Genomic DNA, 134,305 nt, shown 5'->3' on the forward strand with positions numbered 1-134,305 from the left:
CCAGCTGAGGAGGGACAACGGGGAAGGGGCTGAGTGGGAAGGGAAATGATGGGGTAAATGAGTCAAGGCCACTGGCAGAACTCAAGAGCTGGGCCCATGCTAATGAAATCATTTGCTATTGTTAGCCTGCATCATAAAGTGCTTGGCTTCCAGCCCACAGCAAAGCTTTTTGTATCAGATGCCTTCAACTAGGACAGGATGATTGTCAGTTTGGGCAGAAGTGTTTTAGATCTCTTTCTCCCCCCCCCATTGGAAAATGCTTGTGTGTGTGTGTGTGATCTCCTCTGAGAATGTCTTAAGATGATTAATAACCAAACCCTTGGATAGAAGAACCCCCTCTTCCCTTGCCTCCAACTAACACTTTCTAAAAGGGGACAGCCTGCATGAATCTGTCAGTTTTGGTTTCTCTCGGTTTTTCATTTTTTAAAGAAGTTCAGTTCCCTACATTTCTGCATCAGATGGTGAGTTATTTATTGTTCTAAACAGGAAAATTTGTCAGCATTTTAGTGCACATTTTAACATATTAGTTTGCATTTTTGCCTCATATACATGTATTCTGCAGGTAAGTTTCCCTAATATAATGCATTTTATTTTATTCTCCCCACCAACTTACACATTTTGCTTGCATTGGTTGGAGAACTATCACAAATTTCAGCAAAGTGTGACTTTTGAATGGTAGCTGTGTTTCATAGAATCATAGAATTGTAGAGTTGGAAGGGACCACAAGGGTCATCTAGTTCAACCCCTTCAATGAAAGAACCCCACACACGGTTACTGATTTCGTCACCCTCCCCCCCCCCCAAGTTGGAAGGTGCATTTGTGAAGCAGGGAGCTTCCTGTACTTGTGCAGCCTCCCCACATCTTTTAAGGCCTCAGTTTTCAACAAGTACAATACACCCTTCCAAGTTTGTGGGCAAATAGTATTGTGTGTGTGTGTGTAGATAGCATGCTCACCTCCAGTGTTCTCCATTTTGTTTTTAAGCCACATTAAGAATGTCTGAAGGGGGATTTAATGTGTGTGTGTTTCATTCTGGTCCACAATTTGGTTCATTCATTTTGCTTTATAACTTTTCCTTGGCTGCAGCATCTGTTCTTTGTTTGCAATACTATCTGCCCTAATAATGCAAAGGGCAGCATTATTATTTCTTTATAGTAATAGTCAGAAGCCAGAGGGTAGTGGTCAGGTTTAAAGCGTGACAATGTGTATCAAAAGCCAGGCATTAATTTGCCTTTGCAGCAGTGTCCTTACATCAGTAAGACTATATTAAACTTTGTCAAACATCATTACAAAAAAGCTGTGAAGGGAGGAACTCTTTGACTATTGTGCAGAGACCTTCCATGCTCCCTAGTAAGTTAAGGATCTTCAATATATATATTATGATGCCATAAATAGTGTCAGTTATATGCCTGATGTCTTGCTAAGTATTACATCAGTCATGCTGTGCAGCTGGGACTCAACCAACTTTGTGTGAAAAGCCCTTTATCTCCTTTGGAACAGGAGGGCTTCTTTTTTTAGACTCTGATTTCCCCTCCCTTATTTATACTTAAGACTTGACTTTGTCAGTGGAATAAAGAGCCATGGGGGCAAGATATTTATATGAATTACCTATCTTAACTGAAAAGCAAATCTCAGCCCCAGATACAGCATATGTGTTTCAATGGAAAGACTCTAGATGGATAAGCTATCACCTCCCTGGTGAAGTGCAACTCATTGGACACAATGTATTGCCTTTTCTCTGAAGCAAATCTCACTTATAGATTCTATGTTCAAGACCTGTTTTCGCCTGTAGCTGCGAGTATGGTTGTTAACTGTGTACCATGGGCCTTCAAAAGTACAGTATGCTTACTCCTCTTTGTGAATTGATGCCAAAGATGAAAGTGAAGCCCATTAGAATGCAAATAAATGAGAGATTCTGTGATGCTGTTTTGTTTTGGTGTGTTGTTTAAGGCAGAAGATACATTTTTGCTTTTAAAAATTCTATGATGTTATGTGATGCCCTGAAGTCGGAACATTGTAGAAAATGTTGCATTGCTAGATTTATTCAATTGCTCAACTGGTGAGGACAGAGATACCATGTAATAGGCTCCTCATGATGTGAATCAACTTCATGCTTGAGCTTCATGCTATAACAGGCTGAAAATTCAGTGCAAACTCATCAGGATAATTATTTCTTTTCTTCTTTGTGTGAGAGGAGTGTCCTGCAGGGTGGCCATCTCTGGTGTGATCACTGATTACATTTGTAGTCATCCATGCCTGTGAAACGAGTGTGGCCAATCTATTGCTGTGCTGCATCACGCAGAGGCCCGGTTCCTGTCCTCAAATTTGTAGCTGGCGCGGTATATAAAAAGGAGAGAAACCCTCATTTCCCCCTCCTCACTCCAACTATTTGAATTGCTCCAGTTTGTCCTGGTAATGGGCGCCAGATGTCAAAGCATAAAAGGAAGCTGGACCCGGCAAAAAGATTGCCATTTTGACCTTCTATTGAATTCCAGAACTCTTGCCCTTTTTATTTTTTGGGTTTTTTCTCCCCTGTTTCTTCCAACCAAATCAAGCATGCACAAACATGCTGAATGGAGTGGAAAAAACAGCTTGACTTTGGTGAAAGAAGTCACAAAGATATGGCCGTTTGCCACTTTTCCTGTCAGGGTGACATCTGCCACTGTTTGCTGAGATGTCTTTTGTGGGCGGGTGGGGGGTGGGCAGATAAATAAAAAGATTAACCTCAGCAGGCCTGTTTTTCCCCTTTGCCTTTAGAGCTGTTTTATCCCTCTCGGGAATGGTTTTTATTTTGGCTTCAGTCTATCCTTTAGGAAAGATGAAGGCTGTGTCTTAGGAACCTGGTTCCCCCGCCTCTAACCTCCTTTCTGCTATGGCTAGAGCCTTGACACAATTCCTCTTCTTATACAATGAGCATTTAGTTTATTTACCACTCCATTTGTCTTGGCAAAGCAGGTTTACATCTGTAAAAACGCTCAGCAGAGTAAATCAAAGTGAATACAGCCAGATGCCTGCTAGCATTGATAACAACCCTGCCTCATGATAAAGTCAATCAGCTCCCACACAATTTATGTCTTTTAGCCTTTATACCACATTTTTGGGATAATGGATCTCTGATGTGTGCAAGGAAATCTAGGCAGGACTATATATTTCTGTTTGTGGATAGAGATAAGGTTTAGAATAGAAGGATTTTATTATTATGATTATTTCTCAGTTGCTTTTCACATTGTTTCCATTACAACACCTCGCTGTAGAGTTTAAATAGGAGAATAATGATAGAAAATAGTAGAAATAGTAGAATAGTAGAAAAAGTTTGAAAACAAAAAGTGTTGTGACCCTTTGGATAGAACCTGGTTAATTGAGCCCATGCTAGGCAGTTGTCGTCTTCAGCAGCTGCATGAAATAAAAGTAGACTGACAATGAGTTTTCATGTTATTAGGTTGTATTTTGCAATGTATCGGGATCATCTGACCAAAGAATGTGGCAATGGGCAGCAGTTCAACCTAAATAGCAATGATAGATAGTGGCTTAACCAAAAAGAATATAGTAGAAGGCTCTATTTGTCTGAGATGTGTATCAACAATATTATCAGGAATTTTATAGTGACTGTAGGAATAAAGTACCTAGATAACATAGATATTGTCTTGCTAGATCAGACCAATGGTCCAGCATGATTATTTTTTTCTATTAATCACTCTCCTGTTACTTGTGCAAAAATCCAGCAATCATTATGCAGAAGTTTTGTTTTTGATGTGATAGTTAATAGCCATTTGTAGACCGGTTCTCTAGAAATAAGGTTTGTTTCATTTTTAAAAGCAATCCAGAGTGCAATCCATACCCAGCCCCTGGGTATGGACCAGGGTTAGGATGGCACATAGGTTTATGTTAGTCAGTCTCCATTGACAGAGAGGTGCACCACTGGGTTTCAGCTTCACCCTAGCAACTGGAATGCAGCCATGGCTGCTTCTCTCACTGACAACTGCCTGTGGTAGACATGGCAAGAGGGCACTTTGGGTGGGAGTGAGACACCAAAGGCTTTGGAATTGATGGATCTAAAGTCCCATGGTTCCCATCAACTACGGTTGTCTAGAGCTGTTCTCATGGAAATGACAGAAACAAGTAATCCCACCTTCCACCCTGGCCAGCACAAGCTGGCAAATCTTTGGACATGGCAGAGAATCTACTGTTTTAAACTTCCCCAAGCCCTCCTTAGGATGGCCTAGAGGTCACCACGCGTTGCAGTAATAGATTTCATGTTAATTATGAAGCATGTCAAAAAGTATTTGCTGCATAACCTCCTACCAGTTGTTTGCACTCAAGTCTCATTGGCTGGTCATCATTGGTTTGAATAGGCAGTCAGGGATTCAAAAGCAGGATCACTGATAGGTCAAAAAGAAGACTTTCGGGGCAGGGAGGGGAGTGGGTAACTGATGCTCTTTCATGCACAGAACTCAAAGTGAAAAGAAGTCTTTTGTTCCTGCTGTATAAATAAAATATTGGTTTTTCTGCCTCCTGTTAAGGAGGATGAAAAACAACACAGGAAGCAAAGGTTTAAGTTAAAGACAATTGTGCCATGTTCCTTTTTAGCAATTTAAGAAGAATAGCTTACTGTATGGACATTTCACACAGGAATTGTGACTGCACTTGCACATCCAGTGATAAAATTGGAAGGCTTGTGCTTCTGTTACAATTTGCTTATCTGTATCAATATACAGTATATTGAAATGATTTTTCTGTTTTCTTTTGTGTTGTCAAAGAGGCAAGAGTGGCTTCATATGTAACCATCATAGGTATGGTTGACACTTCTTCTATGTGCAGCACAAGGGGGTCATCAGATAGCTGTCTGGCAAACTCCACTGTCTGTGCAGATCAAAGGCCATTGTGTGGTAACAGTATTTATCCCACTTTGTTGTGCAGCCTCCTATAGGAAACTTTTTGCAAACTAAGGGCAGTATTCCTGAAATATACGATACTCAGAGTCACATAGTGATTTCATGCTCTTTATTGCAGCTTGTAAAACAGTGAATGAATCCCCCCCCCCGCCCAACCCTCTGGCTTTATATACATTATTTACACAATGGGTCCCGTCTGATTGGCTGATTCTGCTTCCCTCCTGGAGCCTGACTGGGCTGCTCCTGCAGGCCAATCAGTTGTTGCATTCTAGGATCCTACCTGCCTATTGTTCTAGGATCCAAGCTTAGTACATAACAATTCCCTTGTGGGGCAACCTTCTTAGGATCACATACCAGTGTAGCCAGAGGCAAAAGTAGACATGGGAAGAGATGTGATATTTATTCATTTATTTGTATAAAAATATTTCAGTGCCACCATATCATAAAATATCAGGGCAGTGTACAACCTTAAAGCATAAAACACCACTAAAACCAACACAGATATCACTGGGCAACAGTTTTTTACTTTTTGAATGTTGTCTAGATTTCTACAACTGATTTAGGGTATTTTTGCACTGCTGAATCAGGAAATGGCATCCGTTTCTCTCCATCAGGTCAGGTTTACTGTAAACTGAATGGTGGGCATTGATAAAGGTAAAGGTAAAGGTACCCCTGCCCGTACGGGCCAGTCTTGCCAGACTCTAGGGTTGTGCGCCCATCTCACTCAAGAGGCCGTGGGCCAGCGCTGTCCGAAGACACTTCCGGGTCACGTGGCCAGCGTGACATCGCTGCTCTGGCGAGCCAGAGCCGCACACGGAAACGCCGTTTACCTTCCCGCTGGTAAGCGGTCCCTATTTATCTACTTGCACCCGGAGGTGCTTTCGAACTGCTAGGTTGGCAGGCGCTGAGACCGAACGACGGGAGCGCACCCCGCCGCAGGGATTCGAACCGCCGACCTTTCGATCGGCAAGCCCTAGGCGCTGAGGCTTTTACCCACAGCGCCACCTGCGTCCCTTTGATAAAGGTAAGTACACGTAAATTGCATGTTGCTTCACCATTTTTCAAACTTCAGGGCTTGAACTTCCGTTTCTTGGAACTCCTGGAATGCTCAGCGGTAGGGAGGTCTCTCTTCAGAGTCCAACAGTAGTCAGCCATCATGACTGTGTCCCAGCGACCCTGATACCTGGTCTCCATCTCTTTCATGTCCTGATGGAATCTCTCCCCCTGCTCGTCACTCATTGAACCCAGGTTCTCAGGAAACCAGTCCATATGTGAAAATAGGTATTGCATCTTGACGCTCATGTTGCAGCCCAGGTTTCTGAAAGGAGTCAGCATGTTGTTGACAAGTTCTGCGTAGTTTCTGGCCTTATTGTTGCCAAGAAAGTTATTCACTACCAGAACAAATGCCTTCCACACTACCAGTTCCACTTCGTTCATTGCGTTTCCGAACTCTGGATCTCTGATGAGCTGATGGATCTGAGGACCGTCAAAGATGCCAGCTTTCAACTTCTCCATGGTCAATCCTGGAAAAGCCTGGCACAAGTAAGTGAAGCAGTCACCATCCTTGTCCAGAGCCTTGGTGAACTGCTTGATTAAGCCAAGCTTGATGTGCAGCAGTGGAAAGAGTATTCTGTCTCTGTCCACCAGAGGGTCGTTGATGACGTTCCTTTTTTTGCAAGGTACCAATTCCTCCCGCACAGGCCAGTCCTTCTTCGTGTAATGCTGAGCACGGTCCCTACTATCCCACATGCACAGAAAACATGGGTACTTGGTGAAGCCAGACTGTTGCCCCAACAAAAAGTTCACCATCTTCAGGTCAACACAAATAAACCACTTATGCTGATCATAACCAATTTTCTCGAGCACATACTTCACAGCTTCATAGTTCTCCTTCAGTGTAGTCGAGTGAGCCAGGGGTATAGAGGCAAACCGGTTGCCGTTGTGTAGCAGAACACATTTCAGTGATCGCTTGCTGCTGTCAATGAACAGTCTTCAATCTTTGGGTTCATACTTTGGCACTCCAAGCTTGAGCAGAAGCTGTGCAATGTCTGCACAGTACACCAAGTCCTTCTCTTCCGAGAAAAAAACGGAAGTACTCTTGATGCCTGTTGTGGAAGAAGCTGATGCAAGCACTGTCAGAGAGGAGGTTTTTTTCCTTCAATCTGGATGCCAACAACTCGGCAGAGTCCTTTGACAAGCTGAGGTCGCGAACTAGATCATTCAACTCCTTTTGGGAAAATGGATGTGGAGCATCATCTTCAAGAACCACTTCTTCTTCTTCATGTCCTTCAACACTGGAGGCATCTTCGTCACTAATGTCAGGAAGCTCTCCGAAGATAGGCACTGGAATTTCATCACAATGAGCTATAGGATGACGTGCTGATTGAAGATCAGGATTAACTTAGTTTTGATCCCCAACTTTATGCTTTGCCGCACCAATTTATGGAAGATTTCGAGGTTTTATGACTTCAAACTGATCCCTTTTCGACATAATCACCCAGAACTATCGGACCTGAATACTTCTTGTCATTAAAATAATCACTTCTAATCAAAACAATTATTTGACATGGCATTTTATCCCCACCAACTTCTTCTAAAATGCTGCACAAAAGCGTACATGTGAACAAAAACGTAAAAAACGACATGTGGCCATAGCTCAAAAACTTGACCCGATTAAGCAAAACCAATGTGATTTTTGGATTCAGCGCATCAGATTTGTCCTAAATCAACTGAAAAAATGCAGACAACAAATTTGTTGTTGACCAGTGTAATCATTAAAGTGACTGGGTAATAAATTTAAACTGCTGATAAAGCCTGTTGGCAAGATGCTATTCTCCAGCCACACAAAAGCCAGAGGTTCTTATGACCTCCCTCCAGACAAGCAACAGACAGTATCACAGTTCCAGGTCACATTCCAGCCAGGCAAAAACACTCAAGGATGGTGTGAAACAGGGCTAGTGTGGGTTGTGGCCTGGGAAGAGTCCCAAGGACTGAACCGAAAGGCCTGGAGGACTTCATTTGGCTCCTGGGTTTGAGATGCACAACCCCTGATATAAACACCATAGAATATTCCAAAAGTAAGAGAAGGGATATGAATTTCCTGGTTAGCTTTTTTGGTCAATAGGATGCTGCTGCATATTTTAGATGAGGTTTTGATACTGCAAACATCTCCAGATTTGGGGGATCTGTGACACAGAGTGGGGAAGAGACAAAAGCAGAGCCAGGAAGAATGGTAGCACAGATGGAGAGAGATATCATCCCAATTCCCCACTCTCTTAAAATTGCAAGTAGGGATGGGGGCAGAAATTCATTTGTTTTCACCTGAAGGTGAATCTATCACAACTTTCCAAAACAGTACCTGAACCAAAACACAGCTGTCTTTCAAAATTCACAATTGCACAAATATTGTGATGCAGTTCTCCAACCAACTGATGTTTACATGAAGGGGAAAGTGTCATTTAAGCGAATGTATTAGTGAAAATACCACAGAAAATATGTTCATGTTCATTTCTTCAAGACTCTATATCTAGCCCTACCAGCAAACAAAAGAGAACGCCCAACTTCAAAAGATACTTCCGAAGAACTGTAGTTTCCCAAAGAATCAAAGAAATTATTGCAACTTTTAACCAAACACTGGGGAGGGAGGGAAAGAGCTTTATCAGCTTTATCTTGTAACAATTAACATGACAGAGAAATACCAGAAGGAGGAGAAAAGCTTACTCATTAAAAATAACCCATTAAATCTTCATGAAGATATGTTGTGGAGGAGTCATACATCTTTAGGGATGACATAAAAAATAATCTAATGTGATGCGCAAATTTGCTCTGATATCTCTGATAGTAATTTTTCTTGATGCATAGCACTTTAGGATATTCAATAAGTGGCACTAGGCTATTTATCTTCAAGCCAAAATATGTAAAAGGTGGGGGATGTAGGCAACATTTCTCATTTAAATCCAATGAACCTGTACTTTAGATTACATCGAGCTCCTGAGCATTCAATTTGTTTTTACCCAGAAGTATTTCATGCAAATGTATCCGTGTTTACACATTTGCACATTTAAGGGAATGCTTAAGAGCAAATAAATCTTTCTATTTCCAACTTGATATACGGTGGAATCTGTACATAAATAATGGCAGTTCATCGCTGTCTGACACATCACGTAAGCAGTCGACACATTTGGATACCATTTTCATTCTGGCAGTTGAAAAATGAGGTCCAATGAAGTCGTTGTCAGTTATTGTTTTTATGTAGAGCATCATCAGAATATAATAATACAACGGGTGAGATCAAAGAACAGTCAAGTACTCTTGTTCTCAGACAATGGTCAGCCAGATGTCCGAAATATGATTGCAAGGCAGGGCAAAAATGAGCAGACCAGCCTGTGATCGTCTGGCCTCGGTATCTGACAATGAGAAATGTTCTGGCTTTGATCATGGGCATTTTAATTCTAGGTACCATGGCTAGCAGCTATCAACAGAGCCAGCCTTCATTAATAGACACACACAATGCATAGAGAGAGAGCTTTTGAAATCCTTAACTGGGTTTATTTTGCAAGAATATTGACTACCTCTCTGGGTATGTTTGAACCTGTGGAAGTTGGACGTATACAAACCATGTGTATTCCGGGGTCATAGTAATCCACGGGCGGCTGGGGGCAGTTGACACCCCCAAACCATAATTTCAAGATCTCCTTCCCTCCCTATCTGGTATTCTTCTTCTTTTTATGCTGTAAATGATCCTGTGATCCTTGGATGAAAGGTGAAATATACATTTATATTCTCCTTATATTGTTTTAGGAGCTAACAGGCTTGCCTTTCAGTTTTACATTGCCTCGTCCCTTGGGGAAAAAATCCTGTCAATCCACATGACAGGGATTCTGTTGATGTAATTATAAGCTTTTGGGGAAGTGAAGGGTAGCTAGCTTCATCTCAGTAAACTCTGGACCCTTATCTTCAGTAGGAAAGCCACCCCTTGGGAAGGAGGTACAACTACAAATGTCTATTGCCTAATGTACCATATTTTTTGCTCTATAAGATGCAGCAAACCACAAGACACACCTAGTTTTTGGAGGAGGAAAACAAGAAAAAAATATTCTGAATCTCAGAAGCCAGAACAGCAAGAGGGATTGCTGCACAGTGAAAACAGCAATCCCTCTTGCTGTTCTGGCTTCTGGGATAGCTGCGCAGCCAGCATTCGCTCCATAAGATGCACACACATTTCCCCTTACTTTTTAGGAGGGAAAAAGTGAGTCTTATAGAGCCAAAAATACGGTAATATATTTCCAGACTCTTCTTTGACTACTACTTTGTTCAGGAGCAAAATGTATGCTGGAATCACATCTGGAATACAAAGCATCTTACAGCCAGAGGTAAGATTAAGTTGCCCAGTGACATGTTGTGACAACATTAAGTTCAATGGTAAGATTACCTATTAAAACTTACTATGTTTCCCTTTTAATTCAGCTACAATTATCAGGGGACAAAATAGCTAGCTGAAGTGATAAGGTGGAGCAGAGACTTAAAGGTAAGGCTGGTGCTTATAATATTCTTTTAACATTTGTGCTTAAACAGATCATTAATTATGCAATTTTCTACCTTTGGATTAAAGCGGCACTAATTGTGGGAGAAGAAAAAGTGGCACTATGAAATTTGTCAAACTGTCATTGTTCATTTTTTGACAGAAACCGACCCTCTTTCCCTCTCCACTGTGGCCTTCACCACCCCACTGTTCAGCTGTCTGGTTTGACAATTGTTCAGCTGTCCACCAGCAGACGCCTCTTTCACTAGCTTTAAATTGAGAGGCAGTCAGCCTTTATAGCAGGAGGGGGCAATGCCAGCTCACTGTATAGGATTTATTCTGATGAATGGCTGCCAGCCATTTCAGTGGGAGAGAGGCACGGAGGCGTGCTTTTGCAGAACTGAAAGGAATCTCCATTTCTGCAGTATGGTACTGATATTCTCTTAATTTTCCCATTTTCAAAGAAAAAGGGGAAAGAAAACTCAGCCTTCTAATTGATATCACGAACACTGACTCACCACTCATTTTACGCCAACAACTTTAGCAACAATGCAAAAGGCTGGGGTGTGATTTGGTGTGTGTCCATGCAGTCATAGTTAAGAGGAACATGACACTGATTTACAAGAGCTGTTATCTACTAATTCGTCAGGCTATTTTATTGGGCCATTGACAGCGCTTTCAGAATGTCATCTGTATATTTCCTTCCCGTTAATAGAGTTCTCATTTCCACAGTTTCTTTTGAATTAAAAGATGAATTGTACTATTTAGAATGTTAATTTAGTCCATACATCAAAAATGCACTTGATTGAGGCAGTATAGTACTTCAGACTCCTCACCACAACCCACTCAAGCCGAAGTGCTGATACCAATGGCAATTGGTATCTCCTTTATTCAGCTGAGAAGACTGTGGCTTATATGCAAACTCTCTAAAATATCCAACATATGGATAAAAAGGAACAATGTATAAAATAAAAATAATAATCAAGGTATGAGTCCTTGCAATGCCACCAAGAGTGCAGTTTATGTATAGGAAAATGTCCTGATCCACAGACAGATTACTATGGCTAATGGGATATGCCACTCCTAAACGCAACTTGTTCTAAGGGCCTCTCCAGACAGGGGTTCGAGTGCAAAATGTTCTTAACACATTAATAGTGCACCAGTGGTGGATTTATTCTACTTTAGTTTCTGTGATGCTTCTTTAGTGCTACAAAATTATTGCTGTCTGGAGGGACTGCGGCACATCAAAAGCAGGACAAAAAATAAACTGAACAAATTGGGCTTCTTCCAAATGTTGCAGATGCAAGGCAGATCCTGTTGATTGCTACACACCCTTTAATCTATTTATTAGGAAGTTCTATAAGGAAAAGGAAAACTCTGATGCTAAACCTCCACTGTCTTATGACTATAATCTATAATCAAGTTACCAATCTCTGCAGCTCCAGCAGTTTGACTTCATCCTCTTGAGACAGATGGGTGGCAACAAAAGTTCTATATCAGAACTTATTTCTGGGTTATGATCGTTACCTTATTGAGATGTGAATGACTGTAACCCTTTGCAATTATTTAACCACTAGAAAGATAGATCAAATTGCTGTAATGGTCCATTTGACCTAGTAATGTGAGTTCCAATAGCATGAGTTGATTGACATTGGGTGATGAAAACCAAAAGCTTTGCAAAGCACCCATGGATGCCCCAGAGTCCATGCACCTGTAGCTTCTGCTGCAGTAGCTCCCGCCAACGATGAAGTGGATAGGAGCTCCAGAATCACCTTCCTCCTTGAAGGCAGGAGGCAAAGGGCAGCATTATAACTCAGCCAGCCTAGTGGTTTGAAATACGGCATTGCTTTGATTGATGGTTTGCTTTATTGAGTGCTATTAGAAACCACTTTGATCACCCAGTGGTGAAAAATGGCTTACAAATGGTGGAATAAATAATGGGTTGTATCTAGTGCTGCAGTTTAGCTGCACAGCAGACTTCCACTTGCATAATGGTACTTTCCCCTTGTTTCTCATGGAACCTCCCAGACAATCTCAAAATCTGTTCCAGAGGGTTGGGAGACTAGAGTAAATTTTGGGGTTCCATGAGGAGAGGAAAGGGAAGGGAAGTCTTGTAGCACCAGGGGAGCACTGCTCATGCCACATTAGATACAGTCCAATATAAATAAGATTAAATAAGTTAAAGTTTCAAATGAATAAACACAATTTATTTTTTATTTCTTTGAATTTATAACCTGCTTTTCACCACAAAGTCCCAGGAAAGGGCAAGTACTGTTCCACAATACAGTTTTAAAATAATAAAAATAACAATTAAGTTAAGATGGCAACCAGCACCACAACACTGCAGGAAGGGTGCTACACAATAGGGTCTATCGCCACATGACCTTCAGCTGCAGTCAAAAGTGGCCCAGCCCAGGCACAGAATTACTTCCTCAGTTAAAACCTGAGCTGTTTTCGATGAGTTTCTGGTTTTGAAATCACAAACTGCCTTTCCTCGTTTTGATTTCTGGGCTGGCTCTTCCAGGAAACATCACTATGAACAAAGATAATTAAAATGTAGAGACATGTTTTCTTCCATTCTTGCATTTTATTTATTGCACCACACTTCGGTGCAACTCTATCTAGTCTTAATTGTACAATCTACAATTTAATTAAACTGTAATACTTACATATAAGCTAAGGGAAATTTTTATCCTAAGCACATTTTGTGGAATTATGTCCAGCTGATTTCACTAGAAAGTTAAATGCTAAATGAATTTTAGGAATGTCGAGGAATTTAATGCCCCAGAATTGAGTCAGAAGGCTCCTTTTAGCTCAAGTAATGAGAAGATGTGATAGTGTATGAATGAAGGGGGGCAATAGTGACCTTCTTTCTATTCTTTACTGTGTGAACTGAATTTAGCCAGTCAAAGCCATACATTGTATATGACGTTTTTACAGCCATTCTAGAAATAGTCTTCTGGGGCTGAGCTACTTTTCACATCCTCTTATTTTAAACAAACTAAGCTATTTCAGCACTCATCAGACACTCTCCTTCAGAGGTTCCTATAAGATATTTCACAGCAAATGTATTATTGTCACTGAAGAGACTATTTTGACAGTGATGTCTGAACGTTTGTTTATTTCTTTGCTGGTTGGAAGCAATCCTTCCCCTTCCCTAAAAACAACAGAATTGAATTTCCTGAAAGATGGCATGGCTGAATAGCTGGAACCATGACCAGACACACTCCTTAGTGTGGCATTTGCAGGTGTTTACCTGAACACTCTTAAACTGTATTTGTGAAGGGGAGACAGGTGTGGGCATACAAGCCCTCTCTCAGAGTTCTCATGCACATTGACTTGCACTTTTGGTGATGAAACCTTCCTTGTGTTGAGAGTGGGTGTCAGTTGTGGGAAAAGGCAAAATCCAAGCTAAGGATCATGAGGATAGGAAAGAAAGAGGGGTTGGTTTGGTTAACCAATTTGCATGCCTCCCCTCTGAGTCACAATGCAGGATGCAGCCAGTGCCATCACTTATTAACACTAGTTGGGTAAGATATATAAGCTAGCAGGTACTATATTTGCAAATGACTGCTTCTGATCTAACAATCTGCTTGCACTGCTAATACCTTCCAAAATGTCTTAATTTGCTCATTAAATCATAATTATAACCTACTGTACCTTTAGGCACCATAGGAGTTTGAAATTCTACCATTTTGCTTGTTATTTTGCTCAGTGGTCAAGCTGTTCTAGCAATTGCCTGGCCCAGGCTGACACCCAAATGGTGTCTCCATCTGGCCAGTGGGTAGCTGGTTCCAGAAATGATTGACCTTGCTGCTGGGCTTGCCAACACTTGATCTAACTGGGACTTTGCTGCTTTGCCTCTAGGATAATTTCTTTTCCTCTTGTCTGCTGGCTAAGCTAGTTCTTCAGCTGGCGTCTCACCAAGCTCACCCAGTTGCAGCTTTTCCATCTGGTTTATTCTTGGAAACATCAACTGATGTTGCTTCTCAATTATAACTCTTTCATTCTCAGCCCTTTTTACATATATCCTCAGTCTACTGTGCACTGCCTTAATCCCTTCCTAAATGCAGAGCCTGAGTCTTGTGATATAACCTCCTGTGCTCCACACCTGTAGCTCTCAGTAATGTTCTGCTTTCTTTATCTTCATTGCCACACTTTCCTTGTGCTGTGCACATCATTTTTATTCCTTTGCATTCCATAACAGACCTACTTAGAGTACAGAGGCAGCTAGTTCTATACTGTAATGCACTAAGAGATGCTGTGGGATAGTGATAAAGTCTTTGGCAACAAACAACTGAATTGATGTGAGAGTTTGTAATGTTTGTGTACATTCTATATGCTGATAATTTTTAAACTGTATTTAATGTGATTTTCAATATGAATAAAAAAGATTTACATTAACAGAGCAAATGATGAAATACAAACTTTGTTTCTTTTTGTAAAAAGCAAACCCGAGCTTAAAGAATATATGGTCAAACCCACCATATAATTAAATACCATTTAATGCACATGTAAAACATGTGGGGTCCCATAAACTGTAATTTGTCCCTCACAGAGCTATAATTCCCAGCACCCTTAACAAATAACAGTTACCACAATTATTATTATTATTATTATTATTATTATTATTATTATTGAGCCATGTGCATAGAATGACTTTTAAATGTGTGGATATGGGCTATTCATTGCAGCTGTACACATTCAGAACTGGGGGAGTGGGAAGAGGGGGAGGGGCAAAGGGGAAAGTAAGAGGAACTATTAGAGCATAGAGTCCTATTGCAGATATTAATATTGTGCAACATGAAGCAACTGGATGCACAAAAGCTGACTCCTTTTGGAATAAAATGGTCCAGACCCATAAATATGATTCAGAACTTTACTAACCAGAACATCATCAAAACAGGTACAAAACAATCAGTGATACACCCAGAAAGTTGTATAAAGCATAAGCATAACCAGGCATAGGTTCTTCTTCTTAAATGTATAACATAATTATGATCCAGGCTAAAATCAAAGCTCTGTCTGTTCCACAGCTTACATTAGCAGCTCCTGGAGAGAATAATTTTCACATCCTTTTCTCAGTGTGACTGGGGAATCAAAAGACCAAAAGGGGCAATTCCCTTTCAAATGGAAAATTTGCAATTGAATACCTTAATCATGTGATCTAAGGTTAAACACCCATGTGAAGGCTAGCAGACAACATTAACAGTTAATTATCAACTTAGCTGGAAGCTCAGGGACCTCTTTCTAGCTTAGAATACTCTAATGAAATTTTCCAGTGTTGAACCCTTAGCAACATACACAAAGTCATTCTCCATTTCAATGTGCAATTAAACAATTATACTTAACAAGTTCTCCCGGAATTAGGCTTTGAGACCCAGGAGGATTTTTTGTTGTTTTTTTACCTTCAACAGAAGAGTTAATAAACAGAAAGGAAAACCATATGGCTTCAAATGAGTCTGGTTTAGGAAGCTCCTTAAAAAGCCAAACGTTCTGGGTTAAATTTTCAGAAAGTGCAATCTGTCAGATGTGATTATGATAGCTGCTGAAGGAAAATTTTATGGGGTGGGGGGAATAATAAAAAGTTTGCAATGGTCCATGTTTTGTGAGTTGAGATGAAAGATCAGTTACGCTGAAACACACATCCTTGAATAGGTGTGATTTTTCGTTATTATTATTATTATTATCATCATCATTAGTATACATCCCACTCTTACACTAAAAGTCCACAGAACCATGTGCAACATAATTACAAAATAAAAAATTCTAATGCAACAACCAATTTTGAAAAGCAATAACAAAGAACATAGCACAATCAACGCTTACAAATGAAACAAAGCAAAAGCTTAACAGCAGACAGGGTAAATGGTATTACACATTAAAATTGGGAGCAATAATATGAGGTGCTAACACATTAAAAGCCCATTGAAATTAAAGTGTTGCCTAGCAAAAGAAATAAAAAGAGGGACTCTGACAAATCTTGATTGGGGGAACATTTCATGAGGATCGGCACTACCATGTAAAAGCCCCTATTTCTCATGTCAGGTGCCAAGAGCAAGTGTTAACTTCTGAAGCCTAATTTGAAAAGTAGCTCTTATGATGATAACTTTAGTGAATGCTGACACACTATTTGGGCATACATTTCCATGTTGTGAAAAACTGCCTTAGCGTTTTTGTGCTTCTGTAATAAGACACAATGAGGTGACTTTCTTAGTGTGTAGAATGTCCTTCTTCTGCATTGCTCCTTTCTCCTGTCCCACAGCTAAAATCCAAATGGGACACCCTGCCCAGCTGTTTTTAGCCAAAAACAAACAAACCAACAAAGAAAAACACTGGGAGATATCACCACTGACTTCCCATGTAACAATCAATTTCACCCTGATACAGCACGGCATCTTTGCCACAAGTATCTGTGATTAAAGTCACAAACATAAATTTGGCCTTGTTTTATGAGGCAACTGGCAAAGGGCTTTCCTGGTGATTGCTTGAAGCAGTTTTGTGCTGATCCAAGCTCTTGAATGCATCTTGTACTGTAAAGTACAAGAGCTAAATTTCCTTGCACACTGCATTCTATACAGTTCTTACGTTACAAAATTTTGCTAAAAGCTATCAGGCTGCCCACCGGTGTCAATTGCCTTAGCTTTCTCCTTCCTCTTTTCTCATGGCCAGTATTGCACCATTGAGTGAACTTTGGTCACGATGATCTTTTCCAAGAAAACTAAATTGAAATAATAGATGAAGGAGTAAAGACCAAAAGTGTATCAGAAATAACTAATTTCTGCAGTCCACTGAAAGGTCAAGCAGTTCCTTGTCATGCTCCACATCTAGCAACAAGATTCCACTGTGATATTTTCCAAAGAGGTAGCCATGGTAGTCTGCTGAAGAAAAAACAGCAAAAAAATCTTGTACAATCTTAAAATAAGACATTTGTGCACCTGACATAGGCAATGCATCTGATGAAGCAGACTCGAGCTCACAAAGCTTATGCCATAGTAAATTTATTTCTCTTTAAGGTGCCACAAGGATCTTTGTTGTTTTTAAAATATTTGTGGTTGTCCATGTGTTTTGTGCTATTAGTAAAGCCTTGTATATGTACCACACTTGCATCTTCATTTTGTTTAGGAAACTACAATGAGCATGTCACTGAAATCCAATAAAATATAAAGGAAGAAAAATGTACTGCACAACTGATCGCCTATAGCAGGGGTCAGCAACCTAAGGCCCATGGGCCACTAGCAGCCCACAAGGCTTGTCTAACCGGCCCATGCGCATGGGCGCTCCTCCGACCCGGATATGCACCGGAAATAGCATGTGCACATGCATACGAGACAGAGAAGCACATGCACACACGCTATTTCTGGTGCACTTCCGGGTCGGAGGAGCGCCGGAAATAGTGTGTGCACATGTGCACAGGCACTCCTCCAACCTGGACAAATGCGCATGCCCACACGCTCTGGCCCATTCTCTGACAGATGGAGCGTTGACCGGCCCATCCTCCAATTAAGGTTGCCAACCTTTGGTCTATAGCTTTGGATATCCTCTTCTCAAACTGTTATGTGATCCATGATCCTAAATTCATTAAAAGTACACGGGATGGGTGGGACAAAATGAAACCCTCCCCAAAGAACTATAAGGGGAATAAATTTCTCCAATTTGGGGGGAAGCCGGTAGATGCTTACCATAAGTAACCTTAGGAGGCAGCCAATGACTTTCCATTTTTATTGCTTTAGTAACTTAAAACAAAAACAAAAAACAACAACAACCATGCCACTTACTGTGTTGCAAGACTCCCCCAACCCCAGCTTGCTATGAGCCACACTTCCTGGAATGCCTTGAAAGCAATGCCACATCATATTATCATAAAACTGTAGAGTTGGAAGTGACACGAAGGGTCAACTAATCTAACCATGTGCAAACCCTCCACCTCCCGCCCCTCGCAGCTTGCATTGCATCAATAGCCAGCTGATGTAGTTTGGGCTCTTTTCATAGCTTCCCATGGACCACACTTCTGGAAGGTAAGTGGCAATTGCCTTCCCAACATGTTGAAAGAATTTCTCTTTCCCCATGCCAGAAAGTAGCAGAAAATCTGTCTTTGTAGCCACAGTGGGAGAATAATTTCAGGAAATTGGAAATAGAGATAGTAATGATAGTAATAATACTACTAATGTTCCAGGGCAGGTTACAACAATTACAGGTAAAAAGGTTAAGGTAAAGGACCCCTGGACAGTTACGTCCAGTCAAAGGTGACTATGGGGTGCGGCGCTCATCTCGCTTTCAGGCCGAGGGAGCCGGCATTTGTACGCAGACAGCTTTCCGGGGCATGTGGTCAGCATGACTAAACTGCTTCTGGTGCAACAGAACACCGTGATGGAAGCCAGAGCGCATGGAAATGCCATTTACCTTCCCGCTGCAGTGGTACCTATTTATTTACTTGCACTGGTGTGCATTTGAACAATTATAACACAATATTGAAAACAGCTTATTACAACGCAGAACCATAAAAATAAGATGGGCCCTAAAAATATACATTACAAGTGTCAAAAGCTGGCTGAAATTAGGGTGCAGAGCTCTATGAAAAGAATAAGGTTGGCACGATCCACTCAGAGACTGGGAACAGGAAGGATTATTTAAGAATTTATAGGAAAATATATTTAAGGAAGCAAAAGGGGAGTGCTGCAGAACCAGTCCTTTACTTCATATTACTTTGTAGCTCCTGTAAAACGATCAATTGTTTTCTTAACATCTAAGTGCAGGGCATTTCTATTTCATTTGCAAAACACTCACACAGAAAATGACTCTTCTCTTTAACACATCTGGTACTTGCCAGTAAGTCCTTTTTCCAGACGAGAGAAAGAAAGAAAAAGAAAGAAAACCCGTTTTCATTTTGCTCACTACATCCGTCTTGCATCATTTCAATGCTGGGTTCAGCCTGAACTTCAGAGAAGCATTATGATGTTTTGCACAAAAGAGCCTATGTTTTACTAGGAACACCCAAAATAGCAAGCAGTAAGCAGCGACATACTGTGAGTTTTCAAATCCCAAAGCATAAGTGCCTTTTACTGGCAGGAAATTGTTTCTTCCCAAAGCTTTCAGAAGGCTCTGAAGTCAAAATAACTTCTCCTTTCTTTCATCAGATTTTTAAGCCAATTTTTTTTGTATTATTCATTCTTCAAAAGCTAGGAGGGCCTGGTGCCGCACAGGTAAGTTTTCAATACCTTTTTTTAAAAAAAGAAATATTTGTACTGGTTTTAATAAAAGAATAAAATCTAAAACGACTTCAAATGGGAGTTTTGGAAAGACCAATGCTCTAGCTCTGAATACGTTTACTTGGAATTGACATCTTTTGATTGAGGTGGACACTTTACACTTCAAGAAATGTGTTTTGGATCAGAGTGCAAATCTTCTTCTTGTTTACAACAATAGTAGCTTACAATCATACTGCTATTTATTTTCTCTCTAAGCAACCTGGTAAACTTGGATAGGCAGAGAAGTAGTGTTTTGTCTAAAGGTATGCATCAAGATGGAGCCAGGTATGATAAAGTTGTACATATATTTCTTTCGCCTCATTGTCATTTGAAATCTATGAAGTGTTTTTAGGTTTTGGAAGCAGCATAAAAAAATCTGCGAAACATCTTTGAAGCAAATACAGTAATGGGATAAAAAAATAACCACATTTAATGATCATATCATCATTGTCACAGCAATAAAACAAATGGTTTCTTTCCTGCTGAGGAGAGATAGAGAATGGGACTTTTCTGTAATTTCTCCAATATAAATATATTATTTTGTGCAAACTTGTTCAGATGTTATTTTAAAAGTTTAGTAAATGTTGAATATATCACCAACAATGCAATCCTAAGCATATTTAGTCCAAAGAAGTCCAATTGATTTCAGTGGGAATTAGTTTCTAGTCACTGAGTGTGTGTTTAGGATTAGTTTTCCTTAACTAAAGCTTCAGTCCTAAGCAAATCAACTCAGAAGTCCATTCAATTAAGCATTCATGAGGGAAAATTTCTACTTTTATGCCAAAGATTTGTTAAAGCAGTTATCTATCTCTGCTCATAGAAGGCACCAAAATTTGATCAAAAAATACATGGAAACAATAGATTTGCTTTCATTCAGAGTATCTTCATTTGATTTTGTGGTACTGCAGAGTGTACAGTTCCCTGATTCCTTCAGAAACAGTTTCATAAATAATTTGTTCCATAATTCAGCACCTTACTACAACAGCGGTCAACCTCAGCAATTCATATTTCTCTTTCATTTTGGTTTATAGTTTCAAACAATGTGCTCAGATAGCCAAGACCTCTGAGACAAATTGCTATGACTTTATTGAACTGCAGATTTGAAATTGTAGTATGCCATGAAAATATTACCACAAACACTTTCCTTTAGGAAAGAACTATTGAAAATGCTACTTAAATTAAAGCTACAGGGATAGTTCTGGATTTATTTATATGCAAAAGTTTGGAATTTTGCATGGGAGGAGGCAGAACTGTAACAGCAGAAAAAGTTCTATGTGTATACACAATGACTGGAAGTCTATAAATTAATGCAAATATGGCTTGCTCTAAAGAAATATATGCATCTTGGAATATTTTTTGATGAAAATCAATTTTTGATCATGCTGAATATACTGTTCAGTTTTTAAAAAATGTTTTTTTCATCTACAGCATTATAATTCACAGGTTCAAAATGTTTTGCTTATGAGCAAAGAACCTGTTTTAATAATTTAATTTTTAAAAATTGTGATGGGAAAACTGCAGCTATAGTTACTCAGAAGTTTGAAGTTCATTGTATATTTTAAATGGTTTAACAAGGAGCAGTTGTTGTTGTTTTCAAATGTGCCTTTTACTGTCTTTTCTTGAACTTGTAGATAAATTGAATAGACTGAGAAGTTCAAGTAAAGACTAACCTTATACTGAAGACAAGTGGAACATTAAAACCTTGAAGACAAAGACATAATTCAGCCAAAGTTCAATGTGTTCCATTTATTTCAATGAGGGAGAGAACTAAGCAAGTGGTCATTTTGATGGATTTTAGTTAACCCAAATAGCACAAATAACTGAAACTCTTCAAAATAAGAGGCAGGAAGACACTGTGAATGGAGTTATAGGCCAAAATTCAGCTTAACCCTGGCCATACAAACAGAATGTTTCACCCTAAAATACTAGCTCTTGACTCTACACCCACACACAAATAGTTTTCCTTTAAATTTTGAAAGATGAAGGGTTTTTATTTTATCTCTTTGACACTGTGAGATTATTTCAGCTACAGTATGTTTTTAGGTAGGTTGAAAATAGATTCCTGTTTCTCAAGGTGTCTAAAGCGGAAGAAATGGTCATAGCTCCATCAAACAAAATTACTTTTATGTTGAGAAAGATGAAAACACCAGCAGTTAAAAAAACCAGCAACTTTTCCTCTCTTGAAACTTCTTTTCTGTTTGAAAACTCTTCTACATTTTAAGGCATGGTGGATGCTGTGTTTTAAAAAGATACTGACAATTTCTGTATTTAAACACTTCAAGTAAAGCATACAATATCCGTACCTTTTGAGAGAACAGATTTGGAGCTGAATTGTGTCCTAATTTTATCAATGCTAATGAAAGAGAGAAAGAAAAGAATTGTAGCTCTTGTGTGTCTCTGAAGACTAGTTCACACATTCATGAACATAGCTTGTTTTTCTCATCACTTGAATGCTCAGTTATTGAAGCAGGTTCACATATGCATGTTTGCTTCTTAATTACTACAACATCACATATTGACATGCCCAAATACCTCTATTCTCAGTGCACATCGATCAAGGGAGGGAAAACTCTGTATTGCTTGCATATATTATTATATCTGTCCATAGCTTCCACATACGTAGCTGTATGAGTGGGAGACATTGATAAATGTTCAAATTATCATGCAAAACTGAGAGCAGACCCTAACATTATTTCAGTAATCTTGGATCCCTAGCTCCTGAACAGGAATTATGAATGGCGCACTGCAAATATAAAGCCAAAGACAGAATAATATTGCTTTACATAATGCTGAATGCAGTGTCTTACAATGGCGTCAGTTCTCACAATCAGCCACACACCATCAATCCGGTATATAGCAATGAAGTGTCAAGAAATTAAGCTGTTGTATACAGGGCTACCAAATCTTGCTTGCCATAAATAAATTTATGGACCTATATGAGTGAACTAGCTCAAAATGATCAGATATCAGTGTAAGAATATTCCATTGTACTTGTCTTGTATTTACCAGACAAATGAGGAAGGAGTGAAAATGCACATATTGGCCACACCTTAAGCACAAATAGGCCTTCCTGCTGCATCCATTGTTGCTGTTGTCATCCATCTGTCTCAGTGGACAATGGAAGAGTGTGCCTTTAGGGTAAAGTCAAACTGCTGGTGAGTTACAGCACTGTGGCTGTAGAGACCAATATGGGGGAGACATGTTTTATTGCAGGTGGGGCAGATGAAGGTTTCTGATTTTGCTGCTATAGGTGTGCCATGGTGTTTCTTCTCTCTGTGCTTCTCCCAGCAGTCATTCCCCCTCACTGCTGTTGATACATGGCCTGACTGTCTGTCTCCAGGCACTGCGATCATCCGCAAGGAATTCCCAAATGGCAACGATAATGTTGTCAGCATTCATTTCACATAGACAGCTTTGTAATGCAGAGAGCTGGTCTGTCAATGGGCCTGGTGCCTGAAGCCAGCTCCCCGGAGAGCACGTGCTGGGAATGTGCACTTGGGAGAGTACATCTCTGTTTGGAGACCCTGTCCTGCCATGTTTGACATGGCCATTCATTGACAGCCATCCCTTCAGCTGAAGTGTGAAGGGCTCCTATATATGTACTGTACAGATGCAGATGTGTAGGCCTTTACTAAACCAATGGTAGCTGTGTTAGAGGAGGCTTCTGAGTGTACATCTGTACTCTTCACTCTTCCACAGGGCATGTGGCCAGGATATGGCATTGGGGACAAACATGTGACCAGGCAGAGTATTGTGGGCAGGCATTCTGCATCAGCCACACATGTATGCAATGGCTTTTCAGGCATCAAGTGATCAATGTGTTTGTATGAATCAGTCCTCAGACAAGACATTTTTACATTCTTTCCGTTGGCTACAGGTAGTCATGTCTTAAATTAGGGCCAATCCACAAGGGCACAGAGTGTATGACTGGTTTATTTTGTGTCGCTGTCTTTCTAAATTCACTTTAGCTGCAGAATGGTGAGTGAGTTGCTATCTGGATTATGGTGCCTTTGCCATCAGTCAACCAGTTTTTTGAGAGTTCCCCTTGTCACACCTAATTAAAAGAAGTCCTTACATGACCTGTTAGCTGTCCTAACCCCTTTACTTAGTTCCATACATTGATATACTAAAGGCCAACATGGAGCTTTTGCTGGAAAGCAAGAGACAATTGAAGTGCAAGCAAACACATCTTTGATAGCTTACTCTGTGCTATAGATAAGGAATCTAGGTATGAATCTGAGTTGTGAGATTAACAGTGCAATCCAAATTTAAGATCTGCTTCAATGAGAAAGTTTTGGAATAGGCAGATCTTGGTCTGTCCTGGCTCAAGTCATCTTGGCTGAACTGAAGCTATGCTGGTGGAACTTAAGCCGAAAGAATTTATGCCATTGTAAATTCCCTAATGTTATGCATTAGCAAGGTTTTTGTGCCAAGTGCTCTTTAGCTGACACTATTGCTTCTGCCACTGAGTTAGAGAAAGCCATCTTGTAATTAAATCAGATAGATGATACTCCTCAAGCAGAGAATAGCTGATAAAATTATGCGGAAAACCCAACAAGACTTAGAATAACAGCATCAGAAAACAAACCAAAAATTGACCAATGCTGTTGTACAGGAAGCAAAAATCATACTCAAAGAACTGAACACAAAGTGTGTTTACCAGTGGTTCCTCGTCATCCCGGAAATAAGTGACAAGTGGGGTGCCACAGGATTCTGTCCTGGGCCCACTGTTGTTTAAGATATTTATAAGCAACTTGGATGAAGGAATTGAAGGGATGTTCATCAAATTTGCAGATGACACTAAACTGGTAGAGGGTAGCCAATGCCACAGAAAACAGAACCAGGATACAAGATGAATTTAGCAGATTAGAGAATTGCCCCTAAACTAACAAAATGAATTTCAATAGAAGCAAATGTAAGGTTTTGCACTTAGGCAGGAAGAACCAGCTGTATAAATATAAGATGGGGGCACCTGGATTGCCAATGGTACATATGAAAAGGATCTAGGGGTGTTAGCAGAGGACAAATTGCACATGTATCAGCAGTGTAATGCAGCAGCAAAAAAGCAAGTGCTGTTCTAGGCTGCACCAACAGAAGTATAGTGTCCTGATCAAGGGAAGTCATAGCCCAACTCTATTCTGCCTTGGTTGTTCCTGGAGTACTGGGGCCAGTTTTGAGTACCACAATTTAAGAATGATATTGATATTGACAACTTGCAACATGTGCAATTTCATTGTCCTGCATGGGACAATGGCAATAAAGACATATCGTATTGTAGGAGGGTGACCATGATGCTCCAGGGTCAGGAATGGTTATGAGGAATGGTTGACGGAGTTGGGTATAAAATAAAAAAATCCTTCCAGTAGCACCTTAAAGACCAACTAAGTTAGTTCTTGGTATGAGCTTTCGTGTGCATGCACACTTCTTCAGATACACTGAAACAGAAGTTGCCAGACCCTTCTATATAGTGGACCCTTCTATATATATCTGGAGTTGGGTATGTTTAGCTTGGAAAAGAGAAGGCTAAGAGGAGTTCTGATAGGCATCTTCCAATATCTAAGGAGCTGCCGCATGGAAAATGGTGGAAGCTTGTTTTCTGCTGCTATAGTTGTATGTCCAAAACCAATGGCTTCAAGTTATGGGAAAGGAGATTTCGACTCAACATCAGGAAGAACTTTGATTGTAAGACATATTTGACAGTGGAACAGACTCCTTTGTAAGGTGATGGACTCTCCTTCCTTAGGGGTTTTAAAGCAGAGGCTGAATGGTCTTCTGTCATGGATGCTTTAGTTGAGATTCCTGCAATGCAGGGGTTGGACTAGATGAGTCTCTGGGTCCCTTCCAACTCTACAGTTCTATGATTCTTTGACTGTTCCTGTTGCTAGTGGTGTGAGGGTGGAATAGAGAATACTGCTGTTAAATGTAAGTTCTAAATTTATTTAATGGTGGAAAACATATATCATAGTATTGCTTTATTATATAAATTTTAAAATAAGTTTAAAAATGAATTTTCACATGGTTAAAAGTACTTGTTTGAATTCCTTCCCTACCAGTGAAGATTCCTTTTAAAAAGCACTGAAAGTGGTGGCAAACAGGATCCTATACTTCTGTGGTGCCCTACACAATTTCCAGATTTCTGTGTCATACTAACTCCTCTGAGCCATAGTAACTCCTCTGTAAGAGTGTACCAGCACCATCTGGCATCTATCAGATGTTAGCTAGGGCAAAAAATGAGAGCATAGGACTCCTCTGGACCTATTTCCTAAGCATTCACCCTCATTTGTTTGCCCAAAGCTCACAGGAGGAGTTTGTTTATTTTGCAGGTAGATTATAGGGTAATGAGCATTCATCCAGATTTGATTGTGGGGTGTTGATGCCTCTTAGTATTGATGCTTTGTTGCCTCCACATTTTTCAATGCATTTGATGACCACTTTCCTAACCACAAAAAGTCTGGGGTTTTTTTCTTAATGGGTTTGTTGTGCCAGGGTGACAGAGCCCTTTTGTCCACTTTAATTAAATAAACCTAAATTTCCAGTATGCACTTGAATTGTTTCTGCAGAATACTGGCAATCTGAAGGCTACCATAGCAATTGTTTTTCTAGTGCCTTGCTCCTGAGATTTCCAGTTCCTTGTGGAGATGCTGTGCTGGATCAAATGTAGTTTTAAATGTACCTGATGTGCATATAGTCCCATAAAGTGAGTCCCAAATGTAGCCAATGAAGCTTAGCTCTCTCTTTGTTTTTATGACCACAGTCTTCTCCAGAAAAGCATTTAAGCTTTCTTAATTTCTCTGATCTTTAATGAGCATTATTTCACATATTTTTGACTGAGCTCATCTTCATCTTTCTAAGGACTGCAATATATACACGCATCATCAATTACCGGTAGATAGTTCAAAAGTATCTTATTTTCTGTCATTAACATATTTGTGTGTGTAGACACAGAAAGCTGAGCAATCAACACAGTTTACATCTGCATAGCATTTCCAAAAGCTCCTCATGGATTTCAGGAGTCACTTTTTTAAGGAAAATGAGCAGGTATTCCAGCTATCTAATGATGTAGCTTTTGAATCCAATTCAATTTATATGTTAAATGTGTTGTAATGAACAGTGAAGTGGTCTGTTAAGGATTCCCCTCTATTCAGAAGTGGAGCTAGCTGTGCACCCGGGGGCGGGACTAGCTGCCCGGGGGGTGGGGCTAGCCACCTACCTTGCCACCCACGGAGGCGGGGTGAGCATTCAAGGGGGCGCCACCCATGGTGAGCGTCCCCGGGGGGGGGAGGCGCGGCGATGTTACCTCCCTCTGGGATGACATCCAGGTCAGACTGCACCCACCACACACCCCTTCCTCCGCTAGTGCCGCTATTTATATTTGGTTACCATCTTTTCTTTTCTTTTTTCATTTTCCAAATGGCATCTTGCCATATCATATAGAAACCTATGTATCTGTATTATTTAAGAATTGGCCTGAGACCCTTAATGACTTCAATTATGACAGACTAAACTATTCTCATTTGCTTTCCAGTCAAATGACAGAAGATAATGCATGTAGAAAATGTGAGAACAACAGCTTCTTCCAGAGAAAAGTTTAGTTCCACCCCAACATAAAATTTCCAGTTTCAGATTGAGAGGAATGCCATTGTATTTTCTTTCTTGTAAAAATAAATTAATTAAAAGCTGAATGAAATAGAATGAATATTTCAATCAACCTTTTATCTCAATTTTTATACATCTATATCATCTATCTTTTATTTATTTATCTAATTAATGACTGCTTTTAATTTGTAATTTTAATTTTGAAGCTCATATGCATGCACTAATTTCCCCTTTTGTTCATGCAATAAAATGGTCACAACAGATTGCTCTTACCTAAACTATAAGTCTGTATAAAGCACTGCCTTCTTTCATAAACTCAGGGTTAAATCTACATTGTTCCAAACTACCTTGGCATTCAACTCAATTTAAGGCTATTCTGAATAATTGGTTTCCACTAATAATATTTTATTTTTGTTCTATCCTTCTTTGTTCTCTTCTGCATAAAATAGCATAAAACTATTACGAAGCTTTTTACGTGTGAGCCATACTTAAAACATAAAACAATATAACAAAACGCATAAAAAACAATGTCTCCTAAAATTCACCATGAACAAATAGCATTTAGAGTATGCACTGCAAAGTGCAGTGTTTTTATGTGTTACATAGCAATCATAAAGCTACTTGTCTTGGGTTAGTTCCATTTGACTTATGTGAAACAGTCCAGTACATACCTCACACCAGGAATAAAGAATTGGAAAATCAAGCATTTGGGTAACACATTGTCAGAAATTATTATTTGCTATATAAATGAATAAAACCAAACCAAACAAATATAGGCAGATACAATCTGTTCAGGCAGGCAAGAAATCTCTGTCTACCCCAGATGAATTCACACAGGTGTGCTCATAGGCAAACAGCATCTTCCATTAAAGATTTAGAATGACAATGTTCACAGGAGCACCTAGATTTAATCTGAAGCCTCAATCGCCATAACCTTTGACAGGAGATGTTTGTGGGCAGGTCTTACGGAATGGTCCAACAGAAACAGAAATAAGCTTCTCCAGGCCAATTCTGAATTAAGGACCAAGGATCAAGTCTAATTCAGTCTAAGTTGCATGTTTGGAGTTAGGCCCATTACAAACTGAATCCATGGGAGCTTGCCTGATCCTACCAGGGAGAATCAATGGGCTGATTGTGACCAAGCTTTGAGCTATTTTATTCTGCTTATTCTAGTGATTATGATTTATTATTACAAGCCAAATAGAGTCAGAGATCTAAATTTAAACAGATCCTCCAAGTGTCCCTATTTTCCAGGGACATCCCTGATTTATAGAAGCTGTCCCAGTTTCTGATTGATCCCAGAATGTCCCACTTTTCCATAGGACATCCCTATTTTCATTGGAGAAATGTTGGAGGGTATGGAGGTATCTGATCCCTGAGCTGTCTGAAAGCAGCCCTGTATAGGAAGATTTTTTAAATGTTTAATGTTTAATAATTTTTTTATATATGTTGGAAGCTGCCCAGAGTGGCTAGGACAACTCAGTAAGATGTGTGGGTATGAACAGTAAAATTATTGTTATGGAACGGGGTGTCCCTATGTTCATTGGAGAAATGTTGGAGAGCATGAAATAAATGAATGACATCCATGAGCAGGAATATGAGTTGGACTGCAGGGTTCTTCAGCAGTTGTCTCCAGATGTTGCGCATCATCCCTGACCAGTTTAGTCAATAGTGAGAGATTATAGGAGTTGTAGTCTAACAGCATTAGGAAACCAAGGCTGAAGAACACTATTGGAGATGCATCATACTTTTGTCATGGGGACACCACCACATCTACTGACTTTATTGATTATATTAGCCGTGAGCTGAAACTTGTTCTACATTTCTCAGAAGCTTTCTTTTGCTGCAAAAGAGGCTTCCATTTGTCTGCATTGCTTGCAGCACACTTGGGAGTTCCTTAATAATTTCCATGTGGGGTAGGGTGGGGATAAGCTTACTTTATCATAAGGTAGTGATGGGTGGTATGTGTAAAACAGGGATGTATAGAATGAGACACTTAATCTGATGGCCTAATCCCTGTAATATTATTGTTATGGATAGGGGAATGATCAGTCACTACAAAAGTGTGACTAACCATAAACACTTTATATTATAGAAAAGTAGTTCCATTTTATGGGCATTCCAGTTCTTTAAAGTTATTTGAGAATATTTCTATTTAGATTCAAATGATGAATTGTACTTTTTCTTTTTCCTAGTCCTTTTACATCGCTGCCTAGGGGAGCATTTCTTTCTTTCTTTCTTTCTTTCTTTCTTTCTTTCTTTCTTTCTTTCTGCAAGAGTATTGTTACTCTTCCCTTTCTAGTTTTATCATCATGTGTAAAGTGATATGTGCTCAACTAGAGCTCATTATACTGATTTTACAGTGGTGCCTTGCAAGACGAAATTAATCCGTTCCGCGAGTCTTTTCGTCTAGCGGTTTTTTCATCTTGCGAAGCAACCCTATTAGCGGATTAGCGGCTTAGCACTATTAGCGGTTTAGCGGCTATTAAAGGCTTAGCGGATTAGCGGCTAAAAGGCTATTAGCAGATTAGCGTCCTAGAAAAAAGGGGGGAAAGCGAAAAAATTGCAAGACTTTTTCGTTTTGCGAAGCAAGCCTGTAGGGAAATTCGTCTTGTGAAGCGCATCGAAAAACGGAAAACCTTTTCGTCTAGCGGGTTTTTCGTCTTGCGAGGCATTCATCTTGCGGGGCACTACTGTACTAACAAAATCAGCCTTACTTGCAAGAATTACCATACACTGCTTATCACAATCCCTCACCTAGGCGAGAACTTGGTCATCAGGCTCTATTTCCACTTTCCTTGTTTCCAGAAGCCAAGTCCAAGGTTAGCTGTTTGTCTGAGCCAAGAAAATACCATTATTTTCTGTTATTTAGTTCTGACACTTTCCTTCCAGATATCACATTGTATAATTCAGACTGTTTCACATCATGCACATTTCAACATAAGAGAATAAAATGCATCAAAATAAATGGGACATTTCATGACACACAAATGTGATGCATCAAATATTTTTCAAGCAAATTTTCCTCCCTGTCATACCACTTTTTCATTTATTTGGTCTCCAAAAATTGTATTTGTGAACTGAAGCAGAGAGAATCAGGTTACATAGCCTCATTAGCATTAAAAACTGGAAGCACCAGCATTAGCCTTGCTGTTATTGCCCTTTCCAACCTTTTTTTTCTGTGTGCAGAGTTTCAAAGTGAGCATGTCTACTGTGTGAAAGGGGTTTGTGGAAGGGGTTGGTTAATTATAAACATAAAGCTATAATGAATGAAAAATGCACTGCGTTCTCCAACTCTGCCAGATAGAAAAGAGAGAGTTCTGAATTGTTTTTTTCCGGTTCATCTATCATGACTTCTTGATTGCCTGTCAAACTCCAACCTCTATCCCAGCCAGCACAGAGCAATCAAAATGTTAACCCTTTTAAAGAACAGAAATCTATTTAGGATTTATTACTATTTTAATCCTGCAAATGCAGTGGCTCCATTAGCATCAAAATTGTTTTAAAATTGCTATAATCTCTGGAATCAAGAACACTGGATGGTAGTCAACCAAGTAATGGTGTGAGTGGAAGAACTTCCCCTTGTGCAATGGGACTTCTGCCTCTATCCCAGGCATAGGCAAACTTGGCCCTCCAGATGTTTTGGGACTACAACTCCCATCATCCCTGAACACTGGTCCTGTTGGCTAGGGATGATGGGAGTTGTAGTCCCAAAACATCTGGAGGGCCAAGTTTGCCTATGCCTGCTCTACTCCCTCCCATTCCTCCTAAATCTGTTCTTTGGGTTCCCACTGCCTTCCAAAGGAGATTTAAGGATGGTGCAGGGCATGTGCAGGGGGAGGATGGGAGAAGTCCTGTTGCACAAGGGGATGCTGTTCCACTTCTGCAGTTATTTTGTTTAATACCACCCAATATGGAAGCAACCCAGTGAAATAAATCATAATACTTACAATGGTAAACCTATGGCCTGCTAGGCTGTGATTTATGAGTCAAGGGATCTGGCTTCAGTGATCAAGTCACCTTCATTATGCATGTTTTCGAAAAGTGAGAGAGGGTGGGGGGGGGGAGAACAATCAGTAGTTTTGTTTTTGTCATGAAGATCTTGCGAACAAAGCACCTGATGAAATCTGTCTCCATGTACCGTATTGACCCGAATACAAGCCGCACCCACAAATAAGTTGCACCTTTAAAATTCAAGGGGGGGGGGAAGAAAAAAAAAGAAAATACCTGAATATAACGGCCTCGGTCCAGTATACCTGAAGGAGCGTCTCCACCCCCATCATTCTGCCCGGACGCTGAGGTCCAGCGCCGAGGGCCTTCTGGCGGTTCCCTCATTGCGAGAAGCAAAGCTACAGGGAACCAGGCAGAGGGCCTTCTCGGTAGTGGCGCCCGCCCTGTGGAACGCCCTTCCAGCAGATGTCAAGGCGATAAACAACTACCTGACATTCAGGAGACATCTTAAGGCAGCCCTGTTCAGGGAAGTTTTTAACGTGTGATATTTTATTGTATTTTTGGTTTTTATGGAAGCTGCCCAGAGTGGCTGGGGAGGCCCAGCCAGATGGGCGGGGTATAAATAAATTATTATTATTATTATTATTATTATTATTATTATTATTATTAGGCGCTCGCCGTGTGTGTCTGTATGAGGTGCTTTCCCATGCACGCTCTTCACACACCCTCCAGGCCGGTTCCTCCTAGCAAGTAGCACAGGCACACATTGTCCCACCGCTCTTGCTCCTGCCTTGGCTTCTTGTCTTCCATATCAGCTCAAGGTGTCCAGGCATCACTGGAGAGAAAGACTGAAGGATGGGGAAATGGAGGAGCCCACCGTTGACGGGAGAAGCGGGAGCGCTCCCCAAAGAGGAGAACAAACTTGGGCTGCTCGTAAGGGGAAGTTACTCTCTCCCCTCTCATACAACACCCACCTTGCCCCACTCACTTGTGGCCCCTCTTCTCAGCTTCTTCCCTGCCACCCTCTATCTCATGGGCTGCTGTGGTTTGTCCACAGCAATTTTTGTAAGGTCGCAAATTTAAGCCACACTTTTTAACTTTTTACTGTTTTAATTTGGGGGAAAAGTGTGGCTTATATTTGAGCCAATACGGTATTAATCAAGTTCATACAAGAGTTCATTCACTAATACTTTTTCACTCCGTGCATATTTCATTTTGTGTGTGTGTGTGTGTGTGTGTGTGTGTGTGTGTTTCTTTATGCATATCCTGATTTACTTCTAGTTTCATAACAACATAGTGTCTCTACATCTATTCATCCTTTTGATGGGTATATATTGTATATCCAGTGGCACAGGACAATCAATATATTCTTTACCACATACTAAGAATGCAGACTGCTCTACAGGGACTTTACCTCAACTGGATTTTATCACTGAGGGAAAGAAGGCAGAAACGCTTAGCACTGTTTCATAAAAATATGTTATATATGCATATACAGATTGAGAGAGTTATCAAGGGGGTGGGGAAGCAAATGCAGAGGCAGCATGAATTTTTAAAGCGATATTAGTATTGTGACCCCCATAGACTCTCTCTGTGTCTCTTGTGGAAGCTTTCAAGGACTCTCGTTGTTATTCCATTGCATATGGACTCTGGCCAGCTCAGCAGATTTGTAGAGAAGTAGAAACATCTCTCTTTCCTTTTCCTTCTGGGCTGCAGAAGGAAGAGGACCCCAGAGTGAAAGCCCCAGACACCTGCTGTTCCCAAGGGCCTGTACTGAGATATGTACCCTGAATAAGCATGGTAAGATGTGGTATCGGAAGCCAATGAACTAAGGGTGTGATGCAATGCCTAATATTTCCCCATCTCTCTGTCTCTTTGCCACTCATATATTTATACAGTGGTACCTCGGTTTACAAACTTAATCCATTCCGGAAGTCCGTTCTTAAACCGAAACCATTCTTAAACCAAGGTGTGCTTTCCCTAATGAGGCCTTCCACCGCCCGGTGCCCTTCCACCGTTTGGATTCCGTCCTTAGACTGAGGTAAAGTTCTCAAACTGGGACACTATTTCCGGTTTTGTGGAGTTTGTAAACCGAATCGTTCTTAAACCGGACTGTTCTTAAACCAAGGTACCACTGTATATAATAGTTCAAGAAAACATGTAAACATATCACGGTTACGACAGTTCATAAACATACAAGCACACTATCATATTGAAGTAGCCAAGGGGAGAAAAGCTCATTCTCATTCATGACTGTTGGAACATAAGGCAACCTCTCTGGCATGAAGTGTCTGGAGGGTGATGCTTTTACATTATGTAAACAGAGTTGATAAATGGAAACCAAATTTTGTCAAACTTCTCATGTTTTACCATTCCCTTTACTCTATGATGACAGCTTAAGTGTTCATAAAGTGTTATGTCCCACACTCAACACCACTGCTCGCTTTTAGAAGGCCCATTTTGGGTTTTCCAGCTTGAGGAACTTCTAGCAATACAATGTTTGAGAGGAATGGCATTTGTGATGCATTGAGGGGTTTGTTGAACTATCCACTGGAAAGAGTGCTAGCAGGGTGTCAGGGATAAGGGGCTAGGCTGATGTTTGAGGGAATTTAAGGTACCTGACCCAAAAACCATAACTACCCTTCTATTGCCATCTGATCCCTACCATTTTTTTAATTTTTAATTTTTGCCAATAAACTGTATTCATAGGAATAAATCCTTCCTAAACCCGATATAGAGTAGAATTGTATCCTGCCCACTCCACACCTCTTGCTGTAATTATGTGGACTATGGATTGATAATCACTGACACATAGACAATGCTAACTGATAGCAAATACAGCCAAATGGCTCTGGCACTTCTGAACAACCGTGGCTGAATATCTTTTCAAAGGGAAGAAGCAATTCAAAACAGCTAAGAAAATAATGCCCATGTAAATAAATCTGCATAAGGATGCAAACCATATTCAGCATCCTGATTAAATCATGAATAGTGATGAGGAAGTACCAAGGGACAGTGGAATCTTGGCATTCTTCCAGCAGTTAATAACCACATTGCCATTCAGAAGCAGTCAGAAATAGTATTGCTTTAGTCTCCGAGAGTCAAATGCCTTGACTTGGAACTAAGAAAATGATTAGTGATGTTGACAAAATTCATAATTGCCTGGTTTGCTGCACAAATTTGTCCAGCTCAAAGTGCTCAGCTGCATTAGGAATTGCAGGTTTCTATTCCCCCCCCGCCCCCGCCCCCGGATGTTGTTTCCTGACTTGGAATGTTAAATGAGGTTCTGCATGTGGGTGCTCAGCAGGGTTTGCCTATTAACAACTTACTCTTAGGATTTGCCTATCAGAAGGTCAGCGGTTCGAATCCCTGTGACGGGGTGAGCTCCCGTTGCTCGGTCCCTGCTCCTGCCAACCTAGCAGTTCGAAAGCATGTCAAAGTGCAAGTAGATAAATAGGTACCGCTCCAGCGGGAAGGTAAACGGCGTTTCCCTGCGCTGCTCTGGTTCGCCAGAAGTGGCTTAGTCATGCTGGCCACATGACCTGGAAGTTGTACGCCGGCTCCCTCGGCCAATAAAGTGAGATGAGCGCCGCAACCCCAGTCAGTCACGACTGGACCTAACGGTCAGGGGTCCCTTTACCTTGTTAATGGCTGTGAGTAACAACAACAACATTATTTATACCCCACCCATCTGGCTGGGTTTCCAAAATAACAAAATATTAAAAATACAGTAATCCATCAAACATTAAAAGCTTCCCTAAAGAGGGCTGCCTTCAGATGTCTTCTAAAAGTCTGGTAGTTGCTGTTATCTTTGACATCTGGTGGGAGGGTGTTCCACAGGGTGGGTGCCACCACCAAGAAGGCCCTCTGCCTGGCTCCCTGTAACATGGCTTCTCGCAGTGAGGGAACCACCAGAAGGCCCTCAGTGATGGACCTCAATGTCTGGGCTGAACGATGGGGGTGGAGACGCTCCTTCAGGTGTACTGGGCTGAGGCCATTTAGGGGTTTAAAGGTCAGCACCAACACTTTGAATGTTGTGACAAAAAGGAGTGTCATGATGAAGCCACCTGACTGCTAGGGCTGGGTTAAGCCATGTGGTTGCTGGAAGCAATGGACAAGATAGCCCCCTCTCCCCTAATTCTCATGCACAGAAGTTGACTGGACTAGCAACTAAATATTTTTCCAGCACTAGCAAAGAGAGTGTCCTCTGCTGCAGCTGAGGAAAGCCTGCTGATTGCAAAACAGGCCATGTAGCACACCCAACACTTCCTCTTGCACTCATGCAACAAATTCAGGATTTTTATTTTTTTTTTGCAGTTTGAAAAATGACAGGGAAATGTTTTGAAAAATGTGGGATGGACAAATGATTAGCTGGAAGTCAGGTCAAGACCTTGCAAGCAAATTAGGATGAATGATTATTGCCATATAACCACCCCATCAACAAATAAGTATGAATGCTCAGTAAAGACAGGACATAGTCTAAGCACTGCATCAGCTTTTTTGCAAGCAAATCAACATGAATGCTGTGTGAACAGGTCATTGGATGGAGTCCTTACTCTGTTACGCCTTGCATAAATATGGGTGTGACTCACATTCTAGTTACTTGGAACAACTAAGTCTGCCAGAGCTCTTTTCATATCATATTATTGAGACAAATATGCTTAGGAAGAGCAAATTCCCATGGTAGGAACACCTGACTCTCAACATTAACTCAATATCAAAAAATAGTCAGGACAACAGAAGCAAAGATTGGCATGCACTCCCATTTTATAAGTCCCAGCACAATGACTCTGTAGATATATTTGTTCAATTGAGTACAAGGACTGAGACACATAAATAAAACACATTTGCCACGGTTATTAAATACCTACAAAATGAATGCAATTTGGCATAATATCCAATTTTCAGATAAATATTCCACCCCTACACCCTTTCCCTGCTTAGCTTAGTGGTTGCATTCAGATGCAATTTGACTGGAAAAGAATTTTGCTGTGTTCAAGCATAATCTGCATGGAAGAGAAAGTGATAATTATTCATGAATCAAACAAGCACACTTCTAAATCAGAAGCATAATCAAATACATTAAGCTGCTTCTTTCCCCCCCAGATTTGAATGGCTGCTGACAAGAGCAGTGTAAACCAGGAGGGGTTTGGCCCTGAGCACTTTCCTAGGTATAAAGCTGCAGTTATAAGGTCTGTGCATAAGCTCCTTTGTGCAGCTTTTGTGAGGCACTGCATCAGTCACAGTGCTGACTTGGCAAGCAAATGTTGTAAGCATCCCATTTCTTCATGGTGTTTAAACATTAGGGATGGCATTCAACTCATAGCAGTTCTGTTGAAAATAATGATTATGACTAAGCTGAGTGCCAGTCCCCCAACAACAGCATTAGTACAGTGGTACCTCAGGTTATGGAACATGGGTGGAGCTGCGTGTTAAACCACAGAGCTTGGTCACAAAACCAGTAGTCTTAAAAGCTACTTTCTTCTGATGATATTAATGATTTGTGCAACCATCTTCTGTAATTTAATGAACAGCAGCAGCAGCAGCAACAACAACAACGCTTTTAGTCTGCCAAGTTGTGTTAAAGGCTTTCTCTGTTCACTGAGGCTCTAAAATGCTAGCAAATAGCAGCAGGGTTATGCACTTAATAGATGGTTATTTAGAAAATATAAATATAGTATGGTATCCTATATTGTGGTTGGTTCATGTTTCAGGACTGCTGGGGGGTGGATGGCTGTCAGTTACAGAGAGGTGGACCAGATTTATCTGCTCGGTGGAATAGATCCACCACGCAACTGAAATGCAAGCTAAAAGTACATTTATTTATTTATTTATTTATTTAATAAAAATACTTTATTGATTGATTGATGCTCAAGGTGACATACATGGGTCTCCTCTTTCCTAGTTTATCTTTTCAACAGCCCTGTGAGGTAGATTAGGCTAAGAGATGGTGACTGGTCCAGGATCATCCAGTGACACATGTGGCTCAATGGGGATTTGAACCCTGTTATCTCAGGTCCTACTCCAACACTCTTAACCACTATACCATATTGGCCCTCTCTATAAATTGTATTTTCAATAAAATTGAAACCATGTTTTGTGTCGGTATGAAATTGGCAATAAAACGGCTAGCACATTTTCAAAGCTAAGCAGGGTCTGGTATGGTTTCAAATTGGATGGGGGACCATGTGTTGAGATTTCCCGCATTGCAGGCAGTTGGACTAGATTACTATGGGGGTTCCTTCCAACTCTGTGATTCTATGATCCAGCCAAATGTCATTCATGCTGATTTTCCACTCAAAATGGGTGGGTGGGTGTTGGTGTACATGTGTGAGACTAAGAAATGTGACCATCAGATGCATATGCAGCAAGTGTTTGAGGAGGCTGAACCTGTAGGATTAGTTACTGGATATCCAGTACACATTGCTGTGGTGAGAGAACCTTGCATTTTATGGATTATCAGGCAGAAATTCTTAGTTTACTTAGACAGCAAGTATTTGGAAAAGCAGCACGTGTAGAATTTTTGCCTGAGTATTTTATATTCCCCATTTTTTCTCAAACTGTTTAGTGCCAGAGTGTCTTGTCAAACAAGTTAACTCATTCAAAGTAAGCTGTTTCCTATCCTTTATACCTCAAATGCAGCATGCTCCATGTACAAGCTTTCTTCTCATGATGTTTCAAATCAATGTGTTGAACCATTTTTAAGTATAAGCCCCATAGCCTAGGAAAAAGTACAAGTAATATCATGTAAAAGAAAACTATTTCTAGGGCTCATACTGATAGCTTTGCCCTAAATTTGCTTCCCTAACAAACAACAACAGCAGAGTGACTTACCAGCATGACATGAATAAAGAAACTCATTCAAAATGGCACTACTTTCTAATATACATTTATCCAGCTCACTGTGCAGAATATTCTTAATCTAAACTGAGAAGACAATGGTACATCAGTCTTTCCTTCACAGTGACTGCAAAAAACAAACAGTGTGTTTGAAAAGCAATCAGATGGATAATTAATCAGCACCACAAATTCAGTAATTGGTGTGTACTATCCTTGTGGAATTCACCATACAATTTTAGTAAGAATAATGTTATAGTCACTGCCTGGCATGCAGTTCCAGATTTCTTCATTGATCTGTAGCTTCTCCTAGGTATGTTGCAAAGAAAACCTGCTTAACAAATGCATTAATGACATGCTTTGATTTATGCTGGTGTCTCCCCTTGGGTATTATTGAGATAATGAATATGACATTTAAAGCATAAATATAAGCATCTTAAATCATCTGCAGGTGTTGCTAGATAATAGGTGAGTTCCCCCCCTGGAGTGTGAAAGCTTTTTTAAAAAATGAGACTTAATACTGTTCCATTAAGTTTTAAAAAATTGCTAGAAAATGTACGAAGTGTGATCCAAATGTCTGTGCTATTTTAGTTGATAAAAAGGTAAAGGGACCCCTGACCATTAGGTCCAGTCGTGGCCGACTCTGGGGTTGCAGCGCTCATCTCGCTTTATTGGCCGAGGGAGCCGGCGTACAGCTTCCAGGTCATGTGGCCAGCATGACTGTAATGGTTCTAGGGGTTGCTCATGTGTAAATCGGCGCCACACCTGGCTGGGTTGCCTGAGTGAACCCTTTCTGTCTGGACAGCCACTCAGTGCCCGTGGCTGTCTCAATCGCTGGCAGAATCCGTCAGTGGGCATTTCTTGAACTTCTTCCAGCAAAGAAGCTCTTTGACGCCTAGTCTCCGCCTATTTTCCCTGCGCGGAAGCCTTCTGCGCAGGGAGGGTGTGGGCATTGGAGGACCCGTGCTCTCCCCGCTGGTCCCCAGCGAGGAGTCTTGGAGCCACCTCGCCGATTTCCCCATCTGCCCCCCTTCTCCACTGGTGCTACGCTGATTTCCTTCCCCAGAAGATGTGCTGCTTCTCTCCCTCCCAGGACACTCTCTGGAATCCCTCTGGAGCCCTCCCTCTCCCTCTGGCTCCGATGGCAGTTCCCTGACAATGACTAAGCCGCTTCTGGTGAACCAGAGCAGCGCACGGAAACGCCGTTTACCTTCCCGCCGGAGCGGTACCTATTTATCTACTTGCACTTTGACGTGCTTTCAAACTGCTAGGTTGGCAGGAGCAGGGACCGAGCAACGGGAGCTCACCCCGTCGTGGGGATTCAAACTGCTGACCTTCTGATTGGCAAGTCCTAGGCTCTGTGGTTTAACCCACAGCGCCACCCGCATCCCTATTTTAGTTGATACTTTGGATTTATTGTTGATGGAGTGGTGTTTTGTGATGGGGGAGCTCTGTATTTATGGATGAGAAATCCTCCCCCTCCCCAGTTCATTGATGATGTTTTTCTCAAGTCTGAAGTTGGTCACCCCTACATAATTGCCCATGGCAAGACGTGTATGTAGAAACACAAAAAGCTGTCTTGTATTGAGTCAGACCATGCCACTCAGTACTGGCTACAATTTCAGGCAAGGAAATCCCTTATCCTACCTGGAGATTCTAGGAATTGAACCTAGGGACCCACTGGCGGAGGAAGAGGGGGGCGGGGGGAGCGCACCGCCCCCGGCAGCACGATCCTGGTGGGGTTCCATTGTGGAAGGAAGATCAACACCTTGGAAAGTGGTGTGGACTTTAGGACCACAGCTAATTATACTATCACTGACAGCAAAACATACAAGTTGCTTCAATGGTGTCCTGAAGCAACTGACCTTTATAGCATAGACTAGTTATCCATTGACTAAAGACCTCAAACCCTGAATGCTGTATCTGCCAGCCTTTTCTAGGCCCTGGGATTTCAAGCTCTGAGGATTTCAAAGGGTGCCTTTAGAAGGGCTCTGTCAGGTCTAGCCTAGGGAGGCCTGTATTCATGAAAGCTTGTAGCTCCTGGAACAAACACGCATGCAGCCCACAAACGCACTTTGTAAATGGGGAGCAGACAGGTTTGTCACATGTATACAAGACAGATCTTTCCTTCTAAGAACTGTAAAACTCTAAATGCCTGCCACTATTAGATTTAGCTGTTCCTTGTAATAAAATAAAAATGTGTGAATGGCTGGGTATTATGAAATATTTTATTTACCTCATGGAAGGTGGGAAGCCGTGCTCAGTCATTTGAAGCTTTGCCTCTGATACTCAGGTTTATTAACCTTGTCTATAAAGAAACCACTCAGAACAAATGCTGATTGTGTACATCTTCCAAAAATGCTTGGCTCACCAAGTGCATCGTTTGCATCATCAATTTATCATTCATGCATTTTAAACCAGGAACTTGCGGGTCACATTTTCCTTTTGTCAGACGAACTGATAGCATGAAAGGACATAAAAAGGTTAAAAAGAAAAACAGAGAGAGAAGTACTGTATCATTTGTTAGGGAGCTAGTCTCTTCCACATGCTAGTCTCTTCCTCTAAAATCACACGAGATGCTGTTATGTTTTCAGAAAAAGACTTGCTGAGATTCTATCATGTTCCTGAAACTCGGGATGCATATACACAAATATAAAACACATGACTTTCCCCAAAGAATGCCAGGAATTGTTATTTGTTAAGGATGCAATTGTAGCACTGTGAGAGGTAAGCTATAGTTCCCATGATTTTTTGAGGGAAGACATGTGAAAATGAAGTTCATCCTAATTCTATGATACTCTGTTTCTGAGGAGGCAAAAAGATCCTGGAAACCATGTGACACATAGGGCTGTGGGGAGGATCTCATTCTGGTTGCACTTTAATGAGAAACAGCTACTACCACCTTAGAGTGGAGGTGAATTTGCCACAACCCAACTCCCCTGGGAAGAAGACTCAGAAAGGTTTTGCCCTGGGAAAGAGCTGGGGAAGGGTCCAATAAATGCATGCATTGATGAAAAAACCAAAACAGAAATGCGCCTGGGTAAAAATATGTGTATTTGTCAAAACCAAATACAAAACTATTTATTAGGAGAAATTCACTAATGCTGTAGGTTGGTTTTTTTCTTTCTTTCCCCAAAACAGATCAAAATTTTTGATGGAAATGTGGAGAACTGAATTTAAGATCAGAAAAATGAGGACCTGAAATTGGAAGGTACATCCATCTTTACTCAAACATGTGGGTAATATTCTTCACATGTTTCTGATATAATCATGGTGCCAGGGACTACATGACTGCCTCCACTGACATCATTGTGCCCATCATAACCTCTGCCAATAGGGAGCCTGCTCTTTGCATGAAGTCTCCTTGCCCATTGTTGAACCCTAAAGGATCAAAGTTTTAAATCATGTAGTAGTTCTGCTGAATAAGTTATGGTGAATACAGTGACTGAGAAATCAGGAGCAGTGGGAGGCATGTGGATGTGGAGACAGGACTCCACACCTCCTGGCTTCATCTTTAGTCTTTTCCCATGTGCAACACATAAATGAGACTTCTGAAGTATTTCTTTTCAGAGCAGAGAATGTGCATTCCAACCACAATTTTTAGGATTCCTGTTTCTTGTTGCACTCATTAGAATCAGCAAGTCATTCATGTCCTAGGGACCTGCATCTCAAAATGAATTTCGGGTAGGTAGAATGTGACAATGGAGTCTACTTAAAGCATAATGGCTTGGTTGCACAATAGGCATTACCAAGCTTAATACGTAAGATTATTTTCCTTTATGTGGCAAATGTGTCTGTGTGGCGTTTACACATTTCCCAAACAAAGAAAGGCAGGGGGAGGTTGACTTTATGCGTTTTGTGTTTCTAATCAAAAACCTGCGGCTTTATTCTACTTCCTTTCTTTCAAGAGTAAAAAGTCTTTCTAATGGTGAAAATTGAGCCTTCAGTTTGACGGAGAATCAATATTTGTTTTGCTTTGTAAGAGTTACTTTTTGTCTTCCCACAGATGCATATTGATTGAAAAGGAAATTTCAGCATGCATTGTTACAAATGGCTCTCACTCGCACTGACCCTGGCTCAGCTTGGGCCCTGTTTTCCCTGTACGCACAAGTGTAACCCCGATGACTTGGAGCAAGCATTTGTGAGACGTCAGAGAGTGAAACATGGCGGGGTTCGGAACCTGCTGGTTGTGCAGGAAGAACTGATGTTAACACATCCTTTGAAATCGGGCCAGGTACAGTCACTCTTTCTGTGGGAGGTTTAACATCTCGTTGAGGTGTTGATTAGTACCTGCTTGCTTTTCTAAATCTTCCCTCAATCTGGCCTTGTGAAAGAACAGTCTCCTTGAAGCCTTTCTTCTGAGATGTGCAGCAATATACAGCAATACCCGAAGAATAAGCACCATCTTTGCCCTTCTTGCACTGTTTAATGATCTGCTCCATGTTTTCAAAGATGCTTTAGCATCAGAGAATCTGAAAGATCTCCTGTCCAGGTTTTACTTGGGACTGGAGGACTTGGTCAGAGAGCCATGTAAGATTCTGTGTTAGGACTGTCAGACAGGCAGGATCATCCACAGGTCAGAATGATGACTCAAGACTCAATGTGCAGTCAGCTTTTTCATTCAGAAAAGGAAAACACAGCAGAGTTCACTCAGGCTCAACTTCCCCAGTTGAAGACGTTGTTGTGGCTGGCATCTGTCCCCTCCTTCCCTCTTTAGCCCTTTGCCTCTGGACTCCTCCCAAGCAGACATAAACTATGGTGAGGAGGAGTGACCCCTCCTCTGGGCCTGTCTGGCCTGTTGCTCAGCAATGTGCAAGGCTCTTCATGATCTTGGTCTCAGTGGAGGAGGAGAGGCCACTGTAGAAGGACTTGCCTACTGATATGAAACTGAGGCAGCTTCTGGCTGCTCTCTTTCAGAGTCTGCACTCAAACTGACATACCTGGCATCCCACCTTGTCTGTGGACAGCTTCCTTCTTCTGACTCTCTATGTTCACTCAAGCCTCCTGCTTCCACCACCTCCCAGCTTTCTTCCTCAGTGTCCCACCACCACTGTCCTGGTCCAAGTCTTCTTCCTCTATGTCATCTCTAAGGGGTTCTTGGGTTGGCACCTCCCACCACTTTTCATCATCCAGCCTGTCCTTCAACCGCAAGTACTTGTTTGACACGAAAGTTGCTATCATAAACTTAAAACCGTATTTGGTTTAGGCCACTTCTCAGCATTTCCCTGGCTCCTTGAAGGAACTTACAAACTCAGAATCGAATTCCCTATGGGCTGAGGTAGCCAATCATAGTAGTTTAACTTGAGGATTGGTATGTACATATTTCTGGACTTTTATCTGGGTTACAGCACAGGGAAATGCACTGTGCAATTAAAAAATAGTATCATGCTGTATTGACAAAAGTGTTTTGAAATTCCCTTCCATCTTCCGAAAAGAAAGAAAGGACTCATTTATCAACATCTGGCAACTTGCTTAGGCTTTTTCTCCCCCCCTTTTTTTGGCATTGCATCAGAACAGACACACTGAGCAGCAATGCAGTTTACCAACACTATTTAGATTGATATTCTGTTACGTTAAGTGGCATTTGATTTACCCCTCATTAATTTTTAATGAAGCAGATTAATACTAAATCCTTTTTACCAGTAAGAAAGCACCAGGAACCGGCACAGTTCATTACGTTAACGTGACTTGGGCACAATAAGCAATTATTTTCCACCCTGTTTGAAAATGCATACGATGCCCAGTAATTTTCTTAATGATTCTTCCCCCTTCTTCTTTATTGCTGTTATTTAGTCACTTAAAGAAAAAACAACACCAAATCAAAACAAGAGAATAAAAAAACACACAATGCTAAAGCCATTTTTAATCTCCCATCTTGCATCCTTTTCCTGTAAGGCAACTTTTGAGCTGAATGAATGGCAAAAAAAAAGTTTAACCACTAATTAACTAGCACTAAAATTTAATTGGGCCCAAAGGGTGAAGTGCTCAAAATTCATTAATTACTTTTTACAGCCTTTCAAAGCAAAAACTCTGGAAGTATGATGTCTCATTTCAAAAGGATACAACAAGACAATCCCTTTATATTTTGTGAATCTGCAAATATGGGTCACTTTTTTTTAACAGAAAGGTCACAAAAATGTGATCAGCTTTCAGAAAGATTGCTTTTTAAAACAACAACAACACCAAAAGCAAATATGGGTTTAATTTGCAGACTGTAATGTGATGCAGAGGGCCTCTATTTGTTTATAGGAAGCATTTTCTGGGTACCTTTGCCCCTCCTTTTTGTCATCAATGCATTTAGAAACGGCTTCTGAAGTTTCTCCTTAAACATATAAGCCTAAAAAACATGGGATGCTTTATCCCATGTTGATGGCCTTTCAGCTGATTCCCTGGTGGCCCGCTGGAATGCGGAGTTAACCAGGGCTATCGACTGTCTGGCTCCGAAGCGCCCTCTCCGATTGCATGGAGCCCGGACAGCCCCGTGGTTTTCTTCGGAGCTGAGGGCGATGAAACAATCGCTGAGACGGCTAGAGCGTCGGTGGCAGAAAACTCACTCCGAATCTGACCGGACACAGGTTAGAGCTCAACGTCGAGCCTACCAAGTGGCGATAGCGACGGTGAAGAAGACTTTCTTCACCGCCTCTATTGCATCTGCAGAAAATAGTAGCAGGAGACTCTTTCAGGTGGTCCGCAATTTAACGGAACCACCTTTACCACCGGGGCCTTGTAAAGACCCCAAGATCTCCTGCAACGATTTTGCAAAGTTTTTTGCAGATAAAATCACTCATATTCGGAAGGAGCTAGACACCACCGTGGGAGCAGGGCCGGGGCGGGAGAGTGCTAGAGCCCTGTCTGGTCAAGTTGCATGGAATCAATTTCAATCCGTTACCCCCGAGGATGTGGACAGGCTGCTTGGACGCGTGAAACCAACCACCTGTCTCCTTGATCCTTGCCCATCCTGGCTAATAAAAGCAAGCCGGGAAGGGCTGGGCGATGGGCTCTGCGGGGTGGTGAATGCTTCCCTCTGTGAGGGAACATTCCCAGATCCGCTGAAAGAGGCGGTCATTAAACCGCTTCTTAAAAAACCATCTTTAGACCCGGCCAGTATGGCCAACTATCGCCCAGTCTCAAATCTTCCATTCTTGGGCAAGGTGATTGAGCGTGTGGTTGCTGAACAACTCCAGGCACGCCTGGAGGATGCGGACCATTTGGATCCCTTCCAATCAGGGTTCAGGCCTCATCATGGGACTGAAACTGCCTTGGTCGCACTGGTTGATGATCTCCGGCGAGCTAGGGACAAAGGTGAGAGTTGTTTCCTAGTTCTGCTGGATCTCTCAGCGGCCTTTGATACAATCGACCATAACATCCTTCTGGACCGTCTAGAGGGGTTGGGAGCTGGGGGCACTGTTATACAGTGGTTTCGCTCCTTCCTCCTGGGCCGTGTTCAGAAAGTGGTGGTGGGGGATGAGTGTTCAGACCCTTGGGCCCTCACTTGTGGGGTGCCTCAGGGTTCCGTCCTCTCCCCCATGCTTTTTAACATCTATATGAAGCCGCTGGGAGAGATCATCAGGGGGTTTGGACTGGGTGTCCATCAATATGCAGATGATACCCAGCTCTACCTTTCTTTCAAATCAGAACCAGTGAAGGCGGTGAAGGTCCTGTGTGAGTGCCTGGAGGCGGTTGGAGGATGGATGGCGGCTAATGGATTGAAGTTGAATCCTGACAAGACAGAAGTACTGTTTTTGGGGGACAGGAGGCGGGCTGGTGTGGAGGACTCCCTGGTCCTGAATAGGGTAACTGTGCCCCTGAAGGACCAGGTGCGTAGCCTGGGAGTCATTTTGGACTCACAGCTGTCCATGGAGGCGCAGGTCAATTCTGTATCCAGGGCAGCTGTCTACCAACTCCACCTGGTACGCAGGCTGAGACCCTACCTGCCCGCGGACTGTCTGGCCAGAGTGGTGCATGCTCTAGTTATCTCCCGCTTGGACTACTGCAATGCGCTCTACGTGGGGCTACCTTTGAAGGTGACTCGGAAACTACAGCTAATCCAGAATGCGGCAGCTAGACTGGTGACTGGGGGCGGCCGCCGAGACCACATAACACTGGTCTTGAAAGACCTACATTGGCTCCCAGTACGTTTCCGAGCACAATTCAAAGTGCTGGTGTTGACCTTTAAAGCCCTAAACGGCTTCGGCCCAGTATACCTGAAGGAGCGTCTCCACCCCCATCGTTCTGCCCGGACACTGAGGTCCAGCGCCGAGGGCCTTCTGGCGGTTCCCTCATTACGAGAAGCGAAGCTACAGGGAACCAGGCAGAGGGCCTTTTCGGTGGTGGCGCCCGCCCTGTGGAATGCCCTCCCATTGGATGTCAAGGTGATGGACAACTACCTGACATTCAGAAGACATCTTAAGGCGGCCCTATTCAGGGAAGCTTTTAATGTATGATATTTTAGTGTTTTTTGGTTTCTGTGGAAGCCGCCCAGAGTGGCTGGGGAAACCCAGCCAGATGGGCGGGGTACAAATAATAAATTATTATTATTATTATTATTATTATTATTATTATTATTATTATTATTAAGGCCTCATGTGCACTATGCATTTAAAGCAGTATTATAGCACTTTAAACAGAGATGGCTTCCTCCAAAGATTCATGGGAACTGTAGTTTGCTAACGGTGCTGAGAGTTGTTAGGAGACCACTTTTCCTTTTATAGTTCCTAGAATTCCCTGGGAAGACTGATTGATTATTAATCAAGATGGCTGGTGTTTCTCAGCTTTGGGAAATGGAGTTGAGTATATCAAGATGGTTTGATAAATATTTGAATTTTGATTAGCACCTCATATCATTTAAATTTGTCATATCTGATGAACTTGCCTTTTTTCACTGATGCCATACTAAGGAGAAGATTTCACCACGCTAATATAGATAATGATGGATACCAGATCCAAATACTTGTTATTTAGTCTTTGCAAGAATTATCAATCAATCAATCAATGAATCAATCAATCAATTATTCACACTCCAAACAAGCATTTCAAGATGATTTACAATAAAGACAACCAAAACAGCAAATATGTTTAAAACAAAACTAAAATCATACAAAATAGACATTCATGGCAAGGACCCATTTATTCAGCTGTTAAAGTCTGTCAGATCAAAAATGCCTTTAGTTGTTTCCAGAAAGTTGTTTCCAGATATTGGGCAGCTTTTATATCTCAACTGCTGAAACACGGGGCATTCGTGAAATTCCGCAACTGTTTGTTTCTATTACAAGGAGAAAATTCTGCTAATTACGAAAATAAATTGACTCCATTTGCTTTGCAATCAGAATGACATACTACAATCTCATTCAATTTGGTATAAATCAATACATTAAAGGGATTTCTGACCTTATTGGGGGGAAACCGACTTGACATTAAGTTTGATAAGGTTTGTTTGTTTGAATCCTATCTTGAAATCAGCTTGTTACTCATTATTCTCGCAGCTGAAATCTGATGTAGATAAACAAGACAATTCCCTGGCTGATAATGGACCACATTTCTTGGATGAACCCTATGAAGCCACTGTTCCCGAAATGTCTGTAAGAGGTACTGTGTGTTGTACTTTGACCTTGCATTTATTCTGTGTGTTTGTGTGTATGAAGTAGGCTGTTGCAGCTAGATTATTTCATTTTCCTAAAGAATCAAAATTTGAAAAGATTCAGGACTTTAAATATGTGCAAACCAATGGGGTTTCTCTAAACCAGCATTTCTAATCATCACATCCCTCTTTTTCATATAAACCTTGTTCCATGCCCAATAATCATGGGATGCCTTTGCCCGGTGATGCTGTGGCCCATAGATTGCAGCAAAATGCTGGGCAAAGTTACATAAAAATACCAAATGAGAACACAAAACATAAAATAAAAAAACACAAAAAACAAACCAATTACGCTCCTCCTACAAACATATTTAAAAGGCCACACAATATTTGATCAACCAAAGGCTAGGTTATAGAGAAACAATAGGTATGTAATGAAACTGCCAGAAGAGCATTCCACAAATGGGGAGCCACTGCAGAAAAGGCTCTTTGCCACATAAGCTTCCCACAACCAAATCAGAACAAATGCTCAAAAAGAGTGGACACTGTATAACCCTTGAGTAAGCAAATCAGTATGAATGCACAATAAACACATTGTCTGTACGAGTCTTTAATCTCTGATTTGGTTTTATTTTTCTGTTTTCTCCATCTGAACATCTCTTTTGGACTAGCTGGTTTCCTGAGATCTAAATAGTAGCTTGTCTAGATCACATCCTTCTTTTGGGGGGTTCTGCAAAAGGATAGGAGATATACCAATTTAAATCTGGTTTAACTGGTTAAATTAAGTTTTAACTTCTTTTTTAAACGCTTCCTTCCTAGCATTCAGTTGCTATCTCACATTCACACAGTCTCTTCAGGGCTCTTCAAATTATATAGTTTCTTCAGCAGAATATGTAGCTCTAAGTGAGATTTCAAGAATCAATATCTGTATTAACATGAATGCACATTAATTTATTATATAGTACACTTTCTTACTTCCCCACTATACTTTCTTACTTTCCCGCATTTACATTTTCTTCAGGTTTTAAATACAAATGTTATACAGTGCTGCCCCGCAAGATGAAAAACTCGCTAGACGAAAGGGTTTTGCGGTTTTTGAGCTGCTTCGCAAGACGAATTTCCCTATGGGCTTGCTTCGCAAGACGAAAACATCTTGCGTTTTTTGCAAGTTTGTTTCCTTTTTCTTAACACTGTTAATACAGTTGCGGCTTGACTTCGAGGAGCAACTCATAGAACGCGGTGTGGTAGCCTTTTTTGAAGTTTTTGGTGATTTTTGAAGCTTTTCCAAAACTTTTCCGACACCGTGCTTCGCTAGATGAAAAAACTCGCGGAACGAATTAATTTCGTCTTGCGAGGCACCACTGTACTAAATTAAAGTGTAACAGGAAATACAGTGGTACCTCGGTTTTTGAACATAATCCATTCCAGAAGACAGTTTGAGTTGTAAAAAATTCCATGGCACAACTGATTCATCTTTGTCAACTTTTGAAATTATTAGGTTGCCACATTTCTAGCATTTTCCTGAATGGTCTTATAAGTCTGCAAAAAGCTGAATATCCATCTGGTTATTGTAATGCAGATTTCAGAGTTGTTCTTCTTGTATTACCTCAGGATCATATAAACATATGTACATAGCAATCCAGTTTATGTGTCATATGTCTAGCCATATGAGCTATTCAGTGCCTCATGGGCCATTCAAAAAAAATCACATGATTGAAGCCACACAATAATAAGATTATAGTAGTGGGTGTTACCTAAGGATTATCTTTTTAGTAGTGACTTCCTTTTTACTTAAACCAAGTCACAGCCAAAATATACTAGGGATGGGGAAACTGCAGCCTTCCTGAAGTTATGGGACTCCAATTCCCATCAGCCCTAACTATCATGGCCATTGGTCAGTGATGATGAAAGTTGTAATCCAACAACCTCTGAAGGCCCACAGGGTAGACATAATTGACTTAAATGATGTGATCCCAAAGAAGCTTCCAAGCAGGTAAATTTAATACTCTGTGCTGCTTTCTTAAGTAATAGTATACAAATAAGTTTGCAGGTGAGATACAACACAAAAGCCATTAGTTTGGGACATTTCTTTTGATGCCATGAAAGCAGCCAGATTCCCTATCAACATATTTACAGATAATGTTACAGCTTTATATAGGCATCTAAAAGTCCTCAGGGTGCTGCTGACTAATTTATCAGAGAAACATGCCGTTGTAGTGGAATGTCTTGGGATAAGATGCGATAATGTGATTCTATGATAGAAAGTGGCTGGAGGTCTTGTGTGCCCCAAGAGAGGTCGATTTGTATTTGTATTTAGGAGTTAGGAAAGAAATGAGTTAGAAATAAACACTGCATTATAAAATGAGAAGCTCTGACGAATATTTCCTTCATGGGTATAATCTTATGAAAGGCCCGTGGGGATGGTGTCAGATGTAGATCTAGAATATAGCCAGCTCCCAACCAGAGACAAAATTGTCTTCTCTAGATGGATTGCACTATCTGTTATTCAGTGGAAAATGCTCATTACCAACCTCAAGGATATAAAAAGCTATCAGAATCCTGTTGTGTGTCTTGCTTGCATTGCTTGTTTTGAGTTTATTTCTTTTAAGCCGCACCACAGGCATTAAATTAAAGACTGATGCAGTGCTCCTGGTTTGGTGGGTTTTTGTGTGTGTGTTTTTAATATGGAGTCCTTTATTATCTCTTAAACCTGTAGCCAGTGGAAAATTAAGAGAGCATCTCGCATATGTACACATGTGTGCGAAAAACAAAGTGTAAAACAGGAATGGGGGAACTGTGGCTCTCAATATGTTGCTGGACTTCAGCTCCCTTCAACAACAGCCAGCATAGTCAAAGGCCAGGAATGATGGGAGTTGTAGCTGAGCCATATCTAGAGCGCCACAGGCCCCATACTCCTGTTTTAAAAGTATGGCCAATTAAAAACAACTGCACTGGTTGCCAGGTCATTTCTGGACTGAACTTAAGGTGCTCAAATTAGTGTTTAAAGCCCTAAATGACTCAGGCCCTGAATAGCTGAAGACCACGTCATTTCCTACAGACCCCTTGGTGTTCAGATCAGCATAGGCAGGCTTCCTCAAACTCGGCCTTCCCGATGTTTTGAGTCTATAATTCCCATCATCCCTGACCACTGGACTTGCTAGGTAGGAATTATGGGAGTTGTAGGCCAAAAATATCTGGAGGGCTGAGTTTGAGGAAGCCTAGCATAGGGAGTACTCATGGCTGTCTAACCACCATCAGAAGCTTGGGGGGGTAGCCTTTGGGAGGGCATTTCCTGTGGCAGCCCCTATAATGCGGAACTCCCTTCCCAAACAGGTGCATTTTCATTGCACAGCTTTTGGTGAACGTGTCTCTTTAGACTGGCTTTTGAGATGTATATTTTGAGAGGGTCTTAAAGCTGCTGAGCCCTGGCTGAGGCAAGGTTCAGCCAGGAAAGCCCAAGATCCATCAGATCCAAACTCTAATCCAAAAAGATCATGGGTCTGGATTACATTGTTACTTACGTTACTTAAATTCCACATAAATGCATAGGATTGTGCTGTCAGTTGAGTTTTATTTCCATTTTGTCTAAAGGCCATAGTAGAAATCTAAAAATGCAATACATAAAATTGTTAGTTTACACATTGTTACCATGGGCAAAATGTAATCCAAAAGTAGCTGTCCTTGCAGTGATATGGGAGGCATTCACAGTGAAATTCAGTAAAAAGGAGGACAAGATTTCGATTCTGCTAGGCTTCGCAATCTCATAAAAAATGAGGCAGGTAGCTTTTCAGGTGAATAATTCCAAAAGCTGGTTGTCTCTGTAAAGACATCCACTATACTTTGGTAAATAAAGGGTCACACACAAAAGAGGATTTCATCTACACTTTAAAGGAATATGGTGTTTCTTTATATATTGAATTAAGCCAGTGTGGTGTAGTGGTTAAGAGTAATCTGGGTAACCAGGTTCCCGTCTCCGCTCCTCCGCATGCAGCTGCTGGGTGACCTTGGGCCAGTCACACTTCTGTGAAGTCTCTCAGCCCCACTCACCTCACAGAGTGTTTGTTGTGGGGGAGGAAGGGAAAGGAGAATGTTAGCCGCTTTGAGACTCCTGAAGGGGAGTGAAAGGCGGGATATCAAATCCAAACTCTTCTTCTTCTTCTTCTAAGCATGCAAACTAACCCTAACCCTTACTTTCCCTAACAGGATCTTGAAAAGAAAGTATCTTCATGTTGCCTATATGTCTATATACATGTAGAAACATTAACAAACATTGAATAACTTTTTACATGGCTATCTATAGTAAATGCTCCCATAAGAACTGTGCCTTTCACTAAACACTTCCACAGGTACTTCGGTGATTCAGGTTACAGCTACAGCTCCAACAGGCGCCCGCCTGCTTTACAGTATCCCTTCTGAACAACCCTATTTTTCTGTGGAGCCAACAACAGGTATTGCTGGTTATGGTTATAAGACGCTTGAGTATCAGTAATGCAAAAAATGGGTGTGAAAAACCTGTATAACCAATAATCTCCCTTTGATGTTATATCTGTATTATAATTAAATTAAATTAAAAGAACTAGGTTGCACATAATGGAGCTGCAGGAAGATGCTGCCTTTTCCCTATGGTGGCCCCCTCTCCCATGCTCCATTGATGAAGATGAAGGTGGGATGAAGGATGACTCTTCTTCTTCTTCTTCTTCTTCTTCTTCTTCTTCTTCTTCTTCTTCTTCTTCTTCCTCCTCCTCCTCCTCTTCCCCTTCCTCTTCCTCTTCCTCTTCCTCTTCTTCCCTCTTCCTCTTCGTACTGGTTCCTCCATTCTGGGACTTTGTGTGTTTGTTTACAGGGCCCATAGGAGCAGCCCACCCAGTGATCCCAGCTGTAACAAGTAAAGTTGTGGTCATTTTCAACCCACATCAGCTTCCATATATGGATTGCTCTTCAAAATGTACCCAGCTGTGTGTGGTGCACAGCTTCTAAATCAACAGATACTGACCCAGATTGCTTTGACTGCACTTCTCACCAGTTGGAGGTAGAGAGTGACTGTCTTTCCCAAACAGGCAACTGGGCTCTTAGAACAGGGAAGGGGAACTTGTGGTCTTCCAGTTGTTATTGGATTCCAGGTCCCATCAACACAAGTCTATGTGTTCCGGGATGATGGGAGTTGTAGTTCAATAATCTTGGGGTGGGTGTGTGTCACAAGTTCCTTAGCCCTACCTTACAGGTCACAGTATTAATTCAGCAGTACCTTCAGATTTCAAAAAAGCTGGGGCCATCAGAATACTGTCCTGTAGGCTTCCTTTTCTTTTTGTCCATACGAAGGCAGAGCCAGAGGCTATCCAATCATGGAAACCCTCTGTGCATGCAAAGTGTCCTTTCTAGACTGGGACAATGGTATGATAAAATACTCTCATGTCTTGGTGTGAGAAAAATAGTTTGAACTTTAAGACTCCAGTGCTGGACATGCTTGCCAGGCTGCAGGTCTCATTGACATCTAACTGAGCTGTAAATATTGTATATTTTGCAGGGGTAGTAAGAACGGCTTACCCAATGGACAGAGAAACACAGGATCAGTGCTTTGTTGTCATTCAAGCCAGAGTTGGTGAAGCTGGTGTTCCTACAGCTACCACAACTGTAACTATCAACCTCTCTGATGTTAATGACAATCCTCCTCGATTTCAGCAGAGTGAGTAAAATGTCATAGAATCATAGAATCATAGAATCATAGAGTTGGAAGAGACCACAAGGGCCATCGAGTCCAACCCCCTGCCAAGCAGGAAACACCATCAGAGCACTCCTGACATATGGTTGTCAAGCCTCTGCTTAAAGACCTCCAAATGTCTCTTGGTTCATTTTTTTTTTTAATGTTGGGAGCAAATTCAGACCAACTAATTCTGATAAATAAAACATATGTTATATGTGAAATACTTTTGTACAAAACTTAAAAATTAACGCTTTTATATTGCATATGTTCCTTGATTAAATGTCATTGTCTCTTTATAACCCATTCAAAGAAACATTGCATTGATAGTATAATTAATGCCAAAGGAAGGTAAACCCAGTGTGTCCATAAGCCATTTCGTTGGAACGTTTATAATTTAGATAAAGGAACTTTGAGAAATGTACTTCTGTGAATTCTTAATTGAGGCATCTAGAACTCTACTGCTGCTACAAATTCAGTCTTTTTACACCGGTTTAAATTTGTACTGTCAATTTTGTCTTGGTAACATAGACGTAGTCCCTATGTTTAAATAGCTATAAAAAATAAAAGCATTGAGCAACCTGTAAAGAAAACACAGTCAGAAAACTGCAACTGTTTCTTCTTTAGTTGCATGTCCATTACCAATGCAAGCAGCTTCTTCATTTGAACAAACAGTTCTCCCAATAGTCACCCTGTGAAAATGTTTAGTGTGTACATGGAGAATCCTGAAAAATTATTTTTCTTCACTGTTGCTTTAGTGCCATGTACCTCTTCACTATGTCTTCCCCTTCCCTGTATGATCCTAACAAACCAGGGATTGCCTAATACATTTGATTATGTAAAAATACCACAGAGCCGCTTAGATTTTACTGCATCACAAAGGCAATTCAGAATAAGGTCCAGGAGCATCGCTTTTATTTTGAATGGGTGTTAGAGAGAGAACCATGCTACAAATATTTTTTTCCCATATTGGTATTTCCCATTGCTGAAAGAGGGAGCATCTCTTTTTGGAGGAGGTAAAACTCACACAAAACATGTTCCCTGCCATTTTGTCTCAGCCTTATCACTTTCTATACAGATATTTAAAATAGAAAGAAACTCTTCCTTTGAACACCTAATACAATTTCCACCTCTCTTGGGGATAGCTGCCTATATTTTTGTAACTACTGTTGATATACTGACAAGGATAAAATGAGGTTTTGCTAAGGACAAAAATCCTCTGAGGACCAACTAATTAAGTGATAAATATAAACTGAGTAACTTGGGACCAACACATCTCAGTGCAATCTAGCAGGCAAGGCAAAGTACACCTTGGATTTTTAATAACAGAAAATCTGTAATTTATGGAAGTGGTTTTCACTACTTGGATTCTCTAAAAGCTTATCAGGTGTTTCTCAGTTAAAAAAAGCAGTCATGGCAAATGTGTTTCCCTAAAAGACAGACAGCCTGCAGTTTTCTCTCTTCTCCTACAATGCTGCAAACACTTTTCTCACGTGCCAGGTGGTGCTGGGTATAATTTTGGGTGCACTTTCAATTCAAGTAGAGCAATGGTGAGGTCCAGCAGTCCTGATCAGTACAGTGAATTGTGTGCACATGTAATGACATTTCCTTCAAACCTTCTCCACAGGTTCCTCAAAAGACAAAGTGATCTGGAATGAGCCTCAGAAGGTGGAATGTTTGAAACCCCCATTGCTTTAGGGGAAAACTTTAATTTTAGTGGGTACTAGGTTGCTACTGTGCAATGAAAGCACGAGGAAAAATATTCTAGACATGAACATCATAAAGTGACCTAATGACCTCTCCCAGTGTTTTCCTGTAGAGTTTACACTGAACACATCATTAGAGGATGTAGAATGCATTGTTTTCAATACAAAACAACCCACAACTGCTTAGGGACAGTTTCTGGATGCTTAGCTAATGAAATATATTGAGGTATTGTTTTGAAAAGCATCATACATATTCCCAGTCTCCCTTAAAAATGAAGTCAGTCTTGGATGTTTCAGTCACAATTAGTTGTATTTTTCATCTCCCCTCTTTGAAATTGGTGGTTGGACAATTGATATCTCATTGTTCAATTGAGTTTTTGTATTGCACACAAGCAAGCAAGTGAACTTATAAACAACTGGAATGTTGAATTGGCTCATGAATGTTGAAACTCATGAATGGATGATCCAAGTCAAGGCTGCCAAGCTTAACAAAAGAAAATGAGCTTATGACATAAGCTCCCCCACCCCCAAGCCATACATCTTGTGTAACTGGGCAATTTTCAGAATAAAAAGTGGTGTACATTTAGTTGTTATGTCAGTGATCAAGATTGTGTTGGCAACTTTCTCTGATATTTGGTTGTTTCTTTAAGAGCGTTATGAAATGTATGCATCTGAGGCAGCACCTGTGGGCAGCATCCTAGGCAAAATCAAGGCAGATGACAGTGACCTGGGAGAGAATGCTGCCATGGACTATGTAATAGAAGGAGACACTCCTCACATTGTTCGCATCGTTACTAACAATGAGACTCAAGAAGGAACTGTCATATTAAACAAGGTGAGACGTCAGCCATTACTTGACAAAGAAATATCACAGAAATCATTGAAACAGACAAGATTAAGTACGTTTGCTTGTTATAGCCTTGTGTTGTTGGTCATGATAAAATATCAATGCAATACAAAGGGCTGTTTTGAAGAAGAAAATCTTCTCTCAGACGTATGCCAAACTCCAGCACGATCCAGGATAGATTGACTGTATGCAGAAAAGTATGGCCCTAGATCCACACAAATTCATGAGACCAAACATGGGACAATGGCATTTTAATTAATACAACACCTTGCAGGAATGACAAACCAAATTAACCACATTAAGAAACTGTGGTCAGCTGAGAATTTTGTCTATGGTAGGGAAGCATCCCTCTAGACCCCTGGGCACGTGATACAGCTGCAGGTTGTGGTTCCCCAGCAAAGGATGAGGAGGAAACAATGCCTTTTTTGCTGGGTGAGCCTTGAGTATGAGCTCCCCATGTGTACCCAGGCCCTGTTGCCCAGTGTCCAACCACAATATGTATGCCAGGTATACAGGGCACCTCCCCAAAGCCACCACACCTAAAACAATGGTGGATCCCTAAAGTGGGCCCTTAACCTGGTAATGCCTCGATATGCCTAAGGTTTTCCCCCTCAGCTTCCTCACATGCCCAGGCTCAATGCTCCATGAGCAGCTAATCTATGCTACTCCCCAGAATGCCAGCCAAATTGTCCCCAGTGTGGAGTAGGCAAACAAGGAGGTACCTTAATGGGCAATGAAGGACCCCCCATAAAAAAAATCCTGCTCAGCTTCTTCTAAAAAGCACCTAGCCAAAGCCCACGCTGCATATAGGGAGGGAGCATACAGCAAAATGCCAAGAGGAAGAGCTCAGGGGAGGAGCAGACTCCTAAAGCCAGGCTCCAGCCCAATGATTGATCATCAAAAGCACCAGGAAACTAAAGGAGTAAACTTAATAGTAAAAGCAGAGAAGCAAGGCAAAGATGAACCATTAATATGTTTATTGTCTTTAATTCTACACTTATTATTGGTTTCCTAATGCTGAATGGAAAATATTCTACTCCCCCCTTCCTTTTCTTACATACAGATATTGGATTATGAGAATCAAAGCATATATAATATGAAAGTGAAAGGTTTCAACAGGCACATAGATGAGCGCTTCCTGAAAGATGGGCCATTTGAAGACACAACTTCTCTTAGGATCAGAGTGAAGGATGTTGATGAGCCTCCCATTTTCACGTTAGATGAATTTGTGATGGAGATTGATGAAGGGGATCTGAACGATTCATTTGTAGGAGTTGTGAGTTCCAGAGATCCAGACAGTGTCAACAGTTCAATCAGGTGCAGCTTCCAGAGATCCTTCTACAGCTGAGATTGTCATAGATTCTTGAATAACACTGAAGACAACAGCTCAAATCTAGGCCTGTATGTTCCGTCTGAGAGGTGTATGGCACTTCCCCATTAATTCAGTTGAGGCTCTCCTGTTTGTGTTTAAAATGGTACATCTATGGAGCTTTGTTTCCCTTAAATACAATGGCAAAGCCTTGCAAAAGGGGGGGCCTCTGTGTGCATATCCAGACTCTGCACATTCAGTGTTTAGTTGCACATTTGCTGTTTGGAAAGAACTGCTGATTTATAAATATAACTGCTTTTATAGTTTGTGAAGTAAAGTGAATCCTAGGAAAGAAAATGGGGTTATTAAACAATGCAAACATTTTGAAACAGAGTTACTTCTCATGTTTTCTTGGCTGCCACAAATCTGATAAGAATTACTTATTTGGACAGGTATTCTGGAATGTATGATTTCTTTCAATAGCAGCTGCTTTTAATGGGTTATCTAATCAGGAGTGGCACATCCCATTTTGCCATCCAATTTAGGTAAATTGGGAAGTGCTGCCCTGCCCATCCCACTGGCAGAGAAGCACCAGCACCAGCAGCACATTTTGAAAAGATCTCGCCCAAATATCATGAGATCTCATGCACTCTGCAAAATCTCATTGGAGGGGTCCCTGTCATGGGACCTGTCAGTATTTCCAATAGTATCTGCAAAAGATCTCAGTAAATATTTCCTCAAAAATCCACAGCATATGAAATTGTTTGCCGTTCCTGCTCAGTTCCTGTTTGCACTGGCCCAGCCTCTGTGCCAATGAACATGTCATCTGAACAGAGAAGTCCCAATAATTTATCTCAGTGACTGATATGAATTGTGGTGGCTGGTGTAGGTGCCTTTTCTTCATTGCTGAGGAGCATGCCCACACCATTTTATGGTCTTGTTCCATTTTTTCTGTTGTTTTAGTTGTGGCAACCATTATGCCATGTCCCCATGGCAGCCATTTTGTGTTACGCTTTGCCCTCTCTGCAAACAACAGCATTTTCTCAAAATGACCCCATGTTTGGTGATGCCTGCTTTAAAGTAAGCCATTTTTTTAAAAAAATGATCTTTGAGTGCCCCCTTTCCAAGGGTACAGAATAAGTATATATTAAAAAAATATAAAAATTCCATCTATAAAATATCCATTTTTTTGCTTTTTAGGAGGGGGTGCTGGAAGACTGTAGGGAAGCTAAGAAGGAGGTCTTTTAAGTAGGAAAACCTTATTCTGCCTTACAAAACAGTTTGTGAAAAGCAAGCCCAAAGGTCTTTCCCCCCCACTTCCTGGCAACACCATTTTCTGACCTTTTCTTTTTATTTTATGGAAGTGGGATACATACTATCAAAGGGGCTCTTTTCAGCTCTTCCTCCTTTGCTCTGCTTCTTTGACACTGCATCAAGCCAACCATGATGAAATAAATGTACGGTTATATCCCAACTAAGTTGCCAGTGTTACTCATTTCACAAGTGGCACTTCGCTGTTTCTTTTGAATTGAGTCACTCACCTGCTGTGAGTCTGCCTGCGCAATGAGAATGAATAATGCATTTTAGATTTGGTTCACATTAATATAGGTCTGAGGCATATTTAGTTTCATAGAAAGAAGTGCTTTGATCTTGGTAGCAGTGAATTTTAAATGTTTATCAGTGTACATTTTTCATGATTTCTGAGCAGCTGGAGAACACATCCATATTCATATCTACACCACTCTCCTTTCTTCACTGACAATAGCTTATATAGCCTTGTTTCAGAAGTACCATTTTTGTTCAGTTCTTAAGAAAGTCTCCATCTCTCCCTTCCCTACTTTGATGTGCAGGTATTCTATTGTCCACAGCAAGCATTTAAAGGGATTTTTCAGCATCAATGCACACAATGGAACAATCAGTATAACCAAACCTCTGGACCGAGAGATAGCGGCTTGGCACAACATAACCGTCTCAGCCACAGAATCAAGTGAGTAAGACTTTAAGGAACCCTATGCTTGAGCGATGGCATGAATTCCTTGCAATTATCTTCAGTACATCTCTTCTTTCTGAACTGAGAAAATAAGCTACTTTTTCATTATTTTACCGTTGCTAGCTAACATTGCCATATGTAGCATTGCTAAAATGATGAGTTGGAAGCCAAATAATGTTTGATCTCCCAAGTCTGGGATTCTCATAAAATATTATACCATTTTTTTAAAAAAGAAAATATTGGAAAATAAAACAGTTTTAAGTTACACCGAAGCATATAAAACTGCTCTCCTGGTACAAGATCTTATGTTAAATTAGACCCCAGTTAATTTCACAGCAGATTTTTTGACTGGTATGAAATTAGCCAGGGTTTAATTTAACACCAGTCAGAAACCTGTGTCTCAAATTAATTGTGAAAGCAGGGCTTTAATCAGCTAGACTTCCATACAGTTGCAATTAAATCAGGAAAGCATACCTTATATAGATATCACCTGTCAGTTTTGTCTCAAAATCAAATGCAAATTGCCTCGTTTGTGCTCTCACTTACAGGTCACCTTGCCTTAGGGAGGTAATTCCAAAAAAATCAAAAATGTAAATCTGGAACAGTGTGCCAGAAACTTAGTGCCTAGCAATAAAAAGAGTAAATGAAAACCACAAGGGAACAATTTCAGATAACTTGAGATTGTCTTGTCAAAAAGATGAGCTGTGGGCTTTTCATTATAAAGGATAATGCACACACAAATTAAATTATACCAAAATAAAAATTACTTACAGCATGGAAAAACTGTACAGATTTTTTAAATAGAATCCTAATAGATTTTAAACTGAGTTCAGTTTAACTCAAAATAATATAGCTCATTTTTTCCCTTCCATCTTGAAACATTCCAACATATCACGTAAAATTTTGAATCCATTTTCACTTTTGTTCTGTTTCCTTTAAAACAACAACACAGAATGACAATAAAGAGATCTTCTTTGTGCAATATCCCAAATAGTATTCAGTAGTCTGTTATGTGTCTCTACATATCTCTCATCTTTTTTCTGAAATCACAAATTCTCACAAAATTCCAATTTTAGAAAATCTCAGATTGCTGTGTGCAATGATTTATAGGCACTGAAAATCAGATTGGATTTAGGGAGCAATCCTGTGCACAAGAAAAGTGAGCCAGCGTAAATTAAGCTGGCATAAATTTACACCAGATCCAGACCCCATTCAGTAGTGGGGCTGCTGCTGCTGCTCTGCCTAAGCCTAGCATAGGTGAGAGACTTCCAGATAGCATTCTGTGCTGGGTTGCTCGGTCTTGTGACTGAGCTGAATGGACTTAGGTTGCAGCCTAAATCCTCCCATTCTGGTCCCACCCCACCATGCCCCCTGGAACATCCCTTTTGGGTGACTTACTGAGTCCTGAATAGAGTGAGCAAGTTATAGTGGTATATCTTTGGCTAAACCAGGGTTGGGGACTTAACTGTAGCTGAACCACTGCATGCTAAACTGCTCATCCCAGAGGATCTTGCTACAGGATTGTCCCATTAGTTACAGACATCTTTAATAAGTACAGTTTCCTGATACCTGTGGCAGAATTAGGATATTAGGAAAGTTGATTGTGCAGCATACATACGATTTTCATCCCTTGCTGACCAGGAAAAGCCTGGTTTACTGGGAAAAGCCTGGTTGTCTGAAACTATCTAGCGATAAAGTATCCAGAAAGAAGTTCTATACCTGTATGCTAGCTTTTGTTTTGTTGTTCAGCTGGGAAGTGATAGTTGCCATATTAATTTGGTCAATATAAAAAAAATGCATTACATAACATAGAAAATCTAGTTTGACATCTTTGTTCTCCAGAGGTTTTTCAAAAAATATTGAATTAATTTCTTTAATCCTACCCTCATTTCTTAAAAGCAAGTCACGTTAGTTGTTATCAAACAGTGGCACAGCTAATTGGGGAGGAGAAGAAAATTCCTCTTTGGAACAGCAGGTGTTATGATAAAAGAGCCTAAAACATTTTGTTCAAAACAACAAAACAGAACTAATTGGCATTATTTGTTTGTCAAAAAATGTCACAAAGGCCTTTATTCAAAATATGGGTTGTATTTTTGCTTTTAATTTTATTCATTATAAATTTTATTCATTTATTCATTATAGCAGATTTCCATTGGCATGGCTGACCTTGTCAATATGTCCAAGTTTTACAACCAGTTTCCGCAATCCCTTTCCTCTTTTCAACATAAGGGAAAATTAACCTTTTCTGCTTTTTCTAAGCAATCATATGTTGACTTGTGGAACAATATCCAAAGACTAAGAAAATCCCATTAATAAATAAAACTGTTGAAGATAGCCAATGGAGAGAATTTTAAATTTCATTTACTTGTAAAAGTAAAGACAAAAAATGGCTTTATCAAGTACTTCTTGAAAATTAAGCTTATTTAAGTGTGGGACTGCCAATACTCTGTCATACCTGTCTTAAGCAAAAGATTCATTTGTTCAAAAGCATTTAAAATTCTGTGTAAAAGAATTGCTAGAAAGAAGAAAAGTAAGAAAGTAAATTCCTTCCTTCAGTGGTTCTGGTTTTCAGTTATTTTCTTTCACATTTGTCCATATCTCAGTTATTGCTTACTCAGTTCACTTACCTACAACATTTGTCTTAAGTCACATCAGGGAATATTTGTTTGGGGTGTTTATTCTTTTGTGGCTCTTTCAAATAGGCAATTTGCCACTTGCGCTGATCAAAGGAGGGACTTGCCTAAAAGAACTCATCACGTGCTCTAGAATGTTGTACTGTATGTGACTCAGTCAAGGTAGTCATGGAATGCTAAGCGGTTACCCCTATTGAAGCCACTGTATCAGCACAGTGGATAATGCTATGCAAAATAACTATTATTTTTATTATTATTTCATTGTGACATATAATAAATATGTAACAGTCACACTATTTGTTACTGAAATCAAAGGCACAGTATGTCTCACAGGAGAGGTGTTCTCTTTTTTACAATAGTCACGTCTTCTAGAGTTGAACAAAGCATTTTAATGACAAAATTATATATCATACTACAGCGTCTCACAATAGACTATGAGCTGCTAGTTTTGCCTTTTATTTATACTTACTTTTGTTTCCTTTGCTTCAGTGAACCCAAAACAAATATCGAAAGTGAATATTTATATACATGTTCGTGATGTTAACGAACATGCGCCAGAATTTTCGGATTACTATGAGACATATGTGTGTGAGAATGCAGGTTCTGGACAGGTAAGATGAAAAAGTCTTGTTGATCTCTTTTCCTCCCTGCTGAGATCTGCCAGCGCTCATCCTTTCTTGGCTGCCTGAAATCGTGTAAGATTTTCTTCTTTGGACAGGTACTGTGGGATGAATGATTTCTTTCAGTGGCAGCTGATTTTAGTGGTTCATATCATTGGAGTACTTCTCCTTTCCAGTCCACCACAGGAGGTAAATGGAGAGTGAAGCCTTGCTTTGACCTCAGTCTTGTTGCATCTCCTCATCTGCATTGCTTTTTGTTTCACTTTTGTTATCACTGTGGGTGTTTGTTGACTGCTTCTTTGGATGGCCATGAGGAAAAAAATTAGTCATATGATCCTGGGTTTTTCATCAGTGCTTGGCATCCCTTTAGATGGGTCATTGCTCTGGGCAGGTGTTTCATTGTCCACTGTTGAAACTGGAACTTATATTTTGGGGCAGGTATGCAAATTTTGAAGAAGAAATGGAACTGGTAAAACTGTGAAATGAGACAAAAACAGAAACAACTGACTCTGTAATTGATCTGCATTGTCTTCTTGCCTTCTACCTGCTTCTTTCCCTGTCCTCTCAGTGCCAGGTTTCCATAATGCTTGTTTGTGTTGTTAATAAGAGCTGTAGTCGTTTTCTTTCTGTGTGTCTGTCTGCCTCCCTCCTCTCGTATTCTCTCCTGCAAGCACAATATTACTGTGCAGGTTCAAAGTTGTGGTTGACATTCATCAGCTGTGAAACTGAAATATAATGTCATAGCTCATTTTAATCAGATACAGATGATGAGAATAGTTCACGTCCACCATCACCGGCTACCATTCCAATTACTGTCACTGAATCCAAGAGTACCCTAGACTACTCACCAGATATCTAGAGGAGGTTGAATCTAATCACTAACATGAATCCTATCTTCTGTATATCTCCTGCTTATGATTCACTCAAACTTAGGACTAGCTACGCAGGATGTTAAAGGGGTGGCTTGAAGGAATGTCAGGTTTTTTTTTAATTGGAATTGGAATCAGGATTGAGACCACAGTACATAGAAAGGGGAGGTTTAACCCTTCTATTTTGACCGGAATCCTGGGGGGAAAGTCCCTTATTCAGTGGTTTAAACTTTTAAGATGAGCCAGTCACTTTTATGATCATTCTATACCAGTTATTTACCTCCTTTTGTTAATCCTGGTGCATGTCACCTTGGGATTTTTTTTAATGAAACGTGGTATATAAATATTTAGATTTAAACATATAATGTCCTGTGAACTAATCCTGTACTCCAGCTTCTATTGGCTCACCAACTGTATCCAGACTACATCTGGGTCAGACTTTTTAAAGAAAGAAGAGCAGTATATTAAAGACATACCACTTAGCAGCCTCATGTTTATCTTGTCTGCAAAGAGGGACATGATAAGATCTCTCAAATGCCTGTTAGCTTCCACAGAAACATCACCAGCATCGCATAATAACCCATGGTATTGAAAGCTGATGTACAATGAGCAGGGAATGTGTATTGATCACTCTATAAGGGCGCAAACCTCATACGAGTGCCATCGTGATGAAAACAAGAATTGTGGGGGCCCTAGAAACCAATAACAATGCTATTCAGGTGAATCATAAATGCCAAGGTCACCACACAATACATCAACATTGCCAGACACGCAGCAGGTGGGCCAGAAAACTGCAGGTTTTAGACTGTCTAGCGTTCTCCCTTTTAAAAGGGTAGCACGTATATTTTCAGTCACTGTGCCAGCTTCTTTCAAGCAAATCCTCTCCTAGTGTCTAAATAATGTGAAATTGGGCCTTATGAACAGCCAGGAGCAGGTCCCATTTCATGTATGCTCTTCCTGACCAATTTCTGAAGAGGAGAAATAATGTGAACTGGGCCTTCATAGGTTGTGTGCTCAAATGGAGGGTTTGTTTCACACTAAAGACTAATTCCTTAGTAAAGGGGATAGACTCACGCCCAGTGGCAACTGATGTGCACTAGACCTGTTGGGACTTCTAAGAGGTCATGTGGTGTGGCATAGCCAGGTCCTCAGCTTCCTCCCTTGCAAATATATTCCAGACACTTAAGCATTGCTGTTTATAAATAGGCAGCACCTAACCAAACAGAAAAATGTCATATATATTTTTCAGAATTGTTCTATGCTGGGAAAGAAAGTTGTGCAACCTCCACCTGTTCTGGTTCTTCTTCTTTCCTTCTTCTTTGCAGAGAAACCGTAGAGACTTAAAACATTGTCGTTTCATCAATACTTAGCACCTAAATGAGCAGTTGTATAGGGAAATTTGCTGGGACAAGCAGGGTTAAGATTGAGTGGATGTCTGCTTGAGTCGGGAGGTTCTGGAAATTTAGTTTGGTCAGACTAAGCCCTGGTTGCCCTACCTAATGAAACAGCATCTACTGATATTTCTCCAACAATATCTCAACACTGATACTGACCAAATATATGAACCAGGGCTAACATTTCATAAAGCCCTCTACAGTGGTGCCTCGCAAGACGAAAAGAATCCGTTCTGAGAGTCTCTTCGTCTAGCGGTTTTTTTGTCTTGCGAAGCAAGCCCATTGACGGATTAGCGGATTAGCACTATTAGCACTATTAGCACTATTAGTGGCTTTTAGCGGCTTTTAGCGGCTTATCGGCTTAGCGGATAAGCGGATAAGCAGCTTAGCGGCTTAGAAAAAGGGGGGGGGAACCCGCAGGAACTCGCAAGACATTTTCGTCTTGCGAAGCAAGCCCATAGGAGATTCGTTTTGCGAAGCACCTCCAAAACGGAAAACTCTTTCGTCTAGCGAGTTTTCCATCTTGCGAGGCATTCGTCTTGTGGGGCACCACTGTACATAGTTGTGCTTCGAGCCCCAAAACCCACCCTGAATGGAAATAAAGACACAGTGGAGACAGAATTTTGTTTAAATGTTAATGGGCAAATTTTGGCCACAACTTTATTAAAATACACAAGTGTGACTGGTATTGTCTTAGGCATTGGTATCAAACTATATCTGGCTCCTGCCCCACCCTGCAGGAAGTCTGGAAGGGTAAACAACTAGCGGGAGGATCTCCGTCAGTGTATATTGACTGGTGCTCACCCCTAGGTGGCAGCGTGAAGCAAAAGGAGGTCCCTACATTGTGCTGCCAAATAGATACCCCCAACCTTGCCACGTTGCTGATTGGCTAAAGGCCATTGGCATAACTGTGGCACCACTGGCTTGGAGTGGGGCAAGCCCCGCCCACAAGCCGGTAAGGGAAGTTTCAGGGCTGAGCACAACATGGACCCTCTGTTAGGAGGATCCAACTTACCTTAAAAGTAAAAAGAGATTCTATGCTAATGTGGCTTACATCTGTTCAATTCAATGCAGGAGAGTCCATTTGTAAGATTCCCAATAAAAATCACTTCCATAGAAATTTTGTTTAGTTTTTATCAAGATTCTGGGGGGAAAGCTGCATTTAGTAAAGTGATTGCATCCTCTTTTTGCCTTTATTGTGACTTTTGGGTGCTCTTGAACTTTTTGATTTACCCTCTGGAAATGGGTCTCTCTCTATATGTAAGTCCTTGGGACTATCATATGAAAATATAACTTGGTAATAAAAACTAAATGTAAAAGGAGATTGATTTTTCCATAACTCTATCCATCATGCTTACCAGACACTTTAAATAGATTTCCATTATACTTTTCATGTCAGTGCTCCACACCTTCCACAAACCCAGGCATCGGCTACACAATAGCTGACTTTTTCTTACACAAACCAAGTCCAGTGCACTCCTAGCGTTGGATTCATTGGTCTGTAAAACACTTCAAAACAGGATGTGCATGAAAGGAACTCAATAAAATGAAAGTCTAATCCTTTGATAGCCATCAGATGTAACAGAATAATACCAGTAAATTGTGTGTTACATTTACATGAATTTACACTGCCTCTCTTCAGCTCTCAGAGCAAACTATAAAAGCTGGGCAATATGATCAGATTAAAACCTGACAAAACAAAGATCTTTTTTAATTAGCTCCGCACTGTACTTTAACTGATTTATTATTCCCTGTCATTTCTATAGTTCTTAAAGTGCAAAGTAATTATGCCATTCACCTACACAACACACACATGTAAGACTCCCATTTTATAAATTATGCTGGTTGCTAAGATTCTCATTTGATAGATGCAGGGTTTAGGCTGACAGAATGTCTTTCCCAAGTCCTCGTGCAGCAGAACTTTGAATTTACATCCAAACAACCTGTAGAGTATTTATCGCTTATAAACTGCTCCTAAGGTTCAAACTACAGGCAGCAGTCACAAACTTGGATCTGCCTTAAGTGGCGGAGTGTGTGATTTAAAGTACCAAGCAGAGAAATGGGTGAGACAGGGTGAAGGAAAATGCACACAAAACACACCATTTTGCTATGTACTTTCCTTTCCCAGGTTACTTTTTTCCTAGTAAAATGTCTCATATCTGACCAGAGCTAGGGTAAAAATGACTTTGGGGTGGACTAAATGATCACTTGCCCTTTCCTTTACGACGATCAAGGTAGATTTGAGTCTGCTGTTACATGTCTTTGGCTCTCTAGTCCATTCTGGGATAAGACTTGCTGCAGTAAAGCATAAACGTTCAGGACAGAGCAGTTGTCAGTTTGCAAATAAATCCTATTGCTTTTAGTTGTGCTTACTTCCAAACAAGGGTGCCAGAATGGTGGCAATATATCCAGCAATATAAAAGGGGACCAAATTTATCTTAGATGCTACAGCAGAATTAATCTGACTCAGTCAGAATTACCACAACCTGGTTCTGACCTAAAGAAGATTGAAACGTTCTGCTTCAAATGTATTTGTAGACAAGTAAGTAAGCAAGCTGAGCAACATTTGTTATTGTGTATTATATGGCTGAGCCAGAAGGGAGTCTCTCTCTCTCTCTCTCTCTCTCTCTCTCTCTCTCTCTCTCTCTCTCACACACACACACACACACACAACTTTGCTAGAATTGGAAGAAGTAATACACTTTCATCATTTGTTCAGGATAAATAAATAAAAGTTTCATTTTTGATCCCTGATAGTTTGTGATCCCTGATTGTTTAGGATTGTGCAAATGATTTGTACAGTGAGCATTGCTTAAATGACCTTCATTTGCCCTTAGGGATGTCAGACAATAACCCCAAAAGTTTGGCTGCCTAGTATTTTGGCATTCAGAACATGATCCCAGATGGCTTGGATTACTTGCACTGGAATGAAATAGTAAAAAAAAAAAAAAAGATATGGGCAGCAAATAAGCTGCAAAGTGGAATGCTGAGGTGAATGTTTTGATTAGCCAATAAAAAAGGAACACAGATTATGTGAGGCATTGGTCCTCAAACCATGGCTTTCAAGCTGAAAAAGAAACATGAGGGACACCTGGAAATTTCAGTTGGTTTAGAGTGCAAAAGAAGAACATTTTTAGGAGCATCTACTTTGCATTGCTTGTGCCATCTTGATCCTATTGCGTTGTTGTTGCTTCTGCTGCTGCTACCAGTCACATTTTATAACTGTTTGATTTCAGGGCCAATTTAAGCATTATGTTATTGCTCTTTAAAACCCCCAATGGTTTGTAAGCAGTTTGTGTGCCCAGGCTGAGACCCCCTGACCCCATGCGACACCCGGGTGGAATAATGACTCGTGACAACGTGTTACAGGATTAAAATTGGCCACAGCTTTATAAAACTTTCAGATGTAGGAAGACCTTGGCTTTGGCACTGGGTGTTTATCCCTCCCAGTCCCCGTCCGGGGATCTGGGGCACATCAGGGTTAACCAATCTGTCTGGGGATTGGGCTGGCTTTGGAAGACATATGTTTAAGCAGAGAGCCCACCCCCCATTTCACCGCAACACAGGGGAGTGCACTGACAACCTTTCAGTGTATGGCCAGTGATTCCCCTCAACACAACCCCTTTAATGGGGAACCCTGGGCTTGCCGCTGTGGGGGGGGGGAGGGTGTCACCGCTTCACACACACACACCATTTAGGGAAGATAGATTAAAGGATTCCGGCCAAGGCCTAAAACTGCCAAAGTTGTGACATTTTGCTATGGGGAAGGTGAAACCTGCCAATGCAGGGGAAATTCCTTCCCGGTCCTTTAACAGCAACCATCGTAAGACTGCAGCAGTGCTCACATACCTGTAAAGAAGAAGCCAACCTGCAATAAAAGGCCTAAATGAAGGGAGGATAGGGTGGGTGAAGCTCTGGAGCCGACTGAGAGCTCCCAGGTAGGCTCCACCCTCTTTTATGCTTAAAGAGCAGATCCTACCCTTATTTGGTCCGCTCCCCTGGCTCTACCTCCCAGTCATGATTGGTTATTTGAACTGGGGTTTGCCAGGAACCTCAAGGTCCGTGACTTGGGGAGGTGGTCCAGGAGTGCTGTGCCAGAAGTCACATAGGATCGGGGGTACTGGGCGCGGGCACACAAAAGGCGCCCTCCGTTTGATGTGGAGAGCGGTCATTATTGGAAGAACTGCTTACATCCATATGTACCTGACCGAACTTGTTTATCACCATATGTTGCAAGTTTACTAGTGAAAATGATTCAGTTCCTAAGTAACATGGATCAAGCCTTCTTCATGGTGCCCCTGTTTTGCCAGAGTACCCTCCACTCTCTCCATTGGCTTTTACAGTTTTCGCAAAGACTTTTTTAAAAATTCAGTTTGCATTGGGATGATTTTGTAGTTGTTGCATCTAATAATGGTTTATCTGCTGCTGTATTTTACTCATTGTTAATGCTATTTCAGATATTGAACTTTTATGTACAGTATTGTATTTTTTAAAAACCCAGCTTGAAGACAGTATGCAGTGTTCACACACCCTTGGAGAGCATGAAATCCATGAAAATGGTTTTTTTATTTTTATTTTATAAAAGCATTTATATATTACCCTCTCAAAAATATCAGGGTGGTGCATATTAGTACACAAACCTTAAAAAAAACCCTTTAGAAGTAGTACAGAAGAATCATTAAAATGAGTGGCTACTCAATAATTCTTTTAAAAACCAACAAAAGAAAATAATAACAATAATAGTAGTGTATCCCTGCTGTCTTGTGGACATTATAGTTGCTTTGCATGAAGGAAGAATAATATTTTTTGCTGAGGGTGAGATACTATGTTTACTTGTATCTTTCTGAAATAATACTGTCCTCTCTAATACATATTTATTCTGGCACAAATACCTGCAATTTGCGTATCATCTGCGAATTGACTTTGATGCAGCAATTTACTTGACCATTTACTTATTAGCTCGTAAAGTGGATGAATGTGTATTTTGCACTTTGAAACAGAGATAGCAAGGCAATACATATTTACCCAGCACTTTGCATAAAATAAAATAGTCAGCAATTACAGTCAAAGTGAAAGCTACTTACTTGACATTAGTTCTCTATAAAAGAGAGATAATGCCGCAAATGCCAGGAAAAATAACAACTTGAATATAATTCAACCATTTAAAAAAAAATATAAAACTAGGGAGGCATTCTGTATAAATTAAAACAATATTGATAATCTATATGTAGTGGATCAAGAAAAAAAGAAACAACAAGTGAAAAGTATTGGAAGATGTCAGCAGAGACCAGTTGTTTTATTTACATGCACTTCTAGACCATGGCAAATTTGATCCCTAATTGTGAAATTCCTACCTGTTTTTATGTAGGAAGATGAGAATGAAGATAATATTTTATAAAACAAGCAAGGGTCCATATGAACAAGTGGAACATGAAACAAAATGCTGCAGACTGATGTGCTATTATTCAGAGCAGGGATAGATTTAGGGGAGTGTAACCAGTTTGGTCACAACCATTTTTGCCATTCCACTGTTCTTCCCCCTTTGGGCATTCCCCCTCCTACACACCTTAGTGTTTTTCTAAAGATCGCTATTGCTGTTGCTTTTCTGCAAGGTTTGGAATTTTCCCCAGACCTGCTGATACCACTCTCTTGTGTGTGGATGTTGCATCTTTGGCTATCGGAAGATCTATGCATTGCAACTGGCTTCACTAAGACTTGATAGGATTTGCCAGAAGACAGCAAGCCTTTTAAGGAGGGTGCTCATTTGAATATGTGAGGGGCAAATGGAGTCCTATGGCTTCGGGCCAAGCTTCCTCACCTACCCTGCCCCCAGTGTGAATGTACCTTTTGGCCATGCCCCCAGTGGCTGTGCATTTAGGTTTAGTGAGGAAAGGACCCTACAGAGATTCACATAGAAGACTCCTCCAGTTCCGAGAACCCTTAACAGCAGGCTTCCTCAAACTCAGCCCTCCATATGTTTTTGGCCTACAACTCCCATGATCCCTAGCTAGCAGGACCAGTGGTTAGGAATGATGGGAACTGTAGTCTCAAAACACCTGGAGGGACAAGTTTGAGGAAGCCTGCTTAACAGGTTCCCCAAAGGGTGTGGGAACTGTATTCATCTAAAGCATGGGTTGGCAAACTAAGCCCCGCGGGTCGGATCAGCCCAATTGCCTTCTAGATCCAGGCAGCCAGCATAGTGTGCATACACAATGGTTTTTGTGACTCAGCCAGGCTCGGGGGTCAAAAGTGAGACGGGCGGCTGCTCAAGACAAGTCCCTTCTCTGTCTATTGCATGCGCGCAGCAATCTTTTCTTCTGGGGTGGAGGGTGGGGAAGAGGGGAAAGGAGCCACAGTTCAGATTTCCACCATGGAGCTGCCAGTGACTGACCTCAGAAAGGGTAGTTGTGCTGGCAGGGGCTCGGAGGTGCCTTGGGAGCGATGCCCGCCAGTGTCTGTAGCGGCAGTGCTCCCCACTGGAGGAAGCAGTGAGTGCCTGGGTGGCTGCACTCCAAAACAATTATGTGCTCTGCTGAGGAGGCCGCTCATTATCTACACAGTGCAAGCCATAGAAAGGTAAATAGCCGCCTCATCTTCCCTCACATGGGGAAAAGAACGTTTTAGCTTGAGCGGCACCAGTCTGACTTAGCATGGCCAATGGCTTTTCTCTTCACCCACGCATGCACACATGCTCTCCAGGGCTGACAGGAATGGCATGCTTATGTCAGCCCCCCCACACACACCTTACGAGAGAAATAATAACTGTCAACACGGAAAATGCAAAGGAAGCAGCATGGGTGTATGAGGCGCCCCCCCAAAAAAATAACAATTGGGCAATATGGGGGTTGGTCCCAATAAGGGTTTTTGCCAAAAATGTGGGTCATAATCATGGCAACATATAGTCCGGCCCCCTACAAGGTCTGAGGGACATGCTACAATAATCTGATTGGTGGAACCTCAGGGCCACAGGATGGCATCTGATAGTTGTTTGTGACAATATATTGGCAGCCATCTTGTATTCAAAGAAGTTCTTATGTGGGAGTGCTTAAAAGAGATGGCTAGATCATTCTGTTTCTGATTTGTGTCAGTTTCACATGTCGTGTTAATATTTCTGTCCCATTCCATTTTTGCATCCATCTGCCTTAAAATACAAAAACAAACCATGAATGTATTGTTTCAGAGTATATCAGTTTCTGTGTGCATTTTGTTTGTGTTTTAACCTAAAGTATATATTCTGTACACATTTTGGTATGTTCTTTGAGCTGTGAAGTATAATGCAAAATTTGAAGTGCAAGAAAACGGCAGTTTGAGCCTGAGATGTGAATCAAGTAAAAATCTTCAAGTCAAATGAAATCCTTGAACATCACTAACCATCCTTGAAAAGAAAAATGAAGTGTGTTTGAAGCTCCCATGTTATACTAATGAAAAGGAGACAGCTCAGATGAACAGGGCTTTTTCACTGAAAATCAGCCACTGACAAATCAGCAAAACAGACCCTGGGAGAGGAGGAATAAGAAGTCAAAGCCCTCTACAGCTATTCAGCTTGACCATGCAAGGATGAAGACAAGGGGCACATGCACCACACTTGCCCACAGAAACCTCCCCTGCATTTTTTTTGCATTCCAATGAGATGACATAATGCCTAAGAAGGGTTCAAGTTCCTGTTGCAGTAGTGCACAGCTTCTCTTCCCAGTTTGGAAATTCATTTTGTGTGGTAGCTACTGATTTTATCTTTACCTTTGGCTCCGGTGCTGAGAAAGAAAGTGGGAAATGAAAGGTGGGGAAGTGAGAGGATCACCCACTGAAAAATATATGTACAAGGCTGGAGAATGATTTTTTTCTCAATACCCACCAGGTTTATATACTCTTTTCTCCTTCCCTTCCAACTGGTAGAGAAGGTTAGTAGTGTTAAAGATGGAATGAGGAAGAAATTAGATTACTCATATGAAATGAAGGCCAGATTAGCTACAAATTGTGATGGGAAAGAGATTCAGTTGAGTTTGCATTTTAACACAGACATACCTTATTTGCATTTGCGAACCAAAGCACAACTTTGAAATGTGCAGTTCTTTGAATTTTGTGATGATCTTTTCCAACCAGGAAATATGCGCAGACATACATATATACCGTGCTCAAAACAGCATATATTTCTGGAAAATATATACTGCATGATAAAATGTGCATATTGGAAATGCACACTAAAATGGTGGCAATTTTTTTATGAAGACTCCTTTTAAAAAAGAAATACATTATGCCTGGCTGCATAAATGTGGCAATCTGATCCCAAGTCTGGAAAAATATGAAACTGAAAGAAACTGTAGTTGACCATTTCCTCCGTCCCCTGCCACAATAATTTCAAGGCCTTCTGGTTGTATCAGGCAGACTTCAAGCTGTCAAGATTCAGTTTGCTTTCAAGGTTTTTAGGAGGTAGAGCTGCTTCCTCTCAAAGGCTGACCCAAGGCACTTTTCTGCTGCCTTAGGTTGAGCATTAAAGTCCTCATCCCCAAGTCAAGATGCAGAATACCCAAGGCCAGTCAAGTTACGCTGAAAGCTCTCCACCCTCTATGGCAGTACAAATATAATCATGATATCCAATGCAGCTGCCTGAAGCAGTTGCTTCACTATGTCTAATGCTAGGGCTGACCCTTCTCTAAAACCTGGATTTTTACTCAAACCAATTTCCGTTTTAAACAATGACCAGGCAAGTTCCCCAGTTAGTAGTCTTCCCCACTGACTTGTAGATTGTTACAGTTTTCAGATTAATGAGCCTTGATATGACACAATTCTTGGCAATTAGATTTCAGCACAATCAATAAACCAACCCATGCAAGCTTTCCAAAGTAATATCCAACTATGTTACCTTTGTTTTAACATAAAGCATGAAGTCATGTTAGACCCTGATCCAGAAACAATTAGTGCACTCTTTTCTTTTTCTTTTTAACTAGTGAACTGCTGTCTATCAGGTAGTTTTGGACCAAAGTAGAAACGATGTGGGAGATCATTAATTGTTTTAAATTTATACTCCTCTGAATCTTGTGAGACAATTCTCTAACCAAATAAATGTATTTGTCGGCAAAATTGCTTACAGAACTGTGCACAGGAAAAAATTGCATTAAACTGCTGGTGAATTTTCAAAAGGATTTTTTTTTAATGCAAACTGATGCAGAACACTTAACTTGAGCCTTGAAAAATGAGAAACTGGGTGGGGTGGATGACACTGACAGATGGTTCATTCTTAAACCACACCCACTATTGTTTCTGAAGGGGAAGAGGGAGCAAGGGGAGTTTGCCTACCCAATCTGTCCATGAGTATTCTGCCACCATGGAGTTGTATCTAATGTAAAGTTACCTAAGTCATTACAAGGAGCTGCTGCTACTGCTTGAAGAGACAGCTGACAACTTGTAGTAGCTAGAGTTAGAGGACCTGCTGTTGCAATCCTGTTATGATTAGATCAGTAACTTAGGGTGTCATAGGTGTAATGTGAAACAGTTTGTTTTTATGTCAGGTTGATGCAGAAGCTTGCATCTCATCCTAAGAACTAAAGCAGCAGATGATAGAATCAGGCTGTTATCAATGAAAATAAACATTTAAAAATCATTTCTTTAAAAAACTTCATTAGCCCATCATTGCATTGAACTATGGTTGTGCCATAATCACAAAGTAATTTCTGTGGCTGTCTGTTGGCTTCTCTGACCCTGTACTTGGCAAGGCTGGGTTTTTAAGCCCCAATTAGCCATTAAACAGCATTTTAGAAGACTTACCCTCTTAATGAAAGAAATGAACTGGTAGTGCATTGAAATGGCAAGATAATGTGGAGCTGAAATAGCAAGATAAAAAATGTTGTCACTGATAATGTACGATTTGCCCAATGGTATCAACCGATAATGGTAACAAATATTTACTCTTAGCAAGCAGGGCAAGTGTTCATTATAACAACTGCAACATGGCTTGTTTATTTGAGGTGATGGAATCAATGATTTCTGAATGCAAAGACGCTAATTTTGACTCTGTTTTCCTGCAAATGACAATCTGGTTCAATAGGTTTGGAAATTTAGGCTATTTTGTTTCTTTGAAAACACAACCAAGTGTTCCCATAATCAATCTGTTACTATCTCAAAGAATCAACAATTCAGCACATGAACTTGTCACAATCTTGCGGTCACGGCAACTATAATACATCACTTGAGTGATGCCTATGATGTTTGTGGGCTGGAAGGAAATAGGTTTTTGTATTGAAGGATGTGTTCAAATATAGAATGATATACTTTTCACCTTGGAGAACAAAGGAAGGGCAGAATACTTTATACATTATTCTTTTTTTCCCCCTTATGGAAACTTTATTTAACCTTTGCATTTTCAATTCCAGAAGCCATTTGCATTAGCCCACGACTTTAGTGCTTATCTCCTCCCAATCAATACAAAATCAAGTGGCATAATTGTAGGACATTAGAAAATCAACAAGCTCAACAGGCTTGTGTTAAGTGATGTGTATTTGCTGCTGCAGCTAATACATTTCCTGCCCTTCAGAGACAAGGCAGGGGGATTTCAACCTTACTAATTGAATGGAATGTCTTGCACGCAATTTTGTTGCATTGCTTTCAAAGGCAGCCAATAATATTTGGTGGTAAGCATATTGTTTGCCATTGTTTGCTTTTAGGTTATTCAGACCATCAGTGCAGTGGACAAAGACAATTCTGTGGAGGACCATCATTTCTTCTACTATTTGAATGAAGAGGCCACAAACAGCTCTGGTTTTGCAGTCAAAGATAATCAAAGTAGGTATTGTGTGCACAGCCCTTGAAATATTTCTGCAAAGAATTAATGCTCAATTTGCCACTTTAATTATGAAAATTTCACTAGACCTGTTCAGACATTCACCTTCATGTGTTCTCAGAAATTGTGGAGGGAGGAACTAGTTGTGCATACCCTGTTTGTGCTGACTGCAGTCTTAGATCTTGAATCTAAAGATGGAATTTTCATGTGTTCATTTGAATGAACTTAGAATGAACTTAGAAAGCCCTTAGAAGCCTTTATGCAGCTGGAAACCCTGAGCAATTGTGGTTCCTGTTCACACAGAAAATTCTAAACACGTTCAGCTGAATGTGCAAAGTTTCTCCCTGCTGACCTTCCCACTCAGTTGCAATAGTAAGAGCCAGTGTGGTGTAGTGGTTAAGAGCAGTAGACTCATAATCTGGGGAACCGGGTTGGCGTCTCCGCTCCTCCACATGCAGCTGCTGGGTGACCTTGGGCCAGTCACACTTCTTTGAAGTCTCTCAGCCCCACTCACCTCACAGAGGTGTTGCGTGTTGTTGCGTGTTGAGGTCCCCAGGTCCACCCCAATAACTCACACATCACACAGAATTTTTGTTTAAGGTTTTTGGCATAATTTTGGCCACAACTTTATTAAAATACAAATTTGTGAGTGGTTGCTTAGGCATTGGTTGCGACTATCTGCCCCCACCATGGGGGACAGACTGACATTCCGCACGATGCGAAAGTCAGAAAAGGGGAATACACTTGGGGGGGGGTAGCGACAGAGCAGGGAACCTGCCCTCAGCCCTCCCCAAATGGAACCAGGAGCTCATTGCTATGGCCCGAGCCCCCTTGACAGAGTGGACAAGCAATAGTTAGCCCCCAATTCCTTTAACGGAATCCCTTGCAGCAGCAGCATTAGAGGGGCAGGCACAGCCAATCCATGCCCCTCAACCAACCAAACCATAAACCAATGCCTAACCGCGAACCTTACAAGTTGTGACGATTTGCTACGCAGTAGGCAAAAACCAAATGGCCCCAGCCAATCAGCCAGATGGACAAAATTCCTACCAGGCCCCCGCTCCAAAGCAGACGACTCCATGACAGGCATAGCAAGGTCAAAGCGAACAACCCTAATTCTAGGGAGGGAGGGAGGGACGGGTAATCTGATGCACGGGCGAAAAGAAGAAGCCCTAGCCTCGTGCAAGGAGTTTTACTATTTCTGGCTGTCAATCAAAAATTGGCAACATTAACTTCTTCCCAACAACAAGGGAAGCCCCAATCGTATCAGTGGCCAACGATCAATTAGCCCGCCCCCCAACTTTGGAGTGTCCTGGCAGCTCCCATCGCAACACGTGCTCTCCATGAAGGAGAACACACTTTGTGGGAGGGAGGAAGGGAAAGGAGATTGTTAGGCACTTTGAGACTCCTTCAGGTAGTGATAAAGTGGGATATCAAATCCAAACTCTTCTCTTCTTCTACAATCGAGGGTGGAGATTTTTTTCACATGTAGACAGTGGGGGGTGGGGGCAGTGCATGTGGTCCTCTCTCCATATGTTCTGAGAACTCTTGAAAGCTAACATCTGAGCAAGTCTATTGTTCATCCAGTAAATAGTACAAATTGTGGTATATAGCTGAGAACCACTGTGGGCCACACAACGGCTTAATTTTCAGGATTTAGAATGCCAGGCTCAACTCAGAGCTCAGCTATGAACATCAATGATGTCATTCTCTTTTATTACCTCACAGGAATATTAATGAGATTAACTTGCTGTCTGTAAATTTCTTGCTGATATGGCTGGATAGTTATCCAATGAATAAAAACATACCACATACATAATTATATCCTAGTGTTTAGAACCTGGGCTGGTGTTTTCATCTAAAACGAATCTGCAGCATACTCCCACAGTTAATCATGTCAAAGTTGTCATGAACAGTCCCTTTCAGTCATCCTGGTTTTGGTTTTACACCTGGATAATCAAGTGGTGTCTGTGCTTTGCTGTCCCTTTGGTCAGCTGAGGCTGCTGTACCAGCAGTGCACATACCTTAGGAAATTAAACCTGGTCTGTGTAATGCACTCCACATAGTATTACCTCTGTAGCTGTTGGTGAATACTAGCAAATAGGGTCACTTTGCACCAATACATCTGTACTATGTACCAGTTTGCTTACAGGCACAATTCGTAGAGATGGTGTTTACCGTTAAAGTCCTAAACAGCTTAGCCCAAGACAATTTAGGGAGCATCGCATCCCTTATTATCCTGCCCATTTCCTTTGATCAGAAGAAGTGTCTCCTCTGGTAGAGGCATAGTCGGTGAGGATACAGCCTTCTCCAGACTGGTCCCATAATATGAAAAACCAATGAAGTGTAGTTCAATACTGTCCCACCCCACACTTGCTGCTTTTTGCAAGGCATCAAAGAAAGTTTTATTCTAGCAGTCTTTTAATTTTTGAAATAGGCAACACTTTTATGATTTTTTTTAAAAAAAACAACAACTGATGATGCTGTCTCTTTGAGGTTTTTAATGAAATTATAATTTTTATATGTTGCAAACTGTCCTGAGAGATGTATTTACACTAGAAGTATGGTGTATAAACACACTAAAAACAACACCACTCTATATATATATATATATATATATATATATATATATATATATATTAAAATGAATAAGGATGTTTGTGATCATTGGTTATTTCATGTGTTGAGCAGAATAACTATAGAGTGTTGGAGCCATTTCCTTTTTTAAAATGTGTTTTTACTGAGCTGTTGTAAAGCACAATACTGAAGACAGCATACAGGCACACATTCCACAAATCTTAAATACTTGTCATCAGGCCAGGATAGCATTGCTTTAAGAATTCCGCTATGTCTGCTGTTTCTGAAACCTTTATTAGGCAGTGATCTCATGATGTCATCCCCTCCCCAATTTAGCTATTTATAATTGAGCTACAGCTAATAAGCAAAAATTAATCTGGCATGCTTGGCTTTTATCTAATTATAAGAATGCAAATAAAATAACTCATAGATCAAATAAAATATTCTATTTAAGGTGCAGGAAGTTGATAAGTTATTGCTTCCAAGATTTTTCAGTTCCTGAATTCCTCCACCAAATGTGGAAGAAATTGGGTTTGTATTTATGGCATATCTATCATTTATCTTCTGACAAATTAATTACACCTCTTTTCCATATCTTAATGATAAAATATAGTGCTACTTTTCGCTGAATGGGACATAGATCCCCACAAGCATTTCTACTATCATATTCAGTCTCCTCTTTTTCTTACTGTGTAGCTTGAGACCATTATAAGAGTTCTGCTGGATCAGAGCAAAGGCACATCCAGTCAAACATTCTGCTCACAGGAGGCAACCATATGCTTTTAGGAAGCCTGCAAGCAGGACCTGAGTACAACAGTGTTCTTCTCAGTTGTGATTCCTAGGAACTGATACTCAGAGGCATATTGCCTCAAACAGTGGAGACAGAACACAGCCAACATGGCCGGTAACCATTGATGGCCTCCAACTCTATGAATTTTTCTACAGTTCTTTTAAAGTTGGTGGCTATCACTACCTCTTGGAGGAGCTAATGCAATGGTTTCACTATGCAACTTTCTTTTGTCTGTCTTGAATCTTCCAACATTCAGCTTCAATGGATGGCCCTGAGTTCTACTATTAGAAAAACTTCTCTTGGCTTGGCCTGCTTCTCCACACCATTACCTTAAGCCTTCCACACCTTGCTTGATCTTACCATCTGCAAGTCTCCTATCAAGGGTGGGTATATTTGCCCCCACCCAGGGACAGAATATTTTGTCCCTAATAACATTTGTGTTTAATTCTTGCCAGCTGTAGTCACCTAAGTCTGTGTAATCTCACGGAGGTAAGGGACTATAGCCAGAGTCATATAGAAATTATAAGTCCTACCAGAGTCACTATTCTTGGTGTAAAAAAAAAAAAAAAAGCCTATTAAGCACTTACTCAAATAAGCAACTATCTGGGCAGTTGTAGCAGATTGTTAGGAATTGTTGACTTCTGATTTAGAGGGGGTGGGGGAGATGACTAAGGACTAGGGTGATGCTGAATTTCATGAGGTTTCTCCTCAAGGGTCCTTCTCTGCAGCAAAAGAAACTGCATTCTGACTTAGAAAGCCTATAGAGAAGTAGCAAGGCAGATTGCAGCCTCTTTTATGCCAATAGTCCAGGGCACTGGGAGACTGCACACAGTTCAGTAGCAACATCTTCAGCTTGGTTGTGGTGGGGTTGGTGGGAATGGTAGGGTTGTTTATAGAAAGTAAGGATGGCATGAGGAGAAAGAGGAGATGTTCCTCATCTTATAGTTGTTTGTTGTTTAGTCATGTCCGACTCTTCGTGACACCATGGACCAGAGCACTCCAGGCACTCCTGATTTCCACTGCCTCCCACAGTTTGGTCAAACTCATGTTAGTAGCTTCGAGAACACTGGCCAACCATCTCGTTCTCTGTCGTCCCCTTCGCCTTGTACCCTCCATCTTTCCCAACATCAGGGTCTTTTCCAGGGAGTCTTCTCTTCTCATGAGGTGATCTCACAGTACTAGGAGTCAACCAATAAAATTGATTCAAAAGGAAGCACCGCTTCATACAATAGAAAACAAAATGTGCAGAATCAATGGTGAAATGGTGCACTATGACTACTAGCTTTGACAACGTTGCAAAATGTTAGATAATAATAATAATAATAATAATAATAATAATTAATAATAATAATAATAAATTTTATTTATATTCCGCCCTCCCCAGCCAAAGCCGGGCTCAGGGCAGCTAACAACACTAAAATAGTGCAACATTATAAAAACATCATAAGAATTAATTAAAATCATAATTGATGGCAACCATAAACTAAAGTATTGTAAAGATTGCCAAAGGAGGGAGTCAGGCTGTGCCCTAACCAAAGGCCTGGTGGAACAGCTCTGTCTTGCAGGCCCTGCGGAAAGATGTCAAGTCCTGCAGGGCCCTTGTCTCTTGTGACAGAGTGCTCCACCAGATTGGGGCCACAGCCGAAAAAGCCCTGGCTCTAGTTGAGGCCAGCCTAACCTCTCTGTGGCCTGGGACCTTCAAGATGTTTTTATTTAAGGACCGTAAGTTCCTCTGTGGGGCATACCAGGAGAGGCGGTCCCGTAGATACGAGGGTCCTAGGCCGTATAGGGCTTTGAAGGTTAAAACCAGCACCTTAAACCTGATCCTGTACTCCATCGGGAGCCAGTGCAGCTAGATAAAATTAAGGATAGGGTGAACAGTAGCTGTTAGCCAGGACAAGTGGGCTCTACAACAAACTGTTGCAGAGTGGGGAGCTCCTGTTCTATAAAGTTCAGCCTTGCCCAACCCAGTGCCCTCCACATGTTTTGGACTCCAATTTCCATCAGGCCCAGCCAGCATAGCCACTGGTCAGAAATGATGGGGATTATAATCAGCAGCGGAGCAAATGCCTAGGGAGGCGTGCATACCCTATACCCAGGGGTGGGGCCAGCCGCCCGTGAGGGCAGGGCAAGTGGGAGCAGGGCACTCCACGGGGCCTCCAAGGTGTCTACCTTCCTCCTCACCCAACAGCTGAGGAGGAGGTGGTGGGCAGACCGTTTGGGGCAGCGCGGAGCCTGTGGACGCCCAAGCCACTGCATCACTCACAGGAGAGATGTGTGGCTCAGGCACACTGCAGGCCCTGCAGTTAGTGCCACCTGGCATTTTGTCACCCCCCTCAGTGGTGACAACCGGGGTGGTCAGCCCCTACCACACCCCCTTCCTCCACCCTGATTATAATCAAACAACACCTGGAGGGCACATGATTGGGGAGGCTGATGTAGATGACATTTAAGTAGAACTTCCAAGTTCAGGGACAGTAAATCACTGAGGGTGGCCTAGTGCCTTCATGCTCTTCTTGATTGTTCCTGATAAATATGGACTGGCTACTGCTGAAAACAGGAAGCTGGATTAGGTAGTAGGATACTAAATTCTTTCCCTCTTATGTAGAGCACCGCTGGCAGATTCTTATTCCAGCAGCTCTTTCACAGATCTGCAGATATAGTGCTCTGAAATAATAAAAAACCCTCAGAACAAAATCTCAAAAGCCAATTTTATCTCTTAATAATTGCTTTCTAAATATGGCAGATTGTAGGAGTAATAACTTCCCTATTATCTCTTAAACTGCCAAACACTGGTAGTATTAGAAAAGGGAAGAGCGTGCAAGGGAGAGAGCAGGTTTTTAAAATGAAGTGAAGATTTAATATTAATAAAAGCTTCTGCTTTGTATTTAGTTCTGCTAAAACACAGTTAAAGACAAAGGCACAGTTCACAATTATTTAACTTTGTTTCTTGTTCCCCCATTACACTGTTTTCATCGATAGACAGATGACATCATATGAATGACTTTTCTGTGCTGCGATGTTATGCAGCATTTGTATTGATCCCTTAGGCTGAGAAAGAATCGTAAAGGGGGGACACCAATCGAAACTAATCTGAGGGGAAAACCTAAGTTCAACAGCTGATGAAATTGCAGGAAAGGAGACCACTTAAAGGCAGCCTTCTGAGACTTAGAAGAAGAGCTATTTCAACTTCAACTAAAGTATACATTGCTCATATTGACTTTGCTAATTATTTGAATGTTCTGGCTAGGTGAATAAATCAATACAGCTAACTTTTGGAAAGTTCACTGTATTCTGAATAAGAAATTGCTTGGTTCAGATGCTGCCTGGCCCACAAAATATGTGGCCTTAGACTAACCACTGCCTCTCAGCCTCACACCACCCAGGTGCACATAATACGAGTCTACCTTATTGAGTTAGTACTGCAAGGGTTGCTGAGATTATGTAGGGATGATGATGATAGTGGTGCATCTGAACTATTCAGATTTTAGCCAATGTGCAGCATAATCCTAAACACACTTATGAGGAGGCAAGCTCCACTGATCTGAGTGGGACTAAGTTGTCCCCTTAGCATCATGATTTCCAACTTTCTTCCCCCACACCTCTTTATCTGCACAAAATATGGCACAGTGTTTCTCATAAATAAGATATTCTAACTGAACGTGAATTGTTGGACTTGGAAACCCATAAGCAATGTCATGAAACAAAATCATCTTTTTTGTTATTATTTTTTAAAGATAATACAGCTAGAATTATTACCACACGAGGGGGATTTCATCGTCGAGAACAGTTTATTTTTACCTTACCAATCCTAATTGCTGACAACGGAAGTCCACCCCTCACCGGCACAAACACTTTGACCGTCACTGTGTGTGATTGTGACCACGAACCTAGTCTCCAGTCATGCAGATATGGATCAATGCTCTTCTCAATGGGCATCAGTGTACAAGCTTTAGTTGCTGTTGTAGCTTGCCTACTAATAATATTAGGTAAGAAAAACAATCCTTTCTTCATTTCATATTATGTCTTCTTGGTTCCATGGATTTGTTGCCCAGAACATGGTCTGTATTTCCCAAATTAAAACCTGACAGAACTCATATATGAGTCAATGGCACCCTTTTTTTAGAGAGAGGACCATACAGTGGTACCTCAGGTTTTGAATGTCTCCGTTGATGAACATTTCAGTTTTTGAATGCCGTATACCCAGAAGTAAATGCTTCAGTTTTTGAACACACCTCAGAACTTTAATAATAATAATAATAATAATAATAATGTGCCACGCAGCTTCTGCTGAGTGCAAGATCCTGAGGCCTAGCTGTTGGCTATTAAGTTTTCGGTTTTTGAACATTTCAGAAACTTCCGGAACAGATTACGTTAAAAAACCGAGGTACCACTGTATTCACTTCTGGGCAATCTCCTCAGAGCAAGATGCCAGTGGTGGACAAGGCCAGAGGCAAAAATAGCCCAGAGGAATGAATGTAACTTTTATCATTGTATAATAGGCTAGTTTCTACACACATGCACAGAAATACATCCTCACTATCCTTGTCCAGACAAGGAAGAGAGATGATTAGAGTTAAAGAATGCATTATAGCCAGACAGCTGGTGTACAAAGTAGAACCAGTGAGGGGTGTGGGCTGATGAGATAATGCATAGCCTGGGGAGAGTTCCAAGGTCCAGATAGATGTGCCTGGAGGACTACACTTGACTCCCAGCCCTGAGTTTCCCTTACCCTAATTTTCAACACCTTCATGGTGATTATATCCTGGACGCAACCTGTCCTTTTGTATCTGTGATAGTACTCACTGGTACAGGGTGCCATCATCACTTTCCTTTGCTACGATGACAACGATTTTGTGCTGGTGCTTATAGCACTTTTATCAAGATATGAGTACCAACACCTCAATTTTTTAAAAAACTAAAAAAAGCACCAGACACAAAACCCCATTTACAATAACTCATAGACCCCATTTATCTACCCCAGTTCTATACACATATATGTGCTCATAATACTACCATGCTCATGATCCACACTCTTCCTATCTCACCCATGAAACCAGAGACTATAAAACTGGTCACACTGCAGTAGCATCAAGATTAGTAAAAATTGTGTGTGTGTGTGTGTGTGTGTGTGTGTGTGTGTGTGTGAATTTCTCAAGTATTTCACCAGCACCACGCTTTTATTTGTTTGCTTGGCAGTTTTTATTCTAGCAATTGTGGCCTTGAAGCAGCAGACAAAGCAATCTCTATTTCACAAGAAAGGAGGAGAAGCATTCAGAGAAAACATTGTGAAGTATGACGACGAAGGAGGTGGGGAACAGGACACGGAGGCTTTTGATATTTCAGCCCTGAGGAACCAAACTGTCCTCAGAGAACACAAACCTCGAAGAAATATCACAACACAGATCCAGAGCCTTTACAGGCAATCTCTGCAGGTTGGCCCCGAGAGTGCTGTTTTCCGAGAATTCATTACAATGAAGTTAGAAGAAGCCAACTCTGATCCCGATGTTCCCCCTTATGATTCCCTTCAGATATATGCTTTTGAAGGTACTGGGTCAGTGGCTGGATCGCTTAGCTCCCTGGGATCAAGTTCTTCTGAACAGGATGAAAGTTATGACTATGTTCCTGAACTGGGATCTCGCTTCAAGTATGTAAGAAGCCCCTGGGGCTCTGCAAAGAGGGCAAAGCCATAGGCACTGCTAATTGTGACATTATGGGAAAGTCCAGCAGACATGACTGTGGCAATAGTTACAAAAGACTGCAACTCTCCTATTGTATCAAAGAAAGTTGGAAATATCAACACAGATGGCAAAGCCAAGCCGTTTTGAAATACAGCACAAGTCTTATTATTTAAATTGTATTTTTGGCATATGGTTGTTAGAAATATATTTGTGTACTGGCAGCATCTTGCAGAAACAATGCTAGAATAAAGGCTACCCACCTTCCCTTCAAAAATGGAAGATTCTGATATAAGCAAATTGTGAGTTGGTGCACCTGTTGTTGAGACATTATTTTCTGTGCACAGGGATATTGCATTTGAAAAGACATCCTTGCTTAAAATGATCATCTCAGATTATCAGTATGTGCTATTTTTTTCCTCTTCAGAAAAAGACATTCAACATTACAAGTACAGAAAAACTTAATTTTCTTTCCGTATTCTGTGCAGTTTAAGCTTTTCAGCTATTTACAAAGTTCTGCTGGCTGCAATTTAATAATCACAATCAAAAATGTATATGTATTTCATACAGTATGGAATTTTGTACAGTTTATAGTGAATACAGAAACACCTGAAATCTTGGAGAGAAAGAAAAAAACCAATGTGTTTCACTGCCAATTCTAGAATTATCTAGAGAAATCTGAAACTCGGTTGTGACAGACATTTTATTTTTCACATTTTTCTCTCTCTGATACTTTCACCTACATTTCCTCAGACAAATTAATAGGTGCACATAATTTGTGATTTGTCTTTGTTGTGGCTGTACATATACTTTACTCTCAGCAAAAGTATTTATTTTGAAATAGCAAATTGAAATAAATCTAATTTATCTGCATTAAAACATAGATCTCTGTAACAGCCGATATCTATTCATAATTAAGTGTGACTTCTTGTTAAACTCCTAATTAATTTTCTCACTGGCAGAACCTGAAAAAGTAAAAATATAGCAGGTTCAAGTGTGAATCAATATTCAACTTAACTATGGTAATCAAGCATGTTGCAAAAAACCAAATACTATTCACATCTGGGCATTTTCCCTTTTTATTAAGAGCTTAAAAAATGACTGATTTCCCAGCACAGATTTATTTTTTTTATTATGGAATATAAAATTAGCTGCAGCACTCAATTTTATTGTCACAGTATTAAAGATCTTTAAAATGCTAAGCTGGTGGACATAAAACTTTATGTATAACATTAGATAATAAGATAGTAAAACACTTTAATGTTAATCCAGCTCTTCAGAAAATGATCCTATTCCATTTCATCTTTCAGGAATAGAGTCAGTCTTCCAAATTAAATTCCCCTGCTGTATTTTTGTTTGCACAATCTACAGCCAGTATAAAATTGGCTCAGAACTATTATTCTCTGTCACTTTATCCATCTGGCTGATCAGCACAAAATGTAGTGATCTAAAAGCCATCAAATGCATTCAAATGGCATCCGGTGCAAAGAGAGCCCTGCCTCTTATTTATTTACCATGTTTCTATTAGGTGTTTATTTTATGGCCTCCGCGTCGTGTAATCAATTGAAACATTTCAATACCCGAAAGCTGGCATTGTGATAAGGAAAACAAGTCCATCAGCTACTTTGTTTTTAAGAACAAAAGCAAAAGAAACACCAGACAGGAAATCTCCAATGAATTACCATTGAGGCAAAAATGGAGAAGCAAAAAGCAAACGGAATTGCAAATATCAGTGTTTGTACTATTATACTTGCTTGTTAGACAGATACAGAAACCTGAAGAGTATAGGCTAAGTGGAAAGCTGCTGGTAAAGGGACAATTTGCCTGCCATCTTAACTATAGTGTAGTAGAATTGGTAAGAGACAATATTGGTAATTTAATTCAATCTTTATTTAAAACAAAATAACCTTCACTTAAAGCGTCTCTGACAGTTTTGTACCCAGGCTTCCTCTGCAAATCCTCCACAGCCCCTTTCCGCCAATTTGTTCTATAGCTTGAGTTTCTTAGGGCCAAAATTAGTTGTTCTGTGACTGGATTTCACCAAGTAATGTTCTAGAACTTTCCTGAAGGCTGTGTAGGGTTTTGTTTTGTTTTCTCTTTTGCAGGGGGTAGAGGAGAACGAATATTCATGTGAAGGTGGAGAGAGAGAGAGAGAGAGAGATCTTTCCACCCACATAATTTCTTATCTTGTAAAGCATATGAAGGGAGCAAGAGAAATGAGCTATTATGCATTTTGACTAACAACGGTGTGAGGAAGCCATTTGGATAAGGAAAGTATTCAACTCTCCTTCCCCATACTGCAGTCCTGACCTAAGTCCTTTTCTCAATAGTTCCTATTTGAATAATAGAACTGCATAGGTACAGTAAGAGGTAAAGGTAAAGGGACCCCTGACCATTAGGTCCAGTCGTGACTGACCCTGGGGTTGCGGCACTCATCTCACTTTATTGGCTGAGGGAGCCGGCGTACAGCTTCCGGGTCATGTGGCCAGCATGACTAAGCCGCTTCTGGCAAACCAGAGCAGTGCAGGGAAACGCCGTTTACCTTCCTGTCAGAGTGGTACCTATTTATCTACTTGCACTTTGATGTGCTTTCAAACTGCTAGGTTGGCAGGAGCAGGGACCAAGCAACGGGAGCTCACCCCGTCGTGGGGATTCGAACCGCCAACCTTCTAATTGGGAAGTCCTAGGCTCTGTGGTTTAACCCACAGCGCCACCCACGTCCCTATAGGTACAGTACATCTAGTCATATGTCACCTATGTCAGGGGTGAATATCCTCTGACCCTCAGGTATGTCCAACTGATCTGATGAAGAAGAAAAAAGCTCAACAACTTTGGCTCATCCTCCCTAAAAATAGCTCATCAATTCTGATGAAGCCTCCCCCCAAAAAAGCTCAACAATTATGAAGAAGTCTCCCCCCCCCCAAAAAAAAGCTTAGCAACTCTGGTCAATCCAATGGGTAGATCACTGCCAGTTTATTTATAGTGGGAGTAGATCACAGTCTCTTGGAGGTTGGACGTGGCATAGATGATGTTTGACTACAGCTTCCATGATAACTGACCATCGGTCATGCTGGTTAGGGCTGATGGGAGTTGGAGTACAAAAAAATCTGGAGAGCCTCAGTTAGCCACCTCTGCTGTCCGTAATATCTACTGCAGTCCCCAGACAGGACAGTTCACCAGCAACTTTAGGTCAATTCGCCCAGCCTGGACATACTAAAGAGGTAAGTTTAAGTACTGGGTAGCCACAGACTCAATCTTTGCCCCACAATGAAAGTTGCTTAGTTGCTTAAAACGTTTCAGGGATTTCTTACTCTCTCAGCCTAATCTACCTCATTTGGTTGTTATAATAATGAAATGAAATTTTATATACGTACAGCGGTACCTTAGGTTAACTTAATTCGTTCTGGAGGTCCGTTCTTAACCTGAAACTGTTCTTAACCTGAGGCACGACTTTAGCTAATGGGACCTCCCGCTGCCACCGCATGATTTCTCTTCTCATCCTGAAGTAAAGTTCTTAACCTGAGGTACTACTTCTGGTTAGGCAGAGTTTGTAACCTGAAGCATCTGTAACCCGAAGTACCACTGTATGTGTGTGTGTGTAAAGTTAAAGGGACCCCTGACCATTACGTCCAGTCGCGAACAATTCTGGGGTTGCAGCGCTCATCTCGCTTTATTGGCCGAGGGAGCTGGCGTACAGCTTCCAGGTTATGTGGCCAGCATGACAAAGCCGCTTCTGGCAAACCAGAGCAGCGCATGGAAATGCCATTTACCTTCCCACTGGAGCGGTACCTATTTACTTACACTTCGTGCTTTTGAGCTGCTAGGTTGGCAGGAGCAGGGACCGAGCAACAAGAGCTCATCCTGTCACAGGGATTCAAACCACCGATCTTCTGATTGACAATCCCTAGGCTCTGTGCTTTAACCCACAGTGCCACCCACATCCCCCCCCCACACACATATATGGCTTGAGGACATTTTCTGGGCTGTCTTGGAAAGCCAGAATGTAGGACATAACAGCATGGGTACACCTTCTGCCTTTAGGGATCTGATGAAATATGAAATTCAGTGGATTTGATATTTGAAAGCACAGGCTATGCTGTTCTCCCTTTAGCTGGAGGATATAGAATAACAGCACACAAAACTCCATATAACATGGTACTTTGAGTTTTCAGGGCATGCATCCTCTTTTATGTGGAGGTGTCAAAGTAAAAGCAATGGACACTACAGTTTGAGAGTTTCCTCACTACACTTCGTTAAATTACTTTTATGTGGTGTAGCACCAAGGAGTTCCTGAAGTTTTACAGATCTCCTTAAATGTGAAGAATGAAACTTTGTCTCGGAGATACATAACTGGGAGTGAACGTGGCTATGAAAACTAAATATAGTTCTTCAATGCGCTTATTGGCAGAGACACGCAAGGATACCTGTGAGCACAGATGATAATCACCCACATTCCTCTCTCTTAAGTAAAGGAGGCTTTGTTCTTATTTCTTATAACAATAAGAGATCCATCTGTCATCCCACTTGATGTCCACATATTCAGTGAAATAGCTGAGACTGAGTGCATACAATCAACATGTATGCATACAATCTAAATATTGAGGCCCTCCAGTTGATAAAAAATCCAGCACGGTCAGAATTCCTGATCACATGTAGCCTCTGTACAATTACAGCTCTATGTGCATAGCTAACCCCTTTCAGACTAGGGAATGGATGAATAAACCTGCTTTCAATACATTTTCAGTCCTTTTTCTGTGCCAATTGTAATTATTATTATTTTTTAAGTCCGTATGAAAATGTCCATATGAAAACATGTATTCCAATGATATGCTTTCTCAAAGAAATAGATTTCTAAATGTGCTTTATCTAAAACTTAATTTAAAAATGTGTATATATACTCTCTCTCTCTCTCTCTCTCTCTCTCACTGTGTGTGTGTGTGTGTGTGTGTGTGTCAAAAACTGTGATTGAAATGCAATGTTTGGGAAGGGCGAAAGCCAGTAGATAACTAATTCAATTCTATACATTAATCCAGGTGGCTCGAATCAGCTCCCTTGATACCAGAATTCACAAAGAATTCAGTTCCACAAACATTCCTTATTTCAGATGTCCTATTAAACACTCCTTTTCTAACATAAGCTCTAGTACTTCTGTGTTCATGAACTGCACGTGCTGGATGCACAATTAACAAACCAGTTGTTTGCCATTAATATTGAATTGGTTATGTTATTTAAAGGCAGTCCAGCTCAATGTAGCCATGAAGACTGCATTCAGACAGGGGTTTATTGTGTTATTTTAATGGATACAAACTGTCCCAATTGCTAACGTTCCTTTTAAACAGCAGCACCCATTGCCTTATACAGCTGTGGCTATTTGACTGTTATACCATCATGGCACGCTAAATTTTATTTACACTAGTTGACATGGTATAGCACCAGACCCCCAAAGTGTCCCTATTTTCCAGGGACAATCCTGGATTTACAGAAGCTGTCCCGGTTTCCTATTTGATTCTGGAATGTCCTGCTTTTCCTAAGGACACCCCTATTTTCATCTGAGAAATGTTGAAGGGTATGGTTGGATGTCCCTATTTTTATTGGAGAAATGTTGGAGGGTGTGTAGCACAACAATTACCATCATCTGACGGTTGCTGTTCTCCTACCTGCTCCAGACATGCACACTTCTGTTGCTCCATGATTCACTACATGCCAACAAGATGTAAGCACTTGGTGTTTGATAAATATGACGAAGCAACTCTTGATAAATACAGAGTGGATCCTCAATAAGGTGGCAGCAGATGTCCCTCATTTTTCCTAGATTGTTTGCCTGACACCAACTGAGTCATGCTTCATATATTTGAAGGAACAGGGTTCAGGCTTCAAGACATCACAGAATCAGCCAGAGTAATACTACACTAAAGAAAAGAGGAGCCTATAAATTTGATGGTATTTGAAAGTATACAAATTGTAATAGATAACTAGCAGTTTATATGACACCTAAAGAAAGCCTAGCACAGAAGAAGAAGAAGAAGAAGAAGAAGAAGAAGAAGAAGAAGAAGAAGAAGGAGAAAGTAAACAGTCAAAGCCTCAAGGTAAATAAGTCAGCAGCCAGATACTCCATATTCTTGACAATTATACCTACCTAGTTTGTCAAGAGAATTGGAAAATAACTGAAGGTTCATAAATAAAGGAATATGATAAACTTCAACACATCAAATGGAAGGAAATGTTCCCTGGGGCAAAAAACAGGATCCACGTTGTTTATAACACCTACATTAATGATCAGGAAGAGGAGATAAACAGCATTTTAATGGCATTTGCCAATGATAAAAATGGGATATATTGCAACACTAGGGAGAGCCGAGATAAGCTACAAAATGAAATAAAAAAGATAGTCTGGAAATAAGGCTGGAAATATTGACAGAATTGGGGTGAGGGAAGGATTCCCTTGGAGAAATACAAGTTGCCATATATACATAATAAATGTGAGAAGGAAACTGGAAAGCACTATATTCAACAGGCAAAGAAAAAAGAAATAGTGCTTTATCTTTGTTTTAATTTTTCCTCTACCTAAACTCTACTTATATATTTGTGTGTTTTTTTAAAAAAAAGGATATATAACACCATAAGAGTCCGTCAGCTCTCTCCTGACAAAGGAATCCCAACCTGAGGAAAGGCTGTATTTGAATTTCATATTATGTAGGCTACCTGGCACTTTATTCAAGTGTCTTTGCATAGTGGTTTTGTGAAATTCATTTACATTGCTGGCTGAGTTTTTTTAATTATTTGGATTGGCAATACAGCCTTTCTAATGCATTTTATATGTGAAGGGAAAGTAGCAGAGAACTATGTCAATAAAAAGGAATGTGTGCTAGAAAAAAAAGTTCATCATTATGCATTAACATCATTTATGGTACATTCTTTTGATAGGAAACCTCTGCCTTTGGAAAGCAAAGTGAAATGGCTTCTGCAACATTAAACACTGACAAAGAATGAATATTGCGCCTCCACAAAGCAAATGGTCAAAGCAGGACAAGAAACAAACACATTTAAAAACACCCCCTAAAAGGATGTGTGTGTTCTGTAGATACATTTCATTTCCTTTTGCATCTCATAATATTTGCAGATAAAAAGCTTCAATTTGCACAGGGAGTCGCTGTTGTCTCTCTAATTATTAACACATGAAGGGTGATACAGAGCTTTTCCTTGTTGATGAAGACACTATTGTCGATTTACCAACCTGCAGAAAAAGATACTTTCAGGGAATCCTTTTCATATTATTTTCCCTTTGGGAAAAAGAAACTGCAACCCGCCCCCCACCCCAAAAATCTTCCCACTCTTTAAAAATGCAGCTCCTAACCCAAGCTGGTAAAGCTTCCATGCTCTAGCTAGATCCACCTCTTGCCTGGAGGAAGGAAGTTGCAGTCCTGGATATGGGATCCTCTTCAAAGAGGGTCCTAATTGCACTCAGGACCTTGGGGGCCCCCATGGCATCCGGAAGCAGGGCTTAGCCCGGGCATTCCTGGGGTGGTCTCTCGATCACCCCATTTCCAGCACCCAATCAGCTTGTTTGCAAGTTGGGGAGGGTGAGGGTTTATAAACGGCAGCATGACATGTCAGAGCCAGTTGCTTCACACTGCCAAACACCTGCCCACCCGCCCTCTTTGGTTTCTGTGCTCTGGCCTTGCTTGGGACTTCAGTTGGTCACCTGTTTTGTGGCAGGGGCCTGGTAGGACTTTTGTCCACTTGACAGATTGGCACTGGCCAGTTGGGTTCTCACCTACCTCCCAGCAATCGTCACAACTTTGTAAGGTTTGGCGGTTAGGCATTGACTTAGTGTGGTTGGGGGAGGGGAGGTGTGGCCATCATCTGCTCCTCCTTAAAAAAGGGTATTCCGTTAAAGGAATCTGGCTGAGTAGGAAAAGGAGAAATGTTCAGCATAGCCCCAGAAAAACCAGACAATCCCTGGTAAATATGGATATTTGGGCCATATAATATCCAGGCCCAGTGCTTTTTATATCAGGGGTTACTCAATGGTATGCATGCCTCTTTTTGGTTGTTAAAAAGTGTGGCACTTGCTGTAACAACTTCATGGTGAGTAAAGGTAAAGGTAAAGGTACCCCTGCCCGAGCGGGCCAGTCTTGACAGACTCTGGGGTTTGTGCGCCCATCTCACATCTATAGGCCGGGGGCCAGCGCTGTCCGGAGACACTTCCGGGTCACGTGGCCAGCGTGACAAAGCTGCATCTGGCGAGCCAGCGCAGCACACGGAACGCCGTTTACCTTCCCGCTGGTAAGCGGTACCTATTTATCTACTTGCACCCGGGGGTGCTTTCGAACTGCTAGGTTGGCAGGCGCTGGGACCGAGCAGCGGGAGCGCACCCCGCTGCGGGGATTCGAACCGCCGACCTTTCGATCGGCAAGCCCTAGGCGCTGAGGCTTTTACCCACAGCGCCACCCGCGTCATGGTGAGTACCAGGACCTATTTTTCTAGGGGGTGGGGAGCACTGTCTAGGCCTCATATTATGCAGATTCTCTTTTCTGTTTTACCAATATTTATTAACAAAAGTGAGCACAAACAAAAGGATCCAGTATGTTGTTCTTTTTCACCTCATTCAGCCCACCCCTAAAATCTGCAGGAGCGTATTTCTGTTTTATAGGGGCCAGACTGCTAAATGTCTGCATTTCCCATACACAGAGATTATGGCTACTGCCTCTCTGAAGCTGGAAATGTGTGCCCTCTCTGCTTGCAATGAGTCACAAACAATGCAACCCTGCACATGTCTACTCAGTAACAAATCCCACTGTAGCCTGAAAGTGGCTACAGAATTGCAGCCTAAATCTAGCAGGATGCATTTTTACCCTATGGTCCACACAACACAAGATACAGTTTCTGGAAAAAGATGAAAGAAGTTAATAAGCCATGTCATTAAATGTGGAATACCTCTATCGTCATTCCAGCAGTTTTCTCCAAACTGCTAGATTAGTGTAAAGCAACTGCACTGAGCTTTGAAATGTGTTTTTTTAAAAACCCCAAAAAGTATTTTAAGAATTGCTGTCCTTGCAGTAATTTTAGTTGCTGACAAGAATAGTTTTGCCATCTTTTTAAGCAGTGCCTTTACTAAGGACGTTAGGAACGAGTGCTTAGTGAGAATTACCGCACAAGCAGCTTTCACTAAGCACATGATTATATAGATCCTTTCATGCTCCTGCATTAGGTTAAATTCTGATTACTGTGTTTCTTGCCTTTCTTTTCAGCTTAAAGTGGTTTTTGTGGGTCCAAGCCTGAACATGTAAAGCACAGAGGCGCTACAGTGGAGCCTTCTGTGCAGATCACAGAGCTTATTGGAGGAAATCCTGATATCCAGTCACAGCTTCATATTGTGATTAACTTTTCAGTGGTAGTCAGATAGAGTATTTCATAAAGGGCTTTAATAAACTTATGTCTGTTAGAGGAGCGCTTCAGCTGAATAGATTGCGATTTCTGGATTTTCTCTCACATAATGCGTTCAGGTTTCTCAGAAATCCAAAGAATTTGAAGCTTTTCTGTCTAAAAAAATAATGAAGGGAAATGCCTAAGGTCTAAATTTTATTCACCTGACTAGTTCTATCACAGTCACCATTATGCTGCTGCTAGTACTACATATGCTGATTTCTGAGCCAAATGACCCAAGAAAAATCCCACTTTTCCTGGTAGCTGTCCATGGCGAACTACAGTGTAGGTATTATTTATTTGTGGTTTATTTATTCCTAACCTCCCTTTCAGAGCACAGCTCTCCCAAGGTAGTTCAGAAGGATATTTTTAAAAACAAACAAACAAACATAAAACCACATAAAACAAACTTTCCAAATAACCCTATATGAGCAGCAACAAATAAAATTCAAGAATGAGCACATCAAACAAACATAGATCTTTAAAAAATAAAGTTCATGGCTCTTTTAGAAATCAATGTCAACATTCTTTTAAAAGTCAGTATGTGGGTATTTACCTGAGGAGGGAAACCTGTAGCTGTGAGGGCACTGTCAAAAATGTCATGCTATCAGTGTTCCTTTCTAAATAATTCCTAAATTATTTGGGTATTTGAAACAAACATGAGTTAACCAAGACCACTGAGTGACTAGATTGAAAATTAATGGATGTTTCTGCATTTACTTCCTATTTGGTGTCACACAACCTATGGGAGAAGTTTTTTAAGACATACATTTTTAAGGCATTACATCAAAAGGTGCAAGGATAGGTCACCCTTGCATTCATTGATAGCCTTGCATTCATCACCCTCCCCAATAGACCAAGGGATCAAGGCAAATGTGGTGTTTGGGAATCAAAATATGATGTAAGCAAATGACATTCCTAAAATAAGCATTTTATCAGGTGTGGCATTCTAGTTTCACTTAGTCAAATATGTCACTAAGGGAGGCAATATTGTGGCAAGATCAGCTGGGCTTGGCCAGTGTTAAAGCCGAGCCCCTGCTCAGCTGAAGATGAACTGGCATAACTTGCTCATCCTGACTCAGCTGGGGCTCAGTCCCCCAAAGTGGGTGGGTAGGCAGGTCTAGAGGGGGGATTTAGGACCGAGTTCAGCTCTGTCACAAGACCTAGCAACCCAGCATCAAATACTTTTTTAAAAGGTTGTCCACCTGCTTCTACCAGGCTTAGGCAGAGCAGCAACAGCAGCTGTGCTGCTGAGTGGTGTTTGGATCTGGTGTAACTTCACGCCTACTTAACTTAACAGCGGTATGCTTTATGCCATCTTCTTGTGCATAAGATTGCTCCCTAAGTATACCACAATGGCTCCGCAATATGTGTGCCTTGTATATAGACTATGTAGAATATAGGTTCTTTCACATCTTTTACTGGAGTGGGAAACTAGAAATGTGTAACTGCTATTTCTGAAATTCAGAAGAAAGCCAGGATAAATTAGAAGATTTACTATCTGATTTGTGTAGGTACGGAACATTAAAGATAGGAAAATTCATAACAGTAGCTTTGAAAAAGTGCTTGGATTTGAATGAATCTTCATAAGGATGCTGTTGTAAAATGTCTAGCAGGGATTCACCTTCTCCCCCAGATAAAAGTGCTACAAATATGAACCAGGCTGCTCACTTGCATTTTACTTCACTGTAGTTCTGTATCTTTCAGCCTGTATGATTCTGGATTAATGTCACAGTGATGCTAAAGGTGAGTGTACATTTTCATTGAAATTGTATGGTGGTTAGTTGCTAAAACAGAATAAAATCTGATGTTATATAGAATATAAGGCATATATGTATATTTTATTAGAACCCAAGGCTTTAATGTTTTAGATTTTTCCCAAAGGGATCAGATAAACAAAGTCATACAGCAAAAACACTACAACTAGGCAGTTCTGCAGCCAATATACTATAAACAGAACTAGATCCAAGTCAAGCAACTTTAGAACAGGTGGGCCCATAGCACTAAGACCTGTTACCATGAATATTTCTTAGCTGCACTGTTTTCAGGGCCACAGACTAGCTAAGGAAATCATCCATCACATATGTCCACCTATAAAGTACAAAGAAGAATTTGTTCTGAGGACCCAGAAACAGAAAGCCACACATTTTCAAGGTTAAAAAGTGTGCAGAATGAAAATCTTGAGAACTGGCTTTCAGCAGACTTTATCCATTAGTTATGGTGACTGCTTAGATGCACCTTAAATGGCCTACACATAATAGAATTCAGTTCCCATGATTTCATAGTGCAGAAATACATCAGACATCTTATAAAGGAGATAGTTTAGAGCCAATATGAATGTTATGAGGACCACTAAAGTAAACAGGAGTTTTCAGAGTGATCATTTCCCCCTGGTTCCCTTAAAATTCTAAATAGGAAACACACACAGTTTTAATGATTATGGGTTGTATCCAAAACTGTGTGCTAATGCAATGGGACTTCACCTTCTTCTTCCCCCCACCCCTGAAGCCTCATGTCATCCCTCAACATCTGCTCTGGGGAGTGATCTGTGGGATCCTCTGGTGCAGATGGGGGGCACGGGGGATGTTGTATTCTGCCTTATTATTATTGATAGTCAGAAATACTATTGAATTAAGTTTGCAACTAGAGGTACCACTGTAATTCTTATTTAAAAGTGAAAAGCTCAGAAAATTGGGGAGGGGGAAATCATGAGACTGAATCATGCTGAATATTAGAACAACTCTCATCTTTATATATGTTATGTAAGAGGCAGCCAAAATAAAGTAGACTAATTAGACAGGCTGTTTTTTACACAGTTTGACATGTGCAAGGTTCAGGAAAGTATACCACTCAAAAGGCCCTTGTGTTGCCTCCTTCCACACCTTATTGGGTGGGGACACACAGAGAGAAGGGCCTCAGATGATGAAAGCAGGCTTTGAGTTGGTTCACATGGGGAAAGTTGGTTCTTGAGCTACTGGGGTCCTGAACTGCATAAGGCTTTTTAGCTGAAAACCAGAACTTTGAGTTGAGCCCAGAAACTAATTGGTAGCCAGTGCAGTTGTGCCAGAATCAATTTTATTTTTCAGACTGTCCTACTCTGGTCAGCCATTTGGCCACTGAATTCTGCACCAGTTTCAGTTTCTACACCATCTTCAAAGGCAGCCCCACATATAACATATTGCAGTAATCTAGCATGGAGGTTACCAGAGCAGAGACAACAGAAGTTTTGTATGCAACTTTGCCTAATACAGACTTCTTTGCAGAGCAATTTTCCCCAATACAATGCATTTGTATGTTCATTTTAATTAATACATGCATTTGTAGGCACGCTTTCTGTCAATACCTCCCAAATCATTGCTGGCTCCTTCCCATACCAGTATTGTCCCACTATCTGACATTAGGAAGGAGCCATAGTTGTGGGCTCCTCCCATATGGCTTTAGAATTCTCACATTGCTGCTCAGAGTGGTTTGGACAACCCAGTCAGATAGGTGGCATAGAAAAATAAATTATTAGTAGTTGTATTATATAGAGAAGCAATGTGGGAAAGCAATCTCAAAGTTAAACTGTATTAGCAACCTGTGAGTCGGTGAGACTAGATGAGATCAAATGCAAATATTTCAGACTTACTTGACTTGCAGCGGTAGCTGACTCTTGCTTCCCCCATGCCATTACATCATGCCACAGCGTCAATATTTTTAAGTAGCACTAATGCACTCATTTCTGTTAATTAATTGTAAGCATACATGGGTAACCTTGAACATTGTTTCATTGTTGGGCCCCATTCATTCTTAATTTCCCACAATGGCAGCTTGTATGTCTTTGAAATAACCTAGATCTGTTGCGTACAGCTACATTTCTCCTCTAATTTTCCCCACTGCAACAGTTTATTTGACTGAACATTTTCAGCAGGGTAATTAGCATGTACAAGACTATTTATAAGACACAAATCTTATTTGTGTACTGGCCAGTGGCCACTGCTAACATTTCCCAAGGGGGGGAGCATGCAAACCTGCTTGCTCTTCCAAGCATGTTTCATAGTTGTAGCCTTCTGTAAAAACCAACAAAACATATCCAAAGTGGATCTAAAAAGGCATTGCTTTTCTTTTTTATGTACTTCTGCCTAAATATGATGGGGTGAGAGACTTTAAATTGGCCATCGGGGGATGGCTTTCTTCACCTGTCTTGCCCTACACTTAAAGCCCTAGAAGCCTCTGGAAGAGAGTTTCAGCTTTTGGTGAATGGTGAAGATTCACCTGCTTACCCAGTGGCGTAGCGTGGGTTGTCAGCACCCGGGGCAAGGCAAGTAATTTGCGCCCCCTAACCCGTGGATTTTAGCACCCGAGTGCGAGCGCGCCCCCCCCCATGTTGCACCCGCTGCGGCCGGCACCCTTGGCACCCCCCACGCTACGCCACTGTTCCAACGTTCAGCTTCACTGGATGCCCACGAGTTATATTGTACAGAGAGAGGGATAAAAACTTTCCTCTCTGTCCACTCTCTCCTTGCCATGCCTTAGTTTTGCAGGCTTCTCTCCTGTCGCCTCTTGCTTGCCTTTTCTCTAAACTAAAAACAAACTCCATGCTGCCGCCTTTCCTCAGGGCACCGGCTCCATCCCCTTGCTTAGATTCCCTCTACCAAAGCGGAAAGCAGCCTGAAGTTCCTCCTGATCGTGAATGGGAAACAGCTGGCGAAGCCGGCGGCCTGCCAGGGAAGGGATCTCTTCCTAACCTGCTCCACGGAGCCCGTTCCTTGCAAGCGCTCCGTGTCCCTCGGATGGCGAGCGCCTTTGGAAACGCGGAGCAGGCGCTTGCTGGCGAGCAGCCCCCCCCCTTCCCAAGCTAATCCTTTTTAAACCGAAAGCCCCTTAACCCGCTGGCGAGAGGCTTAGCCGGGCCTCGCCCGCCCACCGGCTTCCTCTCGGAGGTTTTTGGGGAGCGCAGGGCGCGGCGAGGCCCGGCGGCGCGTCGGGGTGCGGAGGCTGCCCGTGACGGCCAGGCGTCGGTGGCGGCGTCGGCGCTGCTGCAGCGGCTGCTCCTCCTGCGAGCAGTGAGTGGAGCGCAGCCGCAGAGATGCTTATCTGTAGAGCTAGCTGTAGTGTAGCTGTTTTGAGACGAAGCATGATGTTGAAAGCTAATGTAGATTAGCTATGGATTCTTTCTAACTAGAACTATCTATAATCTCTCATTCTGTTATAACTTCACTAATTTCTTAAAATACTGGGACCCTATTTGACATCCCAGCAAAGATATGCAGAGTCATGCAGGGAACAAGGTAGTACAAAGATGGTAACAGCAAGGTAAGTAGATCAAGGAAGGTGGCATACATGACATAATGTATCTTCTGCCATCCTGCTTAGCTCTCAAGTCCATAAACCTGCATAAAGTTCATTAATAGTATTTTTATTGCGACATAAAAAACATAAAAAGTGAATGAAGTGAGACTCAGAAGGAAAGAAATAGAGAGTGGAAGTAGAAGTGTGTGTGTGTGTGTGTGTGTGTGTGTGTGTGTGTGTGTGGATAATATTAACACTTCGGGACAAAATATTCAGCTACCTGTTATTTCCCCTACCTAGTATGAGATACATATATCTCTTAACACTCCAGATCCCTCCGAAAGCCTTGGGCAAAGTCGGAGAGACAGTGTGGCATAGTGGTTAGTGTGTAGGACTGGGAGACCAGAATCCCTAGTCAGCCATTAAGCTCATTGGATGACCTTGGGCCAGTGGCTGCCTCTCGGCCTAGTCTTCCTCTTAAGGTTGTTGTGAGGATTAAATGAGGAAGGGGAGAACCAAGTATGCCACCATAAAAACCAGTCTGCTCAAGAAGAATGAAACAAGCTTATTTTGTTTAAAGGACTCCGATAGAAAAACCATGTAGGTTAATTTCAAACTTAGCTTAATCTTCAAGTCACTTGGATCAGAAGTGGTGATAAGGCATTGTAGGAGAACTGACCCAATAATGTCAGATTTGTGTCTTTATTTTATTGTTTGATTCAGGTTGCGTCAAGTGGCATTGTTCAAATGTATGGCGGTACAGTGGTACCTCTAGTTACAAACTTAATTTGTTCCGGTGGTCCGTTCTTAACCTGAAACTGTTCTTCACTAGAGGTGTGCTTTCGCTAATGGGGCCTCTTGCTGCTGCTGCGCCGCCGGCACACGATTTCCATTCTCTTCCTCGAGGTAACTCTTCCAGGTTTGCGGAGTTTGTAACCTGAAGCGTTTGTAACCTGAGGCATTTGTAACTCGAGGTACCACTGTATTAGATTTGCAGTCCCCAAAAGATACAGGAACATAGGAAACTGCCTACTGAATCAGGTGATTGATCCATCTAGCAGTGGCTCTCCAGGGTTTCAAACAGTGGTTTTAAGCAAACCTACCTGGAAATACTGGTGAAAGAACCAGGGACCTTGTTGCATGCAAATAAAAAAGAAAAAAAAGCAGATGTTCTACCACAGGCTATGGGCCCTTTCCTAGTAACAAGCTCTTTCCCTAATACAGTTTTGGGCATACAATAAGGATCAAGTTCCAGATCCCATGAAGTCAGCAACAGAGTTCTCAAAAGTTTCAAAAGAAAAATATCAAAACCATAAAGAAACAAACCTCTGCCCCTCACACTGAATAAGACTGCTCAGTTTTATCTATGGTTTTATCTGTTTTTAAAAGTTTTGTTGTCATTGTTGCATTTTGTATCTTGGATCCTAAATCACTTTGGTATGCCTCATGGGAAGCTATTAATAGTAGTAGTAGTAATTAATAATAATAATACTTTATTTTTTCCTAATTATATTTTATGTAAACTGCTCAGACTCATATTTAAACTGCACAGACTCAAACTTAAGGTCATGTTCAGCTGCAGTGAAAAAAGCTATCCAAACCTCAAACCATCCCCTTCTTAGTCAATGCTTCATGGCAATTTGTACCCTGGAAAGGAAAGTGCATTTCATAACAGTGGCTTCTGAGAATGGCAAAGTAATAACTGTTTTCAAACACTGATAAAGTGGCTATTTTATTTGTGTGTCCCAGCCAAGTGACCTCAAAACTAGGAAGTATAATCATTCAAGTTTTTATCCTGATCTATAATCATTCTGAGTTGGGTGTTTTCCCCATTTCATAACCTACTGCCAAACACAGCCAAAACTCTTGCTTACTACCAGTCTAATGAAAAGTAGAAGAAGAAATTACAGGGTTTATGTCCATATAATGATGGCTGAAAAGACTAGCGGAAAACCATTATTTTCAAAATCCTGCAATCATCACAGCTCATCATAATTCTTATTAATCTTGAATGTTCTTTCTGTTTATTATACTTTCTTTTTCAGCTTGTGCTGCAGACATTTATTATTAAAGCCCCAAATAATCAATCTCTTCTTTGTCATTGCTTATTTATGTGTAACTTTGTGTATTTATTTTTCCTTTATCAAATGCACAACTCTGTCAATTTTTCTATGCCGTTTCTCTCTCTGGATGATTAGATTTTTGTTTTCTCACCTAGAACTGGAAGGCAATCGCAACAATGTAGTACTAAAGAGTTCTACTCAGAAGTAAGCTCTGTTTAATTCAGTGGGGTTTACTCCCAAGTACTAAGTGGGGTTAGGCTTGCAGCCCAAACTTGAAACCCTATGTCTATTTATGTAGGAGGAAGCCCCACTGAAATTATTGGGATTTGCTTCTGTGTCGACGGTTGTACTGTAAATTGTTGAAATACCTTGTCTGTATAATTCAAGCTAAAGTAATAATATTTGCAATTATCCATATTATTGCCTTAGGAATTTTTTTAAAAATGTATTTTTCTTGGTAAATTCATTTTTCTCCTATTATGAGAAAAATAATGATGATGGGGAAAGATATTTGCAATGATCTTTCATTTCTCATGCTGTTCTGTATTTCATCAAGAATCAAATATATGCTTTCCAACATGCAAAGTATTTTTCTCCAGTAGAGAAAATACAGTGTTGTTCAGTGTGCTGGAATTTTAATGGACTAAGGAGTGTTAGCCTGACTTAAAACTACACCAGAGCAACATCACCCACGAATCTGTGCTAGGAGTGTTGTCCTTGCTCCTACCACCATCACCTTCTACAAGTCTCTTTGAATTACCAGTAATGAAAAGGCAGGCTTTCTTAGGGGATGACATGGAAAAGTTGGAAGTGAACCAAAAATTTGTGGATGATGTTGAACATAAAAACAGACAATTTATTTCATAGCAAATCAGGAATTTCAGAGAAAAAGGTGTTTATACAATGCTGAGCAGATGCTCAACTGGCATAGTCATTCTAGCATATTCACAGTCACACATTATCTGTTGTTCAAAATGAGTTCTGGAAAAGTTGCTTGGGAGACATAGCTGCAGAACTTGACAGAAACCAATCCCTGTCACATACATGCCATTAAGAGCAGCAAATTGATGCCAGCAAAAAAGCAAGATGCACGTTTAAGACAAAATAAGTAAATACAGTGGGTGGATGCAAAAGTAGGTTATGGTTTATTTCAGGCTGATAGAAATGAGAAAGAGGTGGGATTTTGTTATGCTATAGATATTTTGAGAAGACGAAGCGCTGTGGCCCATAGACTGCAGCAAAATACTAGGCAAGGAGCTCAGAGGCATTTTGCCTTGAGTGCTTCCCACCCACCCTCAGGTTAGAGCCTTCGCTGATCACTTTTGGGGTGCTGGTTGACAAGCCAGAAAGTAATGTTGTCTCTCAGCATGATTGGCACTTGGTTCTGGGGTTTTCTCACCTTCCCCTCAGTGAAATTATGGCCTACTTTTGTTAAGCAGAAGTACATTGTTTGTATGAGGGCAGAAATGGCATTGGGCAGGACCAACATAGCATGTGGGGAAAGCTAAGGGGGAAGGTTGACCATGGCACTTCACAAGCTTGGGTTGGGGTATCTGCCTGGTTGGAATCTGCACCCTGGTTGCCCAATGAGACCTTTGCTTGTTTGGCTTGCACCACAACAAGGTTCAACACTGGCCGACTCCCACGGAACAGGTTTGGGGTGGCCCAAACCCAACAGACCCATTCTATCAATATGTGGTTGTGGAATGATGAACTGGTCCTGGTCCCAATGCCATGCCAACCCTTACCATGATTGTTGTTGTCAATAACGATCTGGCCTAATTTATTCCATCAGCGGGGGGCCACTAGGGGCACATTGGAAGATGGCCGACAATAACATCTTTCCGGCTCACACGAGGTAATTAAGAGGCTGATATGGGAGTATGCAGCCTCCCTTGTTGCCCAAGGGAATGGGGAACACTGCCTTGCCTGCTGTGGCCATAAATCACCCCCGGATTCGAAAGAAGGGGGTGAGGGCACTAGGCACAAAGCCCTTGTGTGGGTCCGGCTCTCCCGGACGCTGCCTCTGATCGCGCGCTGGCTGCATTAGCTCGAAATAAACAATTATAAAAGAAGCAAATGCACATACTTCGAGTGAAGATCAGGAGTAAAGACTGCTAATTAAAGGGATCTCTGGGGTGTGGAGCGACGGGCTGGATTCAACAATAAATCAAGAAGAATCATCATCAAAGGATTGGTATGTCGGAGCGAGACTGAAAGGGGGGGGACTTTTCTTTTTTTGTCTTATGTGCGTACCCAATAACCCTTCCCCCTAAGAAAGAATCGTTGCGATTACTGATCACAAGCAGGATGAGTAAGAACTGTGTGGAAATTAATTACTAATCAAAGATATGGCGTGTGGGAACATCAAGAAAGTTCTCTGTGACACAGTCATAAAAAGAGACTGTTATGGCAGGCCTGCCCACAGGAGGACTGAGGGGGAGGAGGACTATGTCTGTTACTATATCGGAATGTGAGATCGGCCTGGCAGGGCCCCCTGGGAAAATTTATGAGAGCGGCAGGCCTGTGGAAACCAGGACAGACGGTGGGAAACGTTTTGTACGGAGGTGCTGAAATGATGTCTGTCTATTTTGATATGGCTCTTGGATGAGTGTAAAATCCACACAGGATATAACAATGTTTGTTTTCAACCTGCTTGTGGAGACTATCAGAGATCATAAAGAAAACATGAAGATGAGGAAAACAACAAAGAGAAGATGGAATAGAACTGTGAATACTATTTGGATAGAACTGTGTATATTAAAGCAGCAGCAAGAGAGATGTTTGGATCCCATTTGGAGCTCGAAGTATGGGTACCCCCAACAAAAAAATTGAAATTTGGCTGTGTAATTTGGAATTAATGTGATTTGGAATTAATGTGATTTGATTGGCCTGTTAATAAAAATTATTTTAATAATAATAATAATAATTTATTCCATCAGCAGTGTACAGTCTGGTTATTTGCTGCTCTCATGCATCACATAATGCAACTGCCTGGGTAAATGAAAGGAGCAGCTAGATCTTCTAGGCGAACTGTGTAGGTAGCTTTTGCATACTATAACGTTAGTCTGGAACTTGCCACTCACTTTTTACCTAGGATCCATACAATATTATTGCTAGCCCATTATTTTCTAGATGTCTCTATATTGCTTTTCAAAAAATTTCAAACCTGTTTTGCGCTCTCTCGCTCTCTCTGTGTGCATGTGTGTGTGTGTAATACAATGCAGTGTCAGTGCAAAATATCTAGTATGGACTAGCCAAGATTTATAGAGACCTCTCAGGTCTAATGAGCCTTTAATTAAAAGGTTCCTCCAGTTTGTCTCCTTTTTATTGCTTCTAGTTGAGGATAATGTGATAATACTAGTGAATAACCTTTGAATTGCCCTGTGACTAGCTTCCAAATTGTTCTTTAATGAGAGTCACTGGGAGTGGGGGGGGGGTGGTGCCTTAATTACAAGTTGCTTCTCTTCCCACCCTCACCCCACCCTTATTTCCCATTTGTTATTGTGAAATCACTCAGTTTTGCTATAAAGGTAAAACAGATGAGAAGAAATGTCCAATGGTAGGGCTTGCTTTGACGGGCAGGCACCAAGGCTGATGGATCTTCTTCATCCTCTTTATAATAAAAGCAGGGGAGCAGGTTAGAGAGGACATTTCTGTATCTCTCTCTCTCTTCTTTCCAAAGCTTGTCCAGCTTCAAAAGGCAAGGAAAAATGGGACTGCAAAATAGATTAAATTCTTTGCAGATTATTTTCTCATAAGGTAAAGGTGTTGAGAACACAAGAGGGATGTCACAGACCAGTATACAGTGGTACCTTGGAAGTCGAACGGAATCCATTCCGGAAGTCCGTTGGACTTCTAAAATGTTTGGGAAACAAGGTGCAGCTTCCAATTGGCTGCAAAAAGCTCCTGCAGCCAATTGGAAGCCTCAACGGACATTTGGGTTCCAAAGAACGTTTGCAAACCAGAACAATCACTTCCGGGTTTGTGACATTCAGGAGCCTAAATGTTTGACTTGCAAAGCGTTCAACTTCTGAGGTACAACTGTACCACAATAATTCCTGAAGAGATCCTTGGCTAGGAGAATGGATACAAGGTACTTCAGCTTCTTGTGGAATAATGTTAATGTTTTTGTTTAAAACACTTATCTTAATTAAAAATGGTAGGGATAAATATGAAAGTACAGAAGGAGAAGGAGATAGGGAAATGCTCTCTCTCTCTGTGTGTGTGTGTGTGTGTGCCTGACATTTTATTGGAGCGTCATCACAGTGTTTGAAAGAGTCTGGTCAGTTTTAGTGTTTAATTTCTTACTGTTGAGAATCTGAGAAAGGAGGAAACTTTCCCATCATATCTTCTCTTGGCATGAAAGGTCACATCTTGCATCAACCATATTCAATAATGTGGCTCTGAACTTTGAGCTGTGATTTGATATAGCAGTATCTTTCCTCACCCTTATTACCTAACACTTACCAGCCTGTCCACTCTTGGCTGATAATGAGCCTACTTCCTTTCATGCCTATCAGCATGCTTTTGTGTTAGCTACAGCAGTAAATTACCTAAAATAACTCTTTTCTTGATAATAATAACAATCCTATTGACCTCCTGCTATGAAGAATGACATTAACTCTTCTAATTCTTTAGCTTGCCTTGCTTGGAAGACATTGTACTGTCTGCTCTTAGAACACATGAAAATACAATCCCTTTAATGTTTCTCCCCTCATCTCGAAAAAGAAGACCTTAAAATATTTCAGTCAGGGATACCTTTGCCATGACTGTTAACTTTCAGGTGAATAAGAAACCTCGATCCATCTCATTTTTTATATCTATAAAAATGAATTTCTAGAACTATCAGCTATTGAATGGAGCGGCAATGAAACAGAGAGGGACATTTGGCTATTTTTCTGGAATGGAGGATAATAGATGACAACCTTTCTGTGTGTACTTGTCCTTCTCCAGAAGGTCAGAGAAGTAGAGCTGTCGAAGAAGAAGAAGAAGAAGAAGAAGAAGAAGAAGAAGAAGGGTAGTAGTAGTAGTAGTTTGGATTTGATATCCCGCCTTTCACTCCCCTTCAGGAGTCTCAAAGCGGCTAACATTCTCCCTTCCCTTCCTCCCCCACAACAAACACTCTGTGAGGTGAGTGGGGCTGAGAGACTTCAGAGAAGTGTGACTGGCCCAAGGTCACCCAGCAGCTGCATGTGGAGGAGCGGAGACACAAACCCGGCTCCCCAGATTACGAGACTACCGCTCTTAACCACTACACCACACTGGCTCTCAGAAATTATTAGGAGATAAGCATCTGGTTGGCTCCTGTGAGAACAGGATCCCGGACTAGATGGGCCATTGGCCTGATCCAGCCAGTGAAAACACAGTTTGAGCAATAAGAGCAATAAGTATTTTCAAACTCCTGTCTCTTCAAGTGGAAGTAGTCAATAAGAGCAGATCGCTATCCCCAAAATCCTGCATTTACTTATTTTCTGAATAGTTGTATGAAATCATTCACTGTTGCCTCTCAGCACTTTGGAGCACTAAAAAAAATGGAGGGTTGGTTTGTCTGTATTCCTCGGCCTATTGAAGCTTTGCCACCAGTTGGCACCTCATTCTTTCAGCTGCTAGACAGGGACAATTATTGCCACTAATTTCCAATGCTGACAAACCAGCATCATTTCAAAGCAGGAAATGCAGAAACTCTCACCCCCTCTGGCCACTGCTCCAATCTGTCAATTATAAAATTTCATCCAAGAATGCTTCTGTATGCCAACTTGATTTTGTGTATGTGTCAGAAAACTAGTATGGGATAGAATAATAACAGTAAGGCAAATGTGGATGAGAATGCCAGATACCTATGGACATTTTATAAGTGTCTGCATCTGCTTTTACTTGGAACACTCCTTTCCAGTTATATAGCACTATTCTAATGAAAGCCAAGCATATGTGGTAGAATTTTATGATTGCTTTAATTACTTAGTTAAACAGCGATGGCTAGCCTCCCACACGCAGCAGCCATGGTACGCTGTGAAATTCTTTTCTCTCCCCGTGTTTTTAAAAGGTATATCAACAGTGTTTTTCATTTATTTATTTATCTTTCTAAACAAAGTGTGAGAACATTTGAAAATACGATTTCCAGCATGCCAAATGATATATTTAGCCTTTGTGAACCCTGATAGTTTTAATAAAGTATAACTTTCTACCTTTGATACAGTTGTTTGTATCTCTTGTTAGACTCCCTTTTGACTCTAAGTCTCTGTGATGTTGTCTGTAGTGACTTCTCCTCCTGCATGACTAATTGTTGTTTCAATGTTTCCTCAAGAGAAATTTTCTTGTCTCCTTTTTCCATAGGAGTCCCTCAGTGCTCTGGCTTTAGCCCCCACCCTACCCCATTCTGACCTATGGGCATAAGCAGTCATTGAAGAGTGTTATGGTGTATCAACGTTGTGCATGTGGATTTCTGCTTTCACAAAGTAGCTTTTTCTTTTTCTCCTCTTCCTGGGTGCCCCCTATATCTGCACCAAAGGGTACCCCAAACCACTGGAGAAAATTTTGAAGGCAGGTGGGGGGCTGCAGGTGGCAGGAGAGCCTAGACAGTTTATTAAACTTTTAAGAAGTATAAATGTGTCAAAATTAATTGCAATTCTGGGGGTAAGACTGGATTATGAATATGGTAGTGTTGTATTTACTTACCATACCTACATTTGTACCCCATTCTTCAGGCAAAAAAAAGCCTTCCGCAGTGGCTAAGATATAATCAAAATAAGACAGCAGTCCCTACCCACAGGCTTACAATTTGACAACTAAAATAAATGCCAGGGAAAGGGGACAGGGAGGGAAGAGGAAAATCAAAATCAAAACTCAGGCACAATTTTTTCAACAGTTTTTACTATAATGACCAGCTGGCACTGTTCAGGGACAGGAAGTCCCTGATGGAGTTGGGCTTCCAGCCAATTTGGAGAAATGAGCCCTACTACCTATCTCTCCCACTGTGGCAGCCTGATGGAATGGCTGCCCCAGGTGAATGTCGAAGGAGAGGAGCCCTCATGAAGCTGGCCTGTTGCAGCAGAGCTGGTGGAACAAGCTATGGTTCCCAGCATTCCCACATTTGTGTATTATCTGCCTTGTTTTAGCCAAGAAAATAAAGCTTATTTCATGTCTCCCATCGTTTTTTGTAAAAGAAAAACCTATAATTCTTGCACATAGATGATATTCAGGGTCACTTCCAATTCTATGATCCTTTCAAGTATACAGTGGCTCAAACCTGCAACCTTGTCATTATGAGCACCACACTCTAACCAGCTGAGCTATCCAGCCTGCTACATGGACAAAGTGTGCTATACACAAGAACACAGTTCATGGGCAAATAATGTCATTTTTCAAGGGCAGACAAATATATCAGAAGCAAAAAAAACAACACACCCCATGTATATTTAAAGAGGAAATGGTCCGTCTCATTATTACATGGAACCATAGTCCTATTATTGTCACAGTTCAGGAAATTTCTGTATTCATAATAAGAACATTTAACATACGTCTGTCCCATTGGTAGTGCTGTGGGTTTCCACAGTGTCCTAGATATGTCACCCTTGTCTAGAATGCTGTTAACCTCTCTTTGTTAATCTGAATTAATGAGCAGATGATGTCCAGCTGGACTGGAAAAAATAATAACCTTCCATAGGTAAGGATAATTGGTGTACCTATAGAGCATATTCCAAGTAACATTTACCATGCTTTAAGGAGTTACATTCCCCCCCACTCCCTAATAGATATTAATAGATTTAACAAGTCATTAAGAAAATGCAAAGCTTTTTTGTGCCATTAGACAGCTTTTATTATTTCATGTGCTACAAGATCTCTGGTGCATTGGTTTTAGCCATAATTCAAGGTGTTGAATTATGAAGGCCTATGAGATTCTGTTCAGTCTGTCTAATTCTGCTTGCCTGGGAGAAAGGACTATTTATAAATACAGCCATGAACTTAGCTAAGTGAGCCAATCTTATACTTGTTTCAGGCTATTGTAGAGAATAGAAAGAATTAGATGAAATTTAAGACTGAGCTTTAGTTGATCTGGATTTAAGAATTTTTCCAATAAACCATTAAGTCATTGTTCAATATATGCCATCTCTTTCATGATAGTTTCATGCAATCTAAATAAATTCTTATTTAACAATCTAAAGTTTAATGGTAGAAGCATTAAGGTCATAAGATCACGGGGCATAATACATATCTTAATAACAAACAAAAACACACACATCCCCAACACACACAGTTTAAAAGGCCATAGATTGTTTAATTAGCTAAAGGACTGGGATAAGAAGAATGTTTTTGTCTGGCACCTAAAGATATGTAATGGAGGTGCCTGGGGAGCGCATTCCACAAGCAAGGAGCCATCAAGGGAAAAGGCCCTCTTTTGTGTTGCCTCCAGACCTCTGGCAGAGAAGGCACATGAGATGGGCCTCAGATGATGATCAGGGTTGGTTCATGGAAGATAAGGCAATTGATGGCTGCTAGTCGCAATAGTTATACTACTTCCAGTAATCGTGGCAGTAAGCTTCTGAAGACCAGTTGCTGGTGATAACAAGTGGGAAAGTGCTATTGAGATTGGAGACTTTCCAGGGTCATCTGGCTGGCCACTGTGAGCTCAGAAAGCTGGACCTGATAGATTTTGTCTGACTGTGATCTCTTATGTTTAGTATAATGGTGAACTATTTCTATTAGAAAAATATAGATGTTCCTTATTCTGATAACATATCAACACAGCACTTTCCTCAAAATAAGCTTCCCTCCATTTTAATACTTTGGTCTGACTAATCAAGTACTCTGTTTGTAACCTAATATAATCTCATGCTGACAGTGTGAGAAACCATTTTTACACCCTGCAGTATCCACAGGGCAGAGAACAATTTATAAATCTATATTCACCTCAGCCATTGCCATTCCATCATCTCCCAGTTATCTAACTTTACTCCCAGGACTATATCGGTCTTCCTTGCCTGAACTATTTTCCTTTATTTCTGATGTTGAAATTAAGGGCATTGGTTACATAAAAATCCTTTAAAGCAACCATCAATCTCTAGTATAAATTATACATGTATGGGATTGCATGGCTTGTTTAAGCATTTTTCTTCAGGCAGTCTGTAAAAAAAGTATGTTATATTGACTGAGGCTCAGGTTCTAAAACGTTTGCAAAATAACAGTGAAATAAATATATGACTATTTCAGATAATAGTTAATTGCCAAATTGTATTCCTGAAATATTTGAAAATCGCTATTAAACTCTTGATATTTGAATAGTGCTGTCTCAAGCTTGTGTCAAAAGGGCCAATTGTTCTGATATTTTAGAAGGGTTAGTTTGGGAAATACAAATTGAGAATTTCTGTAGTTAAGCTATTTTTTAGTCTGATGGTGTAGATTAATAGCAGAAAGAGAAATAATAAATCAATGATAACTAACGGCTACAAATGTAGTAAATCAATATTCCCCCTCCTCCTGGGTTTCAGCGAGAAAAATAATAATGGATGCTAAAACAATGTATTTGACTTCATTCATGAGTCCTTTTCTTTGGGTCTTTTTTATATTTCAGTGCTGAATTAATTCAGAATGCCTGAGGAATATTGAATATTAAATTCTATTATATTTTGTTTTCATTTGGGACAAAACTTTTTATATTTTACCTATGTAACTTAGAAATATTTACCAACAACTTTATTTTCAATATGCATACTCTTTTAAATGATTAAAATTACTTTTTTTGCAAAAGAAGACGAACTAAAGAGAGGTAGGCTTTAAAAAATAATAAGAAATACATGCAGTATTAAAAGTTTGAAAATATTTTGGTTAAGGTTACTAAAAAGATTGCTTATAATGAGCTCAGCTTTGACAATAATATCCAAACACATACATTGTTGATATTACATAACAGTTCAAAACACTAAATATATATTTTAGTTATTTACAAAGGACTAGCAGCCTCACACCCAGCATTGCTCAGGATTTCTAAGAAACCCCCCAAATCAGTGTAGTTTTGAAAGGTTCTGCTGACCATCTTGGTTCAAAATGGCATCCTGCAAAATGGCACCTGCAAAGGGGACATGGGGATTTTACTACAAGTACAGCCTTAGACCATGTTGGATACTGTTTTGAAACTTGTGTTGAGCATCTTTTCCAGCCTCTGGGGAAATACTGAGGGGGCCACCACTTCCCCTCTTGCATGCTAACAAGCAAAATATTAATCTGCTCCCCATCCCAGGGGGGTGGGGTTTCAGTCCGGCCATGCACTCTCCCCGTGTACAGTGGTGGGGCAATGCCCCCAGATCACAGGGAGTTCCTGGCTGCATCACAGCCCTGGCTGACCAATCCAGTCATCCAGGAGAGCATAGCTAGGGCAATTTAAACGGGGAAGCTCTCTCTTCCTCCTCCTGCATCACCCATTAACCCAAATTCTGGTGTCTGTGTGAGTTATTCTCAAGAATGGGGGAAGGCTCGGGGCCTTGACGTGCAAATAATTTGCATTTAGATTAGCTTAGATTTAGTTCTAGCATTGCTTCGCCGGGGCATTCTATAGCAAATACTAATTTATTTTTAGGAGATCAAAAATATTTATGCCACTTCTAACTCTAAACATTTTCTTGGAGTTATTTAATTTATTTTGAGAAGTAAGTCTTCTTCTTGCTTACCTAGAAGAAGGTTTCTGAAGAACCACCTCCTCTCATATGAACCTCCACAGCTATCTTCCCCAGGACTTGCTCTGTGAAGATGAGGCCTTTTTTCTTATAGTAGCATCAAGATATGGTATCTCATCTGAAATAAGATTGCTTTACTGCTTACAGTGTAGTTTTCTTTTTTTAAAAAAAGTTAAATGCAAAACATTCCTTTTCATTTTCAAGGTAGAAAAATTATAATATTCACAGCGGTCCATAGAGCGGCCATAGCACCAGGAAAAGTATCTGATCATACCAAATTTCATGAAGGTACTTTACTTTTATTTTAACTCTGCTTAACACAGTCAAGATAACTTCCAGAAAGTTGATGAAATTGTACTTCTTGTCTTTTCTTCTCACATAATTATAATTGATTTTTATGTTCTGGAACACTTTTACTTTTTAAAGCATAGTCTACAGAGGCTTGTTAAGAAAACATAAAATCTAATGTCATCAGCGTTTCCTTCCTCCCTGTCAAAGCATAAAGTTCAAAGCTCTTGAAGTAATTGTAATGAGAGACATTGATAGTCATATTGAAAATGTCATCAGGATTGTTGATATCTGTTGTAAAAATGCACAATAAAATCACAACTTAATTGAATAAGCAAAAAAAACCCCACAATACACCCTTTCTTTGAAATGCTGTGGCAGCCTTTTGTGATTTATCATAATCTGTTCACAATTAGTATTGCAATACCTACTTGAAATCTCCCAAGACTTTATAGATTTAATGTGAGCTATGGTAATATGAAAACTATTACTTTAAAGATGTATTTGGAGGCCTTGATCTCACAAAGGTAGTAAACCTGTGTCTGGACTGTTTCATTTCAGAGTGAAGCTGATTTAATGTGGCTGGGTTTTTTTATTTTCAAAAACCTACTACACATAGAAAACTAGACTCTACAAGTACATATTCTGGTTAGCTTCCTAGTATTGCTTGTTTCCCTACGTGAAGGATATTTTTGTTTCAAGCAGCATTCTTAGGCTTCCATCTTCAACCCAAGTTTACCACTTCAGTAAAACTAGGCCTGAATTGCCTAAAGAAGAGAGGGATAAATATGTTTTGAGGGGAGGAAGTACATTAAAAAGATGTGGTGTGGGGAAAAGGTTGGCCTTAGAAGTGTTACTGAACAATAACTCCCATCATTCTTGACCATTGATCATGCTAGCTTTGGATCATGGGAGTGGAACCCAACAACATATTTAGGGCCACAGATTGTCCATTCTTGAAACAGAGAATTTGTGAGAAATTTAATGTGATTTAAAGAAAAAGGTTTCTTCATCTTGAAGATGAAGTCAATAAAATGTCTGTGCGTGACTGAGCTAGAAAGGAAAATAGTAAGTATGATAATATTGGTGATACCTGTTCCTGGTGAAGATGCCAGAATCAACCTTCAAGCCTTTGTGGTGGGAAAGAAGTGGAATGGAAACCTCCCTGGGGCACAGAAAGTTTCATTGCTCTCAAAGATGAAACACCTTGAGGTTAATGTTGCTGTCAGTAGTTGCCTCAGCTCCTTGAGAGGATCACCTCCAAGAAATAGGGCTGATCTCATGCTGATAGGGATGGAGTCAAAATGTAGCCATCTTGTTAAAGAGCAATACCCACACTGAGATAATTATTTGTTATTACCTTGCAGATATAGATGGGACAGAGTATATTGTTCATCCCATATATTATCTCATGTCTGCATCCAAGTGTGCAGAAAAGCAAGGGCCTTAAACAATGTCTCTCAAAGCAACAGTAAAATGTGGCTTTGGAAAATCATAATTAGGTACATCATTCTAGGAAGACATGTCAGCAAGGCAGAGAGGCATGATTTGATACAAAACTGCATCATGTGGTACCACTCATCTAGATCCTCACAGATAGTCAAAATGGAAATAACTGTCATCACCATTTATAACCACAAATTCTGGGAATCTGGGATAAATGGAGGGGCATATTAGTTCCTGACAAATTTAGGTTGTATCCTCTTTCATTCAGGGATCCCTTTGCAGACATACAGCCTTGCCATAGATATCAGGGAGCATGCAAGGAAACAGAACTACAGACAAAGTTGTGTTAAATTCAAATCTGAGTGCTAGGAAAACCCCAGTACAGGAATGACTAAGAGGGGAGGCATCTTCCTTTTCTGAAAGTAAAGAGTTATGGGTGTCATAACAACCTTTATACAGAAAAAATAATGGCCTTCTATGTTATAAGTCTTCAGTCTAATGCACACTAACTTGGGACTTACCTCCAAGTAGACATGAACTGCACAGGTCTAGATAAAAATATGTCCATCAGTTGCTTCCCACAAGTATCTGAACTTCGTTATATAGTACTATAGGGATGGGTCAGTGAAGTACACAATGAAAAGCTTGGTCACTGAACACATACTGGAGTCGTATTGCAATACTACAAACTGGCTCAGTGTGAGAACCTTAGATTTTTAACCTTACTGTGGTGTTTGGAATGGCCAATTTATTTGCTTCATATGATCTCAAAGAGAGACTGAGCACATGCTGAGGCAGTGCCTCAAATAAATTCACAGTGCCCAAACTGCCCTGCCTTATAAACCATCACAGCAATTTGAAAATCAATTTTATGTTTGACAGAGAGCCAATGTAGCTCCCTCAGGATACTTGCAACATGCTGAGGCCACTTAGTGTGAGTAAAATTCTGACAACAGCATTTTGTCCAGTTTGAAGTCTGTGCAGGCCTCTCCCCCCCCTCCCAGAATACCCAAAAAACAAAGTATGTGATAGTCTAACCTAGGGGTGAAAGTTCAAAGCATTGCCCATTATTTCTGCATAAATAGTTGCTGACTTTAGTTGATACATAGGCAGAATATTTTTTTGCCTCTTGCCAGTCGCAATACAGACATCCCAGGGTAGGGGAAAGAAAAGAGGAAAGTTCAGATGAAAATCATGATGGAAGAAAACTCCTGAAGACCATGCAGGCTTTCACTATGCCATGCTCATTCCAAATTTTAACATTTTGATGTTGAAATGTGGGTGTCACTATTATAACCTGACAGCAACATTTGACAGTTTTAGCTTTTGTCATTACAAAGGGATGCTTCTTAATAGATTATAAGATTTTTTTAAAAAAAAAACACCACACACCACAGCCCTTATTTTTAAGAGTGTGTATATATAGCATTAAGATATCATATAGGTTTTAGTTTTTTCTTCCCAGAAACCTGCCTTAGAGCAGGCCTTGGAATTGAGGCCAAGTGGCTCTTCAGAAGTTAATGTCTTCTTCTGTACAGCAGTAATAAAGGAGACTGTTATGATACCAGTCTGTTGTGTGTTGCCTGGAGAGCAGAGCCAAGATGTGGAATGCAACCTGAGCAAGTAAGCCCACCCCATGTTGAGCATGACAAGAAACCACTGCATCACAAATGAGGCTTCCTATTAAAGGCATGCCAATGTAGTCAAAGCATAAGAATGACATAAGCAGTAAAACAGGAGCCAGCACATTAAAACCAAGCAGGAGGAGAAAATCAGTATGGACAAACTGTCTTGGGGAAAAAATCTTAACAGCATGCCTGATGTTCATCAGAAAATCAGTATGGACAAACTGTCATCAGGGAAGGGGCCATCGAAGTGTTTCTGGAGTAGGAGTCCAAAGTCTGGGTGCTGCAAATGAAAATGGCCACTGTTTTCTCCCCACCAGCTGTGCCTCCAAGGGAGGCAGAACACAGGTGGCTGGCTTCATCCAGCCAAGCTGCTTGTTTACATCCTCAGGCTGCAGAAGCTCAAAAGTATCCATAACAACATGACCAAGCAGAACCTTGGCTGCCTCCACCTCTGATTCAGTCAAAAGTAGGTCACCAAAGGCAAAGCAGAGACAAGCAATTTTTTTCTGCAAAATGTAAAGCAAATGGGTCACAACTGTCCTTTGATGGATCAACCTGATGATGTTTCACCAGGCCTGGCAGGATCTCAAACAGATCAACTGGCCAACTTTGAACAGGTGTAGTGTTGATTTAAAATTTTAAAAGATGATGCTGTTAAGGTGCTACACTCAATATGCCAGCAAGTTTGGAAAACTCAGCAGTTGTCAGAGGATTGGAGAAGATCAGTCTACATCCCAAACCCAAAGAAGGGCAGTGCCAACGAATGCTCCAACTGCTACACAATTGTGCTCATTTCACACGCTAGCAAGGTTATGCTTAAAATTCTACAAGGCAGGCTTAGGCACAGGGACGCGGACTTATAAAAAATATTGGGGGGGGGCCGGGAAAGCTCATGAATAATAAATAAGCTCATGAATATGCAAATAAAGTGGCGCCGCCTCCTCGTGAGCGAATAGGGGAGAGCGTGCTGCGCCTATTAATCAGCTCTGGAACAGCTGATATGCGGGAAACGTGGGGCTAGCCGGAGAAGAGAGGGCGAGCCCCCTCCGCTCCGGCCCTAAATAGGGCAAGCCACGCCCCCCCAGCCAGCCGATTGGCTGGCTGGGAGGTGTGGCCGGTCGGGATTCCCCTGTTCTCGCGGGGGCTGAAACCGCCAGGAGGAAGGAAATTCCCCCCTGCAGTGCCTTGGCAGTGGCGGTGGTGCTGCGAAGCAGCGAGGCAGGAGCCCCCGCCCCCGGGGATTCCCAAATCTCGCGGGGGACGGCCAGGGCTCTTCGACTAGGGCGCGCGGCTGGCTGGCTGGCGAGGGAGCAGGTGGGGAGGAGGCGGGGGACGGCGGCGGCGCTCTGCTGGAAGGGCGCCCGAGATTAATGGGGGGGCTGAGCCCCCCAAAAAATTTTTTTGAGGGGGCTCGAGCCCCCTCAGGCCCCATGGAGTCGGCGCCTATGCTTAGGCAGTATGTGGACCGAGAACTCCCAAAAGGGCAAGCTGGATTTTGAAGGGGCAGAGGAACCAGAGACCAAATTGCAAACATGTGCTGGATTATAAAGAAAGCTAGAGAGTTCCAGAGAAACATGTGCTTCATTGACTACACAAAAGCCTTTGACTCTTTCGACCACAGCAAACTATGGCAAGTTCTTAAAGACATGGGAGTTCTTAAAGACATTAGTGGGGTAGAAGTGGAAGGATCATTAGGCGCGAGTGATCATGCTCTTCTGAAGTTTACTATACAGCGGAAAGGAGCAGCCAAGCATACTAGGACTCAATTTCTTGATTTTAAGAAAGCCGACTTCATAAAACTTAGGGAAGTGCTGGGTGAGATCCCATGGACAGTAATACTAAAAGGAAAGGGAGTTCATGATGGCTGGGAGTTTGTTAAGAGGGAGATAGTAAAAGCACAACGTCAGGCAATACCAATGAGACGGAAACATGGAAGGTGCCTAAAGAAGCCAGGGTAGCTATCTAAAGAACTTTTAACTGAGTTAAGATTAAAAAAGGATGTGTACAAAAAATGGAAAAGGGGGGAAACCACCAAAGAGGAATTCAGCACATGTAGACACAAAGTCAGAAAAGCTAAAGCACAGAATGAACTCGGGCTTGCTAGAGAGGTTAAAAGCAACAAAAAAGGTTTTAATGGGTATGTCCGTAGCAAAAGGAAGAACAAAGAAACAGTGGGGTCACTCAGAGGAGAAGATGGTGAAATGCAAACAGGGGACACAGAAAGGGCTGAACTCCTCAGTCTTCTCCGATAAAGAAAACAATGCCCAACCTGAAGAATTTGGAGCAAATGATTCAGCAGAGGAAACACAACCCAGAATAACTAAGGAGATAGTACAAGAATACTTGGCTAGTTTAGATGTATTCAAGTCTCCAGGGCCAGATGAACTGCATCCAAGAGTATTAAAAGAACTGGCAGATGTGATCTCAGAACCACTGGCAGTCATCTTTGAGAATTCCTGGAGAACAGGCGAAGTCCCGGCAGACTGGAGGAGGGCAAATGTTGTCCCTATTTTCAAAAAGGGGGAAAGGGAGGACCCAAATAATTACCGCCCAGTCAGTCTGACATCAATACCAGGGAAGATTCTGGAGCAGATCATTAAGCAAACAGTCTGTGAGCACCTAGAAAGGAATGCTGTGATCACCAATAGTCAGCATGGATTTCTGAAAAATAAGTCATGTCAGACCAACCTAATCTCATTTTTTGACAGAATTACAAGCCTGGTAGATGAAGGGAACGCAGTGGATGTAGCCTACCTTGATTTCAGCAAGGCATTCGAAAAGATGCCCCATGGTATTCTTGTAAAGAAGCTGGTAAAATGCGGTCTTGACTATGCTACCACTCAGTGGATTTGTAACTGGCTGACTGACCGAACCCAAAGGGTGCTCATCAATGGTTCCTCTTCATCCTGGAGAAGAGTGACTAGTGGGGTGCCACAGGGTTCTGTCTTGGGCCCGGTCTTATTCAACATCTTTATCAATGACTTGAATGATGGACTCAAAGGCATCCTGATCAAATTTGCAGATGACACCAAACTGGGAGGGGTGGCTAACACCCCAGAGGACAGGATCACACTTCAAAACGACCTTGACAGATTAGAGAACTGGGCCAAAACAAACAAGATGAACTTTAACAGGGAGAAATGTAAAGTATTGCACATGGGCAAAAAAAATGAGAGGCACAAATACAAGATGGATGACACCTGGCTTGAGAGCAGTACACGTGAAAAGGATCTAGGAGTCTTGGCTGACCACAAACTTGACATGAGCCAACAGTGTGACGCGGCAGCTAAAAAACCCAATGCAATTCTGGGATGCATCAATAGGAGTATAGCATCTAGACCAAGGGAAGTAATAGTGCCACTGTATTCTACTCTGGTCAGACCTCACATGGAGTACTGTGTCCAGTTCTGGGCACCACAGTTCAAGAAGGACACTGACAAACTGGAACGTGTCCAGAGGAGGGCAACCAAAATGGTCAAAGGCCTGGAAACGATGCCTTATGAGGAACGGCTAAGGGAGCTGGGCATGTTTATCCTGGAGAAGAGGAGGTTAAGACGTGATATGATAGCCATGTTCAAATATATAAAAGGATGTCATATAGAGGAGGGAGAAAGGTTGTTTTCTGCTGCTCCAGAGAAGCGGACACAGAGCAATGGATCCAAACTACAAGAAAGAAGATATCACCTAAACATTAGGAAGAACTTCCTGACACTAAGAGCTGTTCGACAGTGGAATTTGCTGCCAAGGAGTGTAGTGGAGTCTCCTTCTTTGGAGGTCTTTAAGCAGAGGCTTGACAACCATATGTCAGTAGTGCTCTGATGGTGTTTCCTGCTTGGCAGGGGGTTGGACTCGATGGCCCTTGTGGTCTATTCCAACTCTATGATTCTATGATCTATGGGAGTGCCTGATCACCTCATCTGTCTCCTGAGAAATCTCTACGTGGGACAAGAAGCTATAGTTAGAACTGGATATAGAACAACTGATTGGTTAAAAATTGGGAAAGGACTACAACAAGGCTGTATATTGTCTCCCTGCTTATTTAACTTATATGCAGAATTCATCATGCAAAAGGCTGGGCTGGATGAATCCCAAACTGGAATTAAGATTGCAGGAAGAAATATCAACAACCTAAGATGTGCAGATGACACAACCTTGATGGCAGAAAGTGAGGAGGAATTAAAGAACCTTTTAATGAGGGTGAAAGAGGAGAGTGCAAAATATGGTCTGAAGCTCAACATAAAAAAATAAAATAAGATCATGGCCACTGGTCCCATCATCTCCTGGCAAATAGAAGGGGAAGAAATGGAGGCAGTGAGAGATTTTATTTTCTTGGGCTCCATGCAGGTGGTGACAGCAGTCACGAAATTAAAAGACGCCTGCTTCTTGGGAGAGAAGCAATGACAAACCTAGACAGCATCTTAAAAAGCATAGACATCACCTTGCCAACAAAGGTCCGTATAGTAAAAGCCATGGTTTTCCCAGTAGTGATGTATGGAAGTAAGAGCTGGACCATAAAGAAGGCTGATCGCGAAGAATTGATGGTTTTGAACTATCGTGCTGGAGAAGACTCTTGAGAGTCCCATGGACTTCAAGAAGATCAAACCTATCCATTCTTAAGGAAATAAGCCCTGAGTGCTCACTGGAAGGACAGATCCTAAAGCCTGGGCTCCAATACTTTGGCCACCTCATGAGAAGAGAAGACTCCCTGGAAAAGACCCTGATGTTGGGAAAGATTGAGGGCACAAGGAGAAGGGGACGACAAAGGATGAGATGGTTGGACAGTGTTCTCGAAGCTACCAGCATGAGTTTGACAAAGCTGTGGAAGGCAGTGGAAGACAGGAGTGCCTGTCGTGCTCTGGTCCATGGGGTAACGAAGAGTCGGACATGACTAAACGACTAAACAACAACAACAATATTAATGGAGAAATATTTTTCCCCACCACCACCATTGCTACCAGAGAGAAGGTCTGGGCTCTAATCTGTGCCTAGTCATAGTCAAGTTTTACACCATCTACACTTTAGATGTTAAACTTGCCATTTAATTGTCATTACTTGTGAAACACAGCAGAGTAGCCGAGAACACTTTATCTTGCCTGTGGTTGTTTAGAAGTGATTGTGTCTATAGCCTTATCAAACAACAATCAGTTCAAAATCTACATAACCAGTGACATGATGATTTCATTTATTCTGAAAGAGCCATCTCATATGTTGATTGTACCAACTGTCTCTTTCAGAATAAATACAAGAAATTATGTAACTAGCCATCTAAATCCAACTTTCATCTTCTCCTTATTTGGGAGAGGATGATGATGGTCATGCCCTGGACAAGGGCAGGTATGTGGGGTCATTCATCCCACTGGATCAACAGCATTTCCAGTTATGTGCAAGCAGCTATAGGTTTTTCAGAAAGTAAATTCTGCCGCTCGATCAGATTTTATTTCAGATAACTTGCCTCAGATCGAATATTTGTTCTGACTCCAAGAAGAAGAGCTGGTGAGATTTTCCCACCCACCCAAATCACACCATCTGGCGACTGTCACCGTAGCAGTATCTTTGGGTCACATTCCCACATAGCTGCATTATGGATTCTTGCCTACAGCCTCAGTCTGATGACCCAAAAGAGCAAAGTAAAAAGGCACACACAGCATGCCAGCAAAGTGGCCAAGCTCATAAGGCACATGTTTTATTGAACAGAAATAATGGTTTCAATTTGTTTCCAGAACTGTAACAAAGGTTTAGACTCAAGGGAAATCCTTCCTGTTTCAGTCCATTATCTATAGGACCAATCCCATGGTTTTCCATCTCATTCATTGTTTCTTATTGTATGTTAGGGTCATGGCTGATAGCAGTTGACGTAAATATAATTTCTGCTTCTTCGGAACTGGATTCATTTGCCTCATCTGATCATGGATTTTTTGTGTGCTTTTGTCTTCTTCCCCACTAGTTTGCATATGAACACAAAAGTGTAGAGTTTCTGTGGCTGAAATAAATGACAACATGGGAAAATCATTGTATTGAAGAAGGATCCCATTGCTGGGCTGGGCTATGGAGCTACCGGTCTGGGACAAATATGCCTCCTAGAGACCTTTGTAAACAATGGTCTCTATCCAGACATATTATACAGTAGTAGTGGGGAACAGTTTTCAGCCCAAGGGTGATGTGCCAGTGTGAGCTGGAGACAGAGGCAAAAGTAGGTAGAGTAATTAATGTAAAATTCACCTTTGTATAGTAGCCTTGTTTCTGCACATAGGATTTTAAATATAATTGGTTTATACTTAACACTTAAATGGTGAATGCCTAAATGTGTATTACTGAAGGCTTTAATATGGAGATTTTCCATGGGGCTATATTGAAGCCAAGAACGGGACTATAAGTTTTAACTCAGTTGGTAATTAACTATTGTTGTTTTCTGCTAGCTAACACCTGAGGGTTTAACCTTAGATCAAGTGACAAAGGTATTGAATTGCAAATCACCATTTTGAAGGGAGTTGCCTTTGAGTCTTTGTTCCTAGACTCTTTGAGAGTCAGGACATGTCAATGGCTGTCCAGGAGCACATAGTTTTGGGGTGGGATGCAGGCAAAATGGAGCATGAGAGCAAGCGAGGTATGTTTGTCAGCTCTTTTTATAAGTTAAAGTTATTTCTAAGAAGCTGAGCCTGTACTGGACTTTGCACATGATCTTATGGAATTGTTTGGATGTATCATTGGATGTTTTTATTTTGTTTTGAAGAGGCAAGATACAAACATACAATTACTTTCCCTTTGTGTTCCCTTTACAGCATGTGATGATGATGAGTGGATATGTTTGTGTGTGTGTGTGTATGTGTTTGTCATTTCAGGCAATTTTATCAGGGGGGGGAGAGGCTATGTATGATATAACTAAAAACATCTGCATATGTATCCTAAAGGGTGTAGGCAGCCTGAATAAATAAAAGTTTCCTTTGCATATTTTTCTGCAAGCCATCCTCTACTGTCATAGTAACATGGCCCAAAATTAGACTGCAAATTAAATTATTCCTTTAGCAAATCCTGCTGAACTAGCTGCTCTCACCTTTTGGTCTTTGTGTTACATACTAATGGCTTTTCAGTGCTTGTGTTAATTTGGGTGAAGATCTCTCTCTCTGATGACTGTTGGTGTCAATCTATTCTATTATTTTGGCATATACTTTTACCAAAGGTAAGCTTGTAATTATAGTGGAGTAATTACTGAGTAGAATTTTGACTTCAGCATAACCCAGCATAGATTGTAGAAGTCTGGGGAATGGTAAATGCAATTGTAAGGACTTTAAAGCACAAGGCTCGTAGCAACATAAGTGCCTAAGAACAGGAGCAAAAGTTACATTCAACCTTCAATACATTATTGTGCCTTTTAAAGAGTGTGTGTGTTTAAAAAGATGTTCACAGCACATCTGAATCTAAATCTGGATCACTAAGGCATGATTAGCCCACATAGTGCCTTCCAAAGGTTGTCAGACTGTAATTCCCATCAACCCCAGCCGGCATGGCCACTTATTGGGGAGTTATAGCCTAACATTATATGGAGGGGCGGACAGAGCTCAAGAAGGCAGACCATTATGGTACACTTGCGTTCCTCTTCCAAATCATAAACCCGATGTGTGTGGTGAGGAGAAAGAATCACTTACCCACTGACATCAGTCCCCTTAATGTCTGAGTATATAGTGGACCATGTGAAAGGTATTTCCAAATGATCAAGATTTTTGACCACCTTAATAGTCCTCATGATGTAGAGCAGTGATTAGGCCTCTTTCTTACCAGTGTTGAACATTGTTACATGCCACCCACAATCACCACAACAGTACGAGATTCCAGGGAATTCCAGGTATGTTTTACCCACCAGGGTCTGTGTTTCCTTTGAGAAATGAGGCACAGCGGAGACTGTGGTGTCATTATGATATGTGGCTTATTTACACACATATAAAACTTGAGTCTATGGTGGAGGGGTCTCCAGAGTCACACTCTAAGAAGGTCTTGCTTCCTCCATAAGAGCAGCATTGAATTCAAAGAAGATATTGGTGATTTTCTTTGCCCGTTTGCATTCTGCTTGTCATATCACTCCTAACACTGACCTGCTAATCCGCTGGCCACCTTAATTAGCTGTAACACATGGTTTAATTAAAGGATTAGCAAGGTCTAGCATGGCTCAAATACACACTAGGGTCAATCTCAAATACACATGGGTCTGGCTCTTTCTTGATTTAAATAAACCAAACCTTGATTAAATTCTAACACTAGCTTAATCTGGAATTTAGGGTGTCTTGCACCCCCAGATTTATGACAATATATAGGTCTCAGTGCTAATGATTAGTTTGAGGAGGGCAAGCATGGCAGGTAAACTGCGGTGTTAGATTAAAATCTAGGATGCAATTTTAGTACATAGCAACGAGCCCTATACGTAATTGGAAAGTCAGGTAACTGAGAGGAATAACTATACATTGTTGTCTGGGTCAGCAGATCTCAGATCCACATCCCTTTCATCAACATAGTCCCTTCGCACAGGTAATGCATGAAGGCGTCTTAGTTTCACTGGCAACTGGACACATTTCAAGCAGACATGTGATGGTCTTATACAGAACCTCACCTACAGTTTGGTTTAAGACTGTGATATTTTGTTCTGTTTTAATCTATAAAAACTGGTTATTGCTGCCCCTCCCTCCCTGATCTTGGAGTGGGCAGTGGTGTAAATGCCAAAGTGGCTATTAAAACACTAGCGAACAAATCTGAAAGGAAGTGTGGCTGGCAGGATTGCAGCCTGAGTATGTATTGGGAAGAGGCAGAGAGACAATCCATCTGTTACACAGCACATGCCAATTTCCTTTGTATCCTTTTTGGAGGGATGCTTCTAGAAGAGGAAAATGGTTAAAATTAATATGCAAAACTATTAGGAAGCACCGGATCCAATAGCCACCCCCACACTCATTTCTGTGAGTGCATTGAGCCTGGGGGAACCAGGAGGAAAAAAAGAAATTCATTTGGATCTTATTCTTTCACCACAGGATATGAGCACACTACTCGTGTTACCAGCTGATGCCACTTAGAGATGGCGAAATCTGACAGTCTCTCTGTTTTTCATTTTTTCCAATATTAAGTTCAATTTTCCACATTTCCACATGAGCTTGAATTTTTTTAAAAATATATATCATGATTTGCCAGCATTTTAATGCACTTTTCTCCTAATGTGCCATTTTTGAATGCAATTTTCCTGAATCTGCACAATTTGAGAAAGCAATTTCCCCAGGTAGATTGCATATTTGTATGCTGCATTCACAGCATACATTTCTATGCACACCCTAGAATATGCAGCTTTCAACATATTACCGTATTTTTATATTGTGAACGGCTCTGAGATTTTTGGATGAAGGGTGGTATATAAATTTAAATAAGAATAAGAGTAATAAGAATAATTCAGTTGTTTCCAGCATTAGTCATTCTCTGAGGAGACACATTGAGTTAAGTTCATTCATTTCAATGGGTTGAATCTGAGTAAAACTTAGATAGAACCCACTACAATTATGAAAATCCAAGTCCTTAGCCATCACAGCACAATAAATATAAAAATATATAATGAAATGGGTGGCTCTTTATACCATATACCGATTTTTCAGATTCTACATTCAACTGGGGTCATCTGTCTAGTTAGAATAATATAAATGTTATGAATCCCAGGGGGAACACTCTCACAAGGATGTATTTTATGGCAGGCTCTATGTGGGATTGTAATATTTTAATTACAAGATTTAAACAAGTATCAAGGAGTATCAAAGGTGTTTGCTAAGCTGAAGTATAGCTTTACTGAGAGTCATCACACAGGCATACTAATTTAGTCAATATATTTTGTGTTCAATGTTTTATTGAAAGGTTTTCATTTCAAACAAAAGCCAAAGCATATTTTCCAAACCTTCTTTCTCCTCACACTCATCTTTCCTCCAACTTACTTGTAATATAGTCACTAGAGTAAATAATTAAAGGTATTTACTATGCCCAAGCAATGTATTTTACTGCTTCCTTATACCAGAGATAGAGGAACCTGTGGATTTTCAAATGTTGTTGGACTACAATTCACATCATCCATAATCATTGGTCATACTGACTGGGGCTGATGAAAGCTGGAGTCCAAAAGCATCTGGAAAACCACAGCCCCTCATTCATGTCTTACACTGATAGCAGGTGATATATTTGGCTTTATTTGAGAATAACATTATGATTCTCCTTGACTGACTTCCTGGTTCTTTTCAAATGGCTGTTTGATATTCAGAACTCTGGGTGGCTTTGATAAATTTGCCTGAGTTAACTGTAATAAAAATGTATATCTTTCCTCACATGACTGTAGATAAAATGTGGACTTTACTAATAAATGTCAGACAAGCTGAGATATTCGAGTTCAGAGAATTCACAAGGGTGGAGTAAGCTAATAACAACTTCAGTAGGAAAACATTCCGGCTCCTGACTGGTAATATGTGTACAGTGCAGATTTTTATGCATCAGGCAGCTATGCCTAAACATTCAGTTCCCAGGAGTTATGGTATACGTCTTCACCTTTATGAACTATGTAGGAGCTGAAAGCAGCAAGTAGGGCATGCAAAGAAGTGTACTATCTTTCTCCACACTCTCTCACCCCATTTCAAGATGCTTAAGACAAGGGATACCCGCTAAGCTACAAGGAAGAGCAGTGAGTGATGAGTCACGAATGGGGACGGAGGATAGGAGGCAATTCACTTAGCATTTCAGGGCAAACCTACCTGATTCACACACAGCAATCCTTCTAAATTTGCACTTAAATCTAGTTTCATCATTGAAACTCAACTGCATAAATATCTTCGGGTGAAAGAAGCCAGCAGGAAAAACAACTGATACTGGCATGACAAACCTGTGTTTTATGCACCCTTGATATCAAATTTGGTGCATGAACAACAGTAGTACAGAAAAGTGGGTGTTTATCTCCAAGGAGGAATGGAGAGAAATTTGATTAAATTTGCATTTAAAGGTGAACTTATCTGCTTTACAGTTTCCAAAACAATATGTGAACCACACCTAGCCATCCATCAAAATTCACATTTCTTTGAATTTTGCAGTGCACTTCTTCAGCCAAATCACTGTGTGTCCATAAAATGCATATATGAGTACCATAGCATACAACAACATATTTTATGAGAATAAATTGCTTGCAAAAATGTGTATGTTGGGCAAAATGTCATACAAAACTGTGTCTTTTAGGAGAATTATGCACTAAATTGCAGGTGCATTTTCATGAAAACCATTTAAGAAAATTCAAATTGATATGGAAATGTGGAGAAATGAGCTTAAGAACGGAAAAGTGAATAAGTGAGAGAATCAAAATTAAGAGATTCTCTCATCCCTAATTAATAACAGGTTTCTCTGCTACCAAGTGGAGTTTTCGGTACACTTTGTGTATGCCAGTGCCTTTTCACCCCCTGACAAGCTTGATGCAATGCTAATGCCAAAATCTCATGTTCAGGCTTTGGGTAGCTCTTGAATTTAAGTCTAAATCAAGAGTAGCCAATATGATGTTCTCCAGATGTTCAACATCTGGTATCTAGTAGATATTCTCAGCCCTTCCTGAGTGCAAAGCAGTTGCTCTACCTGAGCTGTAGCTCTTCTGCTAGTTTGTGATATCAGGATGTGAGTAAGTTTATCTACATGTTACAAAAGGAAGAATTCAGTGTTGGCTTGTTAGTTTCAGGGCTGGCCTCATGTTCATTGTAATGTAAATCTACCATCAGATAATAAATATTCCACACTTGGCAACAGAGTTTTATTCTGTGTGTGTGCGAGGGCCATGGGACAAATATGTGGGTTTGAGCAAAAGAAATGGTACCACATGGGTAAGTGGTGGAACCTGTTGCCACAGCTTTTATTGTGGTCCCTTCTGCCTTCCCATCATACTTCAGCTAGATCACATTTCTTGATTATGCGAAAGTTACCACAGGCCATAGATACCACATAAAGCTTGGTTTGATTAAACAGTTTACCATATCACGTGCCCATGTTGAACTGAAATTCCTCTTTAAAGATTTTTGTTTCAGGGCTTCTGTGTATGAGATCTGCTGTGACATCTTCCCTAACTAGAAAAGGTCAGCAGCTGAAAATAGGCCCTACAGTGATTTAAGCATCAGCGACATGATTTCTAAGAAATCTGGCATACATTTATCTCTGGCTGTTTGACAGATACTACTAAACCAATTGATGGTGACCTTTTACATGTAATCTAATGCGCAGAATGTGCACCCCTTCCTTTTTCATTTCCTCTTGTCAAAATTCTAACAAGGAAGCAAAGAGAGGGCAAGATGAATCCATTTTCACGCCAAAGCCCCAATGGGAATTAAAAATGGAACAATGCTATACATATTTGAGGGTGGCATGGGCCTATCCACGGAGCAGTGGAAACTTGGGAATTGAAGCAGGGGCTTCACCTGCCCTTTCCTTATGAATGTGTTCTTGGGGTTGGAGGCAGGCTGCCAATCCACTTCTCACCAGAGATGTTGGTTGACATGCTGTGAATCAGCTGGACTGCAAGGAGCCTTTCCACAGCACATCCATTGCTGGCATGGAGAGATGGCAGATTCATTTGTTCCTAGAGCAATGTAAGAATATCTTCTCCGTACTCTACCCATGCTGCTACAGTAATGCTTGGACCTAGAGCCATGTAGTCTGAGTCAATGATGTGAGCATTTCCTCTTCTGCTCTTTTGCTCCAGTCACATATAAATCAGCTCACAGTCTGTTCAGTTGGAGGGGTTAATGCTGAAGAGCAGTTGCATCACGAAGGTGCTTTTAAGCAGGCCCCATGTAGTGACTGTGCAGCCCAGCTCTAAGATGTGTGTTTTCCCATTGTGTTGATTTTCAATGCAGGAGCAGGAAAAGGTGGGATATCAACAAACTGGTTTTTAGCAGGCTTTGGTGGAGTGCTTCTTTATAGAATTCAAGGTGTCTGCTTAGTTGTTACAGGAATTCTCCTCTATCTAGGCAAGCATTATCATAGCTCAAGGACACATTCCTTGAGCATTTGAGGAGTGTGCAGAGTAGGGTCAGGGCCAAGGTGTGTCCTCTGGAAAGTCTTGAGGGCCAAATAGAGAGATCAGGGGGATATTGGGACTGGGGCTAGTATGTTTTGCTTGCCTTTTTAAGGAAAGATGAAAATATAAATATAAATGAGAAGCTTAGAAAAGCAATAAGAGCTTTAAAAAAACTATGTAAAATGGTTTTCTGCATTGACTCTGATTTTCTGTCTGACAAGACATCCTTCTCCATATTGGTATGGACTGAACTGGGAAGGAGTAACAAACAACACAACAGAAAGAAGTGTGAGTGGAAATGTGAACACACTGGCTAAGAAGCTTGGTGTGCAACGTGTCTTAATTAATTGGCATTATTTAATGAGATGTTGAAAGACAAGCCAATTGTTTCCTGATTTTCTTTTCTTGCTTTGTTCCTTTTGAATTCTTAATGTATGGGAAATTTGATTGTGTTTTTCAATACAGGCTGAGAATGGCTAACAGAATGCAATAAACAGTAAATTGGCTTCAGATCAGACCTGCTTCCCTTTATTTATTAACAACAGATTCAAGTGAAAATTGTTTGAAGGTAAGTGAACACTGAAATTTAATGAAAGGTATCATTCCAGCTAGACTCACAAAGGAGGGAAAGTCCTGTTCCAACCGATGCAGAAGAAAATTTTGAGATTTCAGAGTTTAGAAACCAATATATACATACAGTAGTATAGAATAAATATATGCAATAAATGCTAGATATGTGGAATAACATAAAATATTGAATTAGGGTGCTGTCCTAACTCTAGATCTGCTGAGAATGAGCAATTTAGGATTGGGCAAATCTCTGGCTCAGGCAGCAGGTTCTCAGCTCAACCAGGCTAGGCCTGTGTGCATTCCCAACCATGACTCAGCTGGAGATACACTGGTGTAACTCCTTCATCCTGGCTAAGTTAGGGCTAAGCCAGCTGAGTTGAGGGGGGGGGAGGCATTCTACAGGAATAGCAGGAACAGGATCGAAGGATGAAGGACTTATGCTGGATTCATACTCCATTGAGCTCTATTAATGTGACCTGGCAAGCTGGTGGAATTTACAATGGCAACAAGGGTGATGAAAGTCACATTCTATTTTAAAATTTTGCTTTCCATTTGCCAGGCTTAGGCTGGCTCAACCAGCAACAGCCCCACTCCACATGGAGTTTGGATCTGTAGTACTTTAATACTGGTTAAATTTGAGGTGACATAAATTAAGCTGACTCGTCATATTTAGGATTGATCCCAATGTTATATAACAGCAGACTAGCCTATAAGTAATATTGTGGTCCCCCACCATGTATGTGAGCAGAGGTCCTTTAGGGATGTTGTTAAATGTTGTTCCTACATTTTGGACTGAGCTGAGTACAGACATCAGTCAGCATCCGGTCCTCCCCATTCTCTTTTGTGGTCCATGTGTGCAAAACCCGAAGCTTGGAAGACATAATAGTTTCCACTGCTAACTAATCTTCATCTGATATATTCATTTTATGCTGAAAACATGGGAGGGAGACAACGTGAGAAAGTCTACAAGGTTTACATCCATTATTAACTGGGGGGAGGGGATAGAATTTTAGGAAGCAGTGGATTGTTATCCATTAGATGCCAATACATCCCTTCACCCCTCTGTTATGAAACACAGCACAAACCAAAGCCACAGAACAAGAAAGGAAAGCCACTTAGCCCTGTTCCAATAAAGACCAGGCCAAAGACCCAAATCATTGTATGCTATTACAATGGTTTTGTTCAAGCAAGTTATAAGCAAGAGATATACTTTTTGGTGTTTGTGTGCTTTCTTATAGAAATGTCATTTCTCAAGAAGGTGGGAAAGATAAGGAAATGATGTAATTATTGATCATTGATAATCCTCAAATATGTTCTTAGTACTGATACCTAGCCTTGCTGCCCAGAATACAATTTTACAATAATTAATGTTGCATTATAAAGAGAAAAATGCTGTAAATGCAGTTAGGAAAGCTGTCCATATTGCCAAGTGAAATCTATCATAGTTATTTATAGTAAAATTATGACGTATTGAATCAATCATGTTTCAAAAATTATGCTATGGTGTTAAGGAACACAGTTTAAATGCACTGGGAAACATTACTGCTAGCTATCATTTTGGAGAAAAACAAAATTAGGAACATGGTAGTTGATGATTATGATGCTGATTTATTAATTTTTTTAGTCACTTTATCTTGCCCAAGGCAACCAATAGCGACTTACAACCAAACAGCCAAACAAGATGATAGATCTGAAAACTATGCCTGTTTAACCTATGCAGCCTGTGCCTTTGCATTTAGATAAATGATCAAGTTGAAGGAATAGGTGGATAAAGAAGAGCAACCAGGAAAAGGGAACTTTATGTCTTCCATATTTCCGATCCACAGTCCACATGCTATTTGCATTTAAAATGCACCATGCAAATGTGTGTAGATATTTTATTACAGAATCATAGAAAGAGCAGAAATCATAATCACAGAATCATGGAAAGAGTATTAATTCCCAATGGAGATGGCATGGGACTGGAAGAAAATGGGCTGTGTATCTGGGGCATGCAGTACAAGTGTATGCATTATTACTCAGAAGAAAGTCCCAATGTGTCCTAGGGGGCTTATCTGGCAACCAAAGAAGCTTATGATGATGGAATGATTGTAGTAGCATGCCACTGAATTTTATGTTCAGTGTTAATGCAGCGTCTGAAAATGTGTTGCTTCACATAGCATTTCCTTCAGTGGTAGCGGTTCACGTGAACATTGCCCCTTCTCTCCATAAAATTCTTCCTTGTCTATTGAGTCTGGTACTAGGCAATGATTCTTCGTCCATGTAACTTAATATAGGATTTGGAATATTTTTCCCTTCCCAAATGGGGAATTTGGCCTCTGTGTCTTTCTACATATTAAAACTGAAACTGAGTTATGTTGCTTTCTCATGGCTGAGTTTCTCAGAATTATCATTTGCATATACCTCAGAAGGCTGAAAAACCTTGTGGGGGGGATATAATCTTTGTGGACTGAATTTGGTAATAAATTGTAGGCAAGTCTTTTTGGGAAGACTTGAATCCAGCCCGGTTTCAGACAGATGTCTGCACTGGTTCTCTTGCAAGGATTACCATTACAGTCTTTAAAAAGGTAAAGGTAAAGGACCCCTGACAGTTAAGTCCAGTCGCAGACGACTCTGGGGTTGCGGCCACTCATCACACTTTACAGGCTGAGGGAGCTGGCATTTGTCCGCAGACAGTTTTTCCAGGTCATGTGGCCAGCAAAACTAAGCCGCTTCTGGTGAAACCAGAGCAGCACACGGAAACGGCGTTTACCTTCCCACCAGAGTGGTACCTATTTATCTACTTGCACAGATGTGCTTTTGAACTGCTAGGTTGGCAGGAGCTGAGACCGAGCAACATGCGCTCATCCCGTCACAGGGATTCAAACTACTGACCTTCTGATCAGCAAGCCCAAGAGGCTCATTGGTTTAGACCACAGCACCACCCGCGTCCATTACAGTCTTAGGGTGAGCTTAAAAAGTAATCCTAAATAAAGGAAGTGGTGAAATTCATACTGGCTTAATTTAAATCAGTGTAAATTACGCCTTTTCCAAATTCCATTCAGGAGCTATCACTAGCTGAGCTGGCCTAAGTCCAATGGAGGGGGGAAATGTTGAACTAAATTAGGGACCAGCATAAGTACCCCTTGCTTGGTCATGCCCCCACCCCAGTACCCCATTTTTCATGACCTACAGCAACATCAAATCCACCAGTCTCAGTCTAGCCATCTAAGCCCCAGTTAATGCTGGATGAGGTACTTGCGCCAGCATATCTCTGGCTGAGCCAGGATATGGGGCTTGTTTGGGCATAGTTCAGTTGCGCTGAGAATCAGCCAGCTGAGTCAGAGATCTGCTGGCATCCTGTGAGGACATGCACATCCTTGTGAATACTAGGTTTGGTTTAATCTTCGCTAGCATTTGTGTGTAATGTGTCTGAAAATGGCAGACACTTTCAAATCACTCAGAGATCTACCAGAAGATCCAGAATGACCTTCTACCCATCACTGCTCTGAGGTTATGATAACTGCAGGAGCTTCTGTTCTTCCGCATAACCCTAACATTTTGCTATGACTGGCTCCTCCCGCACCTCTTCCTTCCTTCATGTCAGTTCAGTTTCATCTCTTCATTTTCTGCATTTCAGAATCATCCTCTTTCCCCCATCCAGTCATTTTGCCTCTTCAGTCCATTGATTTATAAAACTAAGTAGGTGTCAAATACTGTGGTATTAGGGGAGAACTGGAAGAAAGAGAATATTTTTCCCCTATGCAATGTAGAAAGTAAGCAACACGTTAGGTCACCTCTGCAGTAGAAATGTCAGTATTGCCAGGAGGAAAGCCATGATCTGTGTTTGTGCTCTCAAGGATTTCAAAATGAAAAGAAGTCACTGTATACATGATATAAGATCACATGTGCCTTTATGAATAAAGTCAACAATCCTCGTCCCCTGAAAGTTTAAAAAATATATTAATTAAACCATCCTTACAGACTGTTCACTATGGCTGAGCAGATATACGTACTGTTTTGTTAATGAACCTAACAATGTTATTTTAGAGCCTGGTTCAAATATTGACAATTGTGTGGGTATTTATAGGTCTCTTGTTAAAAAGTAAACATTTTTTTTCCTCATTCTTTTTTTTTTGGCACATAAAAAGATGCCCATTCCATATGATTTTATTATTTTTACCCTCAATTCAATATATGTCAAATTTTTCTCGTTTGAATGGCTTCCTGTGGTTTCTGTATATTTTGCTGCTTTGAGAACTAAAAATAGAAGATGAAAGTGCCGCTGTGCCTATTGGTGTACAAATAAAACCCATCAATGGAAATTTGGCCTTCTGAAGAAATGCCATGTTTTCACACAAAGCCCCATGTTCTACTCAAGTTTCTGAAGCTTCAGATAAGAGCATAATTCTTTAGCACTACTTCATGGAATTATACAGAGGACAATGAGACATTTCTAATGTGAAATATGCATTTATATATTTTCTCTTACTATGACATCATCACATTTTGAAACGGAGCAAAAGTTGCACTTTGACATCACATTTTGTCAATTCAGCTCTGAAATGTGAGGGCACAACTCCCAACAGGAATCCGTTGGGCAAACCAATTTATTTCTGCTGTATGTCGATTTCATATCTGTTCATCGTGTGCCGCTGTTGCATTCATTAGTGGTTCTGCCACCAAAAATAAAATAATAATCTGTACCAACCCCCCAACCCCCATTAAAATACATATCACTTTCGAAATACACAGTTCTTAACATATTTTTTCTCATAATGCACAATATGCTCTTGTTTTATTTCGAAATACTTATTGCAAGATGCATTTTGATCGGTTTGAACTGCTAAGAACTGTGTTGTGGCATTTAGTAAGTGCAGAGTTAAGTTTTGATCTGCAGTGAATATTAGGGAGCAATCCTATGCATAAGAAGCTGGCATAAATTGAGGTGCTATAAGATAGCCTGGGGTAAAGCTATACCAGATCCAGGCCCTGTTCAGCAGAGGGACTGCTGTTGCTGCTGAGCCAAAGACTGGCAGAGGGAAAACAAGCCTTTGAAATAGTGTTATAAAACAGGTTGCCAGGTCATGTGTCTAAGCTGAACAGGCTTATGTTCCAGTCTCCCCTCTCTGGCCCTGGCCTTAGCACCCCCTTGGGGAATGGGGGTTACATTGCCTTTGACTAAGCCAGCTTTTCTGAAAGAAATCAGCCCTGAGTGCTCACTGGAAGGACAGTTCCCAAAGCTGAGGCTCCAATACTTTGGCCACCTCATGAGAAAAGAAGACTCCCTGGAAAAGACCCTGGTGTTGGGAAAGATGGAGGGCACAAGGAGAAGGGGACAACAGAGGACAAGATGGTTGGACAGTGTTTTCGAAGCTACTAATATGAGTTTGACCAAACTGCGGGAG

General features: G+C 41.0%; 1 protein-coding gene across 5 annotated transcripts; it reads left to right on the top strand.

Moving 5' to 3' along the window:
- Positions 1 to 19,377: 19,377 nt before the first annotated feature.
- Positions 19,378 to 91,742, top strand: LOC309539283 (cadherin-19-like). Of its 5 annotated transcripts, XM_082235260.1 has the most exons (14): positions 19,378 to 19,614; positions 32,923 to 33,006; positions 41,185 to 41,254; positions 42,050 to 42,277; positions 47,526 to 47,628; positions 51,967 to 52,068; positions 53,145 to 53,303; positions 55,675 to 55,859; positions 56,935 to 57,188; positions 59,031 to 59,167; positions 62,293 to 62,414; positions 75,345 to 75,462; positions 82,565 to 82,816; positions 84,027 to 85,707. In XM_082235260.1, exons 4-14 carry the CDS (start codon positions 42,080 to 42,082, stop codon positions 84,518 to 84,520), a joined length of 2,124 nt encoding a protein of 707 aa, XP_082091386.1. In that variant the 5' UTR covers positions 19,378 to 19,614; positions 32,923 to 33,006; positions 41,185 to 41,254; positions 42,050 to 42,079; the 3' UTR covers positions 84,521 to 85,707. The 5 variants fall into 5 exon arrangements, with proteins under 5 accessions (XP_082091386.1, XP_082091389.1, XP_082091388.1 ...); XM_082235263.1 differs by lacking the exons at positions 32,923 to 33,006; positions 84,027 to 85,707 and adding an exon at positions 91,430 to 91,742; XM_082235262.1 differs by lacking the exon at positions 32,923 to 33,006 and having other exon boundaries at positions 41,185 to 41,278.
- Positions 91,743 to 134,305: the final 42,563 nt, after the last annotated feature.

Source organism: Podarcis vaucheri (assembly GCF_965113315.1).
Source record: "Podarcis vaucheri genome assembly, chromosome: 8".
Classification (NCBI taxonomy): domain Eukaryota; kingdom Metazoa; phylum Chordata; class Lepidosauria; order Squamata; family Lacertidae; genus Podarcis; species Podarcis vaucheri.

Excerpts from the sequence above, each read along its gene's own strand:
- LOC309539283 (XM_082235260.1), top strand. The coding sequence starts at position 42,080 with ATGCATTGTTACAAATGGCTCTCACTCGCACTGACCCTGGCTCAGCTT. Across the intron at positions 55,860-56,934 it reads GAACTGTCATATTAAACAAG|ATATTGGATTATGAGAATCA; the intron begins GTGAGACGTCAG and ends TCTTACATACAG. Across the intron at positions 57,189-59,030 it reads AGTGTCAACAGTTCAATCAG|GTATTCTATTGTCCACAGCA; the intron begins GTGCAGCTTCCA and ends TTTGATGTGCAG.